The sequence below is a fragment of the Malania oleifera genome, chromosome 4 (assembly GCF_029873635.1).
Source record: "Malania oleifera isolate guangnan ecotype guangnan chromosome 4, ASM2987363v1, whole genome shotgun sequence".
Taxonomy (NCBI): Eukaryota; Viridiplantae; Streptophyta; class Magnoliopsida; order Santalales; family Ximeniaceae; genus Malania; species Malania oleifera.
Window position 1 is genome coordinate 43,292,626 of NC_080420.1, and position 144,179 is coordinate 43,436,804.

Below are 144,179 nucleotides of genomic sequence, written 5' to 3' on the forward strand. Positions count from 1 at the left end.
TGGCTTCGACACTCGGGTTCTTAAACCCGGTGCAAGTCATCACCATGTACTTCAGCACCTAGGTTCTCAACCCTAGTGTAAGTCATCACCATGTACTTCGGCACCCAAGTTCTCAAACCTGGTGCAAGTCATTATTATATACTTCGGAGCCCAGATTCTTTCATTCAGTGCAAGTCATCACCATGTACTTCAGCACTCAGGTTCTCAAACCCAGTGGAAGTCATCACCATATACTTTGGCACCCAGGTTCTCAAACCTAGTGCAAGTCATTATTATGCACTTCGGCACCCGAATTCTTACATTAGGTGTGAGTCATCACCATGGTTTTCGGCACCTAGGTTCTCAAACCCGGTGCAAGAAACCACCATGTACTTCAGCACCTAGGTTCTCAAACCTAGTGCAAGTCATTATTATGTACTTCGGCACCCGTATTCTTACATTCGGTGCAAGTCATCACCATGTACTTCGGCACCTAGGTTCTTAAACCCTGTGCAAGTCACCACCATGTACTTCGACACCCAGGTTTTTAAACTCAGTGCAAATCATCACCAAAAACTTTGGCATTTGGGTTCTCAAACCAAGTGCAAGTCATTCTCCTCGTGCTTCAACATTTGGGTTCTCAAAATTTTTGCATTATACATCATGTAACATGCATCATTGTCCTGCATACATGCATTTTCATCAAAGTAGCAACATACATACATGTAGCAACATGCATTCATACTTGTCTAATTGAATAGGCTTTTGTACGTCCTTTATCATCCTCATCTAAGCAGTCCTTGTTTTGCTAAGGTATAAAACTGGGGAACCTGAGCCCAGTTTGAATTAAGTGATCTGCCTTGTAACTAGAGCAACGGACCCAGGAATATTTTGTTTTACCTACTCTAAAACCAAGGTAGCTGACCTTGGTTTGAATTGAGTCATTTGTGACTTGCCAAAGACTCTCATATTCTTACATTCAGTGCAATGACTTTGGCACTTCGGCCTGGACTATTAGATTTAGTGCAAGTTTCCCCATGTAGTTCGGCTTGGCCAAATTCTTACATTCAGTGCAAGTCATTTCCATGTGCTTCGACACTTGGGGTATTAAATATGGTGCAAGTCATCTTTATGTGCTTCGGCATTTGGGATTTCATGACCCTGCACCTAATTGGACTTCCCCAATGGAGTACTCATTTTCCCAAACTTAGGATTTCCCACCAAAGTACTCATTATATTGTTTTGGATAGGATCATTGTATCCATCGTGGCTCGGATTCTTACATTCACAGCAAGCCATTGTTGTATTGTTTTGGCTCTGACCATCGTATCAACCGTGACTCGAATTCTAACATTCATAGCAAACCATCATTGTGTTATTTTGGCTCGGATGATCATATCCATTATGGCTCGGATTCTTACATTCCTAAAAAGCCATAGGTGTATGAGTTGGCCAAAATAGGTGTTTTCTATCTTTATAGGCTTGTTGCTTCAAATAACGTAGGAGAGCTCCTACTGTTGCCTTGAAGCAACAAAGCCCATTGAGAGGGGCAGCTGTAGACACCCCAATTTTAATTAGGCCTTTTTCAGAAGATCTTCAGGTGTAATAAGAAGTCGACTTTGTATCCCGGGAAAGGAAGGATCCGATCAAGTATCGGTGTAATAAAATGAGTCTCGATATTTTAAATTGAGTCCTAGTCTTTAAATGAAGCCCCGATTATTTTTAAATTGAGTCCCAGTTCTTAAATCGAGTCCCAGGTATTTTAATTTGATTCCCAACATTTAATAAATTTGAATCTTTTATTTTTAGAGTCCCTATATTTTTAAATTAAGTCTTGACATCTTAGGTTGAGTCTTTCATTTTTAAAAATTTTGATTGAGTCACGAAATTTTTAAATCGACCTTTTATTTTTATTTTTTATTTTTGGGCTACCTGTTAGTAAAAAAATTTAAAAAAAAAAAAAAAAGAAAAAAAAAAAAAAAAAAAAAAAAAAAAAAAACAACACCCACGCATGTGCGCTTCAAATGAGGGAGAGGCAACCCTAGGGTTCCTCTTCTCCCCCTCCCTCTTCTATAAAAAAAGAGGAAACTCCCACTCGCCCAACACCAAGAACGACCGCGGGGTCTAGGGCTCTCCACTGTTCATCGTCTCTCACCCTTAAGCCATCCATCCTTTCTCCAGCTCTCCACCTCTCTAGGGACACTCTCCAGGTCTTGTTTTTTTTCTTGCGGGCATCACACAATCTAGACTCTCCCCCTCACCTGCACATGCTCAATCCTCCTAACCACATAACTAGCTCTGACGCACATAGCTGCAAACATCGTCGCCATCGCACCCAGCCTCTCCTTTTCCATCATTGCCCACTATCATCACTGCCAACACCCATTGTCACCCACATCCACGAACTTTGTTAAACCTCCATTCAGCATGCCATCTCTATGAATCAATGTACCATCAATATCAATGCCCACTACCATCATCATCACCGTCATTCTTGCCGCTCTCCATCACCCCCACTCTTTGGTCTTTGCAGCACACAGCCTTAATTACCTTCGTCGTCATCCAGCTACCTCACCGTCACCATCGCTGCTGCTTCTAGCCATTTGTCATTTACATGCTTATCCTCTTTCATCAACTCTAGCGATACTAGCAGCTTTGGCCACAACCCTCGCACTGGTGAGTCTCCTGGGCTTGCATACACTCACACACACACATGCACATAGCAAACACACGCCCATTCACACACTATTGGAATTGGTGTGATCCCAATAGGGGGGATGAATTGCATTTTAAAACTTTTTGGCTAATTTAAACTATGTAACGAATCACCACATATTATATCCCATTCAAAAGTACAAGCATGTGTGTAAAATAATTTAAGCAGTGAAAACAAGCACACACATTTGCAGTATCTTATTCAAATTATATAGGTCTATGCAAAATGTTATGACAGTAAATATGAACAAGCATACATGAACAAAAAGTAAAGTGCATGAATTTAAATAAGATAGATAGAGAGAGAGAGAGAGAGAGAGAGAGAGAGAGAGAGAGAGAGAGAGAGAGAGAGAGAGAGAGAGATTTGTTAACGAGGTTCGACGAAAACTACCTACATCCCCCACCTTGGGCATACCCCCCAAGGATTCCACTAACCCTGCTCACTTAAACAGGCGGAGCAAAAGCTATTACAACCTCTCCCTATGGGGTGAGGTAAACTCCAGCTCAATTACCAGGCTGAGCCCAACTGATCTCCCTTACGGGGCAGAGACTCCCCAGTTCAATTTACCAGGCTGAACTGATCTGGTCTTATTGACGGGGCAGAGACTCTCCAGTTTAATTAACAGGTTGAACCCAATCAGTACATAAAATCAGTTTTTGTACATAAAATATGCTTCGAAAAATACAAGAAAACCTTGTTTTTGGCCTTAAGTTATTTTAAAAACCTTCGTATGAGTTTTAGATTTTAAGGAAAAGGTTTTGAGTTTAGGTTAGGGTTAGACTATGGTCATTATGAGCTTGCCAATCCATATCATGCATGACATGCAATTATTGCAGACCAAAACCAAAAATGCATTTACAATTGAAATATGTGTCTTCTTCTTCTTTTTCTTTTACTCTTAACTCTTCATGGAATCTGCCATATGATGTGAGCTTTAGGTCCTATATGACCTCCATTTCCTTTCCTTATGTGTGTGTTTGAAATAAAGACCTATTCACATACTGAGTACACACATAAGATATTAGTGTTTTGTCAGCATCAAAACATAGATTGAACTAAAAAAGCCAACAATCTCCCCTTTTTTGATGATGACAAACATCCATGAGCAAAATGGGTACAGTCTGAAAAGGCTACCCCAAAGAATATACATAACTAAGAATATAAACAGTATGGCACAAGCATATTAACTAAAGAAGACACTTCACATTATATGCATTCAGTTTTAGCAATAAGGCACAAATATAGGCATGTATGCAACTCAAATATTTGTCCCTATAATATTTGCTCCTAAAAGAAATTCCCTTTCGGCGTTTTACTCAAAAATATTCTCCCCCTTTTTACATTAACAAAAGGGCTAAGTTAAGTAGAAAACATTTTAAGTATTTAAACAGACTTAGCAAAGAGAACTCCCCCTTTTTGAAAATGTTGGAATTGGTGTATTCCCAAGAGGGGGGTGAATTGGAATTTTAAAACTTTTCTTCCTAGGTTCAACTAAACCAGTAGTAGTAATACACAACCTAGGGTCTTTCTGAGCAAATACCAATTGCGCAAATTAAAAAATATGCGAAAATTAAATCATGCGCATCATTCACAATATATCGAATATAATATACATTGTAAGCTTTGGGGTATTCCGAAGAACACGTGCGCACGCGGGGTGGGTGTGAATTGGGTATTTAAAAATTTCTCCTTAGGTTCAACTAGTTTAGCAATATTATATTCACAACCTAGGTCTATCTACCCAAATGCGCAGATAAGTATAATATGTGGAACTTAAATCATGTGCATCATTCACACCATAACATACATGTGCGGTAAATATAAAGTGCAGAAATATAAACAAGGCACACAATATGTTATCGGGGTTCGGCCAATTGTGCCTACGTCCCCGCCTTTAGCTCGTAAGCACAATGATTCCAATAAAGGCTCACTTAACGAGTGGAGCGACACCGATTACAACCAAGTCAATTAGTACAGGGCTGACCTCAACCTTTACAACCAGGTTAATTAGTGGGGCTAACCTCAACCTACACCTTACCAAGATGGTGCACCTAGCTTTCCTAACCAGATCTAAGCCAATCCGGGACTATTTCAAAGGGCTAGTCTCCCTCTTCAGGTCCATGCCTGGAAATACAACAATATGTTCACAATCAATGAAATTGTATAGTGATTATGCTTTCAAGTAAAGTATATATGTACCCAGTTATGCGCAATCACATACACCGCCAATAAAATATAATAAATAAGCTCAATTTGGTTTAATATAATAACTCTCAAATTTATTTGCATTCGATGTAATCAGTGCATGAGAGTGCAATCACTATAATCTTTATATCACAAGATGTATTCAATCTAAGTGCTTAAACAAAGATATTAGCCAAACAATATATATATATATATATATATTTTAATCAGCAAATTTTCTCAATCGTATGATGCTCAAGTAATGTATATGTTTGGTTTACAAAAAGAGTTTAATCTTTTTATTCAGCAAATGATATACAAATCGATGAATATTGCAACAAAGATTTTACCACATAAACAAATATCTTTTCAAAAGTATGTCAAGATAAATCACCCAAGATATTTGAAAATGTTTTGAAAAAGTTTTTGCAATCCAAAAACAAATACAAACTACCTAAGATATTGCAACGAATGTGCAATGCTCAGAAGTTTAATACAAGCCTTCTTAGGAGAGACTTATTAACAAAGTTCCCTAAGAACACTTAGGTTTAGCTCTCAATAAAATTGATTCAATCAAACAAATATAGGAGAGCAAACCTATCAACACAAACACTTAATCAACTTACAGAGAGTTTAAGCAATAGCGAAGGGTAAGTACGAGTGATTGGAGTATGAAAAATGAGTAGTAGAAAATTTTTTACTTGAGAGAGAACTTTTAATTGGGTTTGCTAATCTGCTATCTAATTTTCCCAAATGAAGGGGTATATATAGACTCCCTTGAAATTATAACGGTTAGGGACAAGGTTGGGATTATTAGAAATGTTTTAATGACATTTAGTTATTTAAACCCTGTTAAAAAATAGTTAACCACGGTAAAAATGCAGGGCAACCCAAGAGCACCGGTCGAACAAGATGGGTTTGGTTGACCGAAGTTCATGTGGATTGGGCGATTGGGCCAAAATTGAACTTTAGAGATGATCAACCAGACAAGTATGTCCAAGGCAATTTTTACAAATTATCGAGATTTGGTCGACCAGGGTAAGAATGAACTAAACTTGTCGGTCGACTAGACCGTTGGGTTCCCACACGTGGGAACTCGGTCGATAGATTGGTGCAATACAAAAATCACTCAGTCGACTAAGAAGTCAATAAAGTTGACTTCATGGAGGTTCGGTCAACCAGGGTCAATTGAACTATAGAACTTTGGTCGACCGGGCTGTGGTCAACTTGTTGATCTAGACCGAGTTCGGTCGACCAGGGTTAGAATGAACTACATAGGTTAGTTAACCGAACGTTCACATTTTGTGCATTTCGGTCATGTTTCATCCAACAATCACCCTATTTCAAATAATCAAACATGTGTATGCACGAGTGAGTGTCCTAGGGTCATTTCTAGGTCTTTTTGTAGACACCGAAAAAATCCAATCAGTGATCCCTAAGGTCTTTCTAAGGTCATTTTCATTTTGAGCTTATCCTTTTTAGTTTTAGCTTACCTATTGTATCATGCAGGTGGGGCGTATGATTATTACAAACCAAAAGCCCTAATTACTATTACAGACCCTTTGAATAAAAATGAAATACAATACAACATATATATTGGTTCCTCAACTTCAATCTCTTCTTTGTGCATTATGATCTGTCAATTAGAGTTCCTACACATAACCTCAAACACCCATTAAATATAACAGGTATTTGTCATTATCAAAACCAGGCGTGACCTAAAAGGTCAACATTCTCTCCCTTTTTGATGACGACAAATACATCAAGCAAAAATATAAGTATAGCTTAAGAAGGCTCCCCCTATCAATATGCATAAAGGAAAATCAATTTAATCAATTTTTAACCCCATTATTTTTGCCTTTCCCCTCTCCATCTCCCCCTTTTGGGAATAGCAAAAAGGGCCATAATAATTATGAACTCTAGGCAATGGGTAAAGACAATATTTATGCATTATAAGTTTTGGAAAGTTTTTGAAAAATTTTGGCAGAGCGCCGTTTGAAAATTAGACTTTCCAAAATAAATCTTGTATAAATAACGACCTATTTGAGTTTATAAATCCTAATAGTTTATCCACAACTACTCAAGCAGTTCCAGTATGATTAAAAGAAGTAAACAGGAGGATAACTATCAACATGCAAGAGATATGATAGTCATGCATTTCAAATCATAAACAAATTCACAAAGCATGAAATATAACAATGAGGCACACAAACTGTATAACTGGTCATTAAACAGTTCAAATGACATAGCAAATATGATTAGACCAAAAATATACACAAATCATTACAATTGAAACATATCATAAGACCCGTGAAAGATTTAAGTTAAAAGCACACGACATATGATACCAAATAGTAGGTTTGAGCATAAAGATGATCTAACTAGTTCGCATGCATTTTCATGTAAGGTCCATGAACATGTTATGCAATATCCTTTGTAAATTTTTTTTTTTAAACAAGCAAAACAAAAAAAAATAACTTCATGACTTAAAATTTTAAAGCATAGATAGCCCAAGTCATGAAAGCCTTTAGCACACAAGCAAGAATTAAAACATGTTTAATTTTAAAAAGCATTTCTTGCTATAATACAACAAATATGTATAAAATATATAAGGTATTAAAAATATATCCCCTTTGATATTTGCAAAAATTCATGGGGGTCGCATGCTTGAAAAAAAGGATTTTAATTTAAAGCAAACAAGTACAAGTTTTCTGGTTTGTCAATTAAGCACACAAACTGAAATATAACCAGAAAAACTAAGACCATAATGATCCTAAAAATTCAACACTCACATGCAAGATCATAGGGCAAATCAAACCGTGACAAATCAACATAATTCAACTCAAGATTTTCAATATAATCATTTTATTTAAGCACAAGCCACACTTTGATTCAAAATAGATCTAAGAAAAAAGTGTTTGAGAGCATAACAAGATGAATATTTAATTTTAAATCCTCCCCCTATCGTTTGGAATTCATGCTTAGATACAATAAGCTACTTATACCATTTAAAGACCATTTTCAATATGCTTAACAGTATAAGCCGCCATTTTAAAACTTTTAACATAACTACACTGGATACTAGCTTATTTATTTCAAACATGACAACCAGTATAGTCTCCCTAGAATCTTCAAAATGCATCAGAGAGTATATATTAAGGCATGGAATAAAGCATATAACCGAGAACAATCCATATCTAAATTTATAACTTTAAGAGCTGGATATGATGTTCAAGATTCTTAGAAGAGCCTCAATATTCAAAATTCAAAGCATGATGCAAATGAGTTCTTTATGTTCCTTTTCTAGGAATGAATCTTAGCCTTTCTAAATATTTGATGATTATGCTAGGATGATGTTTAATTGTCTATTTGGTTTCGCTCTTCATTTCAAAAATGTTTTAATCATTAATTTTATTATAATCATCTTTAGCACAAGGTTTTATTTTGGGAAAATTCCTGTCAAAATTTTGGCAATATGCTGTCTGTAAATCGGACATTTTCCCATAAAACCTGTACCTGTTAGGTTCAACTAAGCAATTTATTATTAAGTTCAAAGCACATGAGAACCTATATCCACTACCAGCATGCAATTACACATTAACTGCATCCGCCATGCAGGAGGCTTTCAATACAAGCATGCAATCCAATAGTAATCAACAATTCATAAAATATTATCTATCCATTAAAGAATATAGAGAGCAAAGGATAGATTTGAGTTCAGTATAGTGCGGTTATTTATTAAGGCATAAAGACATAAATGATATAAGAATATGAGAGCATTTTCATTTATATAGATATGAAGAATAAATGCTCCCCTTGAGTTATGCACTCAACCAAAACATGTCTTTTCTATTTTTCAAATTCTTTAGCCAAGTGTTTTAGGATTTTCAGTTATTATATCTTGGTGGTAGATGCATAGGCTTTAAAGGACCAAAGAGTCACAATCAATATTTCTTCAATGAATAAAGCCTATAACTGCCTCTTTCCTTATGATCTTCAAAATATGAGAGGCCCAAGTTGCTTTCCATTTTTAAAGTTCATGCATAGGTTTCTTAATCATTTGCATTTCCATGTATGTTGAAACCTATAGCAATTTCATTAGCCATTCAACTTCATTTCTAAGTGCATAAAGCTCTAAAGGATATTTCTGTGATGGTAATTATGTCCATGCCTAGGTAGAGAGCACATAAGAGATGTGAATGTTGTGAACAATGCTCTTTGGTGATTGGAAAGTATCCTTTAGATATTATCATAATTTTGGAACAAGGATTCAAAACAAGGAAGGATGAATCTAAACCTGATATAATCATGGTTTGGTAAAGATTTCCTATGGTGTGATTAAACCAAAATTAAAGCATTTACAATTTAAACTCAAAGGGACCAATCCCATAGTGGATGCCTCTAATTTGGTTATAGCTAGGAGAAGCACTCAATATATATATTAGTCATTTATGAACAATAGTGTTTTAAGCCTAGAGTGATGACTTGATTTTGATTTAGGCTTTTCATATTCAAAAGTGAGTTTAGGGTATAGTGATATATGATATAAAATGGAACCCTAACACTCAATTTTGTGCAATGGACAACAGTTGCTTAACTTTGTGATTTTCATGTTAGCATGGGTTAAGCATTTAGAATTAAGTGCAAGGCATAGATGCCATGTCCATTCAGAAGTGGTTAAAGAGTCTTAGTATAACAAGATAGTTTAGTGAGTGTGTATACTAAAATTTTCATTTTAAGCAACAATCATTTCCCAAACCTACAGTCATCACAACCCCCTAAACCTAAACCTAGGATCTAAGGAAGCATCAAATAATTAATTAATTTAAATCCATTTTTCCTTAGGACCTACGGGGTTTGCTTTGCTGATTATCCATTTCATTTTATTTTCTAACCCTATGACACTTCTAAGTAAGCAATTAAACCATACATGCCACATGATTTTGCAAAATAAGCAGGTATTAAATATACATAAAAGATTGTGCTTATTTATTCTATTTTTCTTCATTGAGGCTAGACTATTGGTTTTATGCAAACACACTGAATCCTTTATGAAAAGAATTTTCTTTTTAAGTCCGAAGGGGTTGTTTAGGTTATCTTTCTCACTTGAGGATTTGAAAAACATTTTAGAATAATTTTTAATTTTTCTTTTTAAACAAATGAATCTCAAAACCTTCTTAATTTTTCTCCTTTCTGGAGTGGCTTGATATTCTTCAAAATCATTTAAGTGCTTTGCCACCTTTTCATTTTCATTTTTCAAAAATGTTTTCTTCTTTGATATCTCAACTAGAATTCTATGCATTTTAAATGAAGTCTTTTCTAGTTTTCTATATGAAGGCATCTCATCAAATGATTCATCACATGATTTATCAAATTGAAAAACACATGAATCATTACATGCATTCATACCATCATCATCACAAGAAACATTTGAAGATTCATCAAAAAATATATTATAGGAATCAACAGATGAATCATCACATGCAATATTAACAGAATTATGATTATGTTTAATAGATGATTTAGCATGTGTCACATCACAGCATCTAGCACAAGAATCATCAAATGAACTAGAGTGAATATCATATACCTCCTCATTGATTTCAAGCTCATGATTTACCTCCTCCTGATCAATGGAGCTTGGAGCTTTTGGAGGAGTTACGATCTCCTTCTCCTTGGATTCTCCATATTTCTTTTCTAGTTCATCCTAGATTTCCTGTACACTATGACATGCCACAAACTCAAGTAGAATATTTGAATCTAAAGAATAGTATAATAAGTCCATGGCACATGAATTCGCATGCATTAACCTAGTATCATTTTCATTTAAGGGCATACGAATCCCATTAACAATCACTCGCCATGCCATCCAAGCCATTGATTTTATAAATATACTCATCCTAATTTTCCAGGTGGTGTATTCGACACCACAAAACAATGGAGGACTAAAAGGTGATTGTCCCTCACCGAATGGGGAAACACCAAATTGAGCCATTGCGATCTTTTTGCAAAAACGTTTAAGTCTAGTGCAATGAGGCTCTCATACCAATTGTTAGCTTTGGTGTATTCCCAAGAGGGGGGGTTAATTAGTTATTTAAAAAGTTCTCCCATAGGTTCAAATAGTTTAGCAACAATATATTCACAACCTAGGTCTATCTACCCGAATGCGTGGATAAGTATAATATGTGGAATTTAAATCATGCGCATCATTCACGCCATAACATACATGTGCAGTAAATATAAAGTGTAGAAATATAAACAAGGCACACAATATGTTATCGAGGTTCGACCAACTATGCCTACGTCCCCGCCTCTAGCTCGCAAGCCCGATGATTCCACTAAAGGTTCACTTAACGGGTGGAGCAGTACTGATTACAACCAGGTCAATTAGCACAAGGCTGACCTCAACCTTTACAACTAGGTCAATTAGCGGGGCTAACCTCAACCTACATCTTACTAGGATGGTGCACCTAGCTTTCCTAGCTGAGTCTAAGCCAATTCGGGACTATTTCAAAGTTCTAATCTCCCACTTTAGACCCATGCTCGGAAATACAACAATATGTTCACAATCAATGAAATGGTACAACGATTATGCTTTTAAGTAAAGCAGATATGTACCTAGTTATGCGCAATCACATACACCACCAATAAGATGCAATAAATAAGCTCAATGTGGTTTAATATATTAACTCTCAAATATATTTGCAGTCAATGTAATCAGTGTGTGAGAGTGCAATCACTATAATCTTTGTATCACAAGATGTATTCAATCTAAGTGCTCAAACAAAGATATTATCCAAACAATATATATATATATATATATATATATATATATATATATTAATCAGCAGATTTTCTCAATTGTATGATGCTCAAGTAATGTATATGTTTGGTTTGCAAAAAGAGTTTAATCTTTGTATTCAGTAAATAATATATAAATCGAAGAATATTGCAACAAAGAATTTACCACATAAACAAATATCTTTTCAAAAGTATGTCAAGATAAATCACCCAAGGTATTTGAGAATGTTTTGAAAAAGTTTTTGCAATCCAAAAACAAATACAAACTGCCTAAGATATTGCAACGAATGTGCAATACTCGAAAGTTTAATACAAGTCTTCTTAATAAAGACTTATTAACAAAGTCCCCTAAGAACACTTAAGTTTAGTTCTCAATAAAATCGATTCAATCAAACAAAGATGGGAGAGCGAACCTATCAACACAAACACTCAATCAACTTACAGAGAGTTTAAGCAATAGCAGATGGTAAGTATGAGTGATTAAAGTAAGAAAATGAGTAAGAGAAAATTTTTGGCTTAAGAGAGAATTTTTAATTGGGTTTGTTAATCTACTATCTAAATTTACCAAATGAAGGGGTATATATAGACTCCTCTAAAATTATAACCATTAGGGACAAGGTTGGATTATTAGAAAATTTTTAATGACATTTAGTTATTTTAACCCTATTAAAAAATAGTTAACAATGGTAAAAATACAGGTCAACCCAAGAGCATCGATCGACCAAGATGGGTTCAGTCGACCGAAGTTCTAATGGCTCGGTCAACTGGGCCAAAATTGAACTCCAGAGACGGTTGACTAGACAAGTATGTCCGAGGAAGTTTTTCCAAATTAGCGAGGTTCAGTTGACTAGGGTAAGAATGAACTAAACTTGTCACTTGACCAGACCGTTGGGTTCCCACACGTGGGAACTCGGTCGACCAAGTTGGTGCAATACAAAAATCACTTGGTCGACTAGGAAGTCAATAAAGTTGACTTCATGGAGGTTCGGTTGACTTGGGCCAATTAAACTATAGAAGTTTGGTCGACCGAGTTGTAGTCAACTTGTTGACCTAGACCGGGTTCGGTCAACCGGGGCCATAATGAACTACATAGGTCAGTCAACCAAAGATGTACATTTTGTGCATTTTGGTCCTATTTCATCCAACAATAACCCTATTTCAAATAATCAAACATGTGTATGCATGAGTGAGTGTCCTACGGTAATTTCTACGTCTTTTTGTAGACACCGAAAATATTCAGTCGTTGATCCCTAAGGTCTTTCTAAGGTCATTTTCATTTTGAGCTTATCTTTTTTGGTTTTAGCTTACCTATTGTGTCATGCAAGTGGTGCGTATGATTATTACAGACCAAAAGCCCTAATTACTATTACAGACCTTTCAAATAAAAATGAAATACAATACAACATATATATTGGGTCTTCAACTTCAATCTCTTCTTTGTGCATTATGATCTGTCAATTAGAGTCCGTACACATAACCTCAAACACCCATTAAATATAACAGATATTTGTCATTATCAAAACCAAACGTGACCTATAAGTTCAACATACATGTGATGGAATATAAAGCGCAAGAAATTAAGTGTAGACACACAACATGTTATTGGGGTTCGACCAATACTGTCTACATCCCCACCTCAAGATCATAAACAATAGGATTCCACTAGTTGCTCACTTCACGGGTGGAGAAGCACCGATTACAACCACGTCAATTAACGAGGCTAATCTCAACCTACAACTACACCTTACTAGGATGGTGCACCTAACTTTCCTAACTAGGCTTATGCCAGTCCGAGACTATTCACAGGGCTAGTCTCCTTTTCTGACCATTTGTTAGGAATACAACAGATATGAATAATTTGTGTACAATCAAATTTTCTTCTTATGCTAAGCAAATGTGTACAAAAATATAGCTCACAATACACCCACAAATGATTTGCAAATAAGCTCAGTGCGAGTATGGTGATTTTTCTCAAAATAATTTTTTGCAATCTTGGAGTAAAGTGTATGCAGTGAATATTTCAAAGATTAAACCCCAAAAGATCTCTTCCCAAAATATTTTCAAAAACTTGCTCAAAAGGAGCTAAGGTTTTTGCCTTCTAATGATCTTGCAAATCGGTGTACATCAAAGTGGGCACAAATGCAAGAAGACTTTCCTAGCACAAAGTATATGCACTCAAGTCTTTCAAGGTAACCAATATAGTTTTCTCCCAATAATATTTATCAATAAAATATATATGGGAGATCCAAGAAGCTAACTCTCAAAAATAAATTTTCATAAACAAAAAACAAGTGAGAGTATGAGCTTTGGATGAAGAAAATAAATGCCGAAAGATTAATCAAATGTTCTCTTCAAAATGATTTTAAAAACAAGGAGTGTAAGAGAGTATGAGTAGTATTCTTTGAAAAGATTGGAAGTATTTGAGCAAAAAGAGGAGTTAGAGTATAAAAAATTTCAGAGAAATTTTTTTAATGATTTTTGCTAATTTCTTTCTAATTAAAAAAAAAAATGAAGGGGTATATATAGACTTGGGAAAGAATATGACCGTTGGGGGCACGGAGGTCATTTTGGAAAAAGATTAATGATGTTTAGTTTAAAAATAACCTCATTTACTACGGTAAAAAATTTGCCAACCCAAGAGGTTTGGTCGACTAGATTGCCAAGTTCGGTTAACCAGGGCATTTTTGAAATGAAATTTGGGCTACCAAACTTGAGGTGATTATGGAACCTCCGAGATTCGGTTAACCGGGCTAAATTTGGTTGACTGAATTTTGATGTTCGGTCGACCAGGCCATTTTTCTACTAGGAAGTTTGGTCAACTAGAGCATTGGGATTTCACATGTGCTAGTTCGGTTGACCAGGGCATTGTAATTCATTTTATGGATGGTTGACCAAGTGGTCAACTTTTGGACCCCGGGGAGGTTCGGTCGATTGAAGGTCTTAGTGTGTTTTGGTTCAGTCGACTAAATGGTCAACTGTTGACCTGGGGATGTTCGATCGACCGAGAGTCTCTGTAGGTTTAAGTTCGGTCGACCGACCATAGAAGATTTGTGCATTTAAGTCCTATTTTTCTTTTGAAATCATCCGTATTCACATGATAATTATTTCTAAGATTTTTGGGAGCTTTTTCATGCAATATATCGAGACCTATGGTCAATCTACTCTCATGTTGAGCTTATAATACACATAATGCACGCCATGCATTATTACATACCAAATATAAAACAAAATGCATTAAATATTAAAAACATAAGTCTTCTTCTTCATCTTTGCTCTTCTGTCTTTCATGGAAACTCCCAATTGATGTGAGTTTTAAGGTCTATTATGACTTCTATTTTCCCTTTCCTTATGTGTGCTGAAATTTAAGCCTGTTCACATACTAAATACACACAAAAGATGCTGGTGTTTCATCAGCATCAAAATAGAGATCAGACTCAAAAAGTCAACAATCTCTCCCTTATTGATGATGACAAACATCTAGGAACAAAGTGGGATAAGCCTGAAAAGGCTTCCCTTGAGAATATGCATAGCTTGAAAATAAATAATATAGCTCAAACATATGTACAAACGAAGACATTTCAACTTATATGCATTCAGTTTTTAGCAGTAAGGCGCAAATACATACATGCATGTAGCTCAGATAATTACCCCATTTAAAATATTGTCCTTAAAAAATTTACCCTATTTATTCAAACATTTTGCTCATAAAAAGTTATCCCCCTTTTGGCTTCAAAAAAAGGGTTAAGTATAAAAATTGGTCATTTAAAATAAACTTAGCAAAAGAGAACTCTCCTTTTTTTGAAAAAAATTTACCCCCCTTTTAACGTTTAAGCACAAAATGTTAAGGACGTAGCATTTAGGCACATAAAAATAACAACAAACTGATATAAATATGGATGAAAAATCCTATTCATCAAATCAATAAATACTGCAGGAGCATTCGTCAGACCAAATGGCATAACAAGAAATTCGTAATGCTTAGACATGGTCCTAAAGGCTGTCTTTGATACATCCTCTACTCTCACCTTTACCTGATGGTAGCCTGATCTGAGGTCAATTTTAGAATATACTCGTGTACCCTAGAGCCGATCGAATAAGTCATTAATACGGGGTAGAGGATACTTGTTCTTCATGGTCACTTTATTAATCTCCCTGTAATCTATACACATCCTCATAGACCCATCTTTCCTTTTCACAAATAGTACTGGAGCTCCCCACGGAGATACACTAGGACGTATGAAGCCTTTGTCAAGTAAATCTTATAACTGATCTTTTAATTCTACCAACTCTATCGGTGCCATTCGATACAGTGCTTTAAAGATCGGCACTGTACCTGGAAGTAAATAAATGGGAAAATCTACCTCACGATCAGGTGGCAAACTTGGCAATTCATTTGGAAACACATCGGTAAACTCCTTTACTACTGGCATACTGGTGAGTTTCACTTCATTCCTTGTTGTTTCCTTCACAAATGCCACAAATCCCTGACAACCACTCTGGAGTAGCTTCCTCGCCTGTATAACTGAGATCATCCGAGGTAGAGACTACACTTGCGACCCTGTAAATTTGAATTCTGGTTTTCCTCGAGGTTTGAATATTACTTATCTTGCACGATAATCTATAATGACAGAATGAGCTGCTAGCCAAACCATGCCGAAGATGATATCAAATCCATGCATATCCAATACTACCAAATTAGTAGATAGAATTCTTCCCCGAATATCAATTGGATAACCACAAAGTATTCTACTACACCTCACTGCTGAACCGATCGAGGTAGCCACTAACAATTCAACATCTAGTTGTTGTGTTTCAGCCCCACATAATTTAGCACACTCCATAGATGCAAACGAGTGCATGGCTCCTGAGTCAAATAGTGCAATAAATTTAAATGAAAACATATTAACCGTACTTGTCACCACGTCTCCGGTCACCTCAACATCACCCGACGTCAGAGCAAAGAGCCTAGCTGGAGCCATATTCCTTTGTTGGCCTCCACGTGGTGCCTGGTAGCCTCCTCGAGTAGGCCTAGGAGCAAAAGCAACACCAATCTGAGCCTGACAATCCCTTATCATATGCCCTCACTCCCCACGCCGGTAGCAAACACCTCGCTCAGCACGACACTCCTCCGGGTCTCTTCCCGTAAGTCGGGAAAGCTAAAGATGGCTATACACCCTGGAAACCGCGATTCCCGGTCTCCAGCCTCCGATCTTTGTAGTAGCCACCTCTCTTCCACGAACCATGGCCGACTCCTTGTTAGAAACCGGAAGGTGCGGATCTCTTCTTTTGCCCCTGCTCCTAAGCCTCTAAGCGCTCTCCAATCTCTACTATAGTGGTTATATCTACCACCTCAGCAAAATCATGCAACTTCAATATCGATACCTGCTTATATATTTCTCTCCTCAGGCGGTCGTACCTTCTTTGCTTCATTTGGTATGATGTACAGGGCGAAGCGAGATAATTCGATGAACCTCACCATGTACTATTGTACGGTCTACTATCCTTGCTTCAGATATAGGAACTCCTCAATCTTAGCTTTCCTAAACAAAGCCAGAAAAATACCTGTCGAAGAATATCTCCTTGAACCGCTCCCATGTCATCTCCACAGCTACTGCCCTCTGCTGCTCAAGGAGTTTCATTGCCGAACACCATCTCTCGGCCTCCCTAGTCAATTTGTAGGTAAAAAACAACACCCTCTACTCCTCTGAACACTGCAGTACCATAAACACCTTCTTTATCTCCTGCACCCAGTTTTCAGCGACTGCAGGGTCAGTTCCTCTTGATAAAGCCGGAGGATTCATCTTTATGAATTTCTCTATCATGCTACAATGGCCTGCCGATGGACCACCCTGTTCCCTTGAACTCCTGGCAATTTCGACCATAACCTGTTGTGCCATGCTGCATAAAACGGCGTCTGAATCACCACCCACAGCGCCTGAGGGTCTTGCACCCTTATTCCCACTAGCATGGGCACTACTGCGACCAGGGTGCATCCTGAAAAAATAAATAAATAAATAACTTAACTCAGAACCCCTTTACTATACATATCACCCAACCAATATAGTATATACTCCTGATTGATTCATCTCTCTTGATCTTAATTCAAGGTTCAATCCTGCAACCTAGATACCCAACCCGATGATAGTTTACCATGAAAATCATCACCCCACGAAAATAACACAAACCACCACTGAAGTCCTACATCTAGACCACAAAACCAGACCTCAAATTCCTTTATCGTATACTCTGGTATTATTATTATTGCTGCATTCTAGAGTCTACAGAACCTAGTATCCTAGGCTATGATACCAAACTATAACGTCCTGCTTAAATATTCATATAATAAAAGAAAAATAAATAAAATAGTCAACCCGAACCCGTGGGTAATGGGGACACCTGTCATACACAGCGGAACCTAGGCAGTAGTAAATGTAATTCACAAACTCAAAATCACAAAATACATAATACCAGAGTCAAGTATACCCCAAAATATCATGTTTATATACAATCTCCCAAAAATACAAAATATCCCTAGGATCCCACATCAAACTCTCCTGATCCTAGTCCAAACTTACCATTCTAGCAGGGTAGCACGACTGACTCAACGGTAGCCACGACTCCCCAGTCCTTCTGGGTTTCTTGAAAATCATTTAATGTTCGGGGGTGAGAAACTTCTCGGTAAAGGAAAATAAACTAAATACAGTTGTGTGGCAACATGAATATTTAATGAAGTTATACATATTCAGTACATTTCATATACCTGAAAACATACATCATAACATAGTGAATAATCATATATTTTCATATTTTCTAATAATTCAAACTGATCATGAAATGTATGTTATAGCTAATAATACTGAAAACATGCCCAGGATGAATAGCTAGTTAATGTCATGTATTACCCCCCATGATGGGTTGTGCAGACCGAAGGCGGGACTCGACAATAGCTGGTCGACCACTATGGAGTCAAAATGTCTATAAGTATGATGGGCCCGCCACACCCTGGTCCAGACTGCTAGGCGGACGTCTACAACTCTACACTTAAAGTCACATCAACTATCCATCTCCCACTCCCTCGTGGGGTGGTTAGCACCAATCTAAACATAGATATCTAATCTATATAACTATGGTACCGTGCTCCTGAACTGAACTAAACTAACATCTGGGTTCTGATAACATATAGTACATGATATTATGGCATTTAACATAAATGGATTGATAGCATTTCTATACTTTCATAAATATGGCCTCGCGCCGAACATTTCATAAATACGGCCTCACGCTAAACATTTCATAAATACGACCTTGCGTCGAACATTTCATAAACACGGCCTTGCCCCGAAAACATATAACATACATGGCCTTGCACCGAAAATTTCATACATATCATTCTAAGTAAATAAGTCATTTATCATGTACTTCAAAATTATCATATACTACATTATTTCATAATTCCTAAAAACATGCTTATTCATAAAATTGTCATATCATAATACTTTTCATGAAAATAATATTCATGCCACACAAAGCTAAGTAAATTCGTACATTTCATTCTAAATTCACATTTTCTATATAACAGCAATATTTTCCCAAATATGCATTTTTACTATAATATACCAATATAATACATGTTTTCCTGAAAATTAATTTGCTGATAAATAATAATAAATTGCATGGAAAATAACTGTTGTAGTTCATTCCCTTACCTAACACTAAGAAAACCCCCTAAAAACACTCGTCCTGCACCCGTAAGATTCTTCGTTCAACACCCTGAATTCAACAACTCGTAGAACTAAACTTCGGTATTTTCCGGTGAATAACATTTCCTATAACTATGGAAAACCCAAATTCTGAACAAAATGTCTTACCTCAACTCAAGGATGAATTTCAACTCGCTTCCACCAACGATCCGCTCTGGCAGATTTGGAGAGAACTTCCCCAGGAGCATCATGGTGGCCTCAGATCGTCGATCTAGCGAACGACAGAGCCCAAATCAAAGAGAGAGGAGAGAGAAATCATAGGGAGAGAGAGTGTGTGTAATTTTCTAATTTTTCTGTGATTAAATTCGAGTTTTACACTATTTATACTGGTGGCTTCGTCGACGAGCCACATCACCTCATTGACGAGGTCAATAATAAATTTGTCGACGAGCTCGTCCCTTCATTGACGAAATTTAGAGTTGCTCCAAAATCTCTTTGTATTTTCTTGTCGGCGAAACATACCCTCGTCGACGAGACCCTATGTTATCCTCGTCGACGAATCGCTTGAATTTGTCGATGAGTCCTTGATTAAATTCCTCGGTTATTACTCTTAAAGTGTAATGTCGTCGATGAATGCTTCTATTGCCTCCTTTTGTTTATGTTTCCAATTCCCTGCCTCTTTTTTATTTAAATACCTTTATTCTTCGGGTCATTACATAGCCACCCAAACTTATAGTTCAAAATCATCCCGTGTGACCAAATAGTGAGGACCAGCAAACCGAACAAAGAATCGGGCTTCCAAACCTACGAAGGTTTGGGAAATCACCTTGACTTCAGCCAACCGGACTCGCCCACAAGCACCCAAACCCAATACAGGCTCTGTGCCTGTTCAGGCGACCAAAACTCTCGGGTTGCCAAGAATTAACTGCAGTAATTGAGGTTAAAATTTAATTAATCTTTTCTAAAATACCGAGCATATCTCTAATGGTTATATTTTTCAGAAAAATAATATATACCCCCTCATTACTCCAGATTAGCAACTTTGATTAGCAATTTATTTTCTCTCAAATATTTTTAATCTCTTGTTAATCAAAGTTCCCTCAATTATATTTTTATCACAAAATCATTGTTGGAGTAAAATTGTATACCCTCCAAACTCTCTTTATTATTCTTTAGAAAATATTTTAAAAGAGAGCATATATTTTTTTTGGACATTTTGTGTTTCAAAATCACCTACTCTCTTAAGCCTACACTTTTGGAAAACAATCTTTGCGAGTAAGATTAAAGGTTCTTCACATTGCTTTTGCTTTGGTAAATATTTTTGTGGAGAAATTTTTATTTGGGTTTAAATCTTTGTTGTGCACATCATATACATTATTTTTCAAAATTGCAAATGTTATTTCGAGGAAAACACTCATACTCTACTAAGCATAATTCATATCACATTAAAGAGTGCATGTTTTAGAACATCAATGTTGTACATCCTTACTTATTTGTAGAAGCATTTTTATATGTAAAAAATTGTTTTAATGTACCTCTTGAGTTCAACCCATTAATTGAACTAGGGAGTCTCATCCCCGTAAGTGAGACCAGTTCGGTTCAGCCTAAAAATTGAACTTGGGAGTCTCCGCCCCATAAGGGAGACAAGCTGGGCTCAACGTTGTAATTGAGCTAGGGCTTACCTTGATCCACAAGGAAAGGTTGTAAATGGCTTTTGCTCCACCTATTTAAGTGAGCAAGGACAGTGTAATCCTTGGGGGGGCATGCCCAAAGCAGGAACGTAGGCTGGTTTAGCCGAACCTCGACAACAAATATCGTGTGTCGCTCTCTCTATCTATTGCATTTAATTATTGCACTTTGATTTCCATATGGGTATGCTTGCTTGTTCACTGTTATAATTATTCACATACACACATTTCATTTAAATGAGATATGCTACACACGTGTATGTCTGCACTAATAGTTTAACTATTTTACATACACATTTTTAATATTGAATGGGATATGAGCTGTGGTGAATCGAAATGTTTTAATTAGCCAAAAAGTTTTTAAAACTGAATTCACCCCCTCCCTCTTGGGATCACACAAAGGTCAACAATTGTTATCAGAGCCTGGTTGCAATAAGCTTAACCACTATTTGCATAAAGATTGCAACAATTCATATTTTGACGTATTCTTGTTTTAAGGGTCATGTCTTTGCAAATCCTCCCCTGGTTTTATTGCATAGATTTTACAATTTGAAATTTGAAAATGCTTTTTTAAAATCAAATGATCAGAGGATTTGGAAAGTGTTTGTCAAAGTTTATCATATCCCATTGAAATTTATTTCAAAATGCCTATTTCCCAAAATCTAAAAATGAATTGAATTTGCATGACATGTGTTTTAATGCATATCAATTGATTGCCATGCATATTTTTATTGTGCTTTAGTCACTAATACTTTTACAAGTTCATATTGTTTCTTAGTGCTAAGGATTTTGGGAACCATTAGTGGTATAGAAAAATTGAGAGAGAAAATGACACCACTCCGAGCTTAAGCGATTAAAATGGAAAGGTATATATCTTCCTCCTTCTATTTTATTTGATATTTGATTCACATGCTGTAAGTTTTGTGTTTATTTTTATCATGTGAATCATGCGATATTTGTATGCCATCTTATGAGAAGCTAAATACGAACATTTTCAATACTCATGAGATGTTAGGATTAATTATATAAAGGGTTAGAATGCTTTAAATGCTTAAATAGTATGTAATGCTTAAAATTATGAACTTTAATATGCACTGTTATCATACTGAGAACCATAAGAGAAGCATGCCAATATGTGTTTTTAAGTTGATAATATCCAATCAAAGCTTAAAACATATACATATAATTTTGATTGGTTAAAGTTTGAAAATATTAGCTATAACATGATTTAGTGAATTCCCTTCAAATGGAAAAAGGAGTTTTATCAGTGGAAATAATTTTTTTTTGCTATATATGCTTGTGTGAATATCACAAATATAGCATATCATTGTCCATCACACAGTAATGAGTTTTAGGAAATTGATCTTCTGCTATGTAATGTATAATCCGAAACTTATAATTGAGCTTAAACAATAAATCATTTTCAAATGATAAGTTGAATTTAAGGAATTCATAAGCTCATCCCCATATTAGAAAATATTAGTAAGGCCAAATATTATTAATTGAATATAAAATTCTTTGGTTGCATAACTGAGGGGGAGCATAAAATTTTAAATCTCATCCAATAAATACTTTATTGTATTATGCATACCTTTTTATTGGATGAATTGTGAGCTGAACACCAACTATCCATTCTTAGCTTTAAAGTTACATAAATTGATGGATGGTTAATTATTATTTGAACTGAATTCTATATGCCCATTCTTGTTTAATTTTATGATGATTGGATAATTTTTATTTAACTGCTATGAGCTGAATGCAACTATCCATTGCTTGTAAAATGAATATATTATTTAATGGATAGTCTATAGATATTGTCTACTAATATGCATGCTTGTATTGAATGTCTCCTAAAAGGCAGATCCAGTGATGTGGATTGCACGCTGCTAGTGGATATAGGTTCTCGTATGCTTGAGCTGAATTATAAATTGATTGTGTGAATCTATCAGGTTTTAGGTACATGGAAAAATAGGAAAATGTTCTATTTACAGACGGCATGCTGCCGAAATTTCATTAGAACTTTTCCCAAATATGAAATCATGTATTAGGATAGTAATTTAATGCATGCTAAAATTTTATTTTTTATTTTTTTGAAATGATGAGTGAATCATAAAAGAGATTAATTTTTATCCTTAGTTATAGGTGCATGTTGAACCGTCCACTGGTGCATGTTGAATTTTAAATGTTATATGCTAAACTAAAAAACATGCACGGTCTTTATGTTTATTTCCTAGGATGCCAGTTAATAAAATAGGTTAGTACATGTTAAATCCAAATAGCTATAAATTAAAACATGTACACAATATGCTATCCTAAGAGGGACTAGTTCATGGACACTATTCGGTCCTAACCTTGGGATATAAACTTCATGAAGGACCCAAATGGTCAATCATCATGTTATTATATTTAAGTCCATGTAACTATGAGCAATTCCATGACTTAGGGGGAGCTTGTCATTTTGCACACACTCATGGTATTTTAAGTTGTGTCATCCTTTTTGAACCCCTATTGCATTCCTTCTAAGTATAGCCTTAACTAGCTATCATGCCTTAAAAATAAAATGCAATTTGTCATGCATATGTGCTTAATGACTATCATTTGTTGCATGCTAAAATTATTTGAAAAGATGAACATATGAGGAATGCACTTAAATGAATATCATCCTTGAGCTTAATTCAAGTAAGTATGTATGCAAATATACAAGGGAATTTAAGCCCCACTCTAAAGAAAAATGAACAAGAGCTTAATGCTTATATTCTCTTGCATACTGAGGTTTGTTATGAAGGATGAACATGTGTTGAGTGTGCTTAAATGAAATCTGTCCTTGAACGTTAATGCACTTATGTGTGCTTGAGACTATACCGGGGAACATAAGCCCCATCCTGCAGAAAATGATTAGAAATACCTGACCCATATGTTGGAATTGGTGTATTTCCAAGAAGTGGGGTGAATTGGGTATTTAAAAATTTATGCCCAGGTTCAACTAAATTCCAACAGTATAACCACAAACTAGGGTATGTCTAAATAATCATAAACCCAATCAACACATGTGAAGATTATAATGAATCAGTCATACAATATACATGGGCTAAAAATGAAAGTGCAAAAAATAAATTGCAAAAATATAAAGTACATGCACAATATGTTATCAGGGTTCGGCCAATACTGCCTACATCCTTGCCTCAAACTCACAAGCAAGAGGATTCCACTAAGGGCTCATTTCACGAGTAGAGGAAGACCGAATACAACACCTTACCAGGATGGTGCACCTAGCTTTCCTAACCGGGTCAAAGCCAATCCGAGACTTTTCACAGGGGAGACTTTTCACAGGGCAAGTCTCCTTCGGTAGGCCCACGCTTGCAATACAACAGATAATCAAATTTGTGTACAAACAAACGTGCTTCTTACACTAAGCAGATATGTACCACTATGCTCAATCAATTAATGCACTCACATATGAAAGGATATTAAGCTCAAGTGAGATTTTGTTAATTAATGTGTTAACTCCCAACAGCATGTATGTCAAAGTGTTTATGTGAGAGTAAGACTTTTGATTTCAAGATAATGTGCTTGTAATGTGATTAATCAAAAGCTCTCTATAACCCTAACCAAATATCACAATAATTTTTTTCAAATGTAAAGCACAAAAAATAATAGGGTTTGAGCTTGCTAAAGATATTTTTGACAAAGCACAAAACAAGCTTATGAACCTTGCAATGAGGATGCAAGATCTTAAGCCAAGTAAGAGTTTTTCCCAATCAAATATTTATGAATGAAATATTATGGGAAAAACCTTAAGCTACTCTCCGAAAATCAAAGCACGACCAAATACAAGTGAGGGAGAGTTTAAGCTTGTAGGATAAGTATGAAAAACCAATCTCACTCAAAATAAATGGCTAGATGAATATAGGAAGTGGATTTTGGCAATATATTTGAAGAAATATGGGAGTATGAATGATTTTGTCCAAAATGATTTTTAGATAAATTTGGCTAATCTCAAAACCCTAATCCCATCTTAATTTTACAAATGAGGAGGTATTTATAGAGTTGGGAGAAATTATAGTCATTGGGGACATGCTAGGTATTTTGGAAAAAGATTGAGTTTAATAAAAAATAACACAATTTAAACTCGATAAAAATGGGACAACCCAAGAGGATCAGTTGACCACTTTTGAGGTCTGGTCGACCAGGTTGCTTAGTATGGTCGACTAGGGTGTTTTTGAACTGTAGTGATAGTCAACCAAACATGAGGCGATCTCAGAACCTCCGAGTTTCGGTCGACCAGATTTAGTTCGGTTGACCAAACTTCATGTGTTTGGTCAACCAAGTCATATTAAATCTAGAGGTTCGGTCAACCAGGAAGTTGGGATTTCCCATGTGCTAGTTCAATCAATTAGGGTGTTGATATTCATTTTAGGATGGTCGACCAAGTGGTCAACTTTTTGACCCTGGGGAGGTTCGGTCGACCGAAGTGTTTTTTTGTGTTGGGGTTTGGTTGACCGAACACACCAACTTTGTCCATTCAATTTCTAACTCCATTTTAAAGGCACCCCTAATCACATATTTGTTAATGCTAAGTTATAAGGGGATTTTTCATGCAATGATTTGGGACCTATAGTTAGTCTATGGTCTTTTGAGTATATACCCTAGCATGCGTGACATGCAAATAATACAATCTGTTATTACAGACCCAAAAACTAAATGCAATTACAATAAAAATATAAATGTCTTCAGTCTTCATGCTCTTCACTCAATGAAGTATGACAGGTGAATGTGTATAATACGTCTTGGCTTTTATGCTCTTTGTCCCTTATATATGATCTTAATTGAAGACCTATGCACATGTTAAATACACACATAAGTTCATAGTATTTTGTCAGCTTCAAAATAGAGATCAGACTCATAGAGTCAACAATTTGCCCCTTTTTTATGATGACAAACACGCATGAGCAAATGGGTCCAGCCTTATGAGGCTCCCCTTAAGAATATGCATATCGTAAAAGTAAGCATCATAAAAGCAACATAGTATAGGCATATTCAGAAAAGAAGACAAAAGACATAATACAGTATCAATTGCATTTAGATCTAAGGCACATTCATGCATTTTTCTCAAGAGAACCTCTCCTCCTTTTGGCATCAGCAAAAGGGTTAAGCTAAAAAAGACATTGGATGTCTTTGAAGAAACATATCTTAGCCAAAAAAAAAAAAAAATCCCTTTTTAGTCTTAAAAAAATGGTAGTGTGGCACACAAGTAAGAAGGTATGATGTGACACGAGTAAAAATATTAATTTCCAGAAGAATGTATATATATAGGTATATAAGTATATGTATAGCCCTATATGATAATGGCAAAGGTACTGGGGCTGTGCTTGCCGGAAAAAAAAAAATACTTTGAGAATCAAACAAGAAAAAATTTCTGGTATTTTATTTAGGCACATATAGAAACATGACCAGAAAGGCATAACCATATTGATCCTAAGGATTTAACAGTCACATGCAAGATCATATGGCGAACACAAGGACTATGTGGCAACCCTAAAGATGTTTACACCAAATATTCAGAAACAGTTCTGTTAAGGAAGCATATGTCACATTTAATTTCAATATACATCTAAGTTGAAAAGGTTAGTGAGTATAATATGATAGGAATTTTCATTTAGATACTCCCCCTTTCAATTTGAATGATATTTTAGATGGAGTGATCTTTTTACACTAGTTAAATATGAAATTCATTTAACATGCCAAGTATAATCAATTATATTAGCTCCTCTAAATATCTAATGATTTTCATTTAACATGCCAGGATGAAGTTTAATTTTCATTTATGTTTTCACTCATCCTTTCAGGAAAATTTAACTTGTATTTTATCATAATCATCAGTGTACTTGTTTTTATTTTAGGAAAAAGTTTTTCAAAATTTTGGCAGCATGTCGTTTGTAAATTGAACATTTTCTCATAAAAACATGTACTTGAAAGGTTCAAACAAGCATTTTATAACTTAGTTAAAGCATGTAAGAACCTATAATCATCTACCAGCATGCAATTCACATCCACTGCATCCGCCATGCATGAGACATTCTAAACTAAGCATGCTATAAGGTAGCAGTCTACAATCCATATAAACATATCATCCATTAAAGAATATATGTGGAAAAGAATAGAGAATAGCAACCAGATATATATAATAACATGATCATGGGGGCATGTTAATACACTAGTCATGAAGAACTAATGCTCCCCCTCAGGCAATAACTACCGATAAATGTAAATAACTACAAGTGACCCAACTATCAGTAGAAAACAAAATGGATAGTGGGTGAGAGTGTAGTGTAGCCAGTGAAAGAAAAGAAAAAACAATGTAAGCTGTTTATAGATATAGACTAGATAATAATAACAACAATAATAATCTCACTTTCTGCGGGGAGCTCTCTCAGTGTCTATACGCCATCCCCATCATCAAAATCATCTCCTCCATCTGGGGCAAAGTCCATCTGATCCCCATCTCTATCATCGTGTAGCTCATGAATACGGTCATTTAGGTCATTGAAATTTACAACCATGACCCCCTCCAACTCCCTGTACCTGTGCTCTAAAGAGATCGAAAACTCTCTGAACTCATCGCGAAGAGCAGTGCACTGTGTGGAATGACGAGGCCATATCCCTTAGCCCCCTAATATATGTCTGTATGGACTGAGTAATCTAAAATTGAGAATCTCTAAATTAACCAAAAGAATTAGCAAATCTTGTGATGGCTGCCATCAAGTCAGCATTTGATGGCTAAGCAGGCTGTGGTGGCATCTCTTGTGGGACCTCTTGTTGATATGCCAGTCTCCTAGCACCCATGGGCAACAACATATTGCCAACTAACTCATACCCCATCAACCTTAATGTAACCGATGAGAACATGTCTACGCTTCTCCTTCTCCTTAGCATGACAAGGTTCGATCGGGTTACTTCCATCCTCAAGAATAGCCTATTTAAGATCCCCCCATAGGGCATGATGATCCTACACCCAATAGTCTTAGCCATCATCCATCTTATTGTAAAACTGGGTAGGTTAAGTTTCTTTCTAGCGAACAGACACCACATAATAAAGCATTTTAAAAAAGATACATGCACCCGAGATACTGCCTTAGGCAGAATGTTGTACGTAATCAGATGGTGGACTACCTTGGCCTCTATGGTGAAGGACCTATAGTTTGGAGGGTGATTGGGGTTTGCAAGTAGGTTAGTCATAATGAAATTTGCAAACGTCCCAATAGAAAACTCCTGTTCATTTATCCAGGAGGTCACCGAATCTGGACACTCAAAATCTCCCCGCCTAATGTCAAGAACATCAGACAAATACTCAACAGCAAATCTGATGTCGGTCTCCAAAACTCGAGAATAATATTCATCCTAATCATTTCCTAGATTGGCATAAAATAGTTTAACAAAAATGGGATAGTGCCCACAGAGCTAATATGTCATAAGTGATTCCAACCCTTGAATTCTAAACATATCCATAATATTGCTGAAATGATGTTCCATAAACAGAATTTCGACGACCTTACCAAGTATGACCTCTTTGGGGCAAAACTCCCTCAAGTATCTGATCTTAGCCTGCTCTAAAAGAAACCAGCTGTCCTGAGCATAAGCTACCTCCTAGGCATCAACATGTTCATTTGGCCTGGCTATGGAAGATGGTGGAAGGATTTTTGTTGCTGGAGTAAAGATTTAAGAGAAGGGCTGAGGAAATAAAGGAAAAGCTCTTAATTTTGAAGTGAAAATGAGCTTTTTCACATGGCTAATATATATAGGCCCATGAAGTTTGGTCAACCAGAGGGAATTTCGGTCCACCGATGCTTCAAATTCTTCACAATTCGTGTGTGTTTGGTCAACTAAAGCAAAGGGTGGTTGATCGACTAAGAGGATTTTGTTCTGAAATGGTTGGTCGACCAAAGAGCATTTGGTTTCAAGTTCAGTTGACTAGGGGGTAGAATGAAGTGTGTTCGGTCGATCGAAGTTCATTAATTGAAAATGGATGATCGACCGAAGGGTCAAAGTCAACTATACGGTCGACCGAATGTTTTAGATCATTTAAGGATGGTCGACCGAACTCAGTCAACCCTTCAAATTTCACCTGATTTTGACCTAATTCTGGCTTTAAGGGAATAAAAAATGATTGGTCAATTAAGATGGGATCTATTTGTAGGATTTCTAAGTTTAACCACTTCCCAAGCCATCGGTCATCACTACCCCAATATGGCTGATTCTATAATCCAAGGAAGAGTGATTATTCATATTCAAATTGAGCTCTTCCTCCCTATTGTCATGTGGAATTAGTTACCATAATCACCCACATCATTTTCTTATCTAAACCTCCAGCACTCCTACGTAAACAAGCAAAACTGATATGTTCTAAGCAAGTTATATGTGCATACGAAGGTTTTAGCATATATGTTCAATTTTTTTTTCAGAAAAGGCATTAGAGTTTTTAGTACTGTGGGATTTTAATTGTAATGACCCAAGAAAATTTATCAGGTCCTCGTCGATGAACTCAGGGGATTTGTTGACGAGGGTACAAGAAGGTCTCATCGACGAGGACATGTTTCATCGACAAGAAGATACCGAGGGACTGTGTTTCAAGTTCTGAATTTCTTCGATGAGGAGATGGTGTTCATCGACAAACCTTCTTCTTTGCCTCGTTGACGAGATGACGTGGCTCGTTGATGAAGCCCACAGTATAAATAGTGTTAAACTCGAATTTTTACGCAGAAAATCAGCAAAACCCTCATTTTGTCTCTCCTCTACGATTTCTCTTTCTTCTCACTTCGATTTCGGCTCCACTATTCGCCGGATCGACATTCTGAGGCCACCATGACGCTCCTAGAAAAGTTCTCTCCAAGTCTGCTAGAGCAAATCGTCAGTGGGGCTGAGTTGAAATTCATCCCAAATTCAGGGTAAGGCCTTTTATACAAAATTACGCTTTCCAGCAGTTGTAGGAAATGTAGTTGATGTAGAAATAATGATATTTTGTTCTAGGATTTATGGTTTTCAAGGTGTTGAGTAGGAAACCTTGTGGGTCTAGGACCTGTCATAGTAGGGGATTTTTGTAGGGAATAAGAAAGGGAAATATGCTATGCTAGGCAATTCTAGTATGATTTCAGTACGAATTATATGTTTTACCAGATTATTATTTAGAGCAGGAATTCACATAGTTTATCAATTATGCGATGTTTTAAATTACCGTGTGGTATAAGAATATGAATACAGTATAGAATCTTGTTTTACAGTATTTATATAGAAACATGTTTTACAGTATTTTCAAGATTATGTTTTACAGAATATACAGACAGGAAATATGATTTACAGTATACCATGACTATACAGTTTTACAGTACCATGACATACAAATTTACAATTTATTTCATAAATACAGTTGATATAAATACAGTTTATCATAGCATCATGGTTAATACAGCTATTACAGAATCATGGTAAAACAGATAGTTGTATATAGAAACGTATTATATAGTATCAGACCCTGATGGACCATTATAGATACAGTTTACATAGCACGGTACCTTATCTATTTACAGTTCAGATTTCAACCACATAACTCAGATAGTATGTGGATTATAGCAGTCGATCGTGCCTACAAAGTGGACAGACTCCCCATTAGATATGGGTTGAGGAGGCCGATCAGACTTTTGTAGAAAAGTCATTTATCCTGGTAGACCAACCAGTTATAAGTCCTGCCCACGGGCCACACAATCCTATCATGAGGGGTCAAATCATGACATATAACCATCTAGGGAAGTTTTCCAGTTATTACATGTATATACAGTTTTACAGAAATAAGGAAAGTACTTATATTTATTAGAAGTAATATGAATAGCAAACCTAAAAGATAGATATGTTCAGCAACATAGACAAGGGAGATGATATATATATATATATATATATATATTGGGCCTATATTTTCAGTTTTAGTTTTTCATGATATTCATAATCAAATTTTTCTATTGAAATGTAACTGACTTGCCACACACTAGCAATAGCATATTTCGTCTTACTGAGCATCATCTCATCCCATTACTTTAACATTTTTCAGGTGATCCAGGTAGGTGAGTAGATCAGGCTCACAGGTAGAAGGGCTTCAGTGCTGCTCTATCAGTAGAGTGAGTATTTTGGGAGATTAATTTTTGTGTATAGCTTTAGCACAAATGAGGGTGTTTTTGAAGAATAGTTTGTATGTATATTTTGGGGAACATCTTAGCGCTCTAGTATTGTGTATATATGTGTTTATGGTTTTGTGGATACAGCTTCCTGCTGCATAGGTTGATACTTATATATATATATATATATATGTCAGAAGGTATCAGAGATATGGAATTTCATAGTATTTATTTTTGGAAAGTTATAAAATATTGATTAAAGTATAGTATGTCGTTACAGTTTGGTATTAGAGCCTAAGTTGCTAGGTTATGTAGATTTTAGAATGCAGCAGCAATAATACCAGAGTATAAGAAAGGATTTGAGGATTATTTTGTGATCTGGGTACAGGATTTTTGTGGTGGTTTATGTGTTTTTCCTGGGGTGACGATTTCAGGAAAACCATAATAAACTATTGTCAGGTCATGTGTCTAGGTTGCAAAACTGAATTTTGAATTAAGATCAGGGAAGGTAGTTAATTAAGAATTGGAACATAATAGGGTTGTAGGAGAAATAAGGTTTTAAAGTGTGTTCTTTTTTTTCTCAGGATAGACCCACAAAGTAGTGGCACGAATGCTGGGGAGGGTAGGCCAGGACCTTCCAACATGGGGGGTGGAGATACTGACACAGTTCTGTGCAGCGGTACCCAGCAGGTGTTGGCTGAGATGGCCAGGAGCTCTGGGGAGCATAACTACATGATAGAGCAGTTTACGCGGATGAAGCCCCCATCTTTTGTTAGAGGAGATGACCTAATTATAGCTGAAAATTGGGTTCAGCATATTGAAGAGACATTGGTTGCACTTCCCTATACGGATGAACAGAAAGTTGTATTTGTGGCATTTAAACTGATAGGAGAAGTGAAACTCTAGAGGAGATCAGCGTGACTGATAGAGGAGCAGAGGCTGGTTCCAGTGCCAGTGACATGGGACTGATTCAGGGAGCTATTGTTCGAGCGATATTTCCTTGCTATCGTTTAGAGCGCGAATGCAGCATAGTTTATGCACCTGGTACAGGGACAGATGACCCTATCTCAATACACAGCTCGATTTATTGAGTTGTCGCATTTTGCCCCACATTTAGCACCAGATGAAGAGAAAAAGGCATGGAAGTTTGAAGAGGGTCTGCAGCAGAACTTGTTTGAGTAGATGATTGGTTTTAGGGCTCTAACATTTGCAGAGGTTGTAGACAGAGCTGCTATCATTAAGAGTGGTATACAGAGAGATATAGCAACCCATAGTCATAGGAACAGGCCTACGCCTCAGAATTTTTAGGCTAGTTCTAGTAGGGGCCCGTGGAGAGGAGGTCGTGACAGGGGAGATCAGAGACAGATGACAGGACCTCTAGAGAATCAGGACAGGCAATATTACCCGAAGTGTCAGACATGTGGGAGATGGCATTTAGGAGAATGCTAGGTAGGGAGAGATGTTTGTTATCGCTGTGAGATACCCAGTCACATAGCACGTGCATGCCCTAGATAGCTAGACCAGGTCCTAGCTCCCAGGCCCTATTGTGGGGGATATCAGGCACCTCGGGGAGGTCAGCAGAGGAATGTGGCCCTGGCGAAAGTGTACGCTTTGATGCCAGGTGATGCTGAGGCTGCCGCGGATGTGGTGATAGGTACGTTTATTGTTTTATCATATCCTGTTGTCGTTTTGTTTGATTCTAGTGCCACTCATTGCTTTGTCTCTACATATTATGTTAATTTATCTAGAAGTAAGACCTAGTCATTAGATATAGAACTGTCAGTAGCTACACCATCTAGGTCAGTGATGATGTGTTAAAGGGTACTCAGAAGTTATTCGATAGAGATTCATGGGAGAGTGCTATTAGTTGATTTGATCGTATTGGAGATGTGTGGGTTTGATGTAATACTGGGTATGAATTGGTTGGCAATCACGCCAGTATTGCTTTCCATCAGAAAAAAGTAATTTTCAAACCCCCTGGTAAGCAAGAATTCAGGTTTATTGGCTCACGTGTACGTGCTCTATTGCAGCTAGTGTCAGCCTTGCAGGCGAGCAGATTGCTTCTGGATGGAGGTCAGGGGTTTGTGGCTTTTGTAAAGGAGATGTCAGAAAATGAATCAAATCTTGACAGTACCCCAATTGTATGAGAATATCCAGATCTTTTTCCAAAGGAGCTACCAGGGTTGCCTCCCGACCGCGAGGTGGATTTTTCCATATATTTACCTCTGGGTACAACACCGATTTCTAAGGTTCCATACCATATGCCTCCAGTTAAATTAGGATAATTGAAGGATCAGTTGCAAGACTTGTTGGATAGGGGATTTATACGACCCAGTGTATCACCGTGGGGAGCTCCAGTGCTATTCGTAAAGAAGAAAGACGGGGCTATGAGGATGTGTATTGGTTACAGGGAGATAAGCAAGGTCATTATTAAGAATAAATATCCTTTGCCCTGAATAGATGAACTATTTGATCAACTCCAGGGTATGCAGGTGTATTCCAAGATTGACCTCAGGTCAGGTTATCATCAAGTGAGGGTAAAGGCAAAGGACGTTGCAAATACAGCCTTCAGGACCAGGTATGGGCACTATGAATTTCTTGTTATGCCATTTGGTCTGACGAATGCCCCAACTGTGTTCATGGACTTGATGAATAGAGTCTTTCACCAGTATCTAGACCAGTTTGCAGTGGTTTTTATAAATGATATACTGGTCTATTCGAGAAGTCTTGAGGATCATGAGGTGCATCTAAGACAGGTATTGCAGACTCTCAGGGAGGAAAAGTTGTATGCCAAGTTTAGTAGGTGTGAGTTTTGGCTTGAGAGGGTGGCGTTCTTGGGTCACGTGATCTCAGGAGATGGTATTTCAGTGGATCCCAGCAAAATTGATGCAGTGGTGAATTGGGACAGGCCGAAGAATGTGCAAGAAGTCAGAAGTTTCTTAGGACTAACTAGTTATTACCGTTGGTTTATTGAGAGGTTTTCAGCCTTATCAGGGCCTCTCACACATTTGACCAGGAAAAATGCCATATTTTTTTAGGATGAAGAATGCGAGCAGAGTTTTCAGTAATTAAAGCAATAGCTCATCACTGCACCAGTACTAACGGTTCCATTAGGTGGCAATGGTTATGTAATTTATAGTGACGCGTCTTTAAAAGGGCTCGGTTGTGTATTGATGCAGCATGGTAGGGTGATAGCTTATGCGTCTAGGAAATTGAAAGAATATAAAAAGAACTACCCTACTCACAATCTGGAATTGGCTGTAGTGGTGTATGCACTAAAAATCTGGAGGCACTACTTATTCGATGAGAGATCTGAAATATTTTCTGATCATAAGAGTTTAAAATATTTCTTCACACAAAAAAAGTTGAATATGCGCTAGAGGAGATGATTGGAAGTCATTAAAGATTACGAATGTACCATAAGTTACCACCCAGGTAAAGAAAATGTGGTGGCTAATGCATCGAGCTATAAGTCAGAGGATACAGGGCAGTTAGCAACAGTAATTCAGCACCCGATTTAGATGGACCTGGAAAGGCTCAGCGTGGAGTCAATAGAAGATGTTCCTCAGGAATTTATTGCCAATCTGGTTGTGTAGCCTACGATATATGAAAGGATTAAAGCAACTTAGGGGAATGATCCAGAATTAGCAGAAGTAATAGCTAGAATACAGGAGGATGGTTAGGGAGAAGAATTTAGCATTTCTAATGACAGGGCTTTGAGATTTCACACCAGATTGTGTGTGCCTGCGGATGATAACATTAAAAGAACCATTCTTAAGGAGGCTCATAGATCTCTATACATTGTTCACCCTGGCAGTATGAAAATGTATAGGGATCCGCAGGAGTATTTTTGGTGGTGTGGCATGAAGAGGGAAATAGCAGAATTTGTTCAGTAGTGTTTAAAATGCCAGTAAGTTAAGGCTGAGCAACAGAGGTTGGCTTGTCAGTTGCAGCCACTTTTCATTCCTGAATGGGAGTGGGACTACATATCCATAGATTTCGTTATTGGGTTACCATCGGTGCCGCATGGTCAGAATGCCATGTGGGTAATTGTTGATAGGTTGACAAAGACAACTCACTTTCTGTCCATTAAAGTTATCTACCCTATGAAAAGATTAGTAGAGATTTACATACAAGAAATTGTTCGACCCCATGGAGTGCCGGTATCTATAGTCTTAGACCGTGATTCATGCTTTACATCGTGGTTCTAGAGGAGCTTGTAGGAGGCTTTAGGGACTCAATTGGCATTCAGCACCACTTTCCATCCTCAATCAGACAGTCAGATAGAGAGAATGACACAAGTACTTAAGGATATGCTGCGAGCATGTGTGTTAGATTTTGGGGGTAGCTGGACCTAACATTTGTCATTAATAGAAATTGCCTACAATAACAGCTATCAGACTAGTATAGGCATGGCACCGTATGAAGCACTTTATGGTAGAAGGTGTCGTTCTCCTTTATACTAGAGTAAGCTGAGTGAGAGGCAAGTTTTAGGGCCAAAAATAGTACAGCAGGCATACGATAAAGTCCAACTTATTCAAGATAGAATCAGTGCAGCACAGTGTCAGCAAAAAAGCTACGCAAACACTCGCCATCAAGAATTGAAGTTTGAAATGAGTGATCATGTATTTTTGAAAATAACACCATTAAAGGGAATCATGAGATTTGGGAAGAAGGGCAAGTTGAGCCCTAGGTGTATTGGCCCATTTGAGATACTTGAAAAGATTGGGTCAGTTGCCTATCAGCTAGCTTTACCACCATCTTTATACAGGATTCATGTCGTATTTCATATTTCTATGTTAGGGAAATACGTCCCGGATCCTTCCCATATTATTAGTTATGCAGAATTGGAACTTAGTGATACTTTAGCCTACGAAGAATCTCCTGTACAGAACCTAGATAGGAAGGAACAGGAATTGCACAGCAAAAAGATACAACTGGTGATAGTCCTATGGAGAAACCACGTGATAGAAGAAGCTTCTTGGGAGCTCAAAGATAAGATTAGATAGAAATACCCCCACTTGCTTAGTGAATTATAGCAATGATGTATTAGTTAAGGTAATAGTAATTTTATTTTGTTTAGTATAGTGTAGTTGTAATGTAGAGCATACAATAGGTAGTATTTTGGTTTTGGGGGAATTTTTCTTTTATAGTTATAATCTCCCAGAACTACCTATGTAACCATGGTATTCCTTCGCCATAAGTAAGGGTAGATAATAAAATAAGTAAACCGTTTATTTTAAAGAATAAGGATCATATGGATAAGTAAATTTCGAGGATGAAATTTTATAAGGAGGAGAGAATGTAACGACCGTACAAAAGGGTTTCGTCGACGACGACATGTTTTGTTGACAAGAAGATATTGAGGGACTATGTTTCAAGTTCTGAATTTCATCGATGAGGAGATGGTGTTCATCGACAAACCTTCTTCTTTGCCTCATCGACGAGATGACGTGGCTCATCAACAAAGCCGACAGTATAAACAATGTTAAACTCAGATTTTTACGTTGAAAATCACCAAAACCCTCATTTTCTCTCTCCTCTATGGTTTCTCTCTCTTCTCACTTCAATTTTGGCTCCACCGTTCACCGGATCGACAATCTAAGGCCACCACGACACTCCTGGGAAAGTTCACTCGAAGTCTGTTGGAGCGGATCGTTAGTGGGGCTGAGTTGAAATTCATCCCAGATTCAGGGTAAGGCCTTTTATGAAAAATTAGACTTTCCAGCGGTTGTAGGAAATGTAGTAGACGTAGAAATAATGATATTTTGTTCTAGGTTTTATGGTTTTCAAGGTGTTGAGTGGGAAACCCTGCGGGTGTAGGACCTATCACAATAAGGGATTTTCGCAGGAAATAGGTAAGGGAAATATTCTATGCTAGGCAATTCTAGTATGATTTCAGTACGAATTATATGTTTTTCCAGATTATTATTCAGAGCAAGAATTCATACAATTTATTAATTATTCTTAAGATGTTTTAAATTACCATGTGGCATAAGAATATGAATATAGTACAGAATCATGTTTTACAGTACTTTCAGGATTATGTTTTATAGAATATACACATAGGAAATATGCTTTACAGTATACCATGACTATATAGTTGATATATATACAGTTTATCACAACATCATGGTTAATACAACTATTACAAAATCATGATAAAACCGATAGTTGTATATAGAAATGTATTACATAGTATCAGACCCTGATGGACCATCACAGATACAGTTTACAGAGCACAGTACCGTAGCTATTTACAGTTCAGAGTGCAACCACATAACTCAGATAGTATTGTGCCTACGAAGTGGATAGGCTCCCCGTTAGATATAGGTTGAGGAGGCCAATCGGACTTTTGTAGAAGAGTGATTTATCCAAGTAGGCCAGCCAGTGATAAGTCCCGCCCACGGGTCGCACAACCCTGTTATGAGGGGTCAAATCATGACATATAGTCATCCAGGGAAGTTTTCCAATTATTACATGTATATACAGTTTTATAAAAATAGGGAAAGTACTTATATTTATTAGAAGTATTATGAATAGCAAACCTAAAAGACAGATATGTTCAGCAACATGGACAAGGGAGATGATATATATATATTGTGCCTATATTTTCAGTTTCAGTTTTTCATGATATTCAAAACCAGATTTTTCTATTGAAATGTCACTCACTTGCCACACACTAGCAATAGAATATTTCATCATATTGAGCATCGTCTCATCCCATTACTTTAACATTTTCAGGTGATCCAGGTAGGCGAACAGATCAGACTCGCAGGTAAAAGGGCTTCAGTGCTGCCCTGTCAGTAGAGTGAGTATTTTGGAAAATTAATTTTTGTGTATAGCTCTAACACAGATGAGGGTGTTTTTGAAGAATAGTTTGTATGTATATTTTAGGGAACATCTTAGCGCTCTAGTATTGTGTATGTATGTGTTTATGGTTATGTGGATACAACTTCCTGCTACATAGGTTGATAGTTATATATATATATATATATATATATATATATATATATATATATATATATATATATATATATATATAGAAGAAGGTATCATAGATATGGAATTTCATAGTATTTATTTTTGGAAAGTTATAAAATATTGATTAAAGTATAACAGGTCGTTACATTAATGATAGACCCCCTTTGAATAATTTATTTCTTTTGACTCCTAAGGGTTTATTTCTTTTATTTTTTCTGCTATACAGATGATCCTCATGATTTTATTAATATTCTTCTTCTCTAGAGCAGCTTGATATTCTTTTAATCCATTCTATTTCTTTGCTACTTTTTTATTCTCATTCTTTAATATTGCTTTCATTTTATCCATCTTAACTAGAAGCTTATATGCTTTCAATAATGTTCTCTCTAATTTTTCATTCAAAGACATACTCCTATCTATCAATTTAACACACGGTTCATCACAATATTTAATACCAGGAATGTTACAAGAATTCGTGCATGCATCAACATCAACTAGTATATCACAAGATTCAACAAATGATTCATCACCAGAATATCTTGTACAAGAATCATCACATGCATTAACAACAGAGATATCATTGCATTCAACTGATGATTCAACATAAAATATATCACTGATTTTTGCACACGAATCATCATAACATGCATCACGTGAATTATTGCACATAATAGTAAAAGAGGTAGAGTCGGAATCATATACCTCATCGTCTACTAATGCAATCGGATCATGATTGGCCACTACCTGATCATTTTGGCTTGGAGCATTTGGAGTGGCAATCTTCTTTTCTTGGGTCACTCCATACTTCTTTTTGAGCTAAACCCAGATCTCCTGTGCACTCTTACATGCCACAAACTCAAGCAAAATATCAGAATCTAAAGAACAATATAGTAAGTCCATGGCATGTGAATTTGCATGCATCAAACTATTATCATTTTCTACTGGCATACAAGTTCCTTTATCAATCACCTGTCAGACCCTCCAGTCCATAGATTTTATAAAACAAAAAAAGTGTATTCTAATTTTCTAGTGGGTGTAGTTAACACCACAAAACAATGGAGGGCTGGAAGATGATCGTCCTCTCCGAATGGGGTAACACCAATGAGAGTCATCCCAATCTTTAGCAAAAACATTTAAGTCAATGCCACAAGACTTTGATACCAATTGTTAGAATTGGTGTATTCCCAAGAGGAGGGGTGAATTGGGTATTTAAAAATTTATGCCTAGGTTCAACTAAATTCCAGCAGCAATATAACCACAGCCTAGGGTCTGTCTAAATAATTGTAAACCCAATCAACACATGTGCAGCTTATAATGAATTAGGCATACAACATACATGTGCTAAAAATGAAAGTACATAAAATAAATTATGGAAATATAAAGTACACTCACGATATGTTATCGAGGTTCAGCCAATACTGCCTACGTCCCCGCGCCTCAAGCTCACAAGCAAGAGGATTCCACTAAGGGCTCACTTCACGGGTGGAGCGACATAGAATACAACACCTTACCAGGATGGTGCACCTAGCTTTCCTAACCAGGTCAAAGCCAATCCGGGACTTTTCATAAGACAAGTCTCCCTCTTTAGGCCCACGCCTGGAATACAACAGATAATCAAATTTGTGTACAAATAAATATGCTTCTTACACTAAGCAGATATGTACCACTCTGCTTAATCAATTAATGCACTCACATATGAAAGGATATTAAGCCCAAGTGAGATTTTGTTAACTAATATGTTAACTCTCAATAGGTATGTCAAAGTGTGTATGTGAGAGTAAGACATTTGATTTCAAGATAATGTGCTTGTAATGTGATTAATCAAAAGCTCTCTATAGCCCTAACAAAATATCACAATAATTTTTTTCAAATGTAAAGCACAAAAAATAATAGAGTTTGAGCTTGCTAAAGATATTTTTGACAAAGCACAAAGCAAGCTTATGAACCTCGCAATGAGGATGCAAGATCTTAAACCAAATAAGAGTTTTTCCCAATCAAATGTTTATGAATGAAATATTATGGGAAAAACCTTAAGCTAATCTCCAAAAATCAAAGCACAACCAAATACAAGTGACTAAGAGTTTGAGCTTGTAGGATAAGTATAACAAACCAATCTCACTCAAAATAAATGGCTAGATGAATATAGGAAGTGGATTTTGGCAATATATTTGAAGAAATATGCGAGTACGAATGATTTTGGAAAAAATGATTTTCAGAGACATTTGGCTAATCTCAAAACCCTAATCCCATCTTAATTTTGCAAATGAGGAGGTATTTATAGAGTTAGGAGAAATTATAGCCATTGGGGACACACTCGGTATTTTTGAAAAATATTAAGTGAGTTAAATAAAAAATAACCCAATTTAAACTCGATAAAAATTGGACAACCCGAGAGGATCGGTCGACCACTTTTGAGCTTCGGTCGACCAAGTTGCTCAGTTCGGTTGACCAGGGTATTTTTGAACTGCAGTGATGATCGACTAGACTTGAGGCGATTTTAGAACCTCCAAGGTTCAGTCGACCAGATTTAGTTTGGTTGACAAAAATTCATGTATTTGGTCGACCAAGTCATATTAAACCTAGAGGTTTGGTCGACCAGGAAGTTGGGATTTCCCACGTGCCAATTTGGTCGACCAAGGCGTTGATATTCATTTTAGGATGGTCGACTAAGTGGACAACTTTTTGACCCTAGGGAGTTTTGGCCTGTGATGACCAAAAAATATATATACGATTAAAGCACAATAATAATATAAGTATCCTATGTGGGGCCTACATGAGTCCCGAAGCCATGTGGAGGTTTACCCGAGTCTCAAAACTGTGTAGGGCTCATAAAATCGTATGAGGATTATTCGAGTTACGTAGGATCCATTTGAGTGTTATGTGGGGTCCACAAGACCATGTGGGGCCCACATGAGTTTTCAAAAATCAAATTTAATTCTTATTTAAAAATAAATAATAAAATAAATGAATACTAAAAATAGTTTAAAAGTAATAACAATAAGAATAATAATGGTAATAATGATTAAGAAAAATAATAAAATGATAAAATAAGTAATTAACTAATTGATTAAGTAATTAGGTAAGTAATTAATTAGAAATTTATTTATTGGGAATGGTGGCAAACACTCCCACATAGCCTCCATCCCCATCCCATACTCAACCCATACCTTGCCCATACCTTGTCTATTCTTTAATTTTAAAAAAATTATAATTTCACCCATCTTCCCACACTTTTATAAATCCCATTTTTTCCCCAAAATTTTCCTATAAATAAGAAGCTTTTAACCTTCATTTTTCACAACAATTTTCCAAGGAAGAGAAAGATTAGTGAGTGAAAGAATTTGTGGTGGAGAGAGAATTTTTGAGTAGGTTCTCACTCACCCACTCTTTCCGATCTCATTTCTTAGAGATAGTTATTGTGTTCGTAGCACAAGGTAAAAGAAGAAGATAAGTAAATTTGATTATGTTAGTATTTTTATTCAAAATTTATACCCAAGTTTATTTGTAAGTAAATTTCGTTTATGTTACTTAGTTTCGTAAAATTCCCATGAGTTTATTCTTACGCATATTTAATTATACCAGTTTTAATTTTAATATTCTTGCATTTATTTTTTTGGTTAAAAAATATTCTAACCAACTTGGGTAATTTTCAACATTTCTTTCTATTCAAAAATAAATAAATAAATATTTTTACCACAAAAATTGTGTGGCATGAGTTTATTTTCTACGTGCATGTGTTTATGAAAATATGAGTAAATATGAGATTTTTACGCTATTATTTTAAATTGCATAAATTATAATAAGATGATTTTAAAACCCCTTATGGCAACGAAAGTTCAAAGTTACAGATGCTCGGTACTGCAGCTTAAAGTTTAAATGGATCAGAGTGCACCCACACTGTTTACAGAGTGGTTATTTATGTTAGTGGATTTCTCTTGAGTGCACACCTGGTTCCGGACCAAGACTTAATAAGGAAAATCTCACTTAAAGTTTACGTACGTTGATTTAGTTTGGTCGGCCAGCCAGCTAAGTCCAGTCTTCGGACTGCACAACTCAGTCATGGGGGTAAACATAACTTACGGCAAATAGGCCTAAGGGTGGTTTTTATAATATATGTTTATACATAGTTAATTACGTGTACAAAGTTACTAATGATTTGAAGGAAAAGTATAAGTTTACACGAAAAGGACCATTATAGTGCTTAAATGACGATCTAAAGAAAATGTATAAGGAAAAGTATATGTATATTTATCATTAAATATTTATACAGTTTTAAAGTTAAAAGTTTAATTTAACAGTTATAGTATATGATTATAAAATTTTACTATTATAGTTGATGGTAAAAGTTTTATGTAGAAATTTTTAAATTTATATTTATTCTAGAGACAGTTTTGAAGTTATAATATTTTATATTATTTTAAGAAATTTTTAAAAAGCTCATTTTTGCCACACACTAATAATAATCTTATTTACTTACTGAGCGTCGTCTCACTCCAATCATATTTTTATTTCAGATAACTCTAAAGAGCATATTGGAAATCAGGCTTAGCAAGCATGTGGGTGGGGATAGAAAAATAAAGATTTGTTTAGAAATATTAGTATGATGTCAGATATTTATGCTTGTGTAATTTTTCTTATTTTGAAACAAATGATTGTAATATGGATAATTAGTGCTCTGGTTTAATAATAATTGAGTTTATTTTGCTTCCGCTGCAAATTAATGGTAAAAAGTTAATATCGCAGACCCCTTAGGGTCGGGGTGTTACATGGTCAACCAAAGTGTTTCTGTGTGTTGGGGTTTGGTCAACCGAACACACCAAATTTGTCCATTCAATTTCTAACTCCCTTTTAAAGACATCCCTAATCACATATTTGTTAATACTAAGTTACAGGGGTTTTTTTCATGCAATGATTCGGGACCTTTAGGCGGTCTATGGTCTTTTGAGCATATACCCTATCATGCGTGACATGCAAATAATATCGTTCGTTATTATAGACCCAAAAACTAAATGCAATTACAATAAAAATAGAAATTTCTTCATTCTTCATGCTCTTCACTCCATTAAGTACGCCAGGTGAATGTGTATAATCCGTCTTGGCATCTATGCTCCTTATCCCTTATGTGTGATCTCAATTGAAAACCGGTGCATATGCTAAATACACACATAAGTTCACAGTGTTTTGTTCGCATCAAAACAGAGTTCAGATTCCCAGAGTCAACACCATGGACTCACTTCTTCATTGTTACTACTTTTGAGTCCGAAATTGTTTTACCTTGAACTTCATATCCTATCTCTACTGAATCAATCCTTGATATGGGTTGTTCATGGTACAAATGAACACCATGCATGACTTAGTATTTGATTTTTAGCGCATGTGTGTTTAGGGATATTTTACTGGTGGAAAACAAACGATTTAACCTATATCTAGTAAAATTTGTTTAAGAATTAAAATGGGACTTACACTGGTTAAACTCTTAATGAATTTTTCACAATTAGTACCGATATAAATAATTAAATGAATCTAAGCATATATTCAAATTGATAAGGGGAGCACCTAGAAATAAACTTTCCATCCTGTTGTACTCACAACATTTCAGGCTTAGATTTGTTTTTAAATTCAGTGTGGCATGTGCTTAAATGTGATAATATTATTGAAAATCTAAATTTGAGATATGTTGATTGCCACAATCATTTTTTTTTCCATATAGTCTTGAATTAATTTTTCTAAATCATTTTAGGATCTATATGGTTATTTTTTCTGGTTATTTGTTGAAGTACTTTTGTGCTTAAATACAAAACCACAAATACATTGTTTGCTTGAACTTTCATGTTAAAGTTTCTTTTTCAGTAAGCATAGCCCCCAGTATTTATCAAAAATTTTAGGGGGATATATTTTTATACACACACACACACACACACACACACACACACACACACACATATATATATATATATACAAAACCAGAAATACATTGTTTGCTTGAACTTTCATGTTAAAGTTTCTTTTTCAGCAAGCATAGCCCCCAGTATTTATCAAAAATTTTAAGTTGATATATTTTTATACACACACACACACACACACACACACACACATATATATATATATATACATATATATATATATATATATATATATATACAATTTTAAAAAGGAAGAATTAAACTTATATTGAATATATTTTATGTCTTGCTTGTGTGCTGAAATGCCTTCATGACTATACTAGTATTGTATTAAAATTTTATGCCATGAAATTATTTTGTTTATAAATTTTTAAGGGTGTTGCATAACTGGTTCATGGATCTTACAAGAAAATACATGTGAACTAGTTAGACCAATCTTATGCTCAAACCTATTTTTTATATGCCGCATGTTCTTAAATTCCAGTCTTTGCAGGGACTTACATTGTGATTAAATTGAAATGATTTGTGTATAATTATGGTCTAACCATGTTTGTCAATTTATTTTAAACTTAAATGACCAATTATACTACTTTTTACGCCCATAATCTATACTAAAAAGAGGGAGAGTTTTCTTTTAAAATTATTTCAAAAAGAAGGGGTTCTCTTTGCTAAGTATGTTTTAAATACTCAAAATGTTTTCTAATTAACTTAACCCTTTTTCTAATGACAAAAGAGGGAAGATGCTTATAAGCAAAATGATGACCGAAACGAAAATTTTAGGGGCAAATAACATAGGGGCAAATATCTGAGCATGCACTTTAACGCAAAATTAAATGTATAAATTTATTTATTATGTCTTCTTTCATTAATATACTTGAACTATTATTGTTATTTTTACATTATGCATATTCTTAGGGAGAGCATTTTCAGGCTGTACTCATTTTGCTCTTGGGTGTTTGTCATCATCGAAAAGGGGAAGATTATTGTCTTTTTGAGTCCGATCCCTATTTTGATGCTGACAAAACACCAGTTTCTAATGTGTGTGTTTTTAAGTGCTTGAACAGGTTTATTGTTCAACACACACATAAAGAAAAAGGAAAATGAAAGCCAGAAGACTTAAAGCTTACTTCAACTAACGCATTCCATGGAGTGAAGAGCAAAAGAAGAAGACATTTTGTTTTTACTTGTATTGCATTTAATTTTTATATTTTGTGGTGTAATAATGCATGCATCCTGCATGATATGGATTGAATGCTCAGATTGACCATAGCCAGACCTTAGGGCACCCAACACGATAAAAAAAATACATTTTTCTTAAACATCTAAAATCATTCAAAGAAAGGTTTTCATCATTTAGGGTTTTAATGCTCAAAAGGCCATAGATTGACTTTAGGTCCCCATAAACACTTCATGGAAAATCCCCTATAACTTAAAAGTTATACCATTATTAAAAGGGGTGAATTCTAATAAAAATCAGGACCTAAATTAAGCTTTGAAAGGGCTTTGGCCAACCGAACATAGGGTGTTAAAAATGCGTTGGTCAACCAAAATGGTAAAAAGTCAATACATTGACTTGGCTTGGGCGACCGGCCTAGATTTGAACTAATCCTCCATGGTCGACCGAACCTTTATGCTGACATTTTTTACCAACCTCGACCACCCAAACTTATTGTTCAAAATCTCCTTGGGAGACCGAATAGTGAGGACAAGCAAACTGAAAAAAGAACCAGGCGCCCGAACCTACGAAGGTTTGGGAAATCACCTTGGCTTTAGCCAACTAAACTCACCCACAAGCACCCAAACCCAATACTGGCTCTATGTCTGTTCGGGCAACCAGCCCTAAGGACCGGGAGACCGAATCTCTCGGATTGCCAAGAATTGACTACGGTAATTGGGGTTAAAATTTGATTAATCTTTTCTAAAATACCAAGTGTTTCCCTAATGGACATTTTTTTCAGAAAAATTATATATACTCCCTCATTACTCTAGATTAGCAACTTTAATTAGCAAATTATTTTTTCTCAAATATTTTTAATCTCTTGTTAATTGAAGTTCTCTCACTTATATTTTTATTGCAAAATCATTGGTGGGGTAAAATTTTATACTCTCCAAAATCTCTTTATTATTCTTTAGAAAATCTTTTGAAAGAGGGCATATATTTTGTTTGAGCATTTTGTGTTTCAAAATCACTTTCTCTCTCAAGCCTACACTTTTGAAAAACAATCTTTGAGAGTAAGATTAATAGTTCTTCACATTGTTTTTGCTTTGATAAATATTTTTGGGTAGAAATTTTTATTTGGGTTTAAAGCTTTGTTGTGCACATCATATACATTATTTTTCAAAAATTTAAAATGTTATTCTGAGAAAAACACTCATACTTTACGGAGCATAATTCGTATCACATTAGAGAGTGCATGTTTTAGAACTTCAATGTTGTACATCCTTGCTTATTTGTAGAAGCATTTTTATATGTACAAAAATATTTTAATGTATAGGTTGGGTTCTGCCCATTAATTGAACGAGGGAGTCTTAGCTTCATAAGTGAGACCGGTTCGGTTCAGCCCGAAAATTGAACTGAGGAGTCTCCGCCCTGTAAGGGAGATAAGTTGGGCTCAACCTTGTAATTGAGCTGGGGTTTACCTTACCTCGTAAGGAAAGGTTGTAAATGGCTTCTGATCCACCCATTTAAGTGAGCAGGGCTAGTGTAATCCTTGGGGGGTATACCTAAGCCGGGGACGTAGACTGGTTTGGCTAAACCTCAATAACAAATATTGTATGTCGCTCTCTCTATCTCTCTCAATCGCATTTAATTATTGCACTTTAATTTCCATATGTGCATGCCTACTTGTTCACTGCTATAATTATTTGTATGCACACATTTAATTTAAATGAAATATGTTGCACACGTGTATATCTGCACTGATAGTTTAATCATTTTACATACATGTTTTTATTATTGAATGGGATATGAGCTATGGTGAATTGAAATGTTTTAATTTGCCGAAAAATTTTTAAAACACAATTCACCCCCCCCCCCTCTCTTGGGATCACACCAAAGTCAACAACAATAATTTTATCATGCATTTAGTCTAAGCATTAAAACATAGATGATCGCAGCTCAGATATTTTTCCATTTAAAAAATTCTCCCCTTTGCAAAACATTTCAAATACTTTTCATTTTACTCAGAGAAATTCTCCCCCTTTTGGCATCACCAAAAAGGATAGGCTAAGTAAAAATATGTATTTAAATACACTTAGCAAAGAGAACCCGCTTAAAAGATTTAAAATAAAATATTTAGCTCAAAATAACTCCCCCTTTGTATTTAAAATATGGCCATTTTTAAGGACATCTCTAGCTTAAAAGAACTTCCCTGCTTGATAAAAAAATTGGGCATAAAAGGATTATAAATGTTTTGAAAAGTATGACAATTGAGCACACAAACATAGTGTAACTGGTCGTATGAGATTAAGGCACATGATAACAAAGTCAAACAGGAAATATTTTCAAACCATTTCAATCATATCATAAGCCTCGTTAAAGATTTGAAATTAAAACGTATGGTATATGATGACAATTGGTCAAACTGGTTAGCATGTATTTTTACGTATGATTAATGCCCCGGTCATGCAAAGCTAAAAAAAAAAAAATTAAATTTTGATTATGCGCTTAAATTGCGTAACTAGGTGTCTTAATTCATGCATTACAAATTATATTTTTAATTAAATATCTAATTACTCTCAATATTTTAACATTATTTTCTATTTATAATAATTGAGTTTTATTGAGTAATTTATAAATTTTTGATATTTTTTTTATTGTAGGGCGACCATTGGAAGCTAAAAACCGATGGTACTTCATAATATGTGCGTAACTCTCTCATCCGACCTCCGATTTAGATGATTATGGATGCTGTAGAAAGATAAGAAAGTGCTCTATAATTTTTCATGTTTTGTGTTTTAAAAAATACTAACTGCATCAAGGTCGAAATTGGACGTGAATTTACCATACGCTGTTTTATGGACTATTTTAACATTACTTTGTAATCTGAGCGTAACGTTCTCGTCCGAGCTCCGATCGAAATGATTCAAAATTTTAGGGAATTCTGAGAAAGAGCTCTATAACTTTTGTGTTTCAAGTTGTGAAAGATATGGACGTTTATTAGGTCAAAATTGGGGTTGAAGTGCATAACTAATTATGTATTAACAAGAGGAAGAAAGAAAAAAAAAAAAAAAAAAGAGCTTGATGTGACCACGTGAGGGCCACATGCAAGTTGGAAACGTGGGCGCTGGGCTGAAGAATCCTAGGGGCTTTTTAGGAAGGTTGGAAAATAAAGGAAAAGGGGGCATGTGGGTATTGGAGATTATTGTTTTTTTAGGGTTTTCTTTCTTTCTTTCTCTCAGGAGCAGCCGGCTGGGGCGGGTGCGCAGCAGCAGCTTTGCTGCAAAATATCCATACGGCCTTTCTTTTATTGCATTTAAATACTTGACTGTTTATCGTTCATTTTCAGTTAAATTTTAATTAAAATTTTAAATTTTAAAATTTCTATTGGGTTCTTATTATTGGATTCAATTTTTTTTTTCTTCTTATTTAATATTATTATTAGAATTAATTTTGGTTGGGTAATTTTTCATTGTTAAAGTTCGGCTTGGTCTCTTAAAAAAAAATTCTTTAGAATTTAAATTTTGTTTGGTTCTATTTATTTTAAGTTCAATTTAATTAAAGTATGAGTTTTTATTGCGTTTTAGTTTATTAAGTTCGATAAGTTTTTCTAATCTGTTATTTAAGTTTAGGTTAATTTATTTATGTTTGAATCTATTATAGGATTAAGTTTAATTTTTTTTCCATTAATTAATTGGGTTAAGTTCAATTGTTTAATTGGTGTTTAATGCTATGGTTGAATGCTTTAGTTAATTAATAAAGTTTTGATCTTTAGGCTTTTGTTCGGAATTTCTTACGTAAGATTTATTTATTGTCTAAATATGATTTAATTACCGTCATTTGTTTCTTGTTATTATAAGCGTATTAGGTTCTTATTTTATGTTTTAATTTTAAGTTCATAAATAAAAGTTCACGTTGTTTTAATTTCATCACAAAATTTCAAACATTCTAAGAAACCAAATTTGAACTATGTTCAGTAAAATTTTCTTTTCTTAATTTTTTTTAGAATTACACAAGTTTGGAATTAAAATATATTCCCTAAAGAGACGATCTGGCTCTTGGGCTAATTATTACACGATTGAACTCCTATACTTGGGATAACTTCCGAGCTGCTCATTTTTCGAGTGAGTCAAATTTCATGATACAAAAATTTAAAACAGAGGAGCACATGTCAGGATTCATTTAAGTACATAAGCAAGAAACAAGGTATGTCTCATGTAAAATTTTTTCTTGCCAAGAAAAATATATGTATGTGTGTGTGTGTGTGTGTGTCTATATATATATATATATATATATATATATATATATATGTATGCATGTATGTATGTACGTATGTATGTATGTATGTATAAAAATATATATTCCCTTTATGTTTGTTGAAAAAGAGACTTTAATTCAAAAATCAAGTAGGCAGTGTCTTTCTGGTTTGGAATTTAAGAGTAATCCATAATATAACCAGAAAAAAGCACCCATATCGATCCTAAGGATATAAAACAATGTAAAACAAAGACCATATGGTAAAAGCAGGGAATATGTGGCTGGGTATTATATTTTTCATTTAAAAATTTTTAAAAGAATTATAATAAAGCACATGTCATAATGAACTCAAGAGCATATCTAAGCCAAGTATTTTGGAGAGCATAATATGATATAAATATTAATTTTAGATGTTTCCACTTTCGATTTGAATCATAACTTAGATGCACTAAACTGCTTATACAAAACAAAGTTGGTTTCACTAAGTATGTCAAGCAGTATAAGCAATTATTTTTAACTCTTTTATCACAACTATACTGGATATTGATAAATTTATTTCAAACATGCAACGAGTATAGCTTTCCTATAGACTACAAATGCATTAGAGAATAGATATCAAGGCAATGCTATAGTGCTCATAATCGAGAACAATCCATATCTATTTATAGATTAAAAAAAAAATAGAATATGATATTCAAGGTTTTTAGAAGAGCCTCAATATTTCAAAAAGCGAAAGATGATGCAAATGAGTCTTTTATGCTCTTTCTCTTTGAATGAGCTCAGCTCCCCTAAATATTTAATGATTATGTAAGGATAAAGTTTAATGTTCATTTGATTTTCACTCATCCTTTCAAAATATTTTAACATTTATTTTACCTTAATCATCTTTGTACATGGTTTTATTTTTTGAAAAATTTTAATGAAATTTCGGCAACATGCCGTCTGTAAATTGGACATTTTTCCATAAAAATTAAACCTGAAATCTGGTTGTATTCAGCAAATAGTTCAATTTAAGCATGCAACAACCTAGAATATCGACCAGCATGCAATTCTCATCACCGCATTAGTCATGCAAGTGACATTCAATACAAGCATCCATTTCAATAGAAAATCAACTCAAGATATTCAATATAGCTCAAATAATAATTCATATAAAATAAAATCATCCATCAAGAAAATTTAATCATTTAATTCATTATGGATAGTAATCTGTAAAGCTATTTTTCATAAAGACATGTGATTATGAGCATGAGAGCATTTAATAGAGTCATGAAATTTTAAAGAAAAATGCTCCCCCTTAGTTAAGCACTATTGCAATCTCATGCATTTTCCATTCTTTAACTTCTTAGCCAAGTATTATAAGATTTTCAATGATTTAGACTTGACTTTGGATGCATAGGCTTATCGGACTAAAAAGTCACGATGAATATTCTTTTAAGTGTAATAAGCCTTCTTCAGCCTCTTTTCTTATGAATCTCAATTCATGAGAGGCTCAAGTTCAAATGGCGTTTGACTTTAATCGTTCGTGCATAGGTTTCTCTGTTATTTACATTTCCATGTATGTTGAAACTTATAGCAATCATTTTAGCCACTTGATACCAATCAGAAGCTCTAATTGATTTGGTTTAAAGTTTAAGAACTTATGAAGCGAGATAGGATAAATATCCCAAACAATCAATTGTCATTAAGTTAAAAAGAGTATACAGGAGGATTATGAGTGGACAAAATTCAAAAAAAATTTGTGGAAGGGAACATGTCCAAACAGATTGGGTAAAGAGCATTTACGAGTATATGACTGTTGTGAATGATGCTCTTTGGAGATTGGAAGGTATCCTTTAGATATGATCACAATTTAGATTAAGGATACAAACCAATGAAAGGACGAATCTTTACTGAGTGTGATCATGGTATGGTAAAGATTTCTTATAGATGAGGTGAAGAACCAAGATTAGAAGATTTTTATATTTTAAAATCAAAGGGAATATTTAGATTAAATTAGATGATGAATTCAAATCCCTTAGTGGATGCCTCTAATTTAACTATGTGAAGGGTGTCTTTTAATAAGCATTTAATGATTTTGGATTTATGATGAACAATGCTTATGACTAAAGTAATGACTATATTTTGATCAAGATTTTAAGCTCAAAAATGAGTTTGGGGTAAAATGACATGTATATAAGACGAATCCTTAAAACTTAATTATGTGCAATGGATATAGAAAGCTTAATGTAAGATTTTCTTTTAAGTATGAGTTACCTTAAGAATTGATTACCAGGTGAAAATACTTGTGTTTATTGGGAAGTGGATTTTATTTAGCATGCTTCTGAGTTCCTCTTCAAGAGTTTATGATTTATGTTACTATCTCATAAATATAAGGTTTTAGAAAATTTTACCTATTAAGCCCATAACCTTTACTTAGAATAAACTAAAGGAATGATATGGATAAGTGGAGACATATGTCCCATTCAAGCAGATAAGGGCTCATTCCTTAACAATTCAATGTTTGCATGCTATAGCCAATATTTTCATAGTTTAACTAGTATATATATATTGGCTTGAATTTCTAAGGTTCTTAGTATTACAAAATAATATAGTGAAAGTATGTACTAAGAATTTCCACTTTAAGCATACACCACACCCCACACCTTTTGGTCATCAGTACCCCTAAACCTAGGAACTAAGGAAGAATTTAAAATGATTATTTAATTCCTATTTGATCCCACTCTTCCTCAAGTCTTAAGGGGTTTGCTTTCATGATTAACCATATCATCTCTCTACTCAAGCCTCTAGCACCTCTAAATAGATAATTAAACCAAATGAGCCCCTTTCTTTCACAATAGAGATAAACTTTAAATACATGTGAAAGATTATGATTACTTAATCTATTTCTGTTTGATGAGGCATGAAATGACTATAGGATTTGTCAAATGTTTTTGAACCCTTTTTGAAAGAAATGTTTACTTCTTCTCCTAAGGATTTATTTGAACTATTCTTCTCACTTGCAACCTCGGATATTATTACACAATGATTTTCCATTTTTTTTCTCTAAGCAAGTGATTTTCAGGACCTTCCTAATTTTTCTCTTTTCTAGGATGACATGATATTCTTTTAAATCTCCTAATTGTTTTGCCAACCTTTTGTTTTCCTTTTTCATGATCATTTTTAGTTTAGACACCCTAACATGAAATTTATGCATTTTAAACAAAGCCTTTTCTAGTTCTTTGTTAGAGGTAATCCCTTTATCATTTAATTCAATACATGATTCATCATAAGATTTATCACAATAGGCATAACATGAATCAATGCATGAATTATTAACATAATTATCACAATAGCAATTGGATGATTCATCGCAAGAAATTTTGCAGCAATCAACACAAGAATCATTAAATGCATCATTAACTAAAATAGAAGGTGAATCATATACCTCTTCATCATTTGGCGTTATTAACCCATGATTTACCTCCTCTTGATCTTTTAGGCACAAATCCTTCGGAGTGAAAGTCTCCTTTTCTTTGGCCTCTCCATATTTCCTATCAAGTTCTTCCTATATTTCTTGTGCACTTTTACATGTCATGATCCCAAGAAAAATATTAGAATCTAATGTAAGATATAACATGTCCATGGTATATGAATTCGCATGCATTAACCTAATATCATTTTTATACACAGAAAAATGAATTCCATTAACAATCACCTGCTATGTCATCCAATCCATAGATTTAATCAACTCCCCAAAACACTAGAGGCCTGAGCCATGATTGTCCCTCACCGAATAGGGATACACCAATATGAGCCATTGCGATCTTTAACATAAGCGATTAAGTTTTTTGCAATGAGACTTTGATACCAATTGATGTAATTGGTGTAATCCCAATGGGGGGGTGAATTGGATATTTTAAAATTTCTTCCTAAGTTAAATCAAATAACAGTAGTATTACTCAACCTACGGTTTGTCTAATCAATTATTAATTCAACAAATATATGAAAGACAAAACAATTTATTCAAGTATCACAGTTCTAGTATTTCTTAATCAATCACAATGTAATATTGAAGAACTCAAGCAGTGATATCAAAAAATAAATATAGGCATACAAATACTAGATTGTAAAGAGAATATGAAAAGAGTGACACGGGGTTTTTATTGAGGTTCGGTAAACCATGCCTACGTCCTCGCCTCAAGCAAAACCTGCTTAGAGGATTCATTACGTTTACTCACTTACCGAGTGGAGAGAAACCATTTACACCCTCTCCTTACGGGACAAGGAATACCCCAACTCACATTACAGGGTCGAGCCTAACCTATACAACTACACCTTATAGGACGGTGCACCTAGTTCTTCTAACCGGGTTTGAACCAATCCGGTGCAAGTTATAAGCCAGTGCAATCCTCTTCCAATGATCACACGCCGAGAATACAACAAATATCAAATAAAATTTTTCATACAAATAGATGCTTCTAAACTAAGCAAAGATGTACAATATGAAGCTCAGTAATGCACTCACACAAGGTATGAAGTAAAGCTCAAGCGAGTATGTGTATTTTATCAACGTAATCATTGAATAAAAATATATATGATGAATACTCAAAGATTCAAACCCTAACAAATATTTCTCCAAAATAATTTTCAATAAAAATATAGGAGAACCTAGGGTTTTGCTTTCAAATGACTTTCACTCAAATAAAACTGAGAGACCTTTTCTAGCAAAGATTTGTGAATGAGAAATATGCTCAAGGAGCTACCCAAAGATTTATTCTAAGTATATTTTACAATAAATGCAGGAGAAGCCTAAGGTATTTGCTCAAAACAAATGTTTGCATTGAGGATTAGTGAGCCTTTGAAAATCTTGCGATAACTATGCAAGGTTCACGAGCTAAATAAAGTTTACTCCCAAAGATATTTATAAAATAAAATATGTGAGAGAAACTATAATCTTACTCTCAAGAATTATTTTGAAAAGAAAGGATTGAATGAGAGTGAATGATATTTGTTGTGAAAAATAAATTCCCAAATGAATGCTCTCCTAAAAGAAAACTTTCAAATAATGAGTGTAGGAGAGTATAAAATGAATGAATTTTAAAAAATATTTTGAAAGGATTTTCTCTCTAATCTCTACTTAAAAATTTTGTTATGAGGGAGTATATACAGAGTCTAGAATAAAAATGACGGTTTGGGGACACGCTTGGTACTTTTCAAATTGTTTAATAAAAAATTAAACGTGATTAGTGCTGGAAAATAATCGACACCCACGAGGTTCAATTGGCTGACCCTAGCGTCAATCAGCTGACCTCTTACAACAAATTTGAATTTCAAACAGGGTTCAGTCAGCTGTGGAAGGTTCCGGTCGGCTGAGCCAAGGGCGATTCCGAACCTTTGTAGGTTTGGTCGGTTGGCCTTAAGGTCGGTCTGCTAGTTCTTAAGGACTAGTCGGCCGAGGCATTTTTGAACTAAAATTGTCATTCAGCTGGTCATTTTAGTTCATTTTGGGGACGATCGTCCATGCTTGACCAAAACTATAATCTTGCCCTTAGAGCATGGTTGGTCGGCTGGGGTGTTTAAAACGTGACTAGGTTGGCTGACCAAGGTCTTTTTAAAACCCAAATTTGGTCTTGTTTTTGTCCCTAATTTCATTTTGAAACCTTGTATGATTTTGGTACTACTTTTAGAAAAGGCTTTTCATGAACGTGTTGGGTTCCTAAGGTCACTCTACAGTCATTACTGAGCTTACATCCACATCATGCATGACTTGCATTATTACAGACCAAATAAAGAAACTAAGTGTAATTACAATTTAAATACATTTGTCTTCTTCTTCTTTCTTCTCTTTACTTCATTATGGAATACGCCAGATAAAGTGAGCTTAAAGTTCTATTCTGACTTTCATTTCCTTTATATGTATGTTGAATTAAAACTTGTTCACAAACTGAATACCCACATAAGTAACTTGTACTTTGTCAGCATCAAATTAGGAATCAGACTCAAAAAGTTAACACAAGTTAATGTGAGCTTATAAATGATGTTCTAAGAACTCTTCCTGTAATGCCCTGAACCCTCCAAGTGGGGCCCGAAGGTTACGTGTTTCATTCATCTATTTCTGATACCATAAACTACAATCATGCAGTAAATAAACAACCTCTATTTAAATACCAGAGTTTATCTATAAATCTCGAATAAAATAACAACAACCATTTGTTTATATTACAACCCAGTATTTTAAACATAAGTTATATATAAATTGTTCTTATAGTCACCCCAAAATTTACCCAAAATACTACCATGCTCGGAACTCTAAGCTTGATCACCTGATGGACCTGAAAATATAATCATTTGCCAAGGTAGGACACATCTCAGTAAGGAAGAATAAATCACAACAGTGTGTGGCAAAGAGTTTAATAATTAAAAAATATAATCATTTGCTATTCAACATCAATAAAGAAAACACATACAGGTTTCACTCACACATACATAACTATTTTTAGTGATAGTTCCTGAGAATGGGGAAGGTTACCCGCCCATATAAGTAGCTTCCATTTACTCTAATACTAATACCAGGGCACTCATCTTATTCAGTAAGCCGTCGGGTTATGTATATAGGTAAATTCTCCGAGAATAGGGAAGATTACCCATACATACAAGTAGCTTCCCTCTGCTCTGGCACCAACGAAAAATTACCAGGGCACTCGCCTTTCTCAGCAAGCCCTCGACAGAGAGTTTTACTTTACCATTAATATAAGTACAATTACATTCCCATACCATACATCTTATCAAAACATGTTCCACGTCAATAATCTACACAATAATTTACTGTCCACATAGGACTCACATCCACACAGGATATAACGTGGCCCACACAGGCACCACTCCGGCTTCTGCTACACGTGGCTCACACAGACACCACTATTCACCAATATCCAATCCTTATGACCTACCCATAGTATATCAATATAACAAACTCCTCACGCCTGCCAATGTTCTACCCCAATATATAATGACAATATAACGAACTCTTCAGGTCTGCCAATGTTATATTGTGATGCACACAAGTAACCACACAAAATAACCCATTCATACACATCAAAGTACTTATCACACAGTAATCACAATCAACCAATATTCACTAGCAGACAGTATTTATCATCAGTCAGCATTCATAACAGCCAGTATTCACAACCAGTTAAATTTATGAAAGTTATAGTCATGCCACACAATTTTTCCCATATATAATATATCAAAAGTTATTATTTTTCCAAATGCCTAATTATTCAGAAAATCATACCTAAGTGCATAAATTTGTATAGTCAAATTTAACTAGTTCAAACTTAATAAAAAACCTACTATAATTAATTGCCCTTACCTGGTCCTCGAATATTATGCCTAAATCAAACAGGAAACAAAACCCTGTATTCCAAAAATCCTAACTTAATTAGTTTAACCCCAGAATATTTATCATGTAACATCTAGGCCCACCCACTCCCAGTACTTAATTTAATATTAAAAATATCCTACTTACCCTAGTTTTGAAGTGGTGCCCAAGAACTCCAAGCTAAAAATCTATTCCGCCTAAGTTGTAGATAATCTTCCCAAACATCTCGTGGTTGTTCTTGATCGTCAATCTGGGCTTTAATGGAGTTGGAATCGAAGAGAGAGAGTTAGGGAATCATAGGGTAGAGAGAGAGAGAGAGAGAGAGAGAGAGAGAGATGAGGAGAGAGAAAAGGTCACTTAAAATAAAAGCAACACTATTTATAGGCAAGGCTTTGTCGACGAGACATGCGGATTCATCGACGAGCCCAAGAAGAACATTCATCAATGAAGCGGTGAGTTCATCAACGAATCTCAGAAATATCTTAAACCTCTCTCGGTAAATCTTTGTTGATGAGACACGTAAACTCGACGATGAAACCCAGAAGGATGCTCGTCGACGAGGAAAACTAGTTCGTCGATGATTTCTTGCTTGATGTCCTTTGCAAATTTTCTTTTCCCTTTCTTTTATTCTCCTTTTTCCTTTATTCATTTTTATTTCATTTTTTGGCTTCGGGTTACTATACTTCCAAATTTCATACCAACTACAATGAAGTCAAATGGAGTACTAGCTCCTAGCGGGATGATGAGATAAATTGTTTTTTTTTTTTTTTTTTTTAATTGGCATTCAGAGTCATGATTTCATATCAAATTTTGAGAATATTTTTACATTATAAATTCTTTTGAGAAGGTTAGATTTACATGGGATTGGATATCTTATCCATTTTAGGGCCTTATTTAAAGGTTTGTAATTTATTAGCACCCCTTTTAATTTCATATGCTTTTTGGACATAAAATGCCGCACAACTCCATGAAGATTTTGATCCTGATCAAATTTCTCCCTAATAAGTCTTGAATTTCTTTTTTGCAATATTCTAGTATTTCTATTGACATTTGAACTAGCCTAGCTTTTGTAGGAATGTCTATATCAATGAAATCTTTTTCATATGGCAATTCAACTATATGTCTTTTTCTTTGCCAAAATGAATTTGGTAGGTCTAAACATACTTCATTATTTATTTGATCTTGTAGCTTTGAAATTTTCTCCTTAATTTCTTTATTTTCTAATCCTCTTTTCAATTTTTTTCATATTTAAAATATTCTTTTATAAAAATTGAGTTGATTGTCGGGAATTCTCCATTTAGAGGAGAAAACTTGTTTAGTAATGAAATTGTCATAATAGTCTCCCTTTAGGGGAAGAAATTGGCCAAGGGATATTTGTAAGGGGAAAATTTCCCAATATTGCCCCTTTTTTTACGAGACTTTCTAGAGATTGCCTTTGAGGGGGATTCTTCAAAGCCCCCTCAACTTGCATACTTGTTTTTATTAGTCTTATGGGGCAAAGACTCATTTATTTTGTGCCCTGCAAAAATTCACGGGTTAGAAAATTTGGAAGATAATTTGTATCCCCCTTTATGGGTTATATGTCAAACTAAAAAAATAAGAATAAAATGACAATTGCAAATATAAACAGCAAATAAAACAGAACCCAAGAGGACTTCACAAAATAACAACAATAAAACAGTGTTTCAATGTATTTTAGTTTGGAATAGGATTGTCTTTTTTGTTGAGATGACTAAACCATTAATCTTAGAAATGTTAATATAAATTTTGATGTGTTTAAAATGTTGATGTAGATTTTCATAAAATATTAATATATCATCTATATAGATGATAATAAATTGTGAATATGGATTCATAATGCTTTGAAATTCACTTTGAGCATTTTTTAATCCAAATGACATAATATTCCACTCATATTGACTCGAGGGTACTATGAAAGAAGTTTTATATCTATCTTCTCAGCTATTTGAATTTACCGAGAATATTTTTTGCATTTATTCTTTTAAGAAGGTCATACCATATTTCATTATTTATTTGATCTTGTAGCTTTGAAATTATCTCCTTAATTTCTTTATTTTCAAATCCTCCTTTCATTTTTTCATATTTAAATCTTATTTAACAAAATTTAGTTGATTGTCTTTGAAATTGTGGTATGCTCAAATAGTACTCGTTGGCCCTAAGAGTATATAGAGTCAGAGGGGGAGTGAATGGACTATTTTGCGCATTATTGGCTTTCTCTATAAAATAAAACTCTTGGCAAGATACAAACAATTATATCACAAAATATAAGATGTAAATCATGCACAAGATATAAATTAAAGAGTATAGGGAGAGAAAGCTTAACGTCGGTAATTTAACGTGGTTCGACACCAAGCCTATATTCATGCCTTAAGACCAACTCAAGAATTCCACAATCCACTAAGGAACTCCTTCACCAGTGAAGAAGCCTTACACTCAAGAACAAATCCCTAAACTCAGGAACAAATCCCTCCCACACTCACCAAGAGCCTAAACAGTTCACCAAGAATCTTACAACTTGGTTCCCAAACAACCTTTTACAAGAATATGGATATACAAAGCAATTGCTCCTCAAATGAGCTAATATCAAATACAGTCAACCTCACATAATTCTCTCAATGAATGAATGACACAAGATTTAGAAAGCAAGAGAGAAATTAAGTACTTGTGAATATGAACTAATTGGCAAAGTGCCTAATTTTTGTATTCAAAAATATTTTTGACTATAAACTTGTAAAATCACCAAAACCATATTTAATCAAGTATATGGACTTGTATTGATAAGCAAAATGGGCTACTAGCTGTTTTATGGCCGTTAGGATGATATATTATATATTATGTATTTAAATTAAAAAATAACCATTTATAGTTGTTGGGGACTGAATACCAATGCCAATTGTCGATTATTTGACCTCATTCGTCAACTATTGGCCCCCATTCATTGACTAATTGCCCCCATTCGTCGACTATTAACATTCTACTTGCTTTCATCGACGAATTACCCCAAATCATCTACGATTACTCCTAATCAAAAAACATCATCAACACAAAAGTTGTGGGATTTTTTCTTAGCTTTCCATAAATATCAAGATCATCCTTTTTTTGACATTTCTAATAAAAGTTATGCCCCAAATACCAAAGGGTGTTCAAAAAATTTAATAGGCGCATAACTGAGATTTTAAACCCAACCAAGACCAAGATTGTAAAAGAATATAATACTAATAAGATTTAAAACTTGTCCTTGCAAATATATACTTGATTTAACTGAATCTTTAGGTACATAAAATAGTTTTGACTCAACCGGGACCAGTATATTAAAGTTCACAATACTAAGACCACTTAACACTTGTCCCATTTTAGTCAAAGTTGAGTATAGGATATTTTCATATAAGTCATGATTTTGCCTTTGAAAAATCTTAATTATGAAATAATGAAAAACTTATTTTTCATTTAAGCGATATCCTATATACTCTTGTGTCCTAGTATGCATATGCAATTTGCTCAACTCTTGCTCATAAATCATGCGTGAAACAAAACCGCAAGAGTTACAAGGAATACTATCTCAAACACTCCCCATTACATATAATTCTACATTAAGCTTCCTTGGATGCTTGAGTTCTTTCGAGTGAGTGTCCTTTTGATCTTTCCTACTCGGCTTTTACTTGGTCTGATCTTTGCCTTGGATTCAACACTTCATGTATATGTCACCTGTACCTGTACTAACATAATCTGCAAAGATGGAATACACTAGGAACCATAAAAAGGGTAATATCATCAAAAAACACTAAGCATGATTATGTAACCACCAACAGTAACAATCTCCCTCTTTTTGATGATGCCTAACCCATTAATAATTTACTTAATCTTTGCATTTGTGTTTGTACTTACCATAGATTAACATGTAAAGATTAGTTCACCTAGAACCACTAATGGATTGTTATCATCAAAACATGACAATTAAGAACATGTAGCCCCCCATGTTAACAATCTCCCCCTTTTTGATGATGGAAAACCATTGGTGTTCTTGATAGAGTATAATTCAAAGCTCCCCCTCAATTTATGCATATTCTTAAATGGGACTAAAATATGCTCCCCCTTACTATATGTATGTATAAAATTTGCTCCCCTTTACTTTATGCATATAAGTCATAATAAAGACATTCATATCTATTGGAGCTTTTAACAAGCACTCAATAAAGTAGAAAGTTCATGTAAGATAAGACAATAAGCAAATTGAACTTTCATATTACCACATGCATTTCTACCCGACAAACATTTACATTTCTCCCCCATATATATAACATTAAAGATATAACACCAAAAAACTTCTCCCCCTTTTATCATCATCAAAAAATAAAGGTACTATTCATTCATCTAAAATAATTTCTCTCCCTTAAGATTAGTTTCCATGGTTGTGAGGTGAGTATATGCTAAATTCATAAACCCATTGTTGGTGCTTAGATTGGCTTTCTTACAAACTCATGAATGATGATCTTAAAGATACCATTTGTTGTTGGATCAATCATTCAATGTTAGTCAAATATGGACATTTTCCATAAAGAATTTATGCTTGTGATTTAAGCAAGGTAGGTATGTCGTTACCACTTGGCAAAGAGCATTTAGGGGTATACTAGGATTTATTGAACAATGATCTTGGTTAATGGTAGACATGTTCTCCTAATTTGCCACTAATGGGAAGGTATTCTTCAAACTAAACATATGCTCATAATTATACCGCAAATAGATGCTTCATTTGAATACCACATGTTCTTATGATAAATTTCACTAAAACTCAACTTCATGTATGGGATAGGTTGTGTTATGCTCAGATATTCTTACTATGTATTCAAACTTAAGCATATATCATCAAAACAAATTATGTGACTAGGGAATGTATCTCTTTTCCATAAGAGATGGATTTACCAATCATAACATGCTTTTGAACCTTTATTCATACAAGGTTTTTCCATTTACCACTCATAAACTTATTCCTAAATAATAAGCTTTGAGTGCATGCTATTTCATCCCATAAGAAATAGCCAATATTTTCAAAAGAGATAAACCAATCAACAAGATATATACAATTCAAGAAATCATATTGGTTTTAACATTTTCACTTATCAATATTAGTTTGATCTTTTAAAATTCCCTGCAAAGTAATCAAACAATTTAAAATGCAAAAACTGGGATTTTATATTTTGAACACAATCACATTTCCTTTCTATTTTTACCTAAGTGTAGTAAAGTCTACCTAAATCCTATATCCTAATCCTACGTTCTAAGGAAGCAATATTTCAAAAATCATGTGTTTCTTTTTGGTACCCATTCTTCCTTGGGAGCCAAGGGGTTTATCTTCTTTACTACCCATTCAAGCTTCCTTTCTTTGCCTCTAACTCCTCTATAAAAGCAAAAATATCATATGTGTGACCCTTTCTTTTACAATATAAATAAATTTTGTTTGTGTGCAAGGGTTTTGACTTATGTGTATTATTTTTGCTCATTGAGGCCTAACCATGTGACTTATAAGAGGACTTAAAATTCTTTTTGACAAAAATTATTTCTTTAGCTCCTAAGAATTTATTTGAGCTTTCTTTTCCTCTAATGATTTTTCCATGATCTTCGTTTTCTTTTAGAACATTTGCAATTTGATTTTTCAAATTTCCTACCTCTACTTGAAAAAACCCATGGTCTTTTTGAGTTTTTTCGATAAGCTCCTCATTTTCCCTTTTAAGACAAGTATTTTCTTCTTTTAGGGTAGAACAAAGGCAAGGTTCTTTTCCTTTGCACGTCGACAATTTATCTTCCAAGCCTTTTATTTTTACTTCTAAAGATTCATTTTCTTCTTTCAAAGAAAATTCCATTTGTTTAAGCAAAGCAAGCTCTTTCTCAATATTTTTGTTTTTCCTTTTTACTAAGACTAATTCATCAAATAATTTAGCACAATTATCTACAACTTCATCATATGAAGGAATATAATCCTCCTCATCCAAACTTACTTCATCTTCTTGATCATTGGCTATGAAGCAAGAATGTGCTTCTTCTAATTTGTCTTGGTGAATAGTACTAGATGGATCTAAGGTAAGACCTATTTCTTTCTTAGGCACTTCATAGGTGTTTTGAAGCAAATCCCATATTTTTTTTTGCGGTTTCACATCCGTAAATAAGACTATGTTCAATATCATTTAAAGCATAAAAAATAAAATGTTTTTCTTTCAAATTGAGTTCAACTAACCTTATTTCCGTGCTTGACATCTCTTCAATTTCTTTTGGTTCCCCATCTTTATTTTTGAAGATATAATCTCCCTTTGTGAAGACTTTCCACATTTAAAGATCGTGTGATTGGATGAAGATAATCATCCGATTTTTCCATGTCGGGTAGTTGGTGCCATTAAACATTGGTGGTTTGGTCATGGATTGTCCTTGGGAAGATATGCCCACCAAATACTCCATTTGATCCTTACAATCTGGATTTTACTCCAAAAAATAAGCGCCCCGCTTTGATACCAATTGAAAGTGCAGTATGCTCAGACACCACTCGTCGGCCCGGGAGTATACAGAGTCAGAGGGGGGTTGAATGGAATCTTTTATGTATTATCATCTTTATCTACAAAATAAAACTCTTGGCAAGATACAAGAAATTATATCACAAAATATAAGATGTAAATTATGCACAAGACACAAATTAAAGAGTATAGGGAGAGATAGTTTAACACCGGTAATTTAATGTGGTTCGGCACCAAGCCTACATCCATGCCTTGAGACCAACTCAAGGATTCCACAATCCACTAAGGAACTCCTTCACTGGTGAAGAATCCTTACACTCGAGAACAAATCATGTTAGGTTTGGTGTATTCCTAAGAGGGGGGGTGAATTGGGTGTTTAAAAATTTCTCCCCTAGGTTCAACTAGTTTAGCAACAGTATATTCACAACCTAGGGTCATTCTACCCAAATGCATTGATAAGTATAATATGTGGAATTTAAATCATGCACATCATTCACACAATAACATACACATGTGGTAAATATAAAGTGCGGAAATATAAATAGACACACGATATGTTATCGGGGTTTGGTCAACTGTGCCTACGTCACTGCCTCTAACTCACAAGCTTGAGGATTCCACTAATGCTCACTTAACGAGTGGAGCGGGCACCTAATACAATCAGGTCAATTAGCATAGGGCTGACCTCAACCTTTACAAGCTCTTCTTACTGGGCGGAGAAGGCCTTAGGTCAAATTCATAGGGCTGACCCCAACCTTTACACAATCCTTACCGAGCTAGATTACCACCCCCTCAGGCCACGCCTAGAAATATAACAATAATTTTCACAATCAACTGGTACAGTGATTATGCTTTCATGTAAAGCAGATATGTACCCAAATACGCGCAATATAATCAATGCACCTCAATGATGTATGGACTATAAGCTCAGTGCTCTACGTGTGCAATCAACACTCAGAATAAAGAATTTATCTAATCAAGCACAAGAGTGTATATCAAACAAGCTATTCTTTGAAAACCAGATAAAATATATCTCAATCTCAAATTAGGGTTTCAAAGAAGTTAGCAATAATATTCAAACAAACTTAAAATTATTTTCTTCATTGTAACAACCACAAGAGTTGTTTGAAAACAAGCTTTGAAAATGATTTTTGCAAACAAAAGTATAGGCTAAGGTTACTTGCAATTACAATGTAAGAACCACAACCTTCCAAGTCTTCCCACACAAGATTTATCAAGTTAAATCAGTGGAAGAACTTGATGCTTCTACTCTCAATAAAATCAAACAATCAATATAACCTAATGAGAGTATTAGCAAGTATGAATGAAGCACAAGCACACAAAATATACTCACAACCCTCGCAAGATCAAGAGGGATGATGTGTAAAAGTGTTTTGGAGTAGTATAGGCTAAAATAGGGTTTTGGATTTTGAGAGAATTTTGCCCTAATCAAATTTGCTAATCCTTGCTAATTATGAGAAACGAATGAGTATATATAGGCAAGGAGGATTTTTTGACTGTTGGGGATACAATTAGTATAATTAAAATTATTTCAAAAGCCATTAATAAAAATTAACCCAGTTTATCCCATTTAAAAACCAGTAAAAAATATTTTAACCCGCAAGGTTCGGTTGCCCATCCTAAGGTTCGAGTGCCCAAATAGACTGAGTCAAAAATCTAATTTTTAGTGGTTCGAGTGCCCGAGGAGTGAGTCGGTTGGCCGAACAAAAGTCAGTAGCATTTGTTTGTTAGTTTGCGTGCCCAGCTCATTGTTCGGTTAACCGAATTAAGCACTTCGGTCACCCGAGCCCAATTTGAACATGTTGTTCAGTCGCTCGAGTAGTTGAAAAGTGCCTTAACATAGGTTCGAGTGCTCGAAGACGATACACTCAAAATGAGTTCAGGTGCCCGAACACAAAGTCAACTCGTTGACTAGTTCGGTCGCCTGAACCCTCTCAATGTTTTTTATTAAGTTCATTTTTAGCCTCACTTGATTCCCCTGATATAGTAAGTGATGTTGGGGACTTTCTTATGTGCAAGTGCTAGGAACTAGGGTCTTTTTTAAGGCCTTTTTAAGTATGCCAAAAAACCTAGCATTGGTCGACCTTTCCTTAAGGTCTTTACGGTCTTTGAGCTTTAGTTCCTACATGCATGCCATGCATTAATTATTACAGACCATTCCTATATTACTATTACAGAACCAAATTATACAAAATATAAATTACAAAGAATCTTCACGGTCTTTAGTTTTCAAGTCTTCATGTGCCATCAAATGATCCTGTTATTATGAACCTGCACACAAACTGGACATGCATTAAATACCAGAGTATTTGTCATGATCAAAACAGGGTATGACCCATAGGTTCAACAAATCCCTACACTCGGGAACAAATCCCTACCACGCTTACCAAGAGCCTTCACCAAATGATTCACCAAGAATCTTACAACTTGGTTCACAAAAAACCTTTTACAAGAATATGGGTATACAAAGCCATTGCTCCTCAAATGATCTAATATCAAATATAGTCAACCTCACACAATTCTCTCAAGGAATAAATCACACAAGATTTAGAGAGCAAGAGAGAAATTGAGCACTTCTGAATATGAACTAAGATGTAGAGTGCCTAGATTTTGTATTCAAAGATATTTTTGACTATGAACTTGTAAAATCACCAAAACCATGTTTAATCAAGTCTATGGCCTTGTATTTATAGGAAAAATGGGCTACTAGCTGTTTTATGACTGTTTGGGTGATATATTATATGTTTAAATTGAAAACTAGTCATTTATAGTCGTTAGGGACTGAATCCTGATGCCAATCATCGACTATTTGACCCTATTAGTTGACTATTGGCCCCCATTCATTGACTATTAACATTATGCCTGAATTCGTTCACGAATTACCCCAAATCATCGATGATTACCCCAAATCAAAAAAATCATCAAAACAGAAGTTGTGGGATTTTTTCTTAGCTTTCCATAAATACCAAACAAAAATTATGCCCCAAATACCAAAGAGTGTTCAGGAAATTTGATAGGTGCATACCTAAGGTTTTAAATCCAACTGGGACCAAGTTTGTAAAATATTATAACACTAATGTGAATTTCGATGTTATCCCTAGAGGGGGGTGAATTGGGTATTTCAAAAATATCTAAGTTTATTTTACCACTTAATCCCTATTTCAATATTTAACAAAATAATTGCAGAGGCTTGAAATTAATTCAAATTATTATCTCAATAAATTCATTTATACCCAATTGATTATCAAGTGCATGTAATATTAATCAACATACAAACATGCAAAAGTTGATAATGAAATGCAAGCAGAAATTAAAAAGTTAAGGGAAGAGAGAAGGCAAACACAATTTTACGAGGTTCAGCCAACCTGACCTACGTCCTCGCCTTGAGCAACCCACTCAAAGATTCCACCAAATCCCCACTCCTTTAACTAGGACGGAGCTTCCCTTACAATCCGCTGCTTACAAGAGGTACAGCTTCCTCCTCCTCGGTTCACAACCCGAACTGTGATTACAATATAGAATTACAATTCTGCAAAACTTAATATTACTTCTAACCAAGCTAGTGAGTACAATAGAAATCTTAACACATATTTAGATGATAAAACATGAAGCTCAGTATGTATGTAACGATATAATTGTTATATAAATGATATGCTTCATAAATCTATCCTTTAAATCGATATCTCCCAAAAATGGTTTTATAAATAAATGCTTTGGAGCAACGTATGGTTCGATTTTCGAATACTTTATGCAATATTCAAAAATAAGATCCTTTAAAAAATAATCTTGAATAATGAGCAAATCTATGTTCTTACTATCACTAATTTATAAAGTTGAATCTTTGAATAAATATACGACTTTGAATATTGCAAAGATGTAAACACTATATTTCAAAAATAATATTCCTCAAGAATATGTATTTAGAGGCTCTTAGTATTTGCAATCAAATAATTCTTATACTAATCAAATAGAAAATCTTTGAATGAAGACATATTTAAAACTTTCTTCAAGATTTTAGTTCTAAACAAAAAAACTTTTCTCAAGTAGTGATCTTTCACAAAAGTATATATAATTAATAACTCAAGATCAATCTCTCAAAATTAATATTCAAGAATAAGTTTGTGAGATGAAAAAGTATTTGAGAATAAGCAAACATTTAGTTGATCACCAAACCTCAATACCCAAGTTGTTTGCACAATATTCGTGGGAGCTCCTTTTGAAAATCAACATAGCCCAAGCTTAGATATGATGTAAATGATGTGTTCAATGCTTTCCAGAGTTGAGCATATGTTCAAGGCTCCCAATCATATGCCAAAAGTGAGGCACTAGGGTTTAGAGGTTGTTTTATAAGTAATTTCGGCCTTAGGTTAAGTCTTGACCGTTGGATCAATTTGATCAAATGAATAACCCGCATGTTTTCTCGCTAAAGTTAAGAATTTAAAATTTTCGCAGGTTCAGATGACTGAGCTTTCGGGTTCAGATGTCTGATGTTCCTTAAAGTACTAAAAATTATAGTCTGGACATACGGTCAGATGACTGAACTATAGGTTTAGTCTTCTAAAGTCCCAGCTTAGACGACTGAATTGAGGGTTCAGACATCTGAAGGTGTTCTGGCTGTTTTGTGTTTCAATAATTAAATCTTCAGATGACTAAACTAATTCTTTAGTCTTATGAGGGAATTCTTTAGATGTCTGAAGTAAACTTTAGTCGTTTGAGGTTGCATCTTCAGACTTCTGAGGGTACACCTCAGTCGCCTAGACCAACTTCAGAATTTTTATTTTCAGTTTCAAAATCAATTTTGTTCTCTTGTTTTGATCCCTTATAAAACATTTTCCTGGGTTCAAAATAAGGTCTCTAAGTCCATGTTTAAACCTAGAATATTTTCATGAGATGCATGTGTAAGGCATATTTTGAGCTTCTAGTTATATCATATAAAATATGCAAATAGAATCAATTCTAAATACCCATTCCCATGACGATCTTGAACTTGACGCTTGCATCTTCATTCTTCTACTCTTTTAGTTCCATGGATTGTGTCAGGTTATATATGCTTTAATCCTCATGACTTCCATGACTTCCTAACCTTCTGTGCATGCTAAATATTTGTCATGTTCACAATTTCAATGCACAGATCAAATACGGAGTGATTTATCATTCTCAAAACAGGATTGGACTCATAAAGTCAACAACTAATATGATTTAAAACTTGTCCTTATAAAAATATACTTGATTTAATTGAATCTTTAGGTACATAAAAATAATTTTGACTCAACCGGGATCAAGCATATTAAAGTTCACAATACTAAAACCACTTAACACTTGTCCCATTTTAATTAAAGTTGAGTATAGGATATTTTCATATAAGTCATGATTTTTTCTTTGAAAAAACTTAATTATGAAACAATGAAAAATGTATTTTTCATTAAAGTAATATCCTATATACTCTTGTGACCTAGTATGCATATGCAATTTGCTCAACTCTTACTCAGAAATCATGCGTGAAACAAAACCGTAAGAGTTACAAGGAATACTACCTCTAACACTCCTCATTACATATAATTCTACATTAAGCTTCATTGGATGCTTGAGTTCTTTTGAGTGAGTGTTCTTTTGATCTTTCCTACTCGGCTTTTACTTGGTTCGAGCTTTGCCTTGGATTCAGCACTTCATGTATATGTCACTTGTACATGTACTAAACATGATCTGCAAAGATGGTATACACTAGAACCAAAAAAAAGGTTAATATCATCAAAACACATTAACCATGATTATGTAGCGACCAAGGCTAACAATCTCCTTTTTTGATGATGTCTAACCTATTAAGAGTTTACTTAATCTTTGCATTTGTGTTTGTACTTACCATAGCTTAACATGCGAAGATTAATTCACCTAGAACCACTAATAGATTGTTATCATCAAAACATGAAAATTAAGAACATGTAGCCTCCAAGGCTAACAGTATTTATCTTGTAGGACCAAATTTATTTGCTCCTCATTGCTTATGGACTTTTCTCTTAAAAGTATTAATTGCCTCTCAATTGGTTATAGATAAAATTCAAGTAGTATTTCTTTGTTGGCATACTTGGTTAGAATACCTTCATTTGTAGTTTGGAAGTGGGTTAAGAGATAGAGGAATGGTAGTCCTAAAATTACTGGATGTGTTATTGTTCTAACTAGTGTTGACTTTGGTGTATTCCTAAGAGAGGGATGAATTGGGTATTTAAAATGTATTCCTAGGTAAGTCCAAATCAGCAGCAGTAATACTCAACCTAGGGTATGTCTATACACTCAAACCCAAATGCGCAGATAAATGTAAGATGAGGAAATTAAATCATGCACAAAATTCACAATATAACATACATGTGCGGAAATATAAATTACGAAGAAATAAACAGTGCACACATGATATGTTATCGAGATTTAACCAATACTACCTATGTCCCCACCTCTAGCTCGCAAGCCTGAGGATTCCACTAATGCTCACATAATGGGTGGAGCGTCACCATTTAAAACCAGGTCAATTAACGGGGTTGACCTCAACCTACAACCGTATCTTACCAGGATGGTGCACCTAACTTTCCTAACCGAGTCTAAGACAATCCGAGACTATTCACCAGGGCTAGTCTCCCTTTTTAGGTCCACGCTTGGAATACAACAATCAATATAATTTTGCGTACAAATAAGGTGCTTCTACTCAAGCAGATATGTACTACAATACAGCATAGTATGATCAATGCACACCAATAATGTAAGAACTATAAGCTCAGTGATGTATATGTGCAATCAACACTCATGATAATGTCTATACTCAATCTAGCACCAGAGAGTATCAACAAGCTCACCTTTTAAACTTTGTATAAAAATATATCTCTATAATAATCTAGGGTTTCAAACACTTCAACCAATAACAATCAAAATATCTCAAGAATATTTTCTTAATGATCAAGCATAAGAGATATTTGAAAATAGCTTGTGAAAAACATTTTGCACACACAAAATAAAAGCCTTAGGTGTCTTGCAATATGAATGCAAAGACCCACAAGCTCCTAAGTTTTCCCCACACAAGACTTATTAGATTAAATTAGAAGGAAAACTTAATCTTAACTCTCAACATGAAAATCAAATAACAAATAATGCAATGAGAGTTTTTGAGCAAGATTGAATGGAGTATAATCACTCTAGGTACTCTCACAAGGCTTGGATTATCAAGAAGGTAGTTGTATGTGAGAGTATAGGCTTAGTATAGGAAAAATTTGCTCTTAAAAATATAGAGGATTTTTGGCTAATCTAAATTGCTAATCCTTGCTTAAACATGTAAATGAACTCATATATATAGAGAAAAGAAGGATTATGACCCTTGCAGGACACCAGGGGAATTGTCAAATTGTTTTAATTGAGTTTTAAGAAATTAACCCTGATTTACCTCTTTTAACACCTCATAAATATTAGCCAACCTGAGACTTTCGGTTGACCGAGCCCAAGGTTCGTTCGCCCGAACAGACACATAAGAAAAAGCAATTTTTCAATGTTCGGGTGCCCAAAAATACATTCGGTTGGCTAAACTAGGCAATTTTCCAAAAGCTCGAGGTTTGGTCACCCGCTTGTTCGGTAACCCGAACTTGCCAATTCGATCACACAAGAGTATTTTGAACATAAGAGGTTAGGTGCCAGAGTTGTTGAACCAAGTATTAGTGTATTTTCGGTCAACCTAAGGCACTACGGCCAATTCGGTTCGGTCACCCAAACTCACGTCAACTTATTGACTTAGTACAACATTCGGTCGACCGAGGAAAAATGTACTTCCAAGTTCGATTGCCTGAATCCATAGGATCTTGCACATTTAAGTTCAATTTAAAACACAAGATTTCCCATGTAATATATGATAGTGGGGACTTTCCTAGGTGCAAGTGCTGGGACCTATGGTCTTTCTAAGGTCGTTTTGCTTGCCGAAAAAATCTAGTGTCACGAAGGGTGATCCTTAAGGTATTTCTAGTGTCTTGAGCTTATATTCCTACATTCATGCCATGCACTGATTATTACAGACCTTTGAATAAATAATTATTACAAACCCAAATGAATAAGAATTACAACAAGAATAAATATTCTGGGTCTTTAGACTTTAAGTCTTCTCATGCCATCAAGTGATCTTGCAAATATGAACCTGCACACAAACTTAATAGACATTAAATACCTGAGTATTTTTCATAATCAAAACCAAGTATAACCAATAAGGGCAACATTCTCCCCCATTTTGATGATGACAAATACACCATGCAAAAATGGATACAGCTTTGAAAGGCTCCCCCAGTTAATATGCATAAGGGAAATGTAAAGATGTGAAAAATTCAACCATTTTCCTAAGGTACCCAATTTTGCCTAAGTTCTCCCCCTTTTGGCAATAGAAAAAAGGGCATGTAAAATATAATTGGTTTTTGAAGAATACAAACAATATAACTGATCATTCAAATTTAAAATGACATAACAAACATGATTAGACCAGAATTATCCACAAACCTTCTGATATGACTTAAATTGCTATGAAATAACAAACATGATTAGACTATAATTATCCACTAACCATAGAAATTTAAGTCATATCATAAGACTCGTAAAGGATTTGATTTTAAAACATACGGCATATGATAACAGGTAGAAGGTTTGAGCATAAAATAATCTAACTAGTTTGTATGCATTTTCATGTGTAGTTATCGAAGCAGTTATGCAATTTAAAAAACATATATATATATATATATATATATATGTATAATAATAATAAGACAAGAAAAAAGTGTTAGTTTTGAAAATTAGTTCTTGCCATAAAGTATTAAAATAAATAAATATATATATATGTATATATAAATATATGTATATACAAATATATATCCCCCCTTATGATATTATCAAGAAGTACTGGGGGTGATGCATTGCTGAAAAAGAAACTTTAAAATAGGTCACAATCAAGCATCAATATTTTGGTTTATCATTTACACACACAAATTGTAACCAGAAAAACATAACCACAATGATTCTAAAGATATTAGACAAATTACAACAAGGATCATATGGCAAACACAAACAACATGTGGCAAAGCAATATATATCAATGTAAGATTTTCACAAAGATCATTTCATTTAAGCACATGCCACACTTGCTTCAAAATGGATCTAAGCTAAAAAGTTTATGAGCATAATATGATAGACATTTTAATTTTCAATCCTCCCCCTATCAATTTGAATTCTAGCTTAGATGTAAAAAACTGCTTCTACCAATTAAAGACTAATTTCATTGTGCTAAGTTGTATAAGCCATCAATTTAAATCTTTAAAATCAACTATATTGAATATTAATCAACTATATTTATCTCTATCAGTATAGTTGTCCCTATAGACCATAGATGCATAAGAAAAGTGTATATTAAGGAATGCTATAGATTTCATGACCCAAGAACATTTCATATCAACACATAAAGTTTTAATCGCAGGATATAATGTTCAGGGATTTCAGAAGAGCATCAATATTTCAATAGACGAAAGTGATGCATATGGGTCATTTATACGCTTCCTATAGGGATGGATATAAGCCTTTCTAAACGTTTGATGATTATGCTAGGATGAAGTTTAATATTCAATTAGTTTTCACTCATCTTTTCAAAAAAATTTTAACTTTCATTTTATTATAATCATCTTTAGACAAGGTTTTACTTTGGGAAAAATCTACCAAAATTTTGGCAGCATGTCATCCGTAAATTGGACATTTTCCCATAAAACCTATACCTGATAGATGGTTGTTCTCAACAAAATATTCATATAAGGCATGCAACAACCTATAATCCACTACCAGCATGCAATTCACATCCACTACATCCACTATGTAGGAGGCATTCTAGACTAAGCATGCAATTAGGTAGCAATTATATATTCATAAGTAATAATTTATCCAACAAAGAATATAAACAATAAATAACAATGGATATTTATGAGTTCAGTGCAGTTCTCTTAAAGGCATATGGGTAAAATTGTAATAAGATAATAAAAGCATTTAATTTATATAGACATGAAAGTGCAATGCTCCCCTTGAGTTATGCACTCAACTCATTTTACGCCTTTTCTATTTTTCAAATTCTTTAGCCAAGTTTTTTAAGATTTTCAATGATTCAGACTAGGCTTTACATGAATAGGCTTCGAAGACCAAAAAGTCACAATGAATATTTCTTTCAAAGTCATAAGCCTACAATGCCTCTTCTCTTATGAATTCCAATATGTAAGAGGCCCCAAGTTGGAATGGCTTTCGATTTAAATTGCATGTGTGTAGGTCTCCTTTAATTTTATGCATTCTTCTAGATCAAGACCTAGTGCGACTAACTTAGCCATTCAACTTATCTCTATGGATATGAAGCTCTAAAGGATATGACTTAATGATTTGAGAACTTGTGAAGGGAAGATAAATAAATACTCTTAAGGATTAAATTTACTTTAAGTTCAGAAGAGTATTCAAGTGAAGCATGACAATATTCAAAATATTTTTGTGCAAGTGAATATGTCCAAACCATCTTACCAAAGAGCGTTTAGGAGTATATGAATTTTGTGAACAATACTCTTTAGGGAATGGAAAGTATCCTTCAGATACGAAACAAGGATACTAGTCAAGGAATGGCTGAAACCTTACCGAATATGACCATGGTTTGGTAAGGATTTCCTATGGAGGAGACGGGTGAACCAAAATTTGAAGATTTTTATATTTTAAATTCAAAGGGAATATTTTGATTTAATCAATAAAACCTGAATCCCTTAATGGTTGCCTCTAATTTTGATTGCGAGAGGGATGTCTTATTATTAGCACAAGATAGATATGGAATTTATTATCATTAGTGCCTAGACTTAGTGTGATGACTAAGCTTTGGTCTGGGCTTTTAAGACGAACTAGTGAGTCTAGGATTAGATGATATATAGTGTAAGATGGATCTCCTAAACTACAAACTAGTGAGATGGACAACAGTTGCTTAACTTAAGATGTTTTATCTTTAAGCATGAGTTAAGCATTTGAAATTAATTACCTAGAAAAGATGCCATGTCCCATTGGAAGTGGATGCAGATACTACTTTAACCCTGAACCACTCCTTAAGCCTACAGCCATCACAACCCCTAAACCTAGGAACTAAAGGAAGATTAAACTATTTATACAATTTCTATTGGAATATGATCTTCCTTAGACCTTATAGGGTTTGCTTTCATGATTACCCATATCATTTCTTTTTCTAAGCCTCTGGCACTTCTGGATGAGAAAGTAAATTGACTATGCCCTTTTCTTTTACAATGTAAGCAAGTTTTGTTATGCTTACAATTTTTATGATTACTTGTTGAGGCATGACAGTGGGAAACATATGATAATCCTAAATCCTTTTTGAAAAGATTTCTCTTTTTAATCTCTAAGTATTTATTATGATTATTCTTTTCATTTGTAACTTTAAGTGTAGCTCTAGATTAATCATCCATTTCTTCTTCTAAGCAAATAATTTTTAAGATCTTCTTAATCTTTCTCTTTTCAAAGATGGCATAATGATCTTTTATTTTTCCTAATTGCTTTACCATGCTTTTATTTTCCTTTTTAAAAATGGATTTCTTCTTAGATAACTTTGCTAGAAATTTATTCATTTTCAATAAAGTTTTATCTAGCTTTTCATATGAAGACATGCTTTCATTTATCAATTCAGCACATGATTCATCATAAGATATATCATAGTTATTATATGAATCATTGCATGCAATGTCAACAGTATTATCATAGGGAATATTAGATGATTCATCATATGACACAACACAACATTTAGCATAAGTATCATCACATGCATCATCAACAGAATTATCATGGTATTCAACTGATGATTCGGCATTTGACATATCACAACATTTAATGTAAGAATCATCAATTGAGTTTGAGTTAGAACCATATACCTCTTCTTCTGTTAATGCCATTTCCCTATCACTTACCACTCCTCGACAATCTGAGCATGACACTTATGGAGTGATGGTCTCCTTTTCCTAGGATTCTCCATATTTTCTTTCAAGTTCATCCCATATTTCATGTGCACTTCTACATGCCATGATCTTAAGAAAAATGTTAGAATCTAAAAATCAGTATAGCATATGCATGACATTAGAATTAAGTAAGTTGAAATCATGTTCAAAAATGTTAGCACCACTTCCTTTAGCAATCACTTCCTAATCCTTCCAATCCCTTGCTTTTATAAATATGCTCATTCTAAATTTCTAGGCGGTGTAATCAACACCACAAAACACTGGAGGACTGAAAGGTGATCGTCCCTTGATGAATAAGGATACAGCAATGTGAGTCATCTCAATCTTTCAGCAAAAACGTTTAAGTCAATGTCACGAGACTCTGATACCAATTGTTGACTTTGGTGAATTCCCATTAGGGGGGTGAATTGGGTATTTAAAATTTATTCCTATGTATGTCCAAATCAGCAACAGTAATACTCAACCTAGGGTCTGTCTATATACTCATAAACCCAAATGCGCAGATAAATGTAAGATGTGGTAATTAAATCATGTGCAACATTCACAATATAATATACACGTGCAAAAATATAAATTACAGAGATATAAGCAGTGCACACACGATATGTTATTGGGGTTTGGTTAATACAGCCTACGTCCCTGCCTCTAGCTCGCAAGCCTGAAGATTCCACTAATGCTCACTTAATGGGTGGAGCAACACCATTTATAACTAGGTCAATTAACGAGACTGATTCAACCTACAATCACTCCTTACCAAATTGGTGCACCTAACTTTCCAAACCAGGTCTAAGCCAATCCGGGACTATTCACCAGGGATAGTCTCCCTCTTCAAACCCATGCCTGGAATACAACAATCAATATAATTTTGTGTACAAATAAGGTGTTTCTACTCAAGCAGATATATACTACAATAGAGCATAGTATAATCAATGCATACCAATAATGTAAGAACTATAAGCTCAGTTATGTATATGTGCAATCAACACTCAAGAAAATGTTTATATTCAATCTAGCACCAGAGTATCAATAAGCTAATCATTGAAACTTTGTGTAAAAATATATCTCAATAACAATCTAGGGTTTCAAAGACTAATAACAATCCAAATATTTCAAGAATATTTTCTCAATGATCAAGCATAAAATATATTTGAAAATAGCTTGTGAATAATATTTTGCACACACAAAATAAAAGCCTTAGGTGTCTTGCAATATGAATGCAAAGACCCACTAGCTCCTAAGTTTTCCAGACACAAGATTTATTAGATTAAATCAGTGGGAAAACTTAATTTTAACTCTAAATATGAAAATCAAATAACAAATAATGCAATGAGAGTTTTTGAGTAAGATTGAATAAAGTATAATCACTCTAAGTACTCTCACAAGGCTTGGATTATCAGAAGGTAGTAGTATGTGAGAGTGTTAACCTAACTAGGCTTTTCAATCCTGTTTTGATGATAACAAAATGAAGGATGCTTTAACATATGATATTAAGTGATGTGTTTTAGGTAAAAGAACTCTCAAGGTTGATAGGTTGAAGCTAAATGTTAATCTATTGGAAGCCCCTCAGAATGTTGAAGGCAATGAATGACAAATGAAGAAGTTTAAGGGCAAGCAAACTCAGAGTCAAAAGTGAACCTCAAAAGGCTGAAGGAGGCTGAAGAATTTAAGAAGACCATAATTAAAAGAACTATAGTAAGTACTTCAAAGCCAAATGCTAGTTAGATATGTGAAGCTCTCATAAGTCAAAAGAAACTAAGAAACACCTTGTCAAAAGAGATTAAAATATGTTTTTTCTTTTTTTTTTTTCATTTTGAAGCTCATTAGGCAAAGAGACTTAGAGACTTTAGTTTAAGTCTTGGAACACATTTTTCAAGGTTAAACAAGTTAATATTCCAAGATTAATTAAGCAAAGAAGAATTTAATTCAACAATTTAATTAAATGAGGAAATTGTTCTTTGGAAAAATTTTGAATTTCAAAATTAGTTCAATAATTTAATTAAATGAGGAAATTGTTCTTTGGAAAAATTTTGAATTTCAAAGTTAATTCAATAATTTAATGCTACCCAATTAAATGAGGAAATTGTTCCTTGGAAAAAATTTTGAATTTCAAAATTAATTCAATAATTTAATTATATGAGGAAATTATTCTTTGAAAAAATTTTAAATTTCAAAATTAATTCAATAATTTATTGCTACCTAATTAAATGAGAAAATTATTTTTTTTTAATTTTGAATTTCAAAATTATTTCAATAATTTAATGCTACCTAATTTAATGAGGACATTATTCTTTGAAAAAGCCTATAAATACCTCTTTGGGTAATGAAAAAAACAAGAAAGAGAAAACACAAGAAAAGAGAGAAATTAGATAAAATCTGAAATTCATCTTGTGCTGAAATTTCCTGAAGTTCTTCTTTGCTCACATCTTTTGCTGGAGAGGAATTCTACAATTTTGGTTCAAAGCTCGGTTCTGAGTTGCAATTCCATTTCTCTTTTAAACGAACCATTCGTGACTTCTAAAAACTTTAGAGCTTCATATACTCTAATTTGCTTTGGTTTTTTTGAAGTACAATTTATATCTCAATTTGTACAACCTGCTCTAAATTTTGAGAGTATTTTTTTGTACACAGAATTTATACTATATTCTTGTAGATTGTGATGATTCCAGGTTTTGTGGATCATTGGCTAGGCGAGGATTATCGCTTAGAGAGGTGCTGCTCGAGCCTTCTGAATGTGTGTGTAAAGGTATTGTTCCATCCGGTAAAGGAACAGGTTTAGTGAATCCTTTGGTGGTTTTTCCAAAGGCCAGGGCGTAGGCTGTGTTGAAGTTGAACCTCGTAAAATCCTGTGTCTCACTCTCTCTTTCCCTTACTCTTTATTTTTGGCATATTTATATTGCGTGGATGGTTTAAATTTGAAATCATATCCACTACGTATATTTGGAAATCAAACAAACTTAAAGTTTATTTTTGATTTGGGTTGCGGAAACCATACGGGAGTACGTTACTTGGTTAAAACACCCAATGAAAATTAACTAATAGTTTACTTGAATTATGAATTTTGGGAAGAGTGTGGATGTGTGGTTGTAAATCATATAAAAGAAGCAAATTTATTTTAACAAGCATATCATTCAACTACAGGGCTTGATTCACATATATAAAGCATACATAACCAAACAACCATCCTAATTTCTTACTACTGTATATCTTAATTTTGGTTTGGTTGTTTGCTTTCAAATTGTGTTTGATTAGTTTGGATAGTGTGGTTGATTGAAAGGTTGTTTGGTGATTTAGTTGTTTAAGTGCTTGTGTTTTTGATTGTATAAAAGAAACCAAGTTATTGTGTGTTTGACAAATTAAACAAACAAGTAAAAGAATAGGTTAAACAATAAAAGAAGTTAAGTATTCTTAATAGGGAGTAAAAAGAAAGTTTTTAAATTCCCAATTCACCCCCCTCTTGGGAAGCTATCCTAATTTCAGAGAGTGTAGGCTTAGTATAGGAAAAAATTTGCTCTAAAAAAGTACATAGCATTTTTGGCTAATCCAAATCCCTAATCCTTGCTTAAATATGCAAATGAACTCATATATATAGAGAAGGGAAGGATTATGACCATTGCGGGACACCAGAGGAATTATGAAATTGTTTTAATTGAGTTTTAAGAAATTAACCCTCATTTATCTCTTTTTACCCTTGGTAAATATTAGCCAACCTGAGACTTTTGGTCGATCGAACCCAAGGTTCGCCTGAATAGACCTATGAGAAAAAGTAATTTTTCAATGTTCGAGTGCCTAAACATATATTCGGTTGGCTGAACTAGGCGATTTTCAAAATGTTCGAGGTTCGGTCGCCCATTCGTATGCTCAGTAGCCTGAACTTGCCAATTAGGTCGCCTAAGGGTATTTTGAGTGTAAGAGTTCGAGCACCCGAGTTGTTGAACCAAAGTATATGTTCGGTCGACCGAACTCAAGTCAACTTATTGACTTAGTCCAACATTCAGTCGAACGAGGCAAAATGTACTGCCAAGTTCAGTCGCCTGAATCAACAGGATTTTACACGTTTAAGTTCAATTTAAAACATAAAGATTTCTTCGGTAGTATATGTGATAGTGGGGACTTTCCTAGGTACAAGTGCTAGGACCTAGGGTCTTTCTAAGTTCGTTTTTCTTGTCAAAAAAATCTTACATCGGTCGACTGACCCTAAGGTCTTTCTAAGGTCTTGAGCTTATAGTCCTATATGCATGCCATGCATTGATTATTATGGACCTTTGAATAAATAATTATTACAGACCCAAATGAATAAGAATTACAACAAGAATAAATCTTTTGGGTCTCTAGATTTTAAGTCTTTTCATGCCATCAAGTGATCTTACAAATATGAACCTGCACAAAAACATGATAGACATTAAATACCTAAGTATTTGCTATAATCAAAATCGGGTATAACTAATAAGGTCAACAACTAGTGTGAAGCTTGTTTTGAAACAAACTCCTTGATTACAAACTCTTGCCATTGGAACCTTATAAATTATATGAAGTTTCTATTTATTTGCCTCATACAAAGCTTTTGTTGTCATTTGAAAATATTTTTTAGGGATTAATCCTTCCCTAGTATAAATGAGGTTAACCCCAGTGTCAATTAGGGCAATGAATTTTTTGAAAGGATTGATTTTATTCAAATTTTCACTTCACAAAACCATTTTTGGATATTAATTTTATCCATTAAGTTTATGAAAGAATTTTTCTCATTTCCAAAGTTCGACATTTCAGTTTTTCCCTCATATTTTGAATCTGATTCAGAAAGGTCTTGTTCTTTTTCTTGATACTTATAAATTCGTTTTTGTAATTATTGAATAATTTTTTTAAGGATTTTAATTTCTTTTTTTATTTCATTTACCTTTTTTTTTTTTTTAAATCTTGTATGTAAGTTTTTCTTGGTTTTGTCTTGAATTTTCCTAAAACTTCTACTTCAAAACTTGAAATTCTTTGAAAAGAAAATGATCATTAAAACTTTCAATTTTATCAGACTTTTCTAAAATTATATCTTATTCTCTTAATTGCTTTAATTTTCTTAAATCCTTTTCATTTTGGATTGGATTCTTAATATTTTTTATCATTTATAGAAATAATTTGTAATCATCTTTGTGTTGACTTTTTGAGTCCAATATCTGTTTTGATGATGAAAAAGCACAGGTATCTTATGTGTGTGTATTTAGTGCTTGAGCAAGTGATTATTCAACACACACACAAGGGGACTAAAAACGGAAGCCAATGAAGGACTTAAAGCTCATACTTCTGGCGTATTCCGTGAGAAAATGAAAAGCAAAAGAAGAAGAAGACTTGTTCTTACTTGCAATCGCATTTAGAAATGTATGTAATAATGCATGGCATGCATGATGTGGTTAAATGCTCAAATGGCCATAGACTGACCATAGCAGACCAACACTATCATGAAAAACCTTTTCTAAAAACGTCTAAATCAAACAAAGGTTTTGGAATAGTTTTAGGGTCAAAATCAAGGCAAAAACTAAGGTATTCACTTACCTCGGTCGACCAACCAGTTCACGTTATATAACCCTCAATCGACCGACCATGCATTAGGCCAAAAGTCAAAGTTTGATAAGACTCAGTCGATTGACCAATTTTTGAATTAAGTTTCCACAATTGGACCGACCTAAGAACTTGGTCATTTTGCATTCCTCAGTCAACCGGCACTTTTAGAACAAAACAGCCCTAATCGACCGACACTATTCACTTGGCCAACCGACTTTTGTGGATAGCTGACCGAACTAACGAAGGGTTTGAAATCGCCTTTAGTCAGCCGACTGGTGATTTCCTCAATTGACCGAGCCCCTAAGAAATTTGAATTTATAGCTTTGGTTAGCCGATCGATGAAGTCTTCAGTCAACCGACCCTCTTAGGTTGCTCAAAATTTCAATGCTAAAACACCCTTAATTTTTTATTAAACATATTTAAAATGCCCTCAGTGTCCCCAAATGGTCATATTTTTAGAAAATTTATTTATACCCCTTTCATTAGCCTAATTAGGAAGGAAATCAGCTCAAAGATCCTCTAAAATATTTTGTGTTTAAATTGTTACTCTCTTTTCCTTGAAAATTTTTTGGAAAGGGAGCATTGTTTATTTCTTACATTCTTCTTTAACAAATTCATGGCTCTAGAAGTTTGTTGAAGAAGCATTCTAAGTGGGCAAATTTCTTAGCATTTGAAAGCATTTACTCTCCTTTACACTTTATTTTGAAAATCATTTTTTGAGAGTAAGCATTGAGTTTCTCCCTCATATTTTCTTGATAAATATTTTTTGGGAAACTTGTTATAGCTTGTTGATCTTTGTGCACATCAATTGCAAAATCCAAAGGCCCATTTGTGTTTATTTGCAAACATCTTTTTGAGCCAAAACCCTAGCTTTCCTTAAACTAAATCTTTGGAAAAATTATTTTTGAGAAAGTGTTAGGATGAGTAAAGTGAACCTTGAGCATATATATCTCAGCTTGAAAGGTCTTTTAATCTTGAGAAAATTGTTTGAAAGCAAAACCCTAGGTTCTCCTACACTTCATTGAAAAATAATTCTTGGACAAGTATTTGTTGGGGTTAAATCTTTGAAGTATTTTTATCATATATATCATTTTCAAAGATTGCAAATTTATTTTAAGAAAAACATACATTCTCTACTGAGCTTAAAATCATATCATATGAGAGTGCATTTTAGAGCTTCATATTGTACATCTCTGTTTATTTGAGAAGCACTTTCTTTATACACAAAATTTTATTATCTTTGCATTCCAGGCATGGCCTGAAGAGGAATACACCATCTTGTAAGGTGTACCGGTTTGGCTCTAACCCGATTAGGTGAGCTGAGGAGACTTCACCTCGTAAGGAGTATTGGTTGTGGCTCAGCCCCATAATAGGTGACTCCGCCTCATAAGGAGAACTGGTTGTGGCTCAGCCCCGTAATTGAGCTAAGGAGACTCTGCCTCGTAAGGAGTATTGTAAATGGCGTCACTCTACCCGGTTAAGTAAGCAAATAGTAGAATCCTTGAGTTGTGGCTTAAGGCAAGGACGTAGGCAGGATTGGCCAAGGTGCGATAATAAATATTGTGTCTGCTATTCTTTCCATACGCTATTTAATTTTCGCACTCACATGCTTATATTAAATTTGTTGTGATTGTTGTATTTATTTCAAATATATGCATATGTTTTCTTTTGTGGTATTGGAAATTGAACACACTTTACCTAGGAAGAAATTTTTAAATATCCAATTCAACCCTCCCTCCCCCCCCCCCTACCCCCTCTTAGGGATACACCATTCACATCAATTGGTATCAAAGCCTCACTGCAAAAATCTTAACCTCTTAGGCTAAAGATCGCAATGGCTCTATTTGATGTATCTCCATTCAGTGAGGAAAAATCATGTACTAGGCCTCCTGTATTTTGTGGTGTTGATTACACCTTATGGAAACAAAGAATGAGCATATTTATAAAATCAATGGACGAGAGGGCTTGGCAAATGATTGCTAAAGGAATTATTATGCCAATGAATGAAAATAATACTAGCTTAATGCATGCAAATTTATATGCCATGGACTTATTATACTATGCTTTAGATTCTAATACTTTATATGAAATTATGGCATGTAAATGTGCGAGAGATGTATGGGAGGAGTTAGAAAAGAGATATGGAACATCTAAAAAAGAAGAGACCACCACTCTCGAAGAATCATGCTCAAACGATCTAGTAGTGGTGAACCATGGGCTAAGTGCTTTAATCGAAGAGGAGGTATACGTATCTCAATCTCCTTTATCAAATGATTCATATGATGTTTATTGCAATCATTCTTGTGCTGAATCCTGTAATATACCATGTAATGAATCATCTTATTTCTCTAGTGATAATACTATTAATGATTCATGTGATAATTTTTGTAATAAATCTTATGTTGAACCACGTGATGAACTAAATGTTAAAAGCATGCTTTCCTACAAACAACTAGAAAATGCTTTATTCAATTCTAGTTGGGATGTCTAAAAATAGACATTTTTTAAAAAATGAGAATAAAAGGATGGCAAAATAATTAAAAGATCTAAAAGAATATTATGCCACCTTAGAAAAGAAAAAGATTAAGAAAATATTGAAAATTATATGCCTGAAGGGAGAAATGGGAGATGACTCAGGAAGCACACCAAAAGCTACAAGTAAAAAGAAAGATTCAACGAAACCCTTAGGAGTTAAAAGAATTAGATCTTTCAAAAAGGGTTCGTCATATAAATCCTATAGTCATTCCTATGCCTCATCCAGTAAAAATAAAGGAAATAAGCATAATACTTCATATAAATACAAAGCTTGCTTACATTATAAAAGGAAAGGGCACGTCTAGTTTAATTTTCCTTTTAAAAGTGCCAGAGGCTTGGATAAAAGGATGATATGGGTGATCATGAAAGCAAACCCCTATGAACCAAAGGAAGAATGGATCCCCATTAGAATTACATGATTGATTAATCCTTCCTTAGTTCTTAGGTCTAGGAGTAGTGATGTCTAAAAGGCTTGAGAAGTTGTGTGTGCTTATAATGAAAAATCTTAGTATATGCATTCATTATACATTATTGTTGTACTAAGAACCATTAGTGAATCAAGCCAATGTGCAAATTCAAGTAATATATCCAATCTAATCACTTAACATATATATATATATATATATATATATATATATAATGATTGGATAAAATATGAATATATTGGCCAAAGCATGCGAACTTAGAATTCAATGAGTACTGCATCTACTTGAATGGGACATCATGTCTCGACATTTATCATATCATTCCTCTGATAAGTTCAAAGTAAAGATTAAGGGCTTAACTGTCAAAATATCTGGAACCTTTCTTTTCTGAGATGAATGACATAAATTCATTATTGAATAACATCTCAAAAGCATGCTTGAGTTAAATCCAATTTCAATTGGCCAAAGCATTTTTGCTTAGTAAATAATTCTAAATGCTGAACTCATGCTTAAAATATAAATCTTAAGTTAAGCATACTTTGTCCATTGCATAAGTTTGAGCTTTGGGAAATCAATCTTATATCTTATATCATCTTACCCTAAACTCATTTTTGAATATAGAAGCCTAAATCGAAATTTAGTCATCACTCGGGTCATAAACATTAATCATAATGAACTCCTAATATTCCGAGTGCTTATCGTAGGACATCCTTTCCGCAATCAAAATTAGAGGCATCCACTACAGGATTCAAGTTTAATTGTTAAAATCAAAATATTCCCTTTGATATTTTAGAATGTAAAAACTCCCTAACTTTGGTTCACATTCTCCTCCATAGGAACTCTTTACCGAATTACGATCATATCTGGTAAAGATTCATCCTTTCATTGGTTCGTATCCTTGCTCTAAATTATGATCATATCTAAAAGGATAATTTCCAATCTCAAAAGAGCTATGTTCAAGAAATTTGTATACTCCATAATGCTCTTTTCCAAAATAAGTTAGGACATTCTCTCTAACCTGCTCATCCTGTATAATGTCCTATGTCTTTAAATACTCTTCTGAACTTAATAATGTTTTAACCTTTAAGAGTATTTATTTATTATCCTATCTTTAAATCAAATAATTTGGAGCTTTAGAACGTGTTGATGGGCTAAGATAATTGTACTAGGTTGTAATCTAGATGGTAATACTAAATTCGAAGAAACCTAGGCATGAGCAGTTAAAATTGAAATTCATTCGTATTGAGCCTCTCACGCGTTAAGATTCATAAGATAAAAGGCAAAATTGACTTAGTTCACTTAAAGAAATATTCATTGTGACTTTTTGGTCCTCTAAGCCAAAGCATGTAATGCCAAGTTTAAATCATTGAAAATCTAAGGCACTTGACTAAAAAATTGAAAAGAATAAAAAAGGGATTAAATGAGTAGAATGCATAACTCAAGCGGAGCATTGTCTTCATAGTCCTATAAATTAAATGCTCTCATGTTTATATTTTATGATCATATATCATCACGTGAATAGCATTGTAGATTACTATCCATAATGTACTAAATGAGTAAATGTCTTTGATGGATGGTTTATTTATTGTATGGACAATTATTGACTACTATTTTTGCATGCATAATTTGGAACACCAACTGCATGACTGATGCAGTATTGTGAAATGCATGCTGGTAGTTGATATTAGGAGTACATGCTAATTGAACTGAATGTCACCTGCATGACTGAGACAGTGATGTGAATTGCATGCTAGTAGTGGATTTAGGTTATTACTTACTTGAAATGGATTATTTGTTGTAAACAACCAGGTTTTTGGAGCCTATCTATTTAGGAAATTTCCCTTCTTGAGATTGTTGACCTTACAGGTCACACCCGGTTTTGATAATGACAAATATGTGGGTATTTGATGATTATCAAGTGTTTGTGCAGGCTTAAATGAGCATCCCAAGGAATGACACTTGAAGCAACTGGAAGACCCTGAAGACTTTAATTTGTATTGTCAATTCAATGATTGTAATATGGGTCTATAATAGTAACCTAAGATATGGTCTGTATTTTCTTACCTATATATCGTGCATATTGGATATATGGTAAGCTCAATAAGACCATAGTAAAACTTTAGGTCCCAACACTCACATATATCATACAAAATACAAGGGTGTTTGAAAATGAGCTTAAAATTGAACATTATTAAGTAAATTGAGAGAGCTCGGGTGACCAAACCCCAAGAGTTCAAAACTCCTCGGGCGCCCGAACTATTGAGAAGTCAACAATTGACTTAGGTTCTCGGGTGACAGAACCATATTATGCATACTGTCCTCGGGCACCCGAACCCTTCGAAAGGGACATTCCACGAACTCGAACGACCGAACTATTTAGTTGAAATTGAGCCCTAGGCAACTGAACACACAAGTTCGGGCCACCGAATATTTTACCAAGCACCCGAAGTTACGAAGCAATGCTACTGACATTGTTTTGGGCAACTGAACTTGAATCCAGGTGACCAAGCTGATTTAAATGACTTTTAATTACTGTGTCTATTCGGGCGACCGAATCATGATTCAGCCTTCTGAATCTCAGCAGGTTAAAATTAATATAACCATAGTAAAAACGGGTTAAGTTGGGTTAATAGTGTTTTAACTATTTCAAACTTTTTTAATAATTCCCAACAAGTCTTAAACGGTTATATTTTTTACCTTGCCTATAAATACAGGCTCATTTGTGAGGATTAGTAAGAAATAGCAAATTGATTAGTCAAAAAATCCTCTCTTTTCAAAATACACTCGTTGTCCAAATACTCTCAAATCTTCACTTCCTTGATATATTCTGAGGTTGTGAGAGCATACTTTAAGTGTTTGTGATTGCTACACCTTGCGAGAAACTCCTATTTGATTGATTGAGTGTGATATTATTTTTGGAGAGTTTAACTTAGGTTTATCCCACATATTTTGATATTATAAATCCTGTGCTGGGATAAACTAAGTGAGCTTAGGATATTTGCATTATTATTGCAAGTATCCAACAGCTTAGATTTTTGTTGTGCAAAGGTTTTTCTAATAAGAAAAATATTTTCAGACTAGTATTGTGCTTATTTCATTGAGGAAAATCTTCTTAAACTAGTTTAATTATCTTATTCATATCTTTGGAATATTGATTTTTTACTGAACTGTGCTTTGCTTGGATTCCAAGATATTACTTGTTTTGAACACTGATGAGTATATCACTGATTATACCATATTGAGTGTTGATAGCACAACTATTTGCATCACTGAGCTTACACTATATCGATATCTTTGATGTGTATGTAACTATGCATATTGGGTACATATCTGCTTTACATGAAAGCATAATCACTATACCATTTGATTGAGAGAATACTGTTGTATTTCCAAGTATGGCCTGAGGGGGCGGTAATCTAGCCCGGTAAGGATTGTGTAAAGGAGCCATGTGCTAATTGACCTGGTTTGTTTAGGCGCCGCTCCACCTATTTAAGTGAGCATTATAGTGGTAATCCTTGTGCTTGTTAGCCAAGGCGGGAACGTAGACAATTTGCTGAACCTTGATAGCACTTCTGTGTGTCACTTCTATTTACTATTTTCTGGTGCATGCTTAGTTAGTTAAATTGCATAATTTAATTTCTAGTACATATTACAATTGCTTTACTTTACTTGCACTAGATTGACCTTAGGGTTGTGAATATACTATTGTTAGGATACTGGCCTAGGGCATTAATTTTAAAAATACCAATTCACCCCCCCCCCTCTTGGGATCACGGTAAAGCTAATAATTGGTATCAGAGCCACGTAGCATAGACTAATAGTTATTTTGAAAAAGATTTGATATTGCTCATAGCTCCATGACACCTTTCCTTGAGGGACCATCTTCCACACGACCTCCGGTTTTCAACGGTGTTAATTACACCCTCTGAAAACAGAGGATGCGCATATACCTTCAAAATATTGATTGGAAGGTGTGGAGGATCGTCTCTAAGGAAAATTATGTTCCTATGAAAATAGAGGGTACAACTAGAATTCCTAAAGTTGAGGAAAAGTTAAGGAAGAATATGATGATGATGATGATGATATGAAAGCTGTTAGTTTGAAAGCCACTGCTATGAACATTCTAGATTGTAGTCTTGATGTGAATGAATTTAATAGAATAATGGCATGTTCTACTACAAAAGAAATCTAGGATAAGTTAGAAGTCATATATGAGGGTACTAGGGATGAGAAAGATAGCATGATAGATATGTTGATTAGTGAATATGAGTCCTTTAGGATGAATATAGGTGAGTCTATTCAAGCACATGTACACTAGATTCACACACATTATAAACTCACTGCATGCATTAGGTAAGACCTATCCCACATTTGAGATGATTAGGAAGATTCTTAGAGGCTTACCTCCTGTTTGAGAAGCTAAGGCTATAGCCATTTCTGAGGGTAGAGACCTTAAGGCCATGACTCTAGATGAATTGATAGGTTCCCTAATCACCTATGAATTAGCCATAAATAAGAGTGTTAATGAACATAATAGGGTGTAGAAAGTGACTGCATTGAAAACCTCCACTAACACATCTAGTGAATGCAGCGAACCTGACACCGATGATGATATGGTCATGCTAACTAGAAAATTTAGCAGATTCTTCAGGAAGAATAGAAAGTTATACAAAACATATAGGGAGTCTGCATCTGAAAAGGGAGAATCTAGCAAAAGAAAATAAAAATCAAATGCTCCCATGGGTTACAATTACAACAGAGTTGGGCACATCAAATCAGACTGCCCACTACTAAAAAATGAGGCTAAGAAAAAGTAGAAAGCCATGAAGGCAAGCACCTCATGGGATAAACTAAGCAGCAGTGACTCAGAATTAGATCGTAGCAATTCAGAGATTTCCAATCTGTGCTTGATGGCACACAGTGATGAGGTATCGTCCCCGTGTTCTTTGTCTTCATATTATTCATTTGATGATTGTGATTCTGATTGCATGCCTACGTTTAGAGAATTACAATGTGAATATATTCATGTATCTAAACTATTGAGTAAAATGACAAAAGAAAATGATGATTTGAAAAAGAAATGTGAAAATTGGTCAAAATTGTTTGGTATTGCAAGAACCTCTTACGCTTCTATTTTGAAAGAAAAATATGTGACTATTGCTGAACTTGAGAGGAAATTGGAGGATAGCTCCAAAGTTTTTTTTAAATTCACCAAGGGCAAACGCAATTTTAAAAAACTACTTGGTGCCCAAAGAAATTCTTTAAGTAAAGAGGGTCTAGGTTTTAATGGTATTGAAAATGTTAAATGACCTAATCTTTACTTGGGACATTTCACGCGTGAATCAAAAATTCAAGTCCCTCTTAAAGATCCTAAGTGTAGAATGAAATGTTTTAAATGCAAACAAATTAGGCATATTCAATTTGATTGTCCACTTAGGAATAAGTATGCGAAAATTAGAAAAGCATGGGTAGTTAAGGGTGATCCAACTACTCGCCCCCATGGACCCAACAAAATTTGGGGACAAACTTCAGTTACTTAGCCTATTTTGCGGGTATGTTTGAGATCGTCCTCCTCCAAGGACAGGTGGTACCTAGATAGCGGGTGCTCATAGCACATGACTGATGACAAGGCAAAATTCGCGTCATTCTTTCTCAAGGATGGAGGATATGTGACGTTTGGCGACAACGCAAAGGGATGCATCATCGACATAGGTAAGGTTGGTAAGGATCCTTCCCTTGTAATTGATAATGTTTTATTAGTTGATGGGTTGAAGCATAATTTATTGAGCATAAGTCAATTGTGATAAAGGATATAAAGTATCATTTGAAAAATGATAAATGCATAGTTGAAAGTAAAATAGATCTTAAAGTTCTCTTTACTATAGATCGGCATGAAAATGTGTACACTACCACCTTTGATAATATAGCTTCACACAAGTAACTTATTTTTCTACAATAAATGAAGTTAGTTGGTTATGGCATAGGCTTAGGACACGCTAGCATGGACTTATTGTCAAAACTAGTAAGAAAAGAACTAGTAAAAGGTTTGCCTAAAATGTCGTTTGTAAAAGATAAAATTTGTGATGCATGTCAAATGGGCAAGTAAACAAAATCTAGTTTTAAGAAAAAGAAATTTATATCTACCACTAGACCACTTGAAATGCTTCACTTGGATTTGTTTGGTCCTAATTCTGTGCAAAGTCTTGAAGGTAAATCATATGCTTTTGTCATTGATGATGATTTTTCTAGATTCACATGGGTGTTATTTCTTTCAAAAAAAAATGAATTATGTGAATAGTTTACCAAGCTTTGTAGAAGAATTCAAAATGAAAAAGGCTATAAGATAACTCGTATAAGAAGTGATATAGGCACAAAATTTAAAAATGAAAGCATAGAAAATTATTGTGACCTAGAGGGCATATCACATAACTTTTCTGCACCTAGGACCCCTCAACAAAATGGTGTGGTAGAAAGAAAGAATAGATCATTAAAAGAAATAAGTAGAACTATGCTGAATGAACATAACTTACCTAAATATTTTTGGGCAAAGGTCATAAATACTGCTTGTTATGTCATGAATAGGGTGTTGATTAGGTCGTCACTTAATAAAACTCCTTATGAATTGTGGAACAACCATAAACCTAATATTTCCTATTTTCATATTTTTGGTTGTAAATGCTTTATGCTTAGGGATAATGAACATCTAGGGAAATTTAACTCTAAATCTGATGAAGGCATTTTCCTAAGCTATGCTCTTAATAGTAAAGCATATAGAGTTTTCAATAAAAGGACATTGACTGTCACTGAATCTATCCTTGTTGTATTTGATGAATCTAATTCATTTTCTAAGAAAGGTGATGAAGATGATATTGATATTAGAAAATTCTTAGACAAATCATCTATTGAAAACAATGCAAGTGAAAATTCAAAAAGTAAATGATAAATCATTTGAAGATAACGAGAATGAAAATGAAATTTAGGAGTCTCCTAGAGATTGGAAATTCATTAGGAACCATCCTATAAATCAAATCATAGGTGAACCATCCTATGGTGTAGCCACAAGATCTTCCTTGAAGAACCTAGGGAGTAATTCCGCTTTCTTGTCCCAAAAAGAACCTAAAAATATTAAAGAAACCATAGAGGATGAGTCTTGGGTGATATCCATGCAAGAAGAACTAAATTAATTTGAAAGAAGCAGAGTGTGGACCCTAGTTCCTAGGCCTAATGATCATATCATTATTGGAACTAAATGGGTATATAGAAATAACAAAGATGAGAATGGGGTAGTAACTAGGAATAAGGTTAGACTAGTTGCCCAAGGATATAATCAGGAAGAAGGAATAGACTTTTATGAAACATATGCTCCTGTTGCTAGGTTAGAAGCCATTCGTATGCTACTTTCTTATGCAGCTTTAAAATTTTTAAATTGTTTCAAATGGATGTTAAAAGCGTTTTTCTGAATGGCTATATCAATAAAGAAGTTTATGTAGAAAAACCACCCTGTTTTGAAAATCATAAATATCCAGATCATGTTTACCAATATTCTAAGACCTTATATGGATTGAAACAAGCTCTTAGAGCTTGGTATGAGAGGTTTAGTGGTTTTCTGTTAGAAAATGGGTTTACCCGTGGCAAGATTGACACTACACTCTTCATCAAATCCAAAAATGATGATATGCTCCTTGTTCAAATTTATGTTAACGATATCATTTTTGGAGCAACTAATGATGAGTTGTGTAATGAGTTTGCCTAATGCATGTAAAGTGAATTTGAAATGAGCATGATGAGTGAACTTAGTTTCTTCTTAGCATTACAAATTAAACAAGCTGAATATGGAACTTTCATATGTCAATCTAAATATGTAAGGGACTTGCTAAAGAAATTTAATATGGAAGATTGTAAAATTCTTGGTACTCCTATGAGCTCTTCCATTAAACTTGATAAGGATGAGTAAAGGATCCTTGTTGACATGAAATTGTATCGTGACATGATTGGGAGTCTTCTATATCTCATTGCTAGTAGGCCTGATATTATGTTTAGTGTGTGTATATGTGTTAGGTTTCAAGCTGCTCCTAAGGAATCTCATCTAATAGCGGTTAAAAGAATCCTTAGGTATCTAGATGGAACTATAGAGTTAGGACTATGGTACTCTAAACATACTACCTTTGAGATTGTGAGTTATACTGATGCTGACTTTGCTAGTAGTAAGGTTGATAAAAAGAGCACCAGCAGCACTTGTCACTATCTAGGACAATCTCTTATTTCTTGGTTCTCCAAGAAACAAAACTCAGTTGCTTCATCCACAGCCGAAGCAGAATATATTGTGACTGAAAGTTGTTGTGCTCAAACTCTTTATATGAAATGACAACTTATAGATTTTGGATTGCACTATGATACAGTACTGATTAAATGTTATAATACTAGCGCAATCAACATCTCTAAAAATCCTATCTTACATTCACGAACTAAACACATTGAAATTAAACATCACTTCCTTTGTGATCATGTGCATAAAGGAGATGTGGCTCTTAAGTTTGTATGCACTAATGAACAGTGGGTGGACATTTTCACTAAACCACTTCCAAAAGATAGGTTCATACAAATTAGACATGAATTAGGTCTCATGCATAGTAAAGACGCTTCCTTGCTATTTCATAGTTTGCATAAATTTAGGGGGAGTTTTCAAATAATTTTAAAAGTCTACAACTAATATAATTGTTGATATCTTTTATTGGATTAGACCTTGTGATACTTGTTGGCCTTACAAGGCTTAACATCTTTTTTTGATGCTAACGAACAAGTAGAACTTAACATGCTTTGGCTAAGTGATTTATTTTCAGGACTCAATGATGAATGCAAGATTAAAGAATTTATGAAAGCTTGTATTTCAAAGAAGGATGATTATATCAAAGCTTGAGGCATGGATTAAAACTTAAAGATCATGAGAGCATTAATATTAAAGAAAAAGCTTCAAGAATGAAAACCCAACTAATCAACGTGGAAAGCTCAAAGAAAAATGAAGCAAGCATAAAGACCTCAAGGAATTCAAGAATTGAAAAAGTCTATAGGAAATGTCATGTAAGTATTTCAAAGAATTTCAATATGAATGCGTAGAACTCTTAAGTTAACCTCATGGACCTAAATACCTTTTAACTTACTTGTAAAATATTTTTATAAGGTCAAAAATTGTTTCAAAAAGGTTAGAATCATTTTTGGAATGAAAAACACCAAAAATAGGATTTCCCAATTGCTGTCATTTTTTCTACATCCGCATTAAGGTGCATTTTTTTTTCTATCAAAGAATCTTTATGTTAAAAAGTGTTCAACATTAACATTGTAGAATTTTCTCTTAGCCTTCGTTTGACACCACGAACACCTAATTTGGAGTTGTATAGAAAACTTTATGACTAAAATACCAAAGCGAGGTTGAAGCTATCAGCCAACTTAACACTGTTCACAGCGGAACATCGGATGACTGAACCAGACACTTCGGTCGTTTGAACCTCAACCTCGGTCATCTAAAGAATATCTTTAGATGACTGAAGATTAATTTCAGTCATCTGAAGATTTTTGCTAAAAATTTTTTTAGAGGCAGAACCACCTCAGACGACTGAACCCCAAAGTTCAGACGTCTGAACACTATTAACAGTCATTTTTTAAAAAAGTTTTTAGTTTCAAACTTATATTTCTTGTACTCCAAACTTTCTATAAACTTGGGAAACACTCAAAGACACTTAGGGAACACAAAATAGACTTGATTACTGATCTATAAATAACCCCCCAAGGCTAAGGATTAATTACACCAAGAAAATATAGCAAACAAGCTTTCTTACTCTCAAATCTCCCAATTCTCTCAAAGCTCTCTTGCGCAATAAATTTCCAAGTTTCATTATTGAGGTTTGTTGTGAATTATCAAGAAAATTCTAAGTCTACTCTTAATTCTTTCAACCTAGAAAGAAGGCTTACGGTGATATCTTCTTGAGCTTCATATTTCCATATTGTGAATTTGTTTGAAGTATATTAGTTTTTAAATTGTACTAATTATCTCTTTGTGAGAGCATTCTTTGTACACATATGTTCGATCTTTATCTTGTAGATTGATGATTCCAAGGACTGTTTGGATCATTGGCTAAGCAAAGGGATATTGCTTAAAGAGGCAAGCTCTAGCCTAAAGGAGTGACCGGACAAGGGAATATCGTTTGGAGAAGGTGGGCTCTAACCTTAACCAAGGAGTGTTGTAAAGGTATTGTTCCACCCATCAAAGGAACAAGTTTAGTGAATCCTTTGGTAGTTTTCCAAAGGTGAGGATGTAGGCTGGGTATAAGCTGAACCTTATAAAAATCTCCGTCTCACTCTTTCTTTCCTTACTCTTTATTTTCAGCATATTTAAATTACGTGGATGGTTTAATTAGACATCATATATACTACGTATATTTGGAAATCAAGTAAAATTAAAGTTTAATTTTGATTTGGGATTGCGAAAATCGAAAGGGAGTATGTTGGTTAAACCATTCTTTGCGGAAACCATATGGGAGTACATTACATGGTTAAACACCCAAAAAAAAAATTAACTGAGAGTTTATTTGGATTTTGAATATTGGGAAGAGTGTGACTATTGTGTTGGATTTTATATTACACATCATATTAAGCAAATCAATTAATACAAGGCTTTACATTAGCAAACACAAATTATTATTTACTACAGGGCTAGAATCAAATTTATATACTCAAGGCTGACAACAAAAACTATATTATGATTGAATGGTTTAAAGTTTTATATTGAGTGGATTGTGCTTATAGTCCAAAGAGTGTTGAATCTTTCATCAATCTAATAGTGCTGCAGTTAACTTATACTTGGCAAATATATTGGTTGTTTGGTTTGGAGATTATGCTTAATTGATTAGTTGTTTAATTGTGTTGTTGATTGGATAAAGGAAACTAAGTTCTTGTGTGATTAACAAATTAAACAAACAAGTCAAGAATTGGTTAAAAGAAATAAAATAATATTAAGGAATCTTAAAAGGAATTAAAAGAAATTTTTAAAATTCAATTCACTCCCCTTTTTGGGACTACACCTTGCTTTTCAATATTGATTATGTTTTGCATTGCATAATTCTTATACTTACTGCATGATGATGACTACACTTACGTTTTATATCTTGGTCATACTGGAACTATTTGAGTTGCCTAGTTGTGGATAAACTGTTTGGTCTTATAAACTCAAAATAGGTCATTTTTATACACGAATTTTGGGAAATGTCTTATTTTCAAACGACATGCTGCCGAATTTCTTTTTAAAAAAAAAATACTCCCAAACTTCTCTTGTACACAAATGATTATTACCCAATGCCTAAAGCTAAAATTTTTATGTCCCTTTTTTCTATTGCCAAAAGGGGGAGATGGATAAGAGGGCAAAATTTGGGTTAACTTATTGAAAATTGGATTGAATTAAACTTACATGAAAAATTATTTAGAGTTTTACATGATGCACATTGTTAAGGGGAGCCTCCTAAGGCTATACCTATTTTTTGCATGATGTATTTGCCATCATCAAAAAGGGGGAGAATGTTGACCTTATAGGCCACACTCAGTTTTGATAATGACAAATGCTTAGGTATTTGATGATTATCAAGTGTTTGTGCAGGCTTAAATGAACATCCCAAGGAATGACACTTGAAGCAACAAGAAGACCCTGAAGACTTTAATTTGTATTGTCAATTCAATGATTGCAATATAAGTCTGTAATAGTAACCTAGGATATGGTCTATATTTTCTTACCTGTATATCATGCATATAGGATATATGGTAAGCTCAGTAAGACCACAGTAAGACTTTAGGTCCCAACACTCACACATATCATACAAAATTCAAGGGTGTTTGAAAATGAGCTTAAAATTGAACATTATTAAGTAAATTAAGAGAGCTCGGGCAACTGAACCCCAGGAGTTCAAAACTCCTCGGGCGCCCGAATTGTTGAGAAGTCAACAGTTGACAGTTCTCAGGCGACTGAGCCATATTGTGCATACTGTCCTCGGGCACCTGAACCCTTCGAAAGGGACATTCCACCAACTTGGGCAACCAAACTATTTAGTTCAAATTGAGCCCCAGGTGACCGAACACATAAGTTCAGGCCCCCGAATATTTGACCGGGCACTCGAAGTTATGAAACAATGCTACTGACTTTGTTTCGGGCCATCAAAGTTGAATCCAAGCGACTGAATTGATTTAAATGAATTTTTATTACTGTGTCTTTTCAGGCGACCAAACCACGGTTCAGCCACCCGAACCTCGACGGGTTAAAATTACTTTAACCGCGGTAAAAACAGGTTAAGTTAGGTTAATGGTGTTTTAACTATTTGAAATTTTTTTAATAATTCCCAACAAGTCTCAAACGGTTATATTTTTTACCTTGCCTATAAATATAGGTTCATTTGTGAGGATTAGTAAGAATTAGCAAATTGATTAGCCAAAAAATCCTCTCTTTTCAAAATACACTCTTTGTCCAAATACTCTCAAATCTTCACTCTTCTTTGATATATTCTAAGTTTGAAAGAGCATACTTTGAGTGTTTGTGATTGCTACACTTTGCTAGAAACTCCCATTTGATTGATTAAGTGTGATATAATTTTTGGGGAGTTTAGCTTAGGTTTATCCCACAGATTTTGATATTATAAATCTTGTGGGGGATAAACTAAGTGAGCTTAGGATATTTGCATTATTATTGAAAGTATCCAATAGCTTGGATTTTTGTTGTGCAAAAGTTTTTTTAACAAGAAAAACATTTTCAAACTAGTATTGTGCTTATTTTATTGAGGAAAATATTCTTGAACTAGTTTGATTATCTGATTCATATCTTAAGAATATTGATTTGTTACTGAACTGTGCTTTGCTTAGATTCCAAGATATTTCTTGTTTTGAACACTTATGAGCATATCACTGATTATACCATATTGAGTGTTGATAGCACAACTATTTGCATCACTGAGCTTACACTATAACGATATCTTTGATGTGTATGTAACTGCGCGTATTGGGTACATATCTTCTTTACATAAAAGCATAATCACTATACCATTTGATTTAGAGAATATTGTTGTATTTCCAGGCGTGGCCTGAGGGGGCAGTAATCCAGCCCGGTAAGGATTGTGTAAAGGTTAAGGTCAACCTTGTGCTAATTGACCTAGTTTGTTTAGCTGTCGCTCCACCCATTTAAGTGAGCATTATAGTGGTAATCCTTGTGCTTATTAGCCAAGGTGGGGATGTAGGCAACTTGCTAAACCTCGATAACACTTCTGCATGTCACTTCTCTTTACTACTTTCTGGTGCATGCTTAGTTAATTAAATTGTGTAATTTAATTTCTAGTACATATTGCAATTGCTTTACTTTACTTGCACTAGATTGACCTTAGGGTTATGAATATACTATTGTTAGGATACTAACCTAGGAGATTAATTTTAAAAATACTAATTTACCCCCCCCCCTCTTGGGATCACAGTAAAGCTAACAAAGACGGTATGCTGCCGAAATTTCATTACAATGTTCCCAAAATAATCAAAATCCACAAATTATGTGCTTAAACAATTATTATTTGGTGCATGCTTAAGTAAACTACATGATTATTACATAATTATCTTAGTATAATAGCCTTATTGCCTATCTAGTACTAAATAGAATACAATATACAATAACCATGTGTTGAAAAGTCATATGTTGCATGTTGAACCTTATGTTAAAGGATGATTGTGCAGTGAATGGATATCTAATCTTCATCCTTGATTGATAATGCATGCGTGAGAACACATATAGGGGAGCTGAGCTCCATCCCTAGAAAAAGAGCATAAAAGACCCATATGCATCATGTTTTAGCTTTTTAAATATTGAGGCTCTTCTGAGAACCATGAACATCATATCTAGCTCTTAAAGCTCTATGATTAGATATGGATTGTTCTTGGTTATAAACACTATTTCATGCCTTAATATATATTCTCTTATTCATTTGTGTTCCATAGGGAGACTATACTGGCCAACTAATAAAATATGGTTTATAATTACCCAGTATAGTTATTTTAAATGTTTATAGTGATTGCTTATACTGTTTGGCATGCTTAATGAAATTAATTCTTGGTTAAGTATAAGTAGTTGTTTCTCATCTAAGCTGGGATTCAAATCTAAAAGGGGAGATTTTTATAAAATCCTACTTTTTATGCTCACCCCACTTTCATCTTAGACCTAGAGATTACCATGGCCCGTATGTCTAGTATAATGAATTTCCTTCTACCCATAGTGAATCTCTTACTCATTGCATCTATGCTCGTATTCAAATTCATAGGGGCGCTGTTGAATATAAATTTCTATCTTGTTGAGCTCACCTACTCTTAGGCTTAGATGTGCTTTGACCTGCATTGTGGCATGTGCTTTTAATTACAAGGTTTTTATTGAATATTTTAAATGAAAATATATTGATTAGCCATAATCATTTGTGTTGCCATATGATCATGCATTTTAATTTTCCATCTCTAAAGATCCATATTGTTGCGTTTTCTAGTTATATTATGAAGTGTGCGTAAATGCTTAACCAAAAAAATATTGCTTGCTTAAGCTTTGTATTAAAGTTTTTTTTCAACAAGCATCGTCCCCAGTATTCTTTGATAACATCAAAAAGGGGAAATATTTTTCAATGTTTTATGGCAAGAAATAATTTCGAAACTAAAATTCTTTATATCTTGCCGTATTGTGTGTGTGTGTGTGTGTGTGTGTGTGTGTGTGTATGTATATTAAATTGCATAATTGGTTTATTGATCTTATATAGAAATACATGCTAACCAATTAGACCACTTTTATGCTCAAAACTACATTAGCTATCATATGCCATATATTTTTAAATTCAAATCTTTTACGGGTCTCTTAAGCTAATTTTTTAATGCTCAAATTGTTTTTATAGTTAGCTTAGCCCTTTTACTGATGCCAAAAAGAGGAGAATTTAATTAAGCAAAATGATAAATGACCTTATGCCAAAAGGGAAGATGTTTTGATAGGGAAAATTTTTAAATGGGGTAAATATTTGAGCTTTAATGTGCTTTAATGCTAAAACTAAATGCATGATTTAATTAAAATGTATTCTGTCTTTTGATATGCCTGAGTTTTACTGTTTATTTTAAGTTATGCTTATTGTTAGGGGGAGCGTTTTCGGGCTTAACCCATTTTGCTCTTATGTGTTTGTCATCATAAAAAACGGAAGATTGTTGACTTTTTGAATTCGATCTCTGTTTGGATACTAACAAAGCATAGGTATCTTAAGTGTGTATTGAGTGTTTGAGTAAGTTTATTATTCAATACACATATAAAGAGACTGAACATGGAAGCCAATGAAGGACTTAAAGCTCATATTTCTGGTGTATTCCATGAGAAAATGAAAAACAAAAGAAGTAGAAGACTTGTTTTTAGTTGTAATCACATTTAGAAATGTTTGTAATAATACATGGCTAGCATGATGTGGTTAAATGCTCAAATGACCATAGACTAACCATAACAGACCAACACTATTATGAAAAACCTTTTTCTAAAAATGTATAAATCATATAAAGGTTTTGGAATAGTTTTAGGGTCAAAATGAGGGCAAAAACTAAGATATTCATTGACCTCGGTCGATCGACCATGCATTAGCCCAGATGTCAAATTTTGACAAGGCTCGGTTGACCAAACATTTTTTGAATTACGTTTCCATAGAACTTGGCCATTTTGCATTCCTCGACTGACTCACACTTTTAGAACAAAACAACCTCAGTCGATCGACACTGTACCAACTCTTGTGGACAGCCGACCAAACTAATGAAGGGTTCGGAATCGCCTTTAGTCAGTCGACTGGTGATTTCCTCAATCGATCAAGCCCCTAAGAAATTTGAATTTCTAACTTTGGTTAGCTGATCAATGAAGTCGCCAGTCGACCGACCCGCTCGGTTTGCTCAAAATTTTAGCACTAAAACACCCTTAATTTTCTATTAAACAAATTTAAAATGCCCTTTGTGTCCCCAAACGGTCATATTTTTAGAAACTTTATATATACCCCTTTCATTAGAACAATTAGGAAGTAGATTAACCCAAAGATCCTCTAAAATATTTTGTGATTAAATTGTTACTCTCTTTCCCTTTTCCTTGAAATTTTTTTTTGAAAGGGAGCATTGTTTATTTCTCACATTCTTCTTTAACAAATTCATTGCTCGAGAAGTTTGTTAAAGAATCATTCTAAGTGGCCATATTTCTTAGCATTTGAAAGCATTTACTCTCATTCATACTTTATTTTGAAAATCATTTTTTGAGAGTAAGCAATGAGTTTCTCCCACATATTTTCTTGAGAAATATTTTTAGGGAAACTTGTTATAGCTTGTGGATCTTTGTGCACATCTATTGCAAAATCCAAAGGCTCATTTGTGTTTATTTGCAAAAAATCCTTTTGAGCCAAAACCTTAACTTTCCTTGAACTAAATCTTTGGAAAAATTAGTTTTGAGAAATTGTTAGGGTAAGTCAAGAGAACCTTGAGTATATATATCTCAGCTTGAAAAGTCTCTTAATCTTGAGAAAATTGTTTGAAAACAAAACCCTAGATTCTCTTACACTTCATTGAAAATTAATTCTTGGGGAAATATTTGTTGAGGTTAAATATTTGAAGTATTTTTATCATATATATCATTTTCAAAGATTGCAAAATTATTTTGAAAAAAACATACATTCTCTATTTAGCTTAAAATCATATCATCTAAGAATGCATTTTAGAGCTTCATATTGTACATCTCTGCTTATTTGAGAAGCACTTTCTTTGTACACAAAAATTTATTATCTTTGTATTCCAGGCGTGGCCTAAAGAGGAATACACCGTCCTGTAAAGTGTACTAGTTTGGCTCTAAGCCGGTTAGGTGAGTTGAGGAGACTCTACCTCGAAAGGGGTATTGGTTGTGACTCAGCCCCATAATTAAGCTGAGGTGACTCCGCTTCGTAAGGAGAACTAGTTGTGGCTCAGCCCCATAATTGAGCTGAGGAGACTTCGGCTCATAAGGAGTATTGTAAACGGTGTCGCTCCTCCTGATTAAGTGAGCAAATAGTGGAATACTTAAGTTGTGGCTTAAGGCGGGGACGTAGGTAGGATTGGTTGAACCCTGATAACAAATATTGTGTCTACTATTCTTTCCCTAAGCTTTTAAATTTCCGCACTCATATGCTTATATTAAATTTTTTGTGATTGTTGTATTTATTTCAAATATCTACATATGATTTTTTTATTTTTTATTTTTTTTGTGGTATTGGTGTTTGCATAGAAAGACCCTAGGTTGTGTAAGTTGTGGTTTAAAATTGAACACACTTAACTTAGGAAGAAAATTTTAAATATCCAATTCACCCCCCACCCCTCTTGGGAATACACCATTCACATCACTTTGTATAGAACATTAATTTGTTTTTTTATAGAAGCATAATTCTTTGCTACAACATTCTAATTTTTTCTGAAGATGAATGGCTAGAAGTGTCTGAACTGATTGCCAATAGACCTTCTTCTAAAACTTTCAAAGAAAAATCAAAGGAAGAGGATTCTTAAGGCTTGTCTAGGAGATTAAAAAAAAAAATTTTCATTTCTTGCTCAATTTCTAGATTGTTTATTTTTTGATTAAGTTTGCACTTGTTAGCATAATGATCTTTGCTTCCACAAATATAGCATCTTCCCTTGCTTTTTGGTTTGGTGTAATTTTTGGCGACTTTTGTTCTTTTTGACTTTATTTGTCTCTTAGGTTTTTCATATTGTTCTTTTTTCCTTTTGTAATTTTTTGTATTTTCTATAGGTTCTCACTTTTGAAGATTTAATTTGTTGTCTTCTTTATTTTTATATTTATTTTTATTTTTTAGTAATCTATCAAATCCAAATTGTTCGCACCAATTACCTAATTCTTTTATTAATTTTTGTTTTTCCAATTGATTATTTAACCTTAGGTCGCTACATAACTTAATTTCCTATCATATTGACAACATGGATTGTTTCTCCTTATGTCTAGTCTCCTAGATCAACTTGTTGATAGTTGTCACAACCTTTGTATTTTGTCATATTTTTTTCCTAACTTTTAAAGCAAACAAGGTTGGTATCAGTTTTAAATGGGACAATGAGAGAGGACAATTATAAGGCATAAAGGGGGATACAATGGCAGGACAAACAATCGTGAATAATGGAACCCTAGGCCAAGCCTCATTTGGGAACTATTCACTTTCCTCTACCATTTCAATGCTTTTTTTTGTGTTCATGGTTCTAGCACGTCTCTGTCCATTCTTCTACTATTCTGTCTCTAACATTCTGCCTTTTTTGTCACCGTACTACTATTATTTTTTCTTATATTTGTAGGTCCAATTAATTTCCATCAATTTTCATAAAAACAAGCCATTATTGATGCTATTGCCACAAACATTAGTTGTCAAAGGGCCAAAAGCGTAGCTAGCCATCTCTCTTTTCCTATCCCACCCCTTCTCACTGCTCTCTCATTTGGGAACTATTCACCTTTTACTATAATTATTTTTGTTTATGTTTGTAGGTTCAATTAATTGATTGTCATCAGAACAAGCCATTATTGATGCAAGTATTACCACAAACGTTAGTTATCAGAGGGCCAAGAGGGCAACTAGCCACCTCTCTCTTTATCCCTCCCCTTCTCAATCTGAATAATGGAACCCTGGGGCAAGCCTCATTTGGGAACAGTTCACCTTCCTCCACCTTTTCAAGGGTTTTGTGATCGTGGCAATCACATTTGGGAACTATTCACCTTCTACTATAATTATTTTTTTTATGTTTTTTGGTCCAATTAATTGCCATCAATGGTCATCAGGACAAGCCATTAATGATGCAAGTGTTGCCATAAACATGATTCGTTAAAGGACTAAAATTGTTGCTAACCAGGGTCTCTCTCTCTCCATCTCTCTCTCTCTCTCTCTCTCTCTCTCTCTCTCTCTCTCTCTCTCCTCTCCCTCTCCGTCTCTCTCTCTCTCTCATCCCCTCTCTCTCTCTCTCTCTCCTCGGAAGTCGTATCTCATCCTCTCTCTCTCTCTCTCTCTCTCTCTCTCTCTCTCTCCCTCCCTCCCTCCCTCCCTCCCCTTCTTGCTCTTAATAATGGAGCCCTAAGGCAAGCCTCATTTGGGAATGGTTTACCTTCCTCTACCTTTTCAAGGCTTTTGTGTTCGTGGCTCTCTCATTTGGGAACTATTCACCTTCTACTATAATTATTTTTTCTTATGTTTGTAGGTCCAATTAATTGATTGTCATCAGAACAAGCCATTATTGATACAGTATTGGTACAAACATTCATTATTGGTACAAACATTCATTGTCAGAGGGCCAAGAGTGCAATTAGCCATCTTTCTCTATATCCCTCCCCTTCTCGCTCTGAATAATGGAACTCTAGGGCAAGCCTCATTTGGGAATTGTTCACCTTCCTCTACCTTTTCAAGGCTTTTGTGTTTGTGGCTCTCTTATTTGGGAACTATTCACCTTCTACTATAATTATTTGTGCTTATGTTTGTAGGTCCAATTAATTGCCATCGATTGTCATCAGAACAAGCCATTAATGATGCAAGTGCTACCATAAACCCCTAAAAGTCCAAGAAAATTCCCTTTCTCCTTGTATGTCCTTCTTCAACCTCTCATAACTTTTAATAATGCATTAATAATGGTTTTATAATAAAGACCACAACTTTGTTCGTGGAGAAATTACCAATGCTAGATGAAGCATGCTGCTATAATGAAAGCATAAACCCTTTAATAACAATCTTCATGAGTCCATGAATCTAACATCAACTTACATATGCCATAGAAAAACATAGACTCGTTAATAACAATCTTCATGAATCCAAGGATCTAACATCAACATACATATGAAATAGAATAATCATTTTTGCATGAATATGAAACAAAGCTTGGACTTTTAACACAATCATGAAAACAAACCTCAAACGGTGGAAAAAATTGAGCACATGCTTGAAGGAACTATGAACTAACTCACCATTAACATGCTACAAGATTCCTTGTAGAAATGTGGCAAAACACATAGGATTACAAAAGAAAGATTGGAAGAGTACCTTGCTCTTTCTCCTTTGAAGATTCGAAGGTCAAGTAATCCACTTGGCGGTAATTCCTCTATTCTCTTTGAGTCCTCCATCTCCTTCACTTGAATGTACTTTCCAAGTAATTGAATGTGTCCATGCATATGGAGCCCTAGCAACATAGGGTGGTACTCTAATCCCTTATTTTTTTAAAACATCCTTTAAACAAAAAAAAAAAAATTCCTTCCTTGTCCCATAAAAAGTGTTTGAAAGCAAATCCAACCTAATTATAAGAGAAAATCCTTATTTAAGTAAAGATAACTCTCCATTTCATAAGGTTTAAGCAATTATACCAAAAAAAAAAACATGAAATTGAAAGTCTCACCTTAACCCAAACTTGAGTTGCACTAGCAATGACTTAGATAAGAGTGAAGAAATATCAATTAATTACTTCATGATCAAATACTATCCTTTATCCTCACATTAATTGAGAAATTTTCATTTCAAATAAAATTGTGTGTTTACACTCATCATTATGCATTCTAAGGATCAAATATTAGTTAAAATTTATAATGATATTAAAAATCCACATGGTTGTGACTTAATAGAAATTTACAAAATAAAGGGTTAGAGACTAGTCACTAGTTATTCCTAATTTCACCATTTGGCTTTTTTGTGATATGTCCATCTCAATGGCTTCTTGAATCCATTTAATTCAATATATTGTATGTGGAGCATTTAAATAAAATTGTGCAAAATGCACCATGTTGTGAAAATTAATTTTTGTTGTTTAACTGAATAATTTGTCATATTCAAAATAAGAAGTGTAGCCTTAAGACACCAAAATCTCTTTCTATCATATTGCATAGAGATGACTTTTAGTAAGCAAACCTCATCCTCCAAAATCTTCCAATAATATTGTTCAACACATACAACAATGACGATAACAACAAATCAAACCTTTAAGTCCCACTGGTTAGGGTAATATCATTCACACCATGAGGTTCTAAAAACCTCAAAGTATTTAGGAAATCAAAATCCACCACAAGATAATGATATACAATTAAAAATTAAAGATGTATTTCGAAGCAAGAATTTTCAAACTTACATTTGGTTCCGGGTAGATTTAGACTAAATTCAATTTAAATTTTGTGTTACACTTTTTTCAAATCCAAGTCCAAGACTTCTCCCAAGCATAAGATTAATGCATTAAAATAAGATGACATATGTGCTCCAAACTAGGTAACATAAGATCACCCTTTCATAAAGTTGTTCAATGCTTCACTATTGCCATGTTGGAGTCATGCTATTTGAGCATCTAGTTCTAGTATTTTGGGTTCAATATTCCTAATAAATTATTTCATTCCTCTAGCTTTATTCTCTCATGGTATCATTCAAATTTTTTTTTTTCCTTTTGAGTCACATATTCATTGATTCATTTGACTTGAACATCCTCTTTCAGTTCTATCGTCTTAAGAAATGTTGGAAGTCACTAAGAGCTGCCTTGAAGAGGAATTGTTGTATATAGCTAGAACTCATCATTTAGTATAATGTAAATAAATAAATAATCAATCAAACAAACAAAAGTTGCAATAATAACAGAAACCATGACCATAATATTGTTCAAAAAGACGGACAATATTTCGTGCATTGAAGTAAATCGCAACACTTTTTGACTGAATAGTGAAACAACAAATGTAATTTGCAGTCAAATACTTCCACCCTATCTTTGGAGAGATCTCGAATTTGGATTGCTCTTAACGTGTATTAGGCTTTGAGTTGAAGCACAACCCTTATTTACTTGTACTACACTCTTATTACTTGTACTGCACTTGTATTACACTCCTATTTACTTGTACAGAACTCCATGCCTCCTATATAAATAGGCACCCATGTATACTCTTAAAAGATAAGAAATACTATAATAGTTGTTCAGTATTTCTAACATGGTATTAGAGCCACTGCTCTAACCTTTTCTTAGCAGTCTTGTTTTCTTGGTTTTGCTCCTTCCCTATCACACTTCCGCTGCCATCAAGGAACCACACCACAAACCATTGCATCCTCTGTCGCTATCATGCTCATCACTCTGATCAAGCTTTTGTGGGTACCATCAAGATCTTCGTTCGCCGATCTATTCATTGGCGAAAACCAAGATGTCATCAGAGCTCGCACGCGCCCACATGCACTACCACCGTGTTCTATTTCAAAGTCCACGTGCATCACACGCCAATCGCCTGCTACCTACACATGTTCCATGCACCCACATGCCTATTTCAACCTGCCACATCATCCCTAGTTGACATTATCACACCACGTCAGCACTGCCGACCGTTGACCCCCTCCCCCCCCCCCCCCCCGAGCGTTGACCGTTGACTCCCCAGGGTTCACTTTTTCAAACTAGATTCTCCTTACCCAGTTTTTCACGTAGATTTCTTTTTTACAGTCTATTTTTGCATATTGTGTCTCTAAATGGATAAAAAAAAAAAAAAAAGACATTTTTCTTCGTCGCCCTATCAATACTACATTGGGGGGGACTAGGAATTATTTATCTTGGTCTCAAGCTATGCACAATTTTCTTAAGGGTCGCATGTTTTGCCAATATTGTGCTGGTGCAATCACCATTCCTGTCAAGGGGGCAGCTAAAGAAGCTACTGCATTCACTACTCGCATAGTTGAATGGGATAGTCATAACCATATGATCCTTACTTGGTTCTGGAACACTTCCATTCCTTCCATCTCCAATTCGTTGGGCAGCTTTGATGAAGCAAAATTTGCATGGGATATGTTGGCTAAGCGATATTCCACTTCTCACAAATCCATGAAATATCAGTTAGTGGTTGAGTTTCATCTCTGGAAAGAACCAGAGCAATCTGTCAATGACTACTATGATCAGCTTCGCTTTTTTTAGGACCAAATTGACCTTTCTGATCCAACTTGGGCTTGCTTAAAAGATGCTCAACAATATGTTGTTTTTCGAGATGAATTATGTCTCTATGAGTTCTTGATGTCACTTGACAAAGCCTATGAGCCCATTTGAGGTCAACTTCTTAATCGTAGTCCTCCGCCCTCGCTTGATACTATTGTAAATGAGTTGTCTAGAGAAGAAGCTCATCTTGCAACCCTTCAAGCTCAGAATAAGCTGAATTTTCTGGCTATTACTCTCTTTACTCCCACAGAGCAACCTTTGCAATCAAGGTTTGATGCCTCTAGCTCTAGAAATCATCACAAGCAATCCAATAAAAAGTTCTGCAACTAGTGCAAGCGACCTGGCCACACTATTGGTACTTGTTACCATTGCAACAAATCTACTGCAGTTGTTGCCAATTCTGAGTCTATTCCACCAATGCCTTCTGTCTCAGCTGATTCTCAGTCTTTTGGACCCACTATCCACCTCTCCTCAACTGAACTACACGACATAATAGCTCAGGCTATTCACATGGCTGGTAATGCATCTCTTTCCATTGATCTCTCAATCTTGCCTGGTAAGTCTCAATCATAGCTCTTTGATTCTGCCTGTTGCAACCATATGACACCTCACTCATCATTATTTTTTAAACTTAAACCTGCTCCATACCCTCTAAATATTCATATAGCTTACATGGCAATAGTCTAGGGTCTATTTCAACTTCCAACCTTTCAGTTCCTAGGGTCTTCCATGTACCTGACTTATCCTATAATTTATTCTTTGTGGGTCAATTAGATGAACTAGGTTATCATCTTACCTTTGACTATTCTAGATGTATTGTTCAGGATCCAAGGATAGGGCAGGAGCTTTTGGCCGGTCCGAGAGTTGGGCGTATGTTTCCCATGGACAACCTTTATCTTCCACCTGTTGCTCTTATTTTTGTCATTGCTGCAGCTACTGTGGTTTCTTCTTTACCTTCTCTCACACTTTGGCATTCTCATCTTGGTCATGCACCCTCTTCTCAGGTACAACAATTAGCTTCTATGGGTTTGTTAGGTTTTGTGTCCAAAGATAATTTTGATTGTACTTCATGTTAGTTAGGAAACAACCAGCTTTACCTTTTAATAATAGTGAATTTGTCACTAATAGCATTTTCGAGTTAATTCATTCTGATGTTTGGGGACCTTCTCCTATTACTAGTATTGGTGGATCTTGATATTTTGTTATCTTTATTGATGATTATCCTCATTATAGTTGGATTTTTTACATGAAATCTCGTTTTGAATTAGTACCAATCTATAGTAACTTTGCAAAAATGGTTGAAACATAATTTTCCAAACGTATCAAGATTTTTCAATCTGCTAATACTCTTGAATATACTTAATATGCTTTTCAAGCCATTTTGCATTCCTATGGCACTGTACATCACCTAACTTGTCCAGATATCTTTCAACAAAATGGTAGAGCCGAATGAAAACTCCGTCATATTATGGACACTATTCATGCTCTCCTTCTCTCTGCCAAAGTTTTTGCTCCTTTTTGGGGTGAAGCCGCTCTTCATGCTATTAATACTATTGATAACATTCCTAGTCCTGTCATCCAAAATCAAACTTGTTGACTCTACGAATCTAATCTTGATTTGATAATGACAATTCACTTGGTATTTGATCTGTGCAATTGAGATTGTGAACAAAAATTATATTAAGCATGCACGGAAGGATAACAAGTAATGGAAGCCATAAATATTAAAGCTTACATATCTTGGCACATACCATGGAACTCAAAGAATACGGGAATCAAGATGCAAGCGGCAAAGTTCAAGAACGTCATGGGATTGGGTACTTAGAACTCATGTACTTACATTTTCATATGATTTAATTTGAAGCTCAATCATACCTTAGAATGACTTTAGGACTCATGCATTTTATGAATATCATTAGGGACATTCATGGACTTAGAAATAATGTCAAAACCCCATAAAGTATTTTTATAAAAGAGCCAAGAAAGAAAGCAAAATAGATTTTTCAAACTAAAAGAAAAAATCCAGGAATTGGGAACTTCAGAAGACCGAAGTCAACGGTCAATTGTCTGAAATGGCAACTTCAGAAGACCGAAGATTAAGTTCAATCATTTGAAGAATTTCTGGTGAAACTCAGAACCTGATAGAAGCATCTCAGAAGACTGAACTCACACTTCAGTCATCTGAACCCGACACTTCGATCTTCTGAGCCCCAACCTCAGTCATCTGACCCTATGTCCAGGTTATTTTTTCGAAACTTAAAAAGAACTTCAGTCATCTAGGCCCTTGATCTCAGTCATCTAAACCTACAGGAAAAATTAAAAATTTAATTTTTATTAAGAGAACTGGCGAGATATTTTTGATCCAACGGTTGAGATCTATTCTAAAGGCAAGATCACTATATATACTGACTATCTAAACCCTAGTATGTTAGCTAAGTTCAATGAGAAGAATAGAGAACATCTTATTGGAAGAGAATTGAGAGACTTGAACGTATTGTGACATGATTGCCTGCACTCCAACCTATATTCATCTTCCTTGAGCAAATCAACTAAGAAAACCAAAAAGGATCTCACTTATGCATCTTGACTTCAACTTGGTATTGAGGTTTGGTTAATTCATTTAGATTTTTCAAGAGATTCTCATATCAACATCTGTTTTTTGAATATCTTTAGAGAAGTTTGATATTAAGTTTTCACAATCATATAACGATTATTTTTTGACAAGTTCAATACTTGAGAAAGTCTTTATTTGGCCATTGATCGAAGAGTAACATTCAAGGGTGTTCTTAGTTAAAGACTTGATATTTTGAATACTTCTAAACTATTTGATTAGATATCCTTAGAAGTGCATAACTATATATATATATATATATATATATATTGAGGGATATTTTCTAAAAATCATATATTGAGTTTGTTGATCTTTGGTATTCTCATCATATAGATACATATATATATATACATTAAGTCAAATATTACCATGATCACATTGAGATTGAAATATTGAGAGAAATATTGTTTTTTGACAAAGTGTGTTTCAAATCTTTGCAATCTTCAAAGTTGATTCTGTATTCAAAGATTTAACCTAAAGTTCTCCAAAGCATTGAGTTATATAAATATTTTTAGGAGATTTGATAAAAAAGGATTTCTGTGCTGAAGCATATCATTCATAAATGATTGTATCGTTTCATACATTCTGAACTTCAAATTTCATCATATGGTAATGTATTAGGAATTTGAATTGTACTCACTAGCTTTGTTTGGAAGCAATTTTGAGTGTTTTACAGATTTCATTGTATTCACGGTTCGAGTTCTAAACTGGGTTTGAGAAGAGGGTTGTATTTCTTGTAAGCAGCAGAGTAGGAGGGAGTTATACCTCTTGTAAGCAATGGATTGTAAGGGAAGCTCCATCCTAATTTAAGGAGCAGGGATTATAGTGAAATCCTTGAGTGGGTTGTTCAAAGCGAGGACGTAGGCCAGGTTGGCTGAATCTCGTAAAAACTGTGTTTGCATTTTCTCTTCCCTTATCTTTTTAATTTTCACAACGTGCACCATTATTTACATTGCATGTATGCTTGTTGAATAATCTCACACAAACTTGATAAGTAATTGGTTAAATTTAGACATAGGGACTAAATGGTGAATCATCTTCAAATTTTTTTTTAAAATACCCAATTCACCCCCTTCTTGGGATTACACCTAAATCAACATTTGATATCAGAGCGGGTGTACATAGACTTAATAGTTCTTTTGTAAAAAGATTACATGGCACACATCGGTGTAACTCCATTCGGTGAGGGACTCTCATCCACTAGACCACCAATTTTCTGTGGTGTAAATTACACCTATTGGAAACGTAGGATAAGCATATATCTATTGAACGTAGATTGGAATGTATGGAAAATAGTGACTAAGGGAAATCATATTTCCATTAAAGTAATTGATAAGATTAATGTACCTAAAACTGAATATGGTATACTAAAGAGGACTGGAAATCAGTACAAATAAATGCTACTACGATGAACTTGCTTTTCTGTGCATTAGATGTAAATGAATTTAATAGGATAATGGCATGTAACTCTGCTAAAGAAATTTGGGAAAAATTGGAAATTACATATGAAGGCACTAAGGGAGTAAAAGACATTAGGAAAGACATGCTCACCAGTGAATATAAAGCATTTAGAATGACTGCAGATGAATCTATTCAATCCATGTACACTAGATTCACACACATCATAAATTCTTTGAATGCACTTGGAAAAACTTACCCTACTTATGATTTGATCAGAAAATACTCAGGGGATTACCTCCATTGTGGGAAGCGAAAGCTACAGCAATAGCAGGAGGGAGAAATCTCAAGGAGATGTCGGTGGACGAACTCATTGGATCGCTTATCACCTATGAGCTGGCAATAAATGAGAGGAAGAATGAGTAAAGCAAAGCAAAGAAAGTCACAGCACTTAAGGCATCATCAAGCTACTCAAGTGAAGGAAGTGATTCCGATACAGATGATGACATGGCCTTGCTAACAAAGAAGTTCAGGAAGTTCTTGAAGAAGAATAAGAAACTCAATAGAAAATTTTGGAACTCAAAATCAGAAAGAGGACAATCAAGCATGAATAAAAAGAAGAGGGATCCTCCAACATACTACAACTGCCAAGAGGTTGGACACGTCAAGCCTGAGTGTCCCAAACTAGTGAAAGCCTCAAAGAAAAAGAAGAAGGTGTTGAAGGTCGGTTGGGATACACACAACACTAACTATTCAGAATCTGAATCCAACGACGACGAGATTGCCAATCTATGTCTAATGGCACATGATGACCTTGAGGTACAATCATCATTTTCATCATCTTCGTATTATTCTAGTGATTCTGAAAATGAAAATGACTTAATTTCATATAATGACCTAAAACAAGAATACATGTACTCTATTAAAATGCTTGAGAAGAAAACAAAGAAAATTTCTGAGTTGAAAAGTAAAGTCAAAGAACTTTCAAGTTTAGTTGAACGCCAAAATGAATCTCATGCATCTTTAATAAAAGACAAAGATTTGAAAATTGAGGAGTTAGAAAAGGATTTGAAAGATAAATCTGAAATTATTTGTAAATTTACTAAGAGACAAAGCAATTTTGAACAACTTTTTGGATCTCAAAGAAATTCCCTAGAAAAGGAAGGGCTTGATTTTAATGGGAAGGAAAATTTAAAGAAAAGACATTTTACATAGGTTATTTTATAAGAGAGTCAAAGTTATATGTTCCAACTAAGAATTATCATAGAAATACTACATACTTTAAATGTAAAAGGTTGGGTCTCATAAAATTCGACTGTTCTTTCAAAAATAAAGATGTCAAAATTAAGAAAGTATGGAAAGTCAAAGGAGAATCTAACACTAACCCCCCTGAACCCAAGAAAACCTGGGTACCAAAGCTAGTTGTTTGATTGTGTCTTGCAGATATGCTTAAAATCAGCATCCTCAAAAAACAGATGGTATATGGATAGCGAATGCTTACATCACATGACTGGGGATAAAGCGAAGTTCACATCCATCACACCCAAGGATGAAGGATTTGTCACTTTCAGAGACAATGCTAAGGGAAGGATCACAGGTATAGGTAAAGTTGGTAATGACTTGTCATTAATTATAGATGATGTTTTACTGGTTAAAGGTTTAAAGCACAACTTATTGAGTATAAGTCAACTGTGTGATAAAGGTTACAAAGTGTCTTTTAAACATGACAAGTGCATAGTTGAACACAAAACTTATAATAAGATATTGTTCGCGGCTAAACATCATGAAAACGTATATACCACAAGCTTTGATAACTTAACCTCACAGAGTGTGACATGCTTCTCTGCTATGAATGAAATTAGCTAGATTTGGCATAGGAGACTAAGACATGCAAACATGGATTTAATCTCAAAACTTGTTAAGAAAGAATTAGTTAAGGGATTGCCTAAGACTAAATTCATGAAAGATAAAATCTTTGATGCATGCCAACTAGGAAAACAAGCAAGAATAAGCTTTAAGAAGAAGAAAGAGATCACCACTACTAGGCCACTCCAAATGCTGCACTTAGACTTATTTGGACCAAACCAAATTTAGAGTTTAAAAGGAAAATCATATACATTTTTCATAGTTGATGATTTTTTAAGATATACACAGGTACTATTCTTAGGTCACAAAGATGAAACATGTGAACAATTTATAAACCTGTGCAAGAAAATTCAAAATGAAAAGAGATATACTATCACAAGAATTAGAAGTGATGGGGGTAGAGAATTTAAAAATCAAGGCATGGAAGACTATTGTAATTCATTAGGAATTGTCCATAATTTTTCAGCTCCTAAGACACCACAACACAATGGTGTAGTTGAAAGGAAAAATAGGTCTATACAAGAAATTGCCAGAACTATGCTTAACGAACATAAATTACCTAAATACTTCTAGGCTGAGGTAGTGAATACTGCCTGCTATGTGCTAAATAAAGTTCTGATTAGACCATCACTTAATAAGACTTCGCACAAGTTATGGAATGGCCATAGACCAAACATATCATATTTTCATGTCTTTGGCTATAAATGTTTTGTGCTTAGAGATAATGAACATCTAGGAAAATTTGATGTGAAATCAAATGAATGTATCTTCCTAGGGTATGCCCTAGATAGTAAAGCCTATGGAGTATATAACAAACGAACATTGATGGTTATAGAATCCATTCATGTAGTGTTTGATGAGTCAAATCCCTTCTCCAAAAGAACTGATGAAGATGAAATTGAAATAAACAAAGAATTTGAAGAACTATCCATTGAGAATAATTTAGAAAAGAAAAATGAACTTAAGGAATCATCCACTGAAACTAATCAAACTGAAAATGAGGTTAATAAACCACCTAGAGAATGAAAGTACATTAAAAATCATCTCATTGATCAAAAAATAGGTGAACCATTACGTGGAGTAGCCACTCAATCCTCACTTAGGAATATGATTGCTCATTTTGCATTTCTATCACAAGAAGAACCTAGGAATGTGAGTGAAGCAATAAAGGATGAATCATAGGTGTTGTCCATGCAAGAAGAGTTAAATCAATTTGAGAGAAACAAAGTATGGACATTAGTTCCCAGACCTGAGGATAATTCAATCATTGGAACAAAATGGATATATAAGAATAAAAAAGATGAACATGGAATAGTTGTGAGAAATAAGGCAAGATTAGTAGCTCGGGCATATAACCAGGAAGAAGATATAGATTTTGAAGAAACCTTTGCACTTGTAGTTAGAATGGAAGCCATTCGAATGCTTTTAGCATATGCAGCTTTTAAAGATTTCAAACTATATCAAATGGATGTCAAGAGCGCATTTTTAAATGGCTACATAAGTGAATAAGTGTATGTAGAACAACCCCAGGATTTGAAAATCATAAGAATCCAAATCATGTTTATAGACTGACAAAAGCCCTGTATGGTTTAAAGCAAGCTCCTAGAGCTTGGTATGAAAGGTTAAGCGTTTTTCTATTAGAAAATGGATTTATAAGAGGAAAGATAGATACAACTTTGTTCATAAAATCTAAGAAAGATGACTTGCTCCTAGTGCAAGTATATGTGGATGACATCATATTTGGAGCTACAAATAAAGAATTGTGTAATGAATTTGCTAATACTATGCAAAATGAATTTGAAATGAGCATAATGGGTGAACTAAATTTATTCCTAGGACTTCAGATCAAACAAGAAAAACATGGAATATTCATAAATCAATCGAAGTATATTCGAGACCTACTCAAAAAGTTTAATATGGAAGATGGAAAAATACTAGATACACCAATGAACACTTCATTGAAATTAGGTATACCAATAGATGTCAAAATTTATCGTGGAATGATTGGTAGCTTGTCATACCTGACTGCCAGTAGACCTGATATAATGTTTAGCGTATGTTTGTGCGCAAGATTTCAGTATGCACCAAAAGATTCGCATTTGATAGCTGTCAAACAAATGCTTAGATACCTGATTAGGAACTGTGGAACTTGGGTTATGGTATCCTAAGTACACATCTTTTGAGATTATCAGCTACTTAGATGTTGATTTTTCGGGTAGCAAATTGGATAAGAAGAGCACGAGTGTTACTTGTCACTTCTTAGGACATTCCTTAATCTTTTGGTTTTCTAAGAAGCAAAATTCAATTGCTCTTTCCACAGTTGAGGCTGAATACATAGTGGCAGGTAGTTGTTGTGCTTAAACGCTATACATGAAGCAACAACTGAAGGATTTTGGATTAAGTTATAAAAAAAAATCCCTATTAGATGCAACAATACAATTGCAATAAACATCTCAAAGAATCTCATATTACATTCATGAACTATGCACATAGAAATACGACATCACTTTCTTCGTGACCATGTAAAAAAAGGGGATGTGACACTTGAGTTTGTATAAGGGATGAACAATGAGCAGATATATTCATGAAACCACTTGCGAAAGATAGGTTTATCCAAATTAGGCGTGAACTAGGTCTGATGCATAGTCGAGAGGTTGCCTAGAATTATATTAGATGATATAATTCAGGGGGAGCAACGTCAATTAAGATGTAATCACTTGGTATCAAATCAATCAAATTTTGGTATCACATTAATTAACATTTGGTATCAAATCAATCAACATTAGTCCATATTTGGTATCCCATCAATAAACAGTTGATATCCTCACATGATCTTTGAAATTTATGCACTAGTAAGGGGGATAGTTGATGTCAAAAAGGGGAAGAAGAAATTTATTTTTAAATCTAATGGTTGAACAAGTTTCAAACTTTAAGATTTCTAAGAGGAGAAGAACATAAGGTTATGTCCACTCATGTCTTATTATTATACACCTTTTTGTTGATGTCAAAAGTGGGAGAAAAAAATCGGGAGCAAAACTCAACAAAAATAAAAGAGAAATTAAGAGGAAAAAAAATAAGAGAAATCGAGAAAAATTGGGAGCATAAATAAGAAATATCAGGAGAGCAGGATAATAGCAAAAATTGTTTGAAATATCAGGAGCATATTCCATTGCAAATTAGGCTACACAACGCATGTATAAACATGAGCATATTTCATTTGGCATGAGCATATTTCATTTATTGAATATTTGACGCATTAATTGAGGGGGAACCTTGTTAGGGGTAACCTATTATATATTTTTGTTCGTGCATTTGTTATCATCAAAAAATGGGAGATTGTTGACTCTACGAGTCCAATCCTGTTTTGATAATGACAAATCACTTGATATTTGATCTGTGCAATTGAGATTGTGAACAGGAATTATATTAAGCATGCACGAAAGGATAACAAGTAATGGAAGCCATGAAGATTAAAGCTCACATATCTTGGCACATTCCATGGAACTCAAAGAATACGAGAATTAAGATGCAAGCGGCAAAGTTCAAGAACGTCATAGGAATGGGTACTTAGAACTCATGTACTTACATTTTCATATGATTTAATTTGAGGCTTAAATCATACCTTAGAATGACTTTAGGACTCATGCATTTCATGAACATTATTAGGGGACATTCATGAAATAATGTCAAAACCCCATAAAGTATTTTTATAAAAAAGCCAAGAAAGAAAGCAAAACAAAATTTTCAAACTAAAAGAAAAAATCCAGGAATTAGGAACTTCAGAAGACTGAAGTCAACGGTCAGTCGTCTGAAGTGGCAACTATAGAAGACTGAAGATTAAGTTCAATCATCTAAAGAATTTTTGGTGAAACTCAGAACCTGGCAGAAGCAACTCAAAAGACTGAACTCACACTTTAGTCGTTTGAACCCAACACTTCGGTCATCTAAGGCCCAACCTCAGTCGTCTGACCCTGTGTTCAAGTTATTTTTTCGAAACTTAAAAAGAATTTTAGTCGTCTAGGCCCTTGATCTCAATCGTCTAAACCTGCGGGAAAACTTAAAAATTTAATTTTTATTACAAGAACTCACGAGATATTTTTGATCCAACGGTTGAGATCTATTCTAAAGGCAAGATCACTATATATACTGACTATCTAAACCCTAGTACATTAGCTAAGTTCAACGAGAAGAATAGAGAACATCTTATTGAAAGAGAATTAAGAGACTTGAACGTATTGCGATACGATTGCCTGCACTCCAACCTCTATTCATCTTCCTTGGGCAAATCAACTAAGAAAACCAAAAGGGATCTCACTTATACATCTTGACTTCAACTTGGTATTGAGATTTGGTTAATTCATTTAGCTTTTTCAAAAGATTCTCATATCAACATTTGCTTTTGAATATCTTTAGAGAAGTTTGATATTGAGTTTTCACATTCATATAAAGATTGTTTTTTGACAAGTTCAATACTTGAGAAAGTCTTTATTTGGCCATTGATCGAAGAGTAACACTCAAGTGTGTTCTTAGTTAAAGACTTGATATTTTGAATACTTCTAAACTATTTGATTAGATATCCTTAGAAGTGCATAACTATATATATATATTGAGGGATATTTTCTAAAAATCATATATTGAGTTTGTTGATCTTTGGTATTCTCATCATATAGATACATATATATATATACATTAAGTCAAATATTACCAAGATCACATTGAGATTGAAATATTGAGAGAAATATTGTTTTTTGACAAAGTGTGTTTCAAATCTTTGCAATCTTCAAAGTTGATTCTGTATTCAAAGATTTAACCTAAAGTTCTCCAAAGCATTGAGTTATATAAATATTTTTAGGAGATTTGATAAAAAAGGATTTCTGTGCTGAAGCATATCATTCATAAACGATTGTATCGTTTCATACATTCTGAACTTCAAATTTCATCATATGGTAATGTATTAGGAATTTGAATTGTACTTGTTGGGAGTCCCAGCCCGGAGTATATAGTCTAGAGGGGGGCTGAATAGACTCTTTTTGCAGAATACGTATTTTTCTACAAAATAAAACTCTTAGCAAGATACAAGAAATTATATGACAACATAAATATAAATTATGCACAAGATATAAAATAAAGAGTATAAGGGAGAGAAAGAACAACACTAGTATTTTTACGTGGTTCGGCACCAAGCCTACGTCCACGCCTTAGCACCAAGCCAAGGATTCTACAATCCACTAAAGATACTCCTTCACCAGCGGAGAAGCCTTATAACTCGAGAACAAATCCCTACACTTGGGAACGAACCCCTACTGCGCTCACCAAGAGCCTTCGCTTCGGTTCACAAAGAACCTTACAACAATGGTTCACAAAGAACCTTACAAGAGATTGGAAATACAATTTAATGCTCCTTAAATGAGCCAATATGAAACATAACCAAACCCTCACTCTATTCTCTCAAGGTATGAATCTTACAAGATAAGTGAGCAAGAGAGGATTGAGCACTTGTGAAAAATAACTAAAATGCAAAGTGCAAAGTGCTTAGGTTTTGGATAAAATGATATTTTTCACAAATATGATCAACAATGCTCAAAACCATTTTAATACAAGTCTAAAAGCTTGTATTTAAAGTCCAAGAACCTTAGGAGCCGTTGGGGGGAAGAAAAAATACTTTATTTGGCAAACTAGCCGTTTTCCGCCCGTTGGGGCGCTTCTGCCCAGAATTCGTCGACGAAATCTGAATTTCGTCGACGAGGTCCCTGAATCAGAAAAAGTCACCAAAATGAAAGTTGTAGAATTTTGTCTTATATTTCTAGGGACACCAATATCGTCCCATTTGGACTTTTAAATAAAAATTTATGCCCAAAATACCGTAAGGTATTCAGGACTCAAGACTGCACTACGATAGTGACGATTACTTTGTTTTTCCTTATCAAAAAGTGTTTTAATGACTCAAATCATTCTTGGACAAAATTATATGAAATATATTAAGTCTAATGAAGATTAAAACTTGTCCAAATGAGTTTCCTTTTTGAATATAAGATATTTTAATTAATAGAACACGTTGGAAAACCCATTTTGATATCTTATATGCTTAGTATGTCCTTTTGTAAATATACTCGACTTTCTTTAAACCTTTAGGACGTTAAACTTGTTTTAACACAATCGGGACTAAGTATAAAAATGTTCTTATAATTAGGATGTTAAAAACTTGTCCTTTTGAAAACATATTTGAGTTTTAGGATTCATTTGACAAACTCTTGTTTTAACTTAGAAAGCCATGAAAGGTGAGTTTGTGTTTATGTCTTTAGTGCGATCCTATAAACTCATGTGTCCTATTATGCTTATGCAATGGCTCAACTCTTACTCAAAAATCATGCAAGATACACATCGCAAGAGTTATAATATGCACTCACTCACACAACCCTTATTACAATTAATTTATACACTTAAGCTTTCTTTGGTTGTGCTTGGGTCATTCCGAGTACGTGTCCATTTGATCTTTCCTTCTTGACATCTACTCGGTCTGATCTTTGCCTTCGATCCAATAATTCATGTACAAGTACCTGTACTAAACATGATTTGCAAAGATAGGAAAACACTAGGAACAACATGTAGGTTAATATCATCAAAACACATTAAATAATGATGGTGTAGCCACTAAGGCTAACAGTACTCACTAGCTTTGTTTGGAAGCAATTTTGAGTGTTTTACAGATTTCATTGTATTCATGGTTTGGGTTATGAATCGGGTTTGAGGAGAGAGTTATATCTCTTGTAAGCAGTGGAATAGGAGGGAGTTGTGCCTCTTGTAAGCAGCGGATTATAAAGGAAGCTCCATCCCAATTTAAGAAGTAGGGATTATAGTGAAATCCTTGAGTGGGTTACTCAAGGCGAGGACGTAGGCCGAGTTGGCTGAACCTCATAAAAACTGTGTTTGAATTCTCTCTTTCCTTATCTTTTTTAATTTCTACAACGTCCATCATTATTTACATTGCATGTATGCTTGTTGAATAATCTCACATGAACTTGATAAGTAATTGGTTAAATTTAGACATAGGGACTGAGTGGTGAATCAGCTTCAAAGAAATTTTTTAAAATACCCAATTCATCCCCCCCCCCCTCCCCCATCTTGGGATTACACCTAAATCAACAAAACTCCATATGAACATCTTTTTGGGTCACGTCCAGACTATCATCACCTTTGCTCCTTCGGTTCTGCTTTTTCGTTCTTCTTCAGCCACATAAGCACAACAAGCTTGAGCCTCGATCCAAACTTTGTTGTTTCCTTGGCTATGGCAAAACTCAAAAGGGGTATTGGTGTTATGATCCTGTCTCTCATTGTCTTTGTGTGTTGTCTTTTGGGAACACTAATCCTTTGTTGAGCTCTCTCACTTTCGTTCTTCCTTGTCTACCTCCTCTATGTCAGAAATCTTTCTGAATGAGTCACCTATTTCCTCTATAGATGCTCATGATCCTCCAATAGACGTCTCTATCCAACCACCAAATACTTTTGATCCCTTTCCCAGTTCAACCTTCAATGAATAGGTGGAAGATGAATAAGTCAACGACGGGCTACCCACCCTAGTTCTTGCTCCACCTGAAGATCTTGTAGAAAACATTCCACCTCGTCACTCAACTCGGGTAAGATCCATTTCTGCTTACTTACTTGACTATTATTGTAAAGACTTGGAAAAACGATAATAATAAAAATAATACGGAAAAAGGGGAAATCGGTTTGGTGTAGGACCAAACCATCTCCAGTTTGGTGATCTCTAAGAAAATCGTCGATGGTTTTGAGTTACTGAGGCCCAGTAAGGATAAAATGATAAAAATCGATTTGGTTAAAAATCAAACCGTCGACGGTTTCAGGAAAATCGTCAACGGTTTTGTCTAGGCAGTAACTTATAAGTAGGTTTCAGTTAATTTTATTTGAAGGAAATCATAACTCTCTCTTCCTCTCTCTCTCTAGGTTGCGAAGCTCTCTCTCTCTCTCTCTCTTTCTTTCTCTATTTTCTCTCTAATTTTCAACCGAATTCACGATCAGACATCATTTCTAAGGCCAAGCAGTGATCCTCATCATTTTAACCAGAGCGAATTCATGTTTTGAGGATCCTAAGCACCACTTCAGGGTTAAGGTAAGGGAAATAGATTATGTTGGTCGTTTTTAGTAATTTAACCGCTTAAATTATAGTATTCGATTACAAGAATAGTATATATAATTTTTTGGGTATTCAGGCATATGGAAATGATAGATTTTGAAATTTATTATATGTATGTTTTGGGGAAAAACTTGGTATTTGAATTTGGGTAAACACTAGGAAAGTTTATATCGATATTTTTAGCAGAATAAAATAGTTTTTCAGACAGATTATTATATAATGAAATATTTACTCAAATTGTGTGGCATGAGTAATGAAATTATGATAGAGTTATTTCAGAATTTTAATATGATATATTTATATAGAAATTATGATATGACGGATTTATACATGATTTACTAAATTACATATTTATTTTCAAAATTCATGATATGACAAAATTTATACAGAATTCATGATACGACAAAATTATGCAGAAACATGACATGACAAATTTATGCAAAATTATGAAATGACAGCTTTAAGCCGAGTCATGACATGTTATGCCAATTTTATACAGAGATAGTTATGATATGACGATTTTATACCAATTATGATTTGATAGATATGATGTGACAATGAAAACATGATTTATACAGATATATGAAATAATGAGTATGAAATGAGATCACGATAACAATTATATTATTAATTGTACTATATAATATCATAACCTTGATGGACTAATTATGTTCAGAGCACGGTACCGTAGCTAGCTAGTAAGATACGACAGTGTAACCCCCCTGTGTCTGGCCCGAGAAGCGTTGCGCAGAGCAAGATGGGTTCGGACCAAACTAGGTGTACAAATCAGTCAGTGCAACCACACTTCTTAGATAGAGTGTTGGTGTTGGATAGTTGATTGGCCTGTGAAGTGTTGCGAAGAGCAGGATACTCCCTGGGGCAGCCCATGAAGTGTTGCGGAGAGTAGAATGGGTTTGGACCAGGTTGGGTGGGCAATCGTACTTACAAACTTTATGTTTGACTTAGCATGGTAGGCCTGTCATTACTAAGTCTAGCCTACGGGCCACACAATCTGGTCATGTGAGGTTATTACATGACGAGATACATGAATGTCCTAGGGAAAATTTTATGTATGTATAGATATATCAGACAATTTACCTACACAAAGAAATCTATTATGATAAAGTATGTTTATGTAGGAAAGCATGTATGTTTCCATATATATATATATATATATATATGTATATATGAGAACAGATTTACATACCAATTAAAGTTAATTATTTAAAGGTTATAAGTTATGCTACACTAGAGCTCATGTTGCCACACACTAACAATAATTTATTCCGTCTTATTGAGATGTGTCTCACTCCTATAATCTTTTAACATTTCAAGAAATCTAGGGAGCTAAGCTTAGAAAGCTCCAGACAAGATTAGTTAGTGGGGTTTGAAGATAGTGCTGGTGAGACACTAGTATGTATATGTATATGGATATGTTTTGTATTACCTTAGGTTGTAGTATTAATTAGTTTTTTCTTTTTTTTTTTTTTAGAGACATGTGCATATATGATATGATGGTTCTAGAATTCTAGTATTATATTTGGGGTTTATGTATATGTTTCCGCTGCATGTTTTATTTAAGATATGGACAGGTGTACCTGGAACCCATTGCGAGTTTATGGGTTACTATAGTATGGTATTAGATATATGTGTAGATAGGATAGCACTTTGGGCCCCACCGGGTTAGGGATGCTACAATTATTGTTACACTACACTTGCTACACTGCATGAGCCTCACACCTATCGTAAGGCCTCCACTGACCCTTTATGGCAGATTGCAATGAAAGAGGAACTTGATTCATTATCTAAGAACCATACTTGGGATTTGGTTACTCTTCCTCCTGGACAGTCTGTTGTTGGTTGTAAGTAGATCTACAATATCAAGACTTGCTCTAATGGATCCATTAAGCACTATAAGGCTTGTCTATTTGCAAAAGGTTTTACACAGGAGTACGAGATTGATCATGAAGAGACCTTTGCTCTAGTTGCTCATATCTCATCTGTTCATGCCCTCTTAGTTGTTACTGCTACTAGTAAATGGGACTTTTTTTCATATGGATGTCAAAAATGCCTTCCTTAATAAGGAGTTAAGTGAAGAAGTTTATATGCAACCTCCACCTAGTCTCTTTATTGAACCAAACAAGGTTTGTCACCTTCGACGTGCACTTCATGGTCATAAACAAGCTCCATGAGCTTGGTTTGCCAAGTTCAGCTCCACCATCTTTCGCTTGGGTCACACTGCTAGTCCTTATGATTCTGCCTTATTTCTTTGTCACACTGACAAAGGCGCCAATTTGCTTCTCCTATATGTGGATGATATGATCATAACTGGTGATAACCTTAGTGGCATTTAAGAACTCAAAGATTTTCTCAGTCACTAGTTTGAAATGAAAGATCTTGGTCATCTTAGCTACTTCTTAGGCCATGAAATCACTCATTCCACAGATGGTCTTTACATTTCTCAGGCCAAGTATGCATCTAAACTCTTGTCTCAAGTTGGACTCACTGATAGCAAGACTGTTGACACTCCAATTGAACTTAATGCACATTTGACTCCCTCATGGGCGACACCGTTGTCTAATCCCTCTCTTTACAGACACTTGGTTGGCAACCTGGTTTATCTCACTATCACTTGTCCAGACATCTCTAATGCTATTCACCAGGTGATCAAGTATCTGTCTGCTCCACGATCGACTCACTATGCTGCTATTCTGCGCATTCTTCGACATCTGAAGGCCACTCTCTTCCATGGCCTTTTGTACCCTGCTTAGTCTTTGCTTGTTCTCTGTGCATTCTTTGATGCTGATTGGGTAGGAGATCCCACTAATCGCAAGTCCACCACTGGTTATTGTTTTCTTCTTAGCACTTCTCTGATTTCTTGGCGAAGTAAGAAACAAACTCTTGTGGCACACTCCAGTACTGAAGCAGAATATCGTGCCCTTGCTAATACCACATCTAAGCCCATTTGGCTACAATGGCTTCTCAAGAATTTAGGTGTATCCACATCCTCTGCTACTCCTCTTTATTGTGACAATCAAAATGTCATTCACATTACTCACAATGATATCTTCCATGAACGGGCTAAACACATCAAGATTGGTTGTCATTTTATTTGTTATCATCTTGCCCATGGTGCTCTCAAGCTCTTCTCAGTTTCTTCTAAAAATCAATTTGCAGATATCTTCACCAAGTCACATCCTAATGGACATCATCGTGCTTTGGTTGACAACCTCAAGCTGGTCTCCCATCCACTTTGAGTTTGAGGGGGGCTATTAACGTGTATCGGACTTTGGACTGAAGCCCAACCCTTATTTACTTGTATTACACTAATATTACTTTTATTGCACTTGTATTATTTGTACTACACTCTTTTTACTTGTATTGCACTCCTATTTACTTGTACAACACTCTATGCCTCCTATGTAAATGGGCACCCATGTATACTCTTAAAAGATAAAAAATACTATAATATTTGTTCAGTATTTCTAACAGTATTGAATTTGAATAGGATGTAAAATAAAATTGTATTAAAATTTGTCTAAATCCACCCAAATCCAAATCTAAGGTTTGAAATTCATCCCCCCAAACACATCATGACATAAAAACGCCATTGGATGAGTAAAAAAATGCTCAAAATACTGTAGTTTGATTTCTTCTACAGTTTGAATAAAGAAACAAAAATTTGCAATAAGGAATCATATGCTGCAGGATTTAAATGATCAAGGGCCCCAACAAGAAACTGGCTCAGGTTTCTTAGAATTTGAATAGCTTTAATAACAAAAATTATATGTATTTTTGGTTTGAGAAAGTTAAACATGTTGATGGCATTTGTAAGACCGGGAAAGCATTAAATACTCACCATTTCGCATTGAACACAAGAATTGTGCTTTACTACATTCGAGCACCATTTCGAAGCAACATGAAACTCGAGTAAATTCACAGGGGCAAAAATGTTGAGGACAGCTATCCTATTACTTCAATTTTATGAGATAATTAAATATAGCACACTGCGTAGAAGAGAGTAACTTTATCAAGATCAAGTTTACTGAACTGAACATCCAAAAATAAAATCAATATGCACCTCATATATTAATAGAAAAATTTAAAAACAGAGCTATAATTTCACAAGCAGCAGAGGATCGAAGTAGATCATGACTGTTTCTTTCATCAAATGAGAGCCCCTCCAAAGGCAGCCCAGTTATCTCACCACCCAGTCCCAATGAATGATCAGAGTAGCATAGCCAAACTTTTAAATTATGATTTTACGTGAAGATAATTAAGAATAATACAAAATAAAAAATAATATCCAAGTTGTTACTTCCAATGTTCCTATTCCTACATAGATAATCACAAGTGTGCAATAATATTACATACAATTTTGCAGAAATCAATTCATCCAGACCAAGATCAATAAAAAAAATATATATACACACATACACACATACACACACACTTAATTTTGGATAGATCTAGCTAGATTCAATCCAGCAATGAATCTACAGCTTTGCACCTTAGTCTTCTCTCCCTGTAAGCTCTTATAGCCACTGAACTCTTGTCTTTCGGCATGATAAAAATGAAGACCCAGAGTCAAATAGAACTAATTTAACACATCTAAGGTATCAAGTATATCCTTGCTCCAATCGCTCATCTCTCATTAGTTCCACTAGACACGGTTGTTTTTTCAATTTAGAAGGGTATGCAAAGTATATGATTTAGCTCACCGAATGAAGCAACACAGAAATTCCTCCCATACAACTCATCAAAGTAAAAAAGAGCTTCCTTCCTCTTCTTCACTCCTCCATGAGACAATACTTCCCAAAACAAACCAACAGAATGCAGAGAGAAACAAGAGCGGTAGGAATCTACAATGGAAGCGGAAATTTTGCACATAAAACCAATCCCTACATTAAACATTGTTTATCACGCATATCATCAAACAGATTGTGTGCATGTACCATTTAAACAAGTTCGATAAATTAGAAGGAAAATGTGAATATTATCCAAGGTACCTAACCAAAACTAAGCTGAATCTGTGAAGAAGAGGAAAAGCGTTTTAACTCAGCTCCAATCCAACTGGTTTCACAAAGTATGTGAAGGTCTAGAATGCTAGAGATAAGAACATACATAGTTTACACAGAAACTCTTTGCTACGGCATTATTTCTACAAATCTTTTCAGTTATCGAACACAGCAAACGCCACAAAACAAAGGATTGTCAGGCGTCAGATCAAGTCGACTGAGCATGAAACTAATGGGCAACGTCGAATGTTATAGTTGGCATTAAACTAGTTGGTTGGTGATTATAGGTGACCACCAGGTGCTTGGTGGCTTAGGTGGTTCTGGGCTTTCGGAGATTGGGCCTTGGTCATTGTCGATAGCTCTCATTGGAGAGGACGGATAGCAGTGGCCAACGGGTCATCCAAGATTGAGACAGCCCCGCCGACACACCCTTCTACAACTAAGATAATAGTCTCATATAATAAGTTACTGGTTGGGAAGATTATCACTCTCATTTTGGGAGTTTCAAATTTTGAACTCGTTTAAATTTAAAATTTAAAATTTTCTTTTATTATTACTTTCTTGAGTTCCATTATTTCTTCCTCTGCTTAGGGTCTTGTTGGCTTATTGGAAATAAAAAAATTTATTTAGAAAGAGATGGAAAACTGTGTTCCCCAATTCTCGAACGGAGGGGAGAATTTTTTAAAAACAAAATTTTTTCCATGCTAAGTTATTTTTATTTTTCCATTTTCTCAATTTTTTTTCTATTTTCTTATACTTGAAGATATATTTTTTCTGAATTTTTTGGGAAGCTTTCTTGAAATATATCCCTATTTTCCACAACTAAATACACACTTGTAGTCATTTTATTGACAAAATGAACCTTCCATTAATTGATCGTTAGCCAACCGTTAAGTTTAGTGAAAAAAAATTAAATTTTATTCTTAAAAAAATGCCAATTTTATTATTTCATTCAATTTTGGTGAGATAAATTAAGAAAACTACATTAATTTAATAAATGAAGCTGAAAAAATTAGTCAATTGATTGCAATAAGTTTTGAAAATTAAACTTATAAGTGAATCAAACAGTCAACGATTAGATTAGGTCAATCAGTTGACATAAGCATGACAATATAATTAAATTATTATTTTAAAAAATTAAATTATGAAAAATAAATAGTACAAATCATTTATAAAATTTATTTCAATAATTATATTGTTACAAAATATTTGCTATATAAAATTTATGAAAATAAATGACTAAATATATCTTTAATAAGCAAAACATAGTTTAAAAAAATTAGTTCAGATCGAACAATTGGTCGAATTGTGACTTTCCAAACCTAGTTGAATATCATATATAATAACATAATAATTTCAGATTAGGTCAATCAGTTGACATAAACATGACAATATAATTAAATTATTATTTTAAAAAATTAAATTATGAAAAATAAATAGTACAAATCATTTAGAAAATTTATTTCAATAATTATATTGTTACAAAATATTTGCTATATAAAATTTATGAAAATAAATGACTAAATATATCTTTAATAAGCAAAACATAGTTTAAAAAAATTAGTTCAGATCGAACAATTGGTCGAATTGTGACTTTCCAAACCTAGTTGAATATCATATATAATAACATAATAATTTCAGATTAGGTCAATCAGTTGACATAAACATGACAATATAATTAAATTATTATTTTAAAAAATTAAATTATGAAAAATAAATAGTACAAATCATTTAGAAAATTTATTTCAATAATTATATTGTTACAAAATATTTGCTATATAAAATTTATGAAAATAAATGACTAAATATATCTTTAATAAGCAAAACATAGTTTAAAAAAATTAGTTCAGATCGAACAATTGGTCGAATTGTGACTTTCCAAACCTAGTTGAATATCATATATAATAACATAATAATTTCAATAAAATCTTAAAAAATTAAGTGAATTGTCTCGAATAAAGGTCAACTAATTAATATAAATTTGAGTTTTCTTTATCCATTTAACATTCATATTTTACACACTTAAGAACTACTATCCAATTTTATATTTTAATTTATACAGAATGAATTTTAAAATATTAATTGACGCTATGTTTGATAAGTTACTTGAATTCAAAAAAATATTGAATTATATTTTATTTGCTTTATAATGTGTTTAGTCATGTATTTTTTTTAATGAAAACTACATCTAACAAATATTTTATAACATTATAATTATTAGATTTTTTTATGATTTATTAGTAATTTTATTTTTTATATATAATTTTTAAACTTTGAAATAATAATAATAGAATTTTAAAAATTTTATAAAAAAATATTTAATATCCCAAAATGAGTCTAGTTTTTTTTTTTTTTTTTTTTTTTAAGTCTAGTTTCAAATCATTTGGATATGAACAACATGAAATATAATTCATTTACTACACATAATTCAAACAGTGAAAAGGATTACCGCCAGATTTAGTTTAGTCAACTTAAAAAATTTTCCAAGAGCTAGTATATGTGTCCAAAGACGGTAGTTTATACATCAAACAATTCCTTTTTAAGTCTCATTTTATTTTTATATAAAAAAAATAATCAAGTCAATTGGATATCTTTACAGGGAGAAAAAGACAAAATACTAGAAATGTCAAAGTTTAGAAAAAAAATTTTGATAGTATAAATAGTTTGTCTTTAATATATTATTGCACTAAATATACTAGCCCAAAACATACATGTAATATGTCAAATTAAAGCTCTAGGAGTCTAGGTTACGACAAAAATATTTTTGCAATTTTAAAAGTCTCATACTAAGAGACAATGAATTATAAGTGACACATGCTACTTTTGATATTTTGCTTTCTTTGTTTGAAAAATCAATCAAGTAACCTCCAATTGATGCGAAATATTTCACACAAGTCATTATATATGAAAACTTAAAATCATGAGCATTTGGTTAGGATTTAAATACAAATGATAAAAATGCCTCTAAAGGTTCTTTTTGAGGAAAAGAAAAAATAAAGCAAAGTGTCACGAACCCCCAATTTAGACTCAGCTAAGGGGCACACGACACTTGTCGAGGCTCTCCTGTTGGCCTAACAAGACTTAATCTCATTTTCATGATAACAAATTAAGATTACTAAGTATGCTTTCAAGTTAAGTTTCAGGAATCAAGTATCTTACCAAGTGAAGTGATTTTAATTGAAGAGATTTGTTGAAGTTTGGACTTAAAGCTACAAGTCATGAGGAACATGAAGTATATTGATGAGATTTGTTGAAAATATGTATTGCTGTTGTGGAAACTTTGGCGGTTCGAGTTTGTTGAATCGTTGCCTAGCAAGAGAGTGTTCTCGTTAGAGAGGGGTCTCCACTTACAAATGGAAATAGGGTTGCTTCACCTATTCAACGAAGTGGTAAAAGAAATCCTCACAATGAGTTGCTTGAGGCAAGGACGTAGGTTGCTGGTTGAACCTTGTAAAAAATCTTTTGTTCTACTATTCTTCCTTATCTCTTTAATTTTTGCACATTATAAACTACATGTATGTTCTAATTGTGTTGGGAAATTTGTTGAAACACTGAGTGTTAATTGTGCTTGTTTCAAGTAAACAAATTGGTGTCTTTGAAGGGTTGGATGATTTATTTCATTGGCTAAAAATTCAAACAAGTTCTAAAACCTAAATCTAATTGTTGTTAACTAAGGTAAAAGCCATTTGTTGAAGTTTGGGCTTAAAGCTACAAGTCATGAGGAACATGAAGTATATTGATGAGATTTTTTGAAAATATGTATTGCTGTTGTGGAAACTTTGGCGGTTCGGGGTTGTTGAATCGTTGCCTAGCGAGAGAGTGTTCTCGTTAGAGAGGGGTCTCCACCTACAAATGGAAATAGGGTTGCTTCACCTGTTCAACGAAGTGGTAAAGGAAATCCTCACAACGAGTTGCTTGAGGCAAGGACGTAGGTTGCTGGCTGAACCTTGTAAACAATCTTTTGTTTTGCTTTTCTTCCTTATCTCTTTAATTTTTGCACTTTATAAACTACATGTATGTTCTAATTGTGTTAGGAAATTTGTTGAAACACTGAGTGTTAATTGTGCTTGTTTCAAGTTAACAAATTGGTGTCTTTGAAGGGTTGGATGATTTATTTCATTAGCTGAAAATTCAAACAAGTTCTAAAACCTAAATCTGATTGTTGTTAACTAAGGTAAAAGCCATTGTGATTGGTTTTAAATTAAAAGGGTTAAAATAAATTGAAATTCTGCTAAGTAATTTTTTAATTACCCAATTCACCCCCTTCTTGGATTACATCTTTAATTTCATCTCCCCCAACATAGTCAACTAATAATCACCTATTCAAGCATGCAAACGTGAGCATCACATAAGTCTTGACAACCACTCATAATCATGAAATATTAATATAGACACCGATGGATCAGGAAGACAAGAGACATTCATGCTCAATGACAAAATAAAGACTACATATTTTATTAAAGTAAGAGAACACTATACTAGCCATATCACAAGTAATTTGATATTCATTCACAAATCCCTAGAGAATACATGTAAAACCATCTCTCTTTCCCATTAAATCCCCATTAGATTGTCACCCCTAACATTCTCCCCCACTCATTCTATTGACGACCTCGTTGATTTGTTTTAAAGAGTCTTCAATCTTCATGTTCTGTTATTGTTGTCTTGAAGTTCATAAATTCTTAGATCTTCTGTGTGAGATGTTGGAAGTCTTCTGTCTTGTTACCACCATTCTTCTCCTAACAAAATGTTGTTTTTGATGACCTTCAACATTGCTGACTCTATCTGCAAGGATCTTCACTTTTATTTGTACTGATCTTCTTCGTTGACATGGGCTCTCTAAGAACTAGGTCTCCAGATTCAAACTGTCTTGATCGTGTAGGCTCTGTGAGTTTGTAGGCTTTAAAGCAAATGTCCTTCCTCACAAATTTGGATGTTCATTTGACACCATCTCAACAAGACATGATTAGTTGCAAAATATTCCACAAAAATTACTGCAAAAGTAATATATCTAATAGGAAACATAATTTCACAAAAACCTGCAAGTATTTTTCTCCCATTCCACTCGTTATTTGGGCTATTAAGGACTCCCCAAAAGCCTTAGGGCACCCACCATACACTTATTTTCTCCCAAATCTATGTTCAAGACTTTTGTTCCCTCTTGTAATGTTTTCAAGGCATTCAAGGCCTTCTGCTCAAGGCATTCTACTACAGGATGGGGCCCCATGCACAAAAAAAAAAAAAAAAAGCAAGTGGCGGTCGATGCACCCCATTCCTTGCATCCTTGTCATTCCACTCTCTCGTTGTTCAGGGTCCCTTATCATTCAAGAAGCTATTAGATCCCTTGTCGCTCTCCCTACCTAAATATCTATACACCTAGGAAGATCTCTGTTCATGATTGTTAGATGTTGGGTATTTCCTTTTTTGAGAACCATTTGAGTGGTCGTTTCATTGCCCGCCTGTTGCAAGGGTCTGACTTGAGAAATCTTCCAATCATTTAGCTACTGCGAGAGTCGAGGGAAGGTCATGAATCCCTTGCCTTCACAGCTCATTCTTTGGCCATTATTTGAGTCCTTGAAGGAAATGGAAGACTCTGTCAGAATCTGCCATATCCTTGACGTCTAGCATTAATAGGGCTTGGAACTCCCGTACATAACTCCCTATCAAGAAAGTCTGCTGTAATTCATATACCTTGCAATGCGCCATGTTCTTTGTATTTCCTAAGTAAAATTGTTCTTTCAAGGCATGTTTCAACTCTTCCAAAGTATTGATGGTATATCGGTTGTTTTGCATGTCTTCACATTTGGTTCTCCACCATAACTTAGCATCCTCAATAAGATATACTATTGCAATGTTAACTCGATCCTCCTCCAAGTCAATCCTTGAGCACTTAAAGTAGTGTTCCATATCGAAGATGAAGTTGTCTAACTCCCTTGCATCTTGAGTGCCCGCAAAACATTTAGGTTTTGGCACCTTAACCCGAGTTCTCCCACAAGTATCGAATATTGGCCTTCGAGACATCTGGGCCACTGCCTTTAACTTAGTACTCACCTATTGTAAGTCATTCTAAAATTGATACGTTAGGTTTCGAAGCTTACCCACCTCCTTCAATTCCTCTTTTACGGTGCTAATAGATTCTTTGAGATTATCTGCAAACATATAAAAATCATCAGTTAATTCCTGTAGGGAGGCCTCAAGCTCTATTGGCTCTACCTCTTGAGATGTAAGGAATGGCATTATGCCCTCAATGTGTTTTATCCTATTCTCGAAGGCTTCCAATTGCGTAATGTTCCTCTGGAAGACCTCAAGCTCTATTGGTCCTTTCTCCAGGGATTTTATGCGTGGAATGAGTTTCTCAAGTTCCACAATTCTCATCTCAAGCTCAGATACACTATAGAAGTTTCCTCTAGTGTTCTCTTGGGCAGCCTCAAGCTCTATTAGCCCGCCTCTCTTATTTGATAATTTTTTCACAAACACTTAGAGTTTGAAGAACTGAGTCTCCAAGGTTTCAAGATTTGCCACTCTTACCTCCAACGCCTCAACGTGCTCTGTCTTTGCAGATTTTGCAGTTTTCATCTTGTCGTTTATGGTGCTTACACACATCGTGCTCTGATACCAATTGTCATAGAATCCTAATTTAGACTCAGCTAAAAGGCTGCACAGCACTCGACGAGGCTGTTCCCCAACAAAGTCAGCCAATAATCACCTGTTCAAGCCAACAAACGTGAGCATCACATAAGTCTCGGAAACCACTCATAATCATGACATATTAATATAGACACCGATGGATCAGGAAGGCAAGAGACATTCATGCTCAATGACAAAATAAAGACTACTTATTTTATTCAAGTAAGAGAACATTATACAAGCTATATCACAAATAATTTGATATTCATTTACCAATCCCTTAAGAATACAAATAAAGTGTTGACCCTATGGGTCATACCCTTTTTTTGATTATGACAAATACTTAAGTATTTAATGACTGTCGAGTTGATGTGCAGGTTTATCTTGGTAGTATCCTATGATGGCACTCGGAGACTCGAAGGTAAACTAAGACTTTGAAGACCCTAGATATAATTTATTTGTTGTAATTTATATTCGGGTCTGTAATATTTAATTCGGAAAGGTCTGTAATAGAAAATAGGGATTGGTTTGTAATAAGCTCACACACATCACATGTATGATTTATTACGTAAGTTCAAACAAACCGTAAATGAGAAATGACCTTAGAAAGACCTTAGGGTGTCCCCTTCGGTCAACCTTTGGTTGACCGACACCGGACTTTTTCGGTGTCTTCAAATTGGACCCCAAGTGACCCTAGGACACTCACATATATACATTTGTTTGTTAGGCACTTGAATAGAGCTTGTATGTTTCGAAACGGGACAGAAATGCACACATGGTGCACTTTCGGTCGACCAACCAAGTTAGTTCAAAAGGCCCTGGTCGACCAAAACCTCTTGGGTCAAAAGTTTGACCACCTGGTTGACCGAACCAGAGTAGTTCAAAAAGCCCTAGTCGACCGAAACCCTTTTTGGTCAACTTTTTGACCACCTGGTTGACCGAACCAGGTAGTTCAAAGGCTCTGGTCCATCGAAACCTCCTTGGGTCAAAAGTTTGACCATCTGGTCGACCAACCACTTTTGTACTACAACTACCTGGTCAACCGGAGGGTCCTCGGGAGAATTCCCAGCGATCTGATCGATCGAACCAGGTAGTTCAAAATGTCCTGGTCAACCGAACCTCAAAAAATTAAGAAATCGCCCTCTCCTGGTCGACTGAGACCTTAGTTCAAAAGTCCCCTGGTCGACCGAACCATATGAGACTTGGTTGACCGAACTTGTTCTAGTCGACCAGACCTCTCGGGTTGTCTTGATTTTTTTTACCATAGTTAATATTTTTAAACAGGGTTAAAATGCTTTAAACATCATTAAACTTTCCTAATAATACCCAATAGGTCCCCAACAGCCATATTTTCTCCCATGTCTATATATTTGAGTTCATTTGAGAAAATTAAGTGGAATTAGCCACTTTGATTAGGGAAAATTCTCTGAAAATTTCAAAGTTTATAATACTCATTTATTGAGCCTCCAATACTTATTCTTACCAGATCTTCCACTCAAATATATTTTGTAAGTGTGATTTAAGTGTTGTTGCTTTCTAGGGTTGCTCTCCCAAGTGTGTTAATTGTTTGTGACAATTTTAATTGAGAGCCAACCCGAGTATTCTTAGGGGACTTTGTTAATAAGTCTCTCCTAAGAAGACTTATATTAAACTTCCAAGTATTACACATTTATTGCAATATCTTGTGAAGTTTGTATTTGTTTTTGGATTGCAAAATCTCTTCAAACATTTCCAAATATCTTGTGGGATTTATCTTGATATAACTTTGAAAAGATATTTGTTTATGTGATATTAATCTTAGTTGCAATATTCATTGACCTACATATTATTTGCTGAATACAAAGATTGAATATCTTTTTGCAAACCAAACATATACATTACTAGAGCATCATACGATTGAGAAAACCCGCTCATTGAAATATACATATATATATATTATTTGGCTAGCATCTTTGTGTGAACATCTTGCCTGAATATCTTGTGAAACAAAGATTGCTTGATTGTTACTCTCACGCACTCATTACACTGATAGTAAATATATATGTCTGAGAGTTGAAAAATTGGACCGCACTGAGCTTACATATTGAATCCTATTGTGGTGTATGTTATTGTGCGCATTTGGGTACATATCTGCTTTACACGAAAGCACAATCACTGCACCATCTGTTTATATACACATCTGTTGTATTTCCAGGCACAGGCCTGAAGAGGGAGACTAGCCCTGGAATAGTCCCGGATTGGCTTAGACCCGATTAGGAAAGTTAGGTGCGTCGCCCTATTAAGGCATGTAGGTTGAGGTTAGCCCCGCTAATTGACTTGGTTAAGGTTGAGGTCAGCCCTGTGTTAATTTGACCTGGTTGTAAACGGTTCCACTCCACCCTTAAGTGAGCTATTAGTGGAATCCTCTAACTTGCGAGCTAGAGGCGGGGACGTAGGCACAGTTGGCTAAACCCCAATAACATATCATGTGTCTATTTACATTTCAGCACTTTATATTTATCGCATGTATTTATTATTGTATGAATGATGTGCATGATTTAAATTCCACGTATTTTACTTATCAGCACATTTGGAACTGTGTAGAAAGACCCTAGGTTACCAAAACTTATTGACTTCTGACTTAACCTAGGATAAAAGTTAAAATTTCCAATTCACCCCCCCCCCCTTCTTCTCGGGAATACACCTTTTCTAACATAAAGCCATCTCTCTCCCCCACTAAATCCCCATTACATTGTCACCCCCTAGCACAAAGTCTAATGTAAAATTGCAAAATTGTGAGAGCATGACTCTAAAGCTTTTCTTAGGGACTAATACACTTTCTAAACTTACTTAGTCTTGAGATAAGCGAAAACTTCCTCTTCCTTGTTCCATGCTATTCAATTTCTAAATTTATCCTTCATCATCCTTCAACCTCTTTTCCACTTGAACCTTGAAATCTATGCATCTTTAAGAATTTCATCTTTCTCTTTAAAAATCCTATCTATGCATCCAAAAATGCTTGTACATATATTTAAAACTTCGCATTGCTTTTGTCATCATAAAAACTAAGGTTGAAACTTTGAGATTAACAATCTCTCCCTTTTTGGTAATGACAAAATAATGATGCATTACTGAAATCATGGAACATACAAGATTATGCTTGTCAATAGTCTCCACCAAGAGTCCCCCCTCACTTAAAGCTTTATATGCATCAAAATCTCTCCCCTTTTTGTCATTAACAAAAAGGTAGGGTTTGGAAAAGCATTCTCCTCCTTACAAAATGAGCTTTTGAAACCTTGGGGGGTGCATAAAATAATTTTCTCCCCTTATTTATAAGACTTTATGCCACATGAATAATCAATCAAAAGATAAGCATGCAAGCTTATGATCAAAATAAACAATTTTTAGGCTAAGCTTAAGTTTACAAAATCTATCTTCACTACATGCCTTCGTGAAAATATCCGCTTGTTGTTCTTTAGTGAAATTAGGATAGCTTCCCAAGAGGGGGGGTGAATTGGAATTTTAAAATTATTCCAATTTTTTAATTCTTTGTTTAATATCAACAATCACAACAGATAAATATAAAAAAAATTCAACTACAACCAATCAAGATAATCAAAAACTCGATGTTTGTATCAATAGCCCTGTAATGAATTGTAAAGCACGTTGAATTTATGTAAGCCCTGTGTTTATTCCAAACTCACAATTCTTCTTTGTGTTTAGCTTTTAAACAAACTTTCAGATTAATAAGTTTAGGTTGATCAACCAACGTAGTCCCTTTCGGTTTCCGCAATCAATGCTGATCAAGCCAAAAACAAATTATCCTCCGATCTATTTAACAACTATACACTCAGAATTAATAATTTAAAATATACACGCAGGTTGTAAGTATTGCTGAAAAAGTAAAGAGTAAGGAAGAAGAGAGACAAGATTTTACAAGGTTTGGCTTATACCCAGCCTACGTCCTCGCCTTTGACAAACCACCAAAGGATTCACTAATTTAGTTCCGTTGATGGGTAGAACAATACTGATTACAAACACTCCTTCCGTTAGGCTAGAATCCGTCTCTCCAAACGATATTCCCTCGTTTGGTCCAATGATTCTACAGCCTTGAATCGTCTATGAATAAAAATCAAGACAGAGAAGAATTTTTGTGTACAAGAAAAACACTCTCACAGCAGAGTAGGTTAGTACAACATTCAGCACAATAATACTTCAAAGTAATTCAAATATAAAAGAATTTGAAGCTTAATACTCAATATAGATCACCAAGTATCTTCTAAAATTTGAAAGATTCTGACTTTGAAGGCTTTACTTCAGAGTTTAAATCAGTAGCAATTCAGTAGTTGAACACAAGAGAGTTTGAAAGCCTTTTTGAGAACTTTGATTGCTGAAAATTTCTTTGTGTCTAAAATCTTTAAAGTTTGGGGCTATTTATAGATATTTAAAAGTAATTCCTTACCCCCAAAGTTTCCTTGAAGTAGTTTTCAAGTTTTTCAAAATAATAGTGTCCAAAAACTTCATTTAAAAAATCTTCCCGTTGAGAGTTTTTAAGCCAACGTTCAAGTGGCAGTCGCTTGTCATGACTTGGCAGTCGCCTGTCATAGAACAAACTCACAACACAGAACACTGGCAGTCACCTGCCAGAATCAAGGCAATCGCCTGCCAGAACCAAGGCAGTCGTCTGGCATGACCACCCAGGCACCTGGCATGTTCAGGTAGTCGCCTGGCATGCTACTGTCTCTTTGAAAAAAATACTTCACTTAATTTGGCAGTCGCCTGCCACAATAGGATAGTCGCCTGACCCTTCTGTATTTCAAAACCTTTTCTTTTTCAAAAACCTTTCTTTTCATTGATTTTAAAAATATTCTTTAGAGTTTTCTTAAAAATATATTTCTGAGTTTCTTGAGATTTTATGAGAGCTTCAAATCAGTTTATACTTGAAATTAACTTGAAGTACTTACATTCAAAACATCTTTAAAAATTTAATCCTTTGATCTTCAATCTTGTTCTTCCATCATCTTTGAGTTTTCAATCTTTTCTTTGAGCTTTCATTAAGTTATCTATAATTCTCATGCTCTTCAAGATCTCTTTTTAATCCATGAGCTTTATCATCCTCTTGAGCTTTGTCACTTCTAAGCTTTTCCTTTTTCCTGAAAAACTTTCACTTGAACCACATTAAACATATCATGATTTGTTATCATCAAAATAAAAATTGTAAGCCTTGTTAAGCTAACATTTAGTATTGACATAGTATAAGTAAATATACCCCTTCTACACATAATTTCTAATGAAATGGTGTCTTACATCTGTGTGTTTTGTCTTAGAGTGATGCATCTTTCTTTTTTCTTTTTTTTTTTTTGGGTTTGATGGCACTAGTGCTATCAAAATAGATAGGAATTTTTGAAAATTTTAATCCATGGTCATGCAAGGTTGTTTTCATACAAAGTTTTTGTGCACAACAATTACCGGCAACGATATATTTAGTTTTAGTAGTGAACAATGCAACAACATTTTATTTATTTGAAAACCATGAAACCAAATAGCTTACTAGCATGAAACAAGTGTCACTAGTGCTTCTCCTATCAACTTTGAAACTAGCAAAGTCAGCATCTAGGTGTTCTAACATACCAAAGTTCATAATTAGTTGTGCTAGCAAGATATCTAATTATTCTCTTAACGACTTTGAAGTTTGATTCCTTAGGATTAGATTGAAATCTAACATATAAGCATACGGAAAACATTATATCCGGTCTACTACCGGTTAAGCATAGGAGGGATCCATTCATACCTCTATAAAGCTTTTGATCAACATTTTTGCCCTTCTCATTTGCATCAAGCTTGGAAGAGGTACTCATTGGTTTTTAATTTTCCATCCCAAACTTCGTAATGAGCTCCTTGGTATATTTGGCTTGATTGATTAAAATTCCACCTCTACATTTCTTAATTTGCAACCCACTGAAGAATTTAAGTTTGCTCATCATGCTCATCTCAAATTCACTCCTCATGAGTTCACAAAACTTCTAACATAAATCATCATTAGTAGAACCAAAAATAATATCATCCATATAGATTTGTACTAGCTTGCTATCTGGCATGGGTGTTAGGCTTCTTATCTCCCCTTTTTTAGTTATTAAAGTAGAGACTTCATCTTGTTTTTTGTCACTTTTTCTTGCCTTCCTTTTAGGTTTCTTGCTTCTTTAGTACTCATACCCCTATGCTCGCTTCCATTCCAATCCCAACAACTTCCTTCAGCAATTGTCATAGGCCTAACACTTAACACTTTAATTAGTCAGCTAAAAGTAAATCACAAACTCACTACGTGTGCAAAAATGTTCACAACAACCGAATACAAATTATGCATGAGTAGTAAGCAAGCATGCACGAAATTAAGCATAAGAATCAAGAAAATAAAATCTACACTAATATTTCATATGTGATACAACCTACAAGATTGATAAATACTCACTCTCTCTTAAAAAGCTTTCTATGTTATTTTAGCTCAAGCACTTGGAAACATTAATATGGTTTAGTCATACTCCCCTTTTCAGCAAGGTATTGCACTACCCAAGGAATAAAATATACACTAGTATTTACATATGATGGTTGCCAAGCAATGTACATAAGACAAGAAGTCACGTACAAGTATAAGGCCCTAAACCAACTTGGCTTGTGAGACTGGTCCTCTATTCAGTTCTATATCATTTTCAAGCACATTCTACCTTCCTCTTTCCTTCTCCTCTGTAGTATTCTTCTTCTATATTCTTGAGTTTTATCTATTTAGTGCTTAATGATATTCCTTAAGCTTTCCCCTCTTTTTTTTTTTTGCATTTTCTCCTTAGCCAGGTGAAAAAAGTCTCTAAACAAGCTCCCCTTTTATAACATATTGTATTGTAGACAAATCTTTTGTATACTAGATACTTTATGAAAGGTCAGACTTTATATTATGAAGTAAATTACACACATTTGATGACTAACACTGCTAATTAATCCCGAATTATAAATATTGTTTCGGAATGAACAGAAAATGTTTTCTATTAAAAAAGTTTAGAAAATTTTTCATTTTTTTTTCTAGACTAAACTCATACCTTTTGAAAGGGGAAAAAAACACAAGCAACCTTTCAAACAAAAAATTTCAACTAAATACATGACTTGGGTGGTTTAGGTCTAACTTACCTTACTCCTTCCCTTGTTTGTTAGGATTCGAACCCAATAAATTTAGCATAAAAATCTCAAATTTTCACCATTGTGGTGATGACCCAAAAATATATATATAATTAAAGTACAATAATAATAAAATAATAAAAATGGTCATTAAGTTAATATCAATACAGAAGTGTTTTTTTGTAGGATCCTTGATTCCATGTTTGATGCCTAAGAAAGACCTTGTCTTAGCGAGTGCTCAGAGACCATTGCGGCTCAGTCGCTCTCTAGAGGTCGACCTGGTCAAAATGGAATTTCATAGGATAAACAGGATAGACACTCTTTGTACACGTAAATAAGTATATATACATAAAATAGTATTTTGACAGACATAATTTGTAAAAATATATAATAAGATGATAATAATATAGGTATCATATGTGGGGCCCACAAGACTATGTGGGGTCCACATGAGTCCTAGAGCCACAAGACACTGTTTATATACGTAAATAAGTACATAAAATAATGTTTTGACTGATATAATTTGTAAAAATATATGATAAAATAATAATAATATAGGTATCCTATGCGGGGCCCACAAGACTGTGTGGGGCCCACATGAGTCCCGAAGCCGTATGGAGGTTTACACGAATCTCAAAGCTATGTAGGATGCATAAAATTGTATAAGAGTTATTCGAGTTACGTAGGATCCATTCGGATCTCGAAGTTGTGTGGGGCCCACAAGACCATGTGGGGCCCACATGAGTTTTCAAAATTCAAATTTAATTTTTGTTCAAAAATAAATAATAAAATAAATAAATACTAAAAATAGTTTAAAAGTAAAAACAATGATAATAATAATGATAATAATGATTAAGAAAAATAATAAAATAATAAAATAATTAATTAACTAATTGACTAATTAATTAGGTAAGTGATTAATTAAAAATTTATTTAATGGGAATGGTAGCAAGCACTCCCACATGGCCTCCATCCCCATCCCATACTCAACCCATACCTTGCCCATCCCTTGCCCATTTTTTAATTTTTAAAAATTATAATTTCACCTATCTCCCCACACTTTTATAAATTTCATTTCTTCCCCAAAATTTTCCTATAAATAGGGAGCTCTCAACCTTCATTTTTTCACAACAATTTTCCAAGGAAGAGAAGGATTAGTGAGTGAAAGAATTTGTGGTGGAGAGAATTTTTGAATAAGTTCTCAATCACCCACTCTTTCCGATCTCATTTCTTAAATATAATTATTGTATTCGTAGCACATGGTAAAAGAAGAATATAAGTAAATTTTGATTATGTTAGTTTTTTTTTTTATTTAAAATTTATACCCGAGTTTATTTTATAAGTAAATTTCAATTATGTTAATTAGTTTCACAAAATTTCCATGAGTTTATTTTTACGCATATTTAATTATACTAGTTCTATTTTTAATATACTTGCATCTATTTTTGGGTTAAGAAATGTTCTAATCCCCTCGGGTAAATTTTCAGCATTTCTTTCTATTCAAAAATAAAATTATATATATTTTTAACACAAAAATTGTGTGGCATGAGTTTATTTTTACGTTGCATTTTTTATGAAAATATGAGTAAAGATGAGATTTTTTTACGATATTATTTTAAATTGCATAAATTATAATAAGATGATTTTAAAACCCCTTATGGCAACGAAAGTTCAAAGTTACAGATGTTCAGTACTGCAGCTTAAAGTTTATACAAATCAGAGTGCACACACACTGTTTACAGAGTAGTTATTTATGTTAGTGGATTTCTCCTGAGTGCACACCTGGTTCCGGACCAGAACTTAATAAGGAAAATCTCACTTGAAATTTACGTACGTTGATTTAGTTTGGTCGGCCAGCCAGCTAAGTCTAGTCTTCGGACCGCACAACCCAGTCATGGGGGTAAACATGACTTACGGCAAACAGGCCTAAGGGTGATTTTTATAATATATGTTTATACATATTTAATTACGTGTACAAAGTTACTGATGATTTGCAGGAAAAGTGAGTTTACGTGAAAATGATTATTCCGGTGCTTAAATGACGATCTAAGGAAAACGTATAAGGAAAAATATATGTATGTTTATCATTAAATATTTTTATAATTTTAAAGTTAAAAGTTTAATTTAACAGTTATAGTATATAATTATAAAATTTTACTATTGTAATTGATGACAAAAGTTTTATACAGAAATTTTTAAATTTATATTTATTCTAAAAGAAATGTTGAAGTTATAGTATTAAATATTGTTTTACGAAATTTAAAAAAAAAAAAAAAAACTCATTTTGACCACATAGTAATAATAATCTTATTTACTTACTGAGCGTCGTCTCACTCCAATCATATTTTTATTTCAGATAACTCTGAAGGGCATGTCGAAAATTAGGCTTAGCAAGCATGCGGGTAGGGATTAGAAAAATAAAGATTAATTAGAAATATTAGTATGATTTCAGATATTTATGTTTGTGTAATTTTCTTCTTTTGAAATAAATGATTGTAATATGGATAATTAGCGCTCTGGTTTAATAAAAATTGAGTTTATTTGCTTTCGCTGTAAATCAATAGTAAAAAGTTAATATCTTAGGCCCCTCGGGGTTGGGGTGTTACATTTGGTATCAGAGCAATAGGTTATAGGTTCTGTAGACTTTAAAAAATAATTTTTACCAGAGCATAGGATATAGGTTCTGCATACTCTAATATATAGGTTTTACCAGAGCTTAGGTATAAAACATGATTTGGGTAGGACTGGGTAGTTTAGAATATTTATTTTAATTTGTTATATTATTATACGTTAATAATAGATTTATGATTTTAAAATAACATTTGATCATTGTTTAAGAATGAATCCTAAAGATAGTAGTATTAGAGGAAATGAGATTAACGTGAAGACTCCCAAGGACAGCTAATAATTATAAATTCTCTAAGAAAAATAGTAGTATTATTGAAGACACGTTAATTAATTTAAATATGTTATTTATGTTTGTAGAAACACATACCCATATTGATGATTCATAATTAATAGTCAAATGCATTAATAATTTAAAATATATATATATATATATATATAATAATAATATCTGAGATTTAATTATTTTCACTAAATATATAAGAAATAACCCATTAGACCCTATTGAGTTTAGAAGTGCTACACATACAAATAAATATGAACAAACGTCTATTATGAAATCTGAATTTACCCAAAAAATTTTTGCATGTAAAAGTTGGATATGAATATGTATTTTTACATTATATATTAAGTTATCAACAAAACATTCAAGCTTAATTTAGGAATATATATTTTGACAAAATCTTTAATTTTAATTTTGTATTAGTTTATAAGGAATTAAAAATAATTTAAATATTACTTATTATATTTAAATTTAAAATATATATATAATCCCTTAGCATGTGCAAGTTAAATATGTATATCTATTTTTTTTTTCTCCATTACATATCCAATTTCCATCAAGTATTCAAGTTTGATTTAGGAGTACAAATTTCGACGAAATCTTTAATTTTGTATACAACTTAAATTTTTCTATTTATATAAAAAAAAAATTTCATTATTGAAAGTAATATAAAAATTAACTAATTTTCTTCAAATAACTAACCAATGTCAAATCATCAATCGGCTAAACATGCCCAACATATATTTGATCTAATAATAATAATAATAATAATAATAATGAAATATATATATATATATATATATATATATATATATAAGGGGTACTCTTGCAGTTAAAAAAAAAAAAGGTTTCATGGGTGGAAATCATCGGCTATAGCTCACTTACCCCCGAAACAAGGTCAGGGCATGAGACCACTTGGTCGTAGCGGGGACTCGAACCCGCGATCACATGGATGTACGGACGGTTCCTTACCACTAGGCCACCCACCCAAGTAGTGACATAAAGGATGAAATTAATTATAGTTAAAGCATTAATAAAGATGTAGAAACATAAAAAAGAACCTTGAGTCCGCAAATTTTGCAATACGTGTCGTTCGCTCAATTTTCGCGACACATATCGCTCTCCCTCGATTTTTGAAAAAATGCATCACTCGAGGCACGCGTCGCTCTCTCTCTCTCTCCCGATTTTTGCAACACAAATCATTCTCCCTCAATTTTTGCAAAGCGGGTCGTTCATGACACTCGTCGCTCTCTCGATTTTTGTGACACACATCGTTCTCCCTCGATTTGTGCAAAACGCGTGCTCGATATCCGTGACACGCATCGCTCTCTCTCGATTCTCACGACACACGTCATTCTCCATCAATTTGTGCAAAACGCGTTGCTCAATATCCATGACACACGTCGCTTTCCCTCGATTCTCGCAGCACACGTCGCTCTCTCTCGATTCCACAACACGTGGCCACTCCCCTATAAAAAGGGTC